Raw genomic sequence first — 144,179 nt, 5'->3', positions numbered from 1 at the left:
TTTTTGTTGGATTATCTCCTTTATTATTGTATAATGTCTTTCTTTATCTCTTGTTACAGTCTTTGTTTTAAAGTTTATTTTGTTCAATATAAGTATTGCTACTTGGACTTTCCTTTGATGTCCATTTTCATGATAAATGTTTCTCTATCCCCTTACTTTCAGTCTGCAGCTGTCTTTAGGTCTAAAATGAGTGTCTTATACGCAGTATATAAATGAGTCCTATTTTTTTTTCTTTTTCCATTCTTTCACCCTATGTCTTTTAGTAGGAGTGTTTAGTTCATTTACTTTCAGATACCAGATATGGTTTTATTGCTATTTTATTACCTATTTTGTGGTTGTTTCTGAAGATTTTGCTTGATTCTTTCTTGTATTTCACTCTTTCATGGTTTGCTCATTTTCTTCAGTGATATATTTGGATTTCTTTCTCTTTATTCTTTGCAAGTTTATTAAGAGTTTTTGATTTGTGGTTACCATTAGGTTGGTGTATAACATCTTCTGCATATAGCAGTCTATATTGATAGGCATTTGATTTTGAACCCATTCTTTACTTGTCTACTTCCCATGTTTTAGGTATATGTTGTCATCTTTTCCATCCTTTTATTTTGTGATTTCCTTGACTAATATTTTACAAAAATTTTCATTTTTACTGCTTTTGTGTTTTCTACCTTTATACCTCCCCTTTGTTCTTTCCTTTCCATTCAAAGAGTCTTTAATTTCTTGCAGGGCTGGTTTAGTGGTCATGAACTCCTCTAGTTTTTGTTTGAGAAACCTTTAACTCTCTTTCTATTCTGAATGATAGCCTTGCTGGCTGGAGTATTCTTGGCTGCAGATTTTTACTATTCAGCACTTCTAATATATCATGCCATTCACTTATGGCTTGGAAAGTTTGCTGAAAAATCTCCTGATAGTCTTATGTGGTTTCCCTCATATGTAACTGTCTTTTTTTTTTTGTTTTTTTTTGGTCTTGCTGCTTTTTTAAAAAAATATTTATTTTTATTTGAGAGAGAGAGAGAGAGAGAGAGACAGGAAGAGGGGCAGAGGGAGAGAGAGAGAGTCTTAAGCAGGCTTCACACAGCATGGAACCCAACATGGGGCTCCATCCCAAGACCCTGGGATCATGACCTGAGATGAAATCAAGAATTGGCTCAACCAAATGAGCCACCCATGTGCCCCTGTCTTGCTGCTTTTAATATTTTTTCTTTGTCACTACAGCTTGCCATTTTAGTTATAATATGTCTGGGTGTGGATATCTGTTCACTTTATGGACATTTTCAGCTCTTATCTCTTCCAATAAATTTTCTGTCCCCTTTTCACTCACTTCTTCTGGGACTCCTATAATGTGAGCGTTATTATACTGGATAGAGTCACTTAGTTCCTTAAGTCTATTTTATTTTGCATAGCTTAAGTTTTCCCTCTCTTTTGTTCATGTTGATTACTTTCCATTACTCTGTCTTCTAGGTCACCAATTTCTTCCTCTGCTTCTTCTAGCCTGCTGTTTATTCCATCAAATGTATTTCTCATTCCATTTAATTGAGCCCTTTATCTCTGATATGTTATTCCTTATCTCTCTAATAATGGTCTCACTGATGTCTTCCATTCTTTTCTCAAATACAGTGAGTATCTCTATGATTAGTTTAAATTCTCTATCAGGCATGTTACTTATATCTAGTTCACTTAGATCCCTGACTGTGACCTTGCCCTGTTCTTTCTTTCTTTCTTTTTTTTTTTTTTTATTTTTTTAATGTTTATTTATTTTTTGAGAGAGAGAGACAGAGTGTGAGTAGGGGAGGGGCAGAGAGAGAGAGGGAGACACAGAATCTGAAGCAGGCTCCAGGCTCCGAGCTGTCAGCACAGAGCCCGATATGGGGCTCGAACTCACAAGCTATGAGATCATGACCTGAGCCGAAGTCAGACGCTTAACTGACTGAGCCACCCAGGTGCTCCTTGCTCTGTTCTTTCATTTGGGGCAAATTCTTCTGTCTTCTTTTGTCTAAATATCTGTGCCTGCTTTTGAGTTAGGAAAGTTAGCTACAACTCCTGTTCTTGAGCATACTGTCTTTATGAAGAAGAGGTCCTGTAGTGCCCAGTAGTGTAGTACCCCCTGCTCCCCAGGGCCTGGTGCTTATCTCCAGTATGTGATGCTGTGTGTGTTCTGCTCTTTGTTCTGCCTGCTTTATCCTTCAGGCCAGTTGTCTACAGAGGTTTTCTTTGCCTGTTGTGGACTCTGTTTGGTCCCTGTCCTGTATGTGAGTCTTAACTAGGTATGCTTTGGTCTGCTTGTGAATTGAGACCTGTCACCTCTGCTGCTACACCCAAATCCCTGAAAAACTCTTGGATTGGGAGACATTGTAGACTGAGGTTTGGGCTGGTCTTCTGTGGGAGAGGGCCACTATGCTGGGACTGAGGCAAGCATTGCTGAGAGGAACAGTTCCATTGGAGATCAGTGGGGGCAGGGCTTGGTATAAACAAGTTTTGGTAGCAAGTGAATGGTGCTGCATTGGTTCCTGTAAGTGGCCCTGTGCTTATGCGGAGGGAAGGGGGAAATGAAATGGCACCTGCCGGTTCCTTTGTTTCTGGAGGAGTCTTTGTGCATGCTCCCTTTCTGGGACACACTCTAAGATGAGCAAATAGCCTCTCTGCTGTGTTCCCTGGGTGTTCTTCAGATTTCTGTTTATATAGTGTATGTCTGTGGGCTATTTGCTCTGCCTTTTCTCCAAGAGCAGCCCCAATGCTTTGGGCTCTCCCTGAGCCAAGCCTGCTGACCTTAGAACTCCATGCTTTTAGCCCCACTGGTTGCAAGAACTCATGAAATTTGGCCCCTATCACTTTCCAATTCAATTGCTATGGGGATTCGTTTTCCCTGTGCATTTCCTTGTGACCATGGTCCCTGTCTACTGTGGCAGCCACAATCCATTTCTCTCCCAAACCAGTTATCCACATTTCCTCCCATCTTTGATATGGCCTTTTCTGCACCTTTAGTTGTGGAGTTTGTTCATCCAGCCTTCAGGTCAATTTCTGGGATATTTAGGATGATTTGATAGTTATCTGGTTGTATTTATGTGGAGTCTAGGGTCCCCCTACTCTGCTGCCATATTCCTTTCCTGTGAATTAGTTTGGGTTCAGTAGAGAAATCTTAACAGTTGTTGGACTGCTTGCATGGCATCTGGCTTCCCACAAAACAAGTGTCCCAAGAGAGCAAGGCAGAAGAACATAGCATTGTTATGCTCTTGTCTTGAAAATCCCATTATATTACTTCTGACCTACTATATTCATTGAAGCAGAAGGTCATTCAGATTCAAGAGGGGGAGACATAGACTCTGCCTTCCAGTAGGAGGAATATCAGAATTACATAGTAAAAGAGCATGAAGGTTAGGAAGTATTGTTCCTGATATTTTTTGAAAATCTGACTTACCATAGGCAGGAACCATGTTTCTACAAGCTTTATGTTATTCAAGCTTTCCACATTGCTCAATATGAGAAGATGTCCAATAAGTTATTTTTGTGTCATCCTTGCAAAGATAACATGCTAATTTTCTCTGTATCATTTCAGTATATGTGCTGCTGAAGCAAGCACCCAGTAAACAATTTTCAAAGAAAAAAAAGGTATATTGCTCTTAATTCATGTGCATGTGCTTTTCTGTTTGAACCTTCTGGAGTCAGCCTTTTTCAGTTTTAACTCATTGTTTATAATTGTAATTGAAAAGATGGGATAAACTTAGATACAGTAAACAGTAGCAGGACTCATAAAGAACATCTAAACATATTTCTGTGACAAGTGTATTAATTCCAAAATGAACCTAGGATGCCATTTTTCTTGACATTGGCTAATTGGCAATGGTATGTTTTTTCACATTTGATCTCTGTTAGAACCTGTCTATTTAAAATATACACACAGAAACACACACACACAGGCTGAGTATGTGGGGTGGGGTGGGGGAAGGGAGGGAGGAAGAGAGAGAGAGAGAGAGAAATTATAAGGATTTGGTTCACATGATTATGAGTAAAAAATTTGCAAGGTTGGACAAGCAGGCTAGAGATCCAGGGAAGAGTTGATGCTGCAAATTGAGTCCAAAGGCAGTATGATGGAATTCCCATTTCTTCAGGGTAGGTCATTCTTTTTCTTAATTCCTTCAACTGATTGGATGGGGCCCACCCACATTATGGACGGTAATTTGCTTTACTCAAAATGTACTGATTTAAATATTAATCTCATCTAAAAAATACCTTCATAGGAACATCCAGATGTGGTTAACCAAGTGTCTGGGCTCTAGCTAACTTGACACATAAAATTAACCGTAACAGACACTAATGATAGGGTTGGTCATTGTTTTCATGAAGAACTACATTACACCAACATCAGGCTGAAATTTTACTTGTGAAATTATCTCAAGTAGCTAAGTCTGTTTTCCACAATTTTCTCTTCATTGAATTCACTCTGTATGTGTGAATTCTCAAGGAGATATGATGTGAAAAGGTCAGGCTAACTGCTAATGATATAATAATAATAATATAATATAATAATAATAATAATAATAATAATAATAAACAACCCAATATTTTAGTGGGTTAACACAATGAGAATTTATTTGTTTTTCTTTATTTTTACCCGAGTTTTATCTGAGAAATTATTACTGAGGAAAATCACTTTGTTAAAAAACAGTAAAATTATGGGGCATCTGGGTGGCACAATTGGTTAAGCATCGGACTTCAGCTCAGGTCATGATCTCACAGTCTGTGAGTTCGAGCCCTGCATCGGGCTCTGTGCTGACAGTGCAGAGCCTGGAGCCTGCTTGCTTCAGATTCTGTTTCCCTCTCTCTCTCTGCCCCTCCCCTATTCACACTCTGTCTGTCTCTGTCTCTGTCTCTGTCTCTGTCTCTCTCTCTCTCTCTCTCAAATAAATAAACATTAAAAAAAATTTAAAAAGCAGTGAAATTTAACAAATGTTTACTGAATCCCTATTATATGTCATGCTGGGTAAGGTATTGCATTCTGTATTTGAACATTATTTATCAAAAAAAAATTGCATATAACAGAATGTTATATGAAGCTATTTTTAAATTTTTTCTAAGCTATAAAAATAACTTTGCTGAAATATAATTGATATAAAATAAACCTTACATATTTAATTTGGCAACCTGTAAATACAGAGAACAAACTGATAGTTGCCAAAATTTATTTGTTATTTATACAAAAGCTTAACATCCAGGATCAGGCATCCAGACTCTTTATAGCTGTACCTCTGCCCTCTTTTACGTTTTCAGCATCCTTTCTACTCATCTGGTAAATGGGAAAAGGAGAGAGTGAGGAGAAGTCCTGTCTAGGTGGAAGGGAGAAATGCAGTGTAACAGAGTCTCAAGGAATCAGAGGAAATCACAGAGCTTGATGAAAAATCTTAGACTCAAACATAGGCCATCATCTAGGGACATGAGAACTTTGAGGAGTGCCCTCCATCCAGCAGTGAAAAATTAATTTGGGAGTTGCAACAGAACAGGAACCGCAACTAGAGGTATGCACATTGTTTTTAGAGTCCCCTATTTCTTGATTGGGATGTGACATAAGATTCTCTACTTTCCGTTCTATAAATATACCATAGTACCTCCATTTTAACTATGTATTTTAGTTTAAATCGTTAAGAAGAAAGAAGATTCTGTAAAATTTCTCTTTGCTGGAAAACAAGAGATTAAAAACAAGACTCGAGGCTTTAGATCAATCACTGTTTCCATCTGGTGAATGTTCTCTTTGATGGCCTCATTTAGAACTTCAAGAGGTTTTATTCAAATTTAAAATTCTCATTACAGTCCTTGCCAACGCATCTTAAATGCAAAGCAATGTTAACTTTAAAAATTTAGAAATTGCTGAAGGAGACATACCATTTAGAGCCAATAACTAAAAACTGTGAGATAAAATGGGTCAGAGAAAAACATTCTAGCACATTCTATAAGACTGCTGCTCTCTGAAAATAAAAGTAACAAGATCTTCATTATGGTTTAAACGTTCTTTTTTATATAGAGAGAGCTATGTTCATTTTTTTGGTAGCCTATAAGTCCCATCCCAATTTACAGGGAGTTGTGAATTATAGCAGATAGAGATTTCTCCTAACATTTGCCACTTTTTTCACCTTTGGAATGAATCCCATATGGACTTGGTTTTATAAGTTACATGTTTTTCTGTTCTTTAAGTAATATTGATCTCCTTCAAATCCATTTCTTTCTCTTCTAGGGAAATGGACATTTCCATTTCTGTAGTATGTTGTATTTTTAGTGGTCCATTTTTAGTGGACCAAAAAAAAGTACATTCATTTTTTTTCCCCTGGAAGTACTAAATTTTATCATTAAATTAACTTTGGCCTACTGTAGAGCCCCTCAGTGGCTACCAATTTTAAGCTTTTGCCATAACAACATGTTCTTCTTACTGGGTTTTAGAGATATCTTGGCAACTTAACTATTTTGTCTATGAAGGTCTTTTCCATATTTTTTATGGACTCCCACAACACATATACAGTAATTCTAAATTTTAATATACATTAAATTCTCATAGACATAATTTTTCTTGCACATTTTCCTACTTGGATTTTTAAAAAACTGTTTATTTTGAGAGAGAGAAAACACGAGTGTGAGTGGGGGAGAAGCAGAGAGAGTGAGAGAGAATCCCTTGTATGCTCTGCACTGTCAGCACAGAGCCCAATATGGGTCTGGATCCCATGAACCATGAGATCATGACCTGAGCTGAAATCAAGACTTGGACACTTAACTGACTCAGCCCGCAGGTACCCCTTCCTACTTGGATTTTTAATTTTTACTACCTTCTCTATAGTAAAAAAAATTAATATTTTATTGAATATTTTATATTTAATTTAATATTTCTTTTAATAAAATAGCAAGGAGAAAATATGCAGCAAGAAAGTGTGCAGAGCCATCATAGTGATAGATTGACAATTTCTTTATAATTATTTTTATCATAACTCTTACAGTAATAGCACACAATGACTTCAACAGAAGGTATATGTATTTTTCTTGGGAATGTCAAACACAATATGCTAGAGGTGCAAGGCATACTACCATACATTAATAGTGCCAACAAATTAGAAATAACCTGATTTAAAGATTGTTTTTAAAATTAATAATTTATTTGCTATATAAATGAAGGGTAAAATAGGCAAAGAGAAAATAATCCCCATTTGCTATGGAAATGGAAGAAAGGGAGAAGACCAGTGTTTAGAGAGTATCCTCTTTAGGTCAGGCTCTTTCATAAAAATTATCTCAGTGATTCTCTTAACAATATCCTAATTATTATATGTATCCAATATATGTACATATATATATGTATACATAATTATATTACATATAATATATATGTATATACATATGTATATATGTATATATATGTGTGTGTATATATATATGTAACTTGTTGCCATATATATGAAAAAATGAAGACTCAGTTTAAGTAATAAACAGAAAGTTATATTGCTAATAAAAAAACGTGGGGGTTTGAGCCATTTCTGTGTGACACCAACTCTGGATAGTTATGACACTATGACTGTGGGGCCTGAAGAAGACAAAGAAATATATGTAATTCATAGGATGGCTTTGAGCACATGAATAAATCATTTGTAAAAAGAATATTCAGCCATCTTCAAATCTGCCTATTCTAGCATTTGATAAAAGCTGAGAAAATTTTATATAATTGGTTTTAATTTGGGTCATGTGGAAAGTGATGGTAAAGACTATGAATTTGAAACTTACCAGACTTTTTTTAATGATTTCATGGATGATTAAATTAAAATAGTTGAAGGATCATTAAACACACAGGATTGATTACTAAAGCAGCTAGCTGAATTGTTTTCTTTGGCTCTTTGAGAATGAGGGAAAATGAATAATCATCTTTTCCAAGTTAAGTAGATGAGAGAGAGAATTCATTTTCCACAGGTTCTTCAACACACAGCTCCTCTGAGAAATCTACCTTAATGAATTACCTTAACAATTGAATCTTCTATCCTGTGCTTCCTCAAACACTTAATGTACCATAATGCTTTGTATAGTAATTTATATCTGGTCACTATAAGTTCTGTGAATGTTTTTAGAGTATTGTGTATAGTATTGTTCAGTGAACTGCTTAATAAACTTCTTCAGGACAGTGATCAGCTCTTTAAAGTTTTTGTATTGAGGTGCATATAAAGGAGGGGTAATGAGAGATAAGGGCAAGGAGGCCAACATTTTAGTAAGAAAGAGCAGTAAATAAGACTGAGAAGGGGGACTTAAGAAATAAAAGGAAAGCCAAGAAAGAATAGTATCATGAGTCAAGAGAAGATGACTTTAGAATGAGAAAAGCATGAAATACTACAGAGAGGCTGAGCAGGATTGACATGTGGCTACTGGATTTCAGGGAGGTGGTTGATGGCAATTTTATTAGACTAATGAAAGAATATGGCAGATTGTAGAAGATTGGTGAATGAATTGGAGATAAGAAAGTGGAGGCAGAGGGGCATACTACCTTATTTTTCTAAGGAGCATACTACCTTCTTTTTCATCTTAAATGAGTAGAAGAAGCTAGAATGGTGGTTTGAAGGGAAATAAAAACTGAAGAAAGGTAGTTTCAAGACAAAAGCACTTGAGCATGTTTAGAGATCAAGAATAACATGATGGGAATAGACAGGATTAGTAAGAAAGAAAGTTTGGGGTGCCTGGGTGGCTCAGTAAGGTAAGCATCTGACTTCCACTTAGGTCATGATCTCATGGCTCATGGGTTTGAGCCCCATGTCCGGCTCTGTGCTGGCAGCTTAGAGCCTGGAGCCTGCTTCAGATTCTCTGTCTCCCTGTCTCTCTGCCCCTCCCTCCCTTTCTCTTTCTCTCTTTCTCTCTCAAAAATAAATAAACATTAAAAACAATTAAAAAAAATAATGTTTGGTTAGTGATAATCTTGTGTGATCTGGCACTAGACCACTAGGGTTTGAAACTGTGTAAACTTGGGCAAGCCTCAGTTTTGTCACTTATTAAATGGAGATAATTAAACATTATGGTGAAGATTACACGTTACAATTAAAGTTCTTATCCTAGTGGCTGGTGCAGGTGAACATTCCATAGATGACAGCTATTACTGTTGCTGTTGTTAGAAAGCTCCTAAATAAAAATCATAGATGGAGATGTTGGTGTGCAAAAGAAAAGAACTATTTCTTTTTTCTCACTGAGGGAGATGGGGACCGATGATGTTATAGATTACATATAGGAAATAAGATGAAGCTGAAGGAGAAAATATCAAGTGGACTTGTTTTTTTGTTTGTTTACAGAGAAAGGAGTTTTTGTTTTTGTTACAAAGAAAGGAGTTTAATTATCTGTTAAGAACGAAGAATTGATCATATTAGATTTAGTTTGAAAAAACTTTATTCCATTGACAAAGAAAATTAGAAGAAATTGTTGAATACAGTGGTGCATAGAAAACATTGAGGACTCTATTGAAGATAAAAATTACAAATTTTATTGTAGCTGATTTCTACTGTTACATGAATGTTCTCCAGCAATGTGTCATAGTCCAAAGGAAATAAATAAGAAATATATTGTGGTTTTCCAGGGTTGATTAGAGAAGTTGACATGGTGAAAATTGGAAAGGCCATAGGATTTGTGAATACTTGCAAGAAAAGAGTTGAAATGGGTTTAGACTACATAGCAAAGGGAATGAATCAGGAAAGGAAAATAGAGTCAACATTAAGTTATGCTGAGGTTAGAACAGGATCAGTAGGTCCAGCTCTAGAAGGAGGAAGTTTGAATCAAAGAAGAGAATTTCAATATTTTAAAATTTCAGGGGTGTAGATATTGAGGGTAATAATGGTATCCAGGTTTATTGCTCACATTTAATAAAGGCAAATGGTACATTCTACAGGAGTAGATGCATCTTCTGCAGATGGAACACAGAACATGCTGAGAATTAGGCGTCAGACTTAATTATGAGGGAAGTAGAACAAGTCTTGCCGGCAAGCCTCCGCAAGTCTGCTTTATCAAGGTCAGGGCTAATTGGGAAGGTACAGAATCCTGAGATTTGGGATAGGGACATCTGGGTCAACACACTGCAAAACCTTGAATCCTCACATTCCTTTAACTGTCTCAACCTACAGAAGTGGCCTACTCTCTAACTCTTCTTGAACGTAATATAGACAACAAATGTTCTCCTTCATCTCTCCTTTTGTCAAGTGTCAACATAACCCAACCATGGTAATGGTCAGCTTACTATGTAAAAGAAGGGACCTAGCCAACATGAACCAGAAGGAATCTGGAGAATATGTGTGGAACTGGATTCTGGGGATAACTGAATCAAGAAATAATAGAACATTAAGTTAGATAAGGGAGTACTCTCTCCTAATATGGGAATACTCTCTTCCGATATAGAATTTAACAGTGTTTAAGACCCCAGGAAATGCTACTAAAATGGAATTAAATTGGCTCTTAGCAGCCTGGCCCATACTAAGTGATGTAGAAATGCCAGAGTTGCCATGGCAAACAATAGAAGAAGAAATCAACAGACATAGGGAAGTGAGCATGCTAGACATATGTACTTTGTGAATATACAGGGCACTCCCATTTTCAAAGTAATAATAAATATTCTTGTGAAAGGAACCAGCATTACTGAGTTTCTCAGTGATAGCTGCCTTTTGTAGATCACAAGTGATGATAGGAGATGGTGTTCTAGAACTGGGCTCCCTAATAGCAATGGAAATTATAGGATGTTGAAATAATAGAAACCATGTCATAGCACTTAACTATCTTAAACCATCTGAAGTGAAATAATGAGTGGCAATATCACAGGTGTGTGTGTGTGTGTGTGTGTGTGTGTGTGTGTGTATGTGTGTGTTCGTGTGTTTATGTGGGTATGTGTGTACTGACTCACAGAGAATTGACTCACAGAGATTTATGGAAATGGTAAATAGGATATGACATCCCTAGAAATGGGATTTAAACCCTACAAAAATCACTGGTCCATTATATCAATGAAAGTAGTCCAGGGCCTGAGGGGCCATCCCCTCCAAAGTATAGGATGAATTATTATATCTCATCATTCTCAAAACTTCAGCATAGTGCCCTGACCCACTCACAAGTGACTGGAAGCTTTTAGTTTTGGGTGAGGGTCAAAGCAGGTCCAGGGTGGAACCAACACGTATTCTGGGTATATATTTGCATTTGCTGCCACTGAGCCTCAGCCAGCATCACTATTCATGAGCTGACAGAATGTGTGATCTACTGACATGATATTGCAAATAACATCACAATGGACTAAGTGACTCACTTTACAACAAAGGAAGTTCTATCTAGAAGCCACTCACCTTATAGAACAATGGGACAGTATATTAAAGTTGCACCTGATTGAGCATTATGTACTCAAAGCCAACTATCATTATAGGGATATAGAATTCCAGGAACCAAGATGTGAAAATAGGAGTGACCAAATTTATCATTATTCCTAGTAATCCACTTGGGTAATTTGTGCTTTTCAACCCCAAATTTTAGGTTCTGAGAAACTAGAGTTTTTACTTCCCAGAGAGAAGATGTGCTTACCAAGAAACATGGCATGAATCCTGTTAAATTTTAAGCTATAGATGTTTTCTATTCACTTCAAGTATCTTGTGGCAAGAGAATAGTAAGCAACAAAGGAAGTTACTATGTTGGCAAAAATAATTAGCCCTGATCACTATGGGAGAGGAAAGTCTACTGTTATATAATAGATGCAAGAAGAATGCATTTGGCTCCCAAGTGTTCCTTGAGGGCGTTTCATGGTATACGGGTGAGTTTAATGTAAGTATACAAGTGGAGCAATTATGGTCCAAGAATGGTATGGTGACCTGCGACTCAGAATCATCAGGGATAAAACTCTGGGCCACCACAGTAGAGGTACTAGATGAGGGTGAGGGGAATCTAGAGTGGATTATGGAAGCAGGGGAATCATGCATATTGATGATGGCTATAAGATCAGAAGCAGTGGTGGGAGTTACATTTTTTCCCTACTAACTTTCTTCTTAGAAGTTTTATCAGGAAACGAGTACATTTGAGTTGTTCTTAAATGGGGAAAACTTACTATACAAAGTAATTGCATCCAAATTATGTTAGGGACGTACTGTAGTGGATATTCAGGTATACTGCCCAGGTCTCTCCTGTCATGATCTAGGCACTCATTTCCCCAGCTGTCAGGTATATTGGCTGCTTTTGGCTCACAGTTGAGTCCTTCTCTAGCAATTGTCTTTAACCAAAGGGACTTGACTTGCACAAGATCATACCCGCTTCTTGGAAGCACCCCAAGAGAGTCATTGTAAGGTTTCAAGGACTCAGTCCTTTTGCCTCAATTTTAGGCACATAATGAAAAGTCATCCCAGCTTTAGAGCTTCCTGTATGATCTCCTGAGTCCCATATCATCATTATAACATAGTTTGCATTTTCTTTCTGCCCAATTCTTTTTCCTTCACTTCCTCAGAAATCTTGTTACTAAGAGCACACTTCAAGAAAATATCTGCATAGGTGAGCCTGGGTGGCTCAGTCCAACTTAGGCTCAGGTGATGATCTCACGGTTTGTAAGTTCAAGCCACGTGTCAGGCTCTGTGCTGAAGGCCCAGAGCCTGGAGCCTGCTTCGGATTCTGTCTCCCCCTTTCTCTGTCCCTCCCCTGCTCTCTCACACACACACAGACACACACACACTCTCTCTCTCTCTCAAAAATAAATAAACATTAAAAAAAAATAAAATATTTACATGTAAAATCCTGTCTCAGAGTCTGCTCCCCAGGGAACTCAAACCAAAACAATAAATAGTTTGGAAAAGGTGAATGAGCACACATACTCTTATGAGGCTACTCTAGAAGCTTAGAATGGCCTTCTTGTTTATCTTTCATTTCTCCACTTTTCTAACTTTAAAATATGGTTTTCAGTATAACATTTTTTTCTGGAATACTGTATAAAATATGAGTATAAAGTTAGGATATAGAGAAAATAATACTAAAATAGATTTATTTTATACAGAAATTTGACTTAATCAATTAGGGATTATTTACAGGGACAGTTAGGCAGAGAGATGCTTAATATAAGTAAAGCTTCCTATCATTTAGCACATGTCCAGGCACATAGTGGACACCCTATAAATGTTTGTTGCATGAATGGGTAAATGAGGTTTTGGTAGAATATTCTAATTCTAATACTGCTATTAATGTCCGAGTTAGGTGTGATACTTAGATTAACTATAGCTCTCCAGAAAATTCCCTATCTTTAGTTGTATGACTGCAGCAAGTTGCTTTACTTCTTTGAAACTTTGTTTCATTGTCATTATAGTGCCTGTCTTCATATAGTTTCCAACTGAACCCAGCTTTGAGGGTAAATGATCATTTTTCCTATTCACATTCCTTATATTATCTATGATGACAAATGGAATCATCAGTTGAGATGAGGAAACATCATTATTTGCTTTTAAAGGTACCTGTCTTTTAGTATTGTTTTTATTCTTGTTTTCTTATAATGCAACTTATATTAAGTATGTTTTTATTCAAATGATAAATCTCTGGGTTCTCACAAATTTCATGTTTGTATCAAATCATAAATTGGAAATGACATTAAACATATATTCAGTTAGAAAATAACCAGGGGTGCCTGGGTGGCTCAGTCAGTTAAGCATCCAACTTCAGCTTAGGTAATGATTTCATGGTTTGTGAGTTCAAGCCCTGTGTCAGGCTCTGTGCTGACAGCTCAGAGCCTGGAGCCTGCCTCAGATTCTTTGTCTCCCTCTCTCTCTGCCCCTCCCTTGCTCATGCTCTGTATCTCTCTCTCTCTCTCTCTCTCTCTCTCTCTCAAAAATAAATACACATTAAAAAAAATTAAAAAAAAGAAAATAGTTAAATTGTGAACCATGAGTTTTTTCAGGTTTCCAATTTTGCTTTAGCTATTTTGAGACCACATTTGTAATTAGGCCTTCAATATGGCAGTAATTAGCAAAAACAATTGATATAATCAATTGTAACTCTAGATCAAAAGATACATTTTTAAAACCTTTTATAGGCATAACTTACTGGGAAAAAAGTATATTTTTATTCCTAGAAATAAAGTTCCTTTTAGAAAAGGGACTATCTTTACTTAGAAAAATAAAGAGAAATGACTTATATCTAGAGATTGGAAGGAAGACACTAGGGAAATGGGACTGAAGGAGATTTAAAAAAAATGCTAGAGCAAAATTATCATTATATATATAATACACAATATATAATACATAATATATAATATATAATAAATATATAAGATATAATATGCTAGCTTTTTGGGTCTTGAGAGTAGCAATAAGAGAAGGGGAGAGATGGAATGAAGCAACATGGAGAGGGGTCTGAACTGGCATAATTGTCCAAAGGACTTTTTAAAAAAACTAAGGTATCAAATGTGAAGGTATTCTCTTTGCTGTGATATTACTTCTTTCTCTCCACTTAGCCAAATTTTCTATAAAGTATGGCCTTTCAACACACACAGAATGGAGTTTCTTTTGTGAAAGTTCAAGAGGGGTTGAGTTTCTTATCTTAACTAGTGTAGAGTAGACAGAAACGAACAACCTTGTGACATAGAACCAAGACTGAAAAATCACTAGACATAGACAATTATAACCAGAGGTGGCTCTGAGAAAGTCTGAGCTTTCAGTCCAATCTTATTTAGATTCTGAGAGGCAGAGTGAGCCAAACTGACTCTGGGTTACACATAGTTCGATCTCAAGGTACAGAGTAATCATTTCTACATTTCTAGCTGCATGACTTTGATCAAATAACCTCAGTCTCAGTTTGTTTATTTACAAATGTCCATTTACAATCAATGGGTTGTCCCAACAGGAATGAAATGTTAACTATTGTCATTGCAGTTGTTATTGTTACTATTGGTATTCTTTTTTTCTTTCTTCGTTTCTTTCTTTTGTAGGAGATGGTATTATTGTAATAGTCTAGTTAAAGATGATGAGAAATTATGGTCACAGAGATGAAGAATTAAAGTAAATCTACATGGGATTAATCTTTCTTCCCCTACTTATCCAAAATTCTAAAAAGAATCCTGTATTCACTCTCTCCCCTTTTTTTACTTCTATTCACTTTTCAACTGATTAGTATTCTTTCTGCTACCAATTACTATGCCTAAAATGCTGCTCTCTTAAAGAATGTAAATGTACCAATTGCAAAAGCTCACCTGACACTTCTCACTTTCCTTCATTTTTTTTAAGTTTATTTATTTATTTTTGAGAAAGAAAGAGTGAGTCAGGCAGGGGCAGAGAGAGGGAGAGAGAGAATCTCAAACAGGCTCCATGCTGCTAGCTGCAGAGCTGAACTCAGGGCTCAGTGGGGGACTCGACAGTGGGGGTGGGGGTGGGGGCTCAGCCCCATGAACCATGAAACCATGACCCGAGCAAAACCAGGAGCCAGTCACTTAACCTACTGAGCTACCCTAGTACCCTGACACTTCTTATTTTCATTCGCCCTTTCCTGCATTGACACTTGATCACCTACTCCTTCTGGAAACATTCTACACTTTTTTGTATCCAACTCTTCCAGTTCTCCTCATTCATTTCTCTCTCTTGTTTTTTTGGTTTCCATCATGAGCATCTTTTCTTCCATGCACCAACCATCACCAATAATGCTACTATCTCTGCCACCAAGTTTTAACAACTATTGTACATTGTTAGTTTTCAAATTTGTATCTTCAGTTCCTGACTGAAGCCCATTATTCAACTGTCAGGTGGAAAGCTCTACCAAGATGTCCCTCAGATATCTCAACACACATGCAAAATTAAGTAACAATAGTGTCATTCCTCCCTAAAACTGGCTTCTGGTTTGTTATTTTCAATCTCATTTAGTAACAATAACAAGAAAAAGAATATTTTGTCACTCAGGTAGAACCTATAGTCTTCCATATTCCTTTTCCTTCCTACTTCCTACCTATATCTAATATATCAGTGGTCTCCAAACTCTTTTGATCTTTACACTTAGTAAAATATACTAAGCAAGTACTCCAGAATGAGTTAATTTAGATATTATTTACATGTATTATCACTCCATATCTTAAATGTAAGGAAACAGATTTTTTTATGTTTTTAAGATAAAAATTAAAAGTCTAATATGTATTTCCCACAGTCATTATATTGTCATGCTAAATCCTGTTAATCCTACCTTCTAAGTGTTTGTTTAATTGATCTTATTTCTTGCCTTTTGCCACTGCTCTGATTCAGATTCTCATTATTTTTTGCCTAGACCACTAAACAAGCTTTATTTTGTGGTTTCTCAACTCTGCATGTATCTTACCAAATCTTTACATATATTTATTTTATTTTAATATTTATCAAGCTATACAACTAAATCTTCTCACTCCCCTGTTTAAAACTACTCACTAGCCTTTCATTGCCTATAAGATAAAACTAAGCTTTCCATGATCTACATCCGTTTCTAGTTCTATATATTGCTTTTCTATTCTTCACATTTTAGATTTCAGCAAAATAATTAGGTTGCTATGCTTTCTTAAACTCAAGCACTTGTTTCTCATTTATCTGCTTTTGTGTATTTTCAGTGCCTCTTTGTGTGTCCTTGCCCTCCCTTTCACCACATTTCTTTTCCTGATTAATCTGTACTTACTTTTTTAGACTCAAATTAGGTGTTGTATCAACTAGAATGCATTTTCTCTGACTATTGTGATTAATTAGGTGATCCACATAAATCTATAATATTCAGTAGTTAACAACACCATTCTGGAACTGAATGTGATGAGAGGAATATAACCAACCACAAGTTAATGAGTCTCCCCTTAAATCTGTGACCACAACTTTCAAGTAGGCTCTTAAAATCATAGTGGATGTTCCTTGTTAGCCACTCTCTCAATTTCTTGGATTATTACTTGACATATTATCTTCTTTCTGCAAATCTCCAAAGCATCCAGTCTAGCCTCCATTTCAGTTAATGACTCAAATATTATTTCCTAAATAATAACAGATGGAAAAGAAATTCCACATACTCTAATTACCCCAGTTTTCAAGGTATCTACATCTGCAACTGTAGCAAATACAGTACTGCTTCTATAGATGAACTACTCATGTTTTTATCTAGATGAACTCATGTTTTTATCTAAAGCTAATTATTCTACTTGTGCACTAGATCCCATGGCTCTCTTGCATACTTAAGGGTATTATTCCATCAATATTTTCTGTTTGTTTCTCTTACATCATCATTTTTTCCTCCATTGGATTATTTCTGTTACCACAGAAACATCCTATCATTCCTCCCATCTGAAAAAGAAAAAGAAAAAGAAAACTATCTATTAAATTATATTGAGAACTTGCCATAAATTTTGTTTGATGTGACAATGCTAAAATGTCCTCATGACTTGGAAGTACATACTGACATATTTTTAGGTGAACTGATATGATGCTTAAGATGTACTTTAAGAATGAAATAAGATTAGGTGCGCCTGGGTGGCTCAGTCAGTTGGTCGTCTGACTTTGGCTCGTGATCTCCTGGTTCGTGGCATCGGGCTCTGTGCTGATAGCTCAGAGCCTGGAACCTGTTTTGGATTCTGTGTCTCCCTCTCTGACTCTCTGCCCCTCCCTGGCTTGCTCTCTCTCTCTCTCTCTCTCTCTCTCTCTCTCTCTCTCAAAAATAAATAGACATTAAAAACATTTGGGAAAAAAAAGAGAATGAAATAAGATCCACATACTTTTGACGATAATTGTCAATCCTGGATAATGGGTATTATACTGTTTTCTGTACTTTTCTATATGTATGAAATTCTCAGTTATAAAGTTTTGACAAAGGTATGTAGTTATGTAATCATCACCATAATCAGGATACAGACTACATTCATTGTTTCAAAAAGATTCACTCATGCTCCCTTGCAGTCAATACCTTCTCTCTACCCCAGTCCTGGGGAAACATTGATAAATTTTCTAAACCTTGGTTTTCCTTTTTATTTTATTTTTTTAAAGAGTGTAATATAAAAGGTATCATATTTTTTTTTTATTTTTTAATGTTTTTATTTAATTTTGAGAGAGAACGAGACAGAGCATGAGTGGTGGAGGGGCAAAGAGAGTGGGAGACACAGAATCAGAAGCAGGCTCTAGGCTCTGAGCTGTCAGCACAGAGCCCAATGTGGGGCTCCAGCTCACATACTGCAAGATCATGACCTGAGCTGAAGTTGGACACTTAACCAACTGAGCTACTCAGGCACTGCTAAAAGGTATCATATTGTATGCAGACTTTCAAATCTGTTTCACTTCCCTATTGATTTTGAGATTTATTTATGTTGTACGTATCAATTGTTTGGACTGTAGGTTGATGATGGTATTCTATTGTATTTATGTAACCTAGTTTGGTTAAGCCTCTCTTTTTTTCTTTTTTTGGGGGGAGGAAGCTTTTTATTTTTTTATATTAAATATAATTTATTGTGAAATTGGAAACTTTCAGTGATTAATTAACATTTGATTATTTCTAATTTTGGATATTATGACTAAATCTACTATGAACATTTGAGCAGAGGTATTTATGTGGATATTTTTTATTTCTCTTAGGTAAATAACTAGGAGGGGTTACTGGGTTAAGATAACTGTATGTTTAAATTGATATGAAAATACCAAACTTTTTCAAAGCACTGTACCATTTTGTACTATTATCAGTGATACATAAGTTACAGTCATTCTGCATTATTGCCAGCACTTAATAATATAGGTCTTTTCAATTTTAGTTTTTGTTATAGATGTGCAATATTGTGATTTTAAATTTTCATTTTCATAATGACTAATAATGTTATGAATCTTTCCATCTGCTTATTTTCTTTCTACTCACATATATTCTTCAGCAAAGTGTCTATAAAGATATTTTACATGTTTTGTATCAGGTTCTTTTGTTATTAAGTTGTAAGAATTTTTTTTACTTATTTTGGATACAAGTTCTTTATCACATATGAGTTTTATAAATATTTTCTCCATCTAAATCTTGTTTTTCCCTTATTTGATGGGTTTTTGAAGAAGAAAAGTTAAATTTGATGAAGTCAGATATATTTTTCTTTATTATGTTTTGTGCTTTGTGTGTCTTATCTAAGAAATATTTGCCTAACTTAAAGTCACAAAAGTTTTCTATATTGCCTTTTAGAAGCTTTATAGTTAGAGTTCTCACATTTAGATCTGTGATCCATTTAGGGTTAACTTTTATATTGTTAGAAAGTGTGACTGAAGTTTATATTTGCATATAGACATCCAATTGTTCCAGCACCATTTATTGAAAAGACTTTCTTTTCCCATTGAGTTACTTGGGCATCTTTATTGAAAATCAACTGATCTTGTACATTGGTCCTCTCTTTATCCTCTTTCATTGGCCTCTGTCTATCCTTACACCAAAACAACAATCTTAGTTACTATAGCTTTTTATGAAATCTTGAAACAGCTAGTTCTAGGCCTTCAGTTTTGTTATTCTTTAAAATTGATTTGGAAATTTTAGGTAGATACTATGTATTATTATATACGTTTTAGAGTTAGTTTGTTAATTTCTACAAAAGAGCTTACTAGCATTTTTTAAAAATTTTATTTTGTTAAATTTACACTCAAATTAGTTAGCATATTGTGCAACAATGATTTCAGGAGTAGATTCCTTAATGCCCCTTACCCATTTAGCCCATCCCTCCTCCCACAATCCCTCCAATAACTCTCTGTTTGTTCTCCATATTTAAGAGTCTCTTCTGTTTTGTCCTCCTCTCTGTTTTTATATTATTTTTGTTTCCTTTCCCTTATGTTCATCTGTTTTGTCTGTTAAAGTCCTCATATGAGTGAAATCATATGATATTTGTCTTTCTCTAATTTCGCTTAGCATAATACCCTCCAGTTCCATCCATGTAGTTGCAAATGGCAAGATTTCATTCTTTTTGATTGCTGAGTAATACTCCATTGTATATGTATACCACTTTTTCTTTATCCATTCATCCAGTGATGGACATTTATTTGAGCTCTTTCCATACTTTGGCTATTGTTGATAGTGCTGCTATAAACATTGAGGTGTATATGTCCCTTTGAAACAGCACACCTGAATCCCTTGGATAAATACCTAGTAGTGCAATTGCTGGGTCATAGGGTAGTTCTATTTTTAATTTTTTGAAGAACCACCATACTGTTTTCCGGAGTAGCTGCACCAGCTTTCATTCCCACCAACAATGCAAAAGAGATCCTCTTTATCCGCATCCTTGCCAACATCTGTTGTTGCCTGAGTTGTTAATGTTAGCCATTCTGACAGGTATAAGGTGGTATCTCATTGTGGTTTTGATTTGTATTTCCCTGATGATGAGTGATGTGGAGCATTTTTTCATGTGTCGCTAGCATTTTGATTGGGATTATATTTAATTGCTAGATTAATCTGTGGGAACAGACATTTTAATGGAGCAAGTCTTCTAATTTATGAATGCAGTGTATTTCTCCATTTATTTATGTCTTTTTAAATACTCTCACTGGTGTTTTAGTTTTCAGTGTGCAGGCATTGTACATGTTTTGTGAAATTTATCTTACTTTCTTGTTTTTCTGATGCTACTGTAAATGATATTGTTTTCAAAATTACAATTTCCAATTGTTTGTTTTTAGCATATGAAAATGCAGTTGTTTTTAAAATACTTACTTGAGGCCTTACTTAAATTTAGTTATTAGTTCTGATGGTTTTGTTGTAGATTCCCTGGGATTTACTGTGTAAATAATCATGTTGTCTGTGAAGAGGGATAGTTTTATTTCTTCTTTTTTGATCTGTATGCTTTTTTTCCCCTTAAATTCTTACTGCAATTCAGTGTTCACTAGGAGTGAGACATGTTTCTGATCTTAGGTTGAAAAGAATTCTGCCTTTGACCGTTGTGCATATATTTGTAGTTATTTTAGATGCCCTTTGTAGAGTTGAGGAAATTAGTTTCTGTTTCTAGTTTTTTGAGAATTTTAATTATGAATGGATGTTGAATTTTGTTAAATTTTTTTTCTGAATCTATAAAGATGGTCATGGACATTGTCAGTATGTTAATATGGTGAATTACATTGATGTTTTTCAATGTTAAACCAACCTTAGTTTCCTAGGATAAACCTAAGTTCCTTGTGATCTATTATTCTTTTTATATGTTGTTGGATTTGATTGTTAATACTTTAAAAAGTATTTTTACATCTGTATTCATGAAGTATATTTGTCTGTAGTTTTCTTTTTTTGTAATGTCTTTTTCTGTTTTTAGTGATAGGGTTATACTGACCTAGTAAAATGAATTGGCTGGTGTTCCCCACTCACCCACTTTATGAAATAGTATTACCTAAAATTAATTTTTATTTTGTTTATTCAGCCTGGAGTTTTCTTTTAGAGAAGTTTCCATTTCTTTACTAGATAGAGGGCTGTTAGGATTATCTATTCCTTCTAAGAGTTTGTTCATTTCATCTATACTTTGACTTTTAATCATATTCATTTTAAAGTCTCTAATGGTGCCAACATCTGCATCATCTCTGGGTCTGTTTCTTTTTATTACTTTATTTCTTGACAATGGATCTATTATCATTGCTGATATTTCTGTCTGCTAATTTTTTATTGCTGATATTATATGTGGAAAAATCAGTAAAAACAAAGGTAAATAGTGTTTATATCTTGAAATGGTCAGATCTCTTTTCCTATCAGGCTATTGATAGTAGAGGGAGTTTGATTAATTTCAGTAAAGTCACTGAATTTTGTTATTCCTATGCTTATTCGAATGTACAACAGACTTCAGATTCTTATAGTAGAAGGCTGCTGTTATTTTGTCCTTAGTGCACGTCCTGGTTTTACATGGTAGAGGTGGAAGTGGTGGTGGTTTGAATGTTCCCCATTCATTTTAAATCCACTCTCAGCTTTTAGCAAGATTTGCATGCCTGCACCACAATTGGGTTTCTTTCAGCCCTTTTACCTCCTCCAGTAGTAGAGTGCCATTTTTTCTCATTTGCTTCAAGACTACTAGTAGTGGCAGGAGAGAAGGCCTGTGCTTTTCTCCTTCAGTCATAGTCCTGGTAAGGCTTTGTGTTCCTAGCCTGAGGAGAGAGCTTGATTAATATTACTCACCTTATTCTCTATGGCACCTGAACCCTACTTTGTGTCTTTGAAGAGTCTTGGGTACAATAAATTATCTACTTTTCCCTTAGTGCAGCAGATCTCTGCTTTGGGTCAGCTTGAGATCATGAGTATGAATGCATTTCCTGTCCTTACCCCAGTGATACATGGTTTTTGCTTAGGTTCAATGCAGGTTGGGTAGTGTGGGTTTTCTACCCCTCCCCCAGCAAATGAAGTCAATTTCATGGGATTTGCAGGTAAGAGTGCTTTCTGGTTTTTTCCTAAGGCCACATGGGATTTATTTCTGACCCTCTCCAACGTTTTTATGGGGTAAGAGGAAAGTCAATGTGAGGGTTTTATTTTGTATAAGTCAAGTCTAGAAGACTCTTAGGTTTGTGCCAGTTACCCATGCTATAGCTGAGTGATTGCATACCTCTATGCCTATGCCCAAGAGAGCAGCTATCCCAGGTCTTCTGCACTGCCCTCAGTCTTTTTTGTGAGTAACTGGTAGAGCATCTTAAATCTCTGGTAAGTGTTTGCAGACTCTTTTTGTATCTTTGGCTCCTGGGGATTCTAAATTGTGATGCTAGCCTTTAATAAGCCTTTAAGATTTGTAAAAAGTTTGTTTCCTTATCACTTTTGTGGTTGCCATTTCTTTCTCCCATGCTCTGCCAAGACTGAAACAGTTTGTGATTCCCAATTTTCCTTGGAAGAGCTTGTTACACTCTGGAATTCTGAATTCTTGGTTGTTTTGAAATCTTGGCCCTCTGAGAGGCTGAAATAAAGGTAATATGATATAGGTTGTCTGGCTTTTCTTCATAGTTAGGTTGGTAGTAACATTCTCTTTATTTATATCCCCAGTGGAAGAACTGTCTTTCTTTTTCCCCTTTATATTCTGATTTAGGACTCTCATTATAGGGAATATCTACAAATATCAAAGATCTTTAAAAAAATTATTTAATCTGCAAGTGTCCTAGAACCTCCATAGAATCCTGATCTTGGTGAGAATTCCATTTTATTTATTTATTTTTTTTTAATTTTTAATTTTTTTATTAAAAATTTTTAATATTTATTTATTTTGAGAGAGAGAAACAGAGTGAGCAAGCTGGGGAGGGGCAGAGAGAGAGGGAGAGAGAGAATCTGAAGCAGGCTCCATGCTGTCAGCACAGAACCTGACATGGGGCTCCATCCCATAAACTGTGAGATCATGATCTAATCTGAAATCAAGTTGGACGCTTAACCGAGTGAGCTACCCAGGCGCCCCAAGAATTTCATTTTAGAAATATTCATTTAGTTCAAATTCCAGTTACCTCCAACCATGGCCCAGAACACAATATAAAGCATTCCTGGTATCCACCTGGAACTCTTGCAGGGCCTCAGACTTCGATACAATCAACTTCTTTCCCCTCTTAGGACCATCACATCCAGCTCCTCTGCCTGCTCTTGCTCCTTGTGGCAAATTCCTACATCTTAATCAGCCCACAGTTTAAATTCCACTACTTAAAAATGCCTTTGTTAATTTCTAATCTAAGTGAGGCTCCTTCTTCCCCATTACAGTCACACATAGTACCTTATAGATGTCCTTTTCAACACCTAGTCACAGTTTGAAATTTATATACATATTTAGTTACTCACTTAATGAACTTATTCCTCACTGTTAACTCCATTGGGTTAGAGACCCTGTCTGTGTTGTTCAGTTTTGCACTATACTGCTGATACAGTTAAACTGGTATTCATACTTTGCCTAATGTTTAACAGCCATTTAAAATTTGTTGAATGAATGAGGTAGAGAGCAGAAGGGAAAGATGCAGCAATGGCTAGAGGAATAGAAATGCAGGACAGACTTCAAATAAATTTGTACATAAAAAACACTGAAGGCCACTGCTCAGAAATGGAATCCAAATCAAAGGCCAAACTAGGCCCTGTTTAAGTCTGTCCTTTAAATCAGCAGACCCGTCTCTGAGAGGGAGTGGGAAGGCAAAATGAATATTTGCTTTGAGTTTATTCTTCCACGTGAGCTTAATGAAATAAATGCTCACATAAATTTCAAATGGGGTGACTAAGCACGAAAGCTTTGGGTGCATATCTGACTCAAAGAGCTCTGTGATCTGCTTAGAGAGAAATATACAGAGTTGAATATTATAATACTCTTCATATAGCAAGCATCTAGGATTTGGTCATGTAGTGTTTCATAGAAATTATCTCACCCCAAATTAACAAAGAAAGAACAGATTGCTTAGTAAATAATGTTGGAAAAACTTGGCTTACTCTAATGGAAAAATAAAACAATTTCCACTTAACACCACGAAGTTGAATTTCAGGTAGATTAATCCTGCAAAATTAATAGATTCTAATGTAGGAGACTATTTTTGTCATCTAAGGTGGAGGAAAGACCTCACCGAGAAAACCTTAGAAGCACAAATCATGAGGTAAAAGATGGATTAATTTCATTACATAAAATTTAAAGATTTCTTTTTATTTATGGGCATTATAAAAAATTAAGACAGGCATAAGAATGGGAAAATTATTTGCAGTGTCTAAACTGATAAGACAAATGTCTATAATGCAAAGAATTTAACCACAATGAAATATAGGCAAAGGTAAGAATAGGTTACACAGAAAAAATACTACAAACATTGTCAGGCATCTAAAGAGATGTTCATTCTCATTGGTATTTAGAGAATGCCGTTGAAACAACAGTGGAACATCCCTTTATAATCATCATATTGGCAACGAATAATGCAAATTTAGGAACGTAAGGATGCATGAAGGCTTACATTACTAGAGGGACTGAAGAAATTACTAGTGGTACTATAAAATATGTATTACTAGTGGGCGGGGCAGCTATTCTGGGTTCAGCCAGAGAGTATTTACTCAGACTAAATGTATAGGTGACCTATAATATAACAATACTGCTCCTGGCTATATACCACAGAAGTGTTTTTACAAAGACCCTTGGGGGCATTGTTTGTTATGGTGTCGATTTGGAGGCAGTTTAGCTGGAAGAATAGAGAAATAAAACATGGTGGAAACAAACTATGGGCTAGGATACAGCAGTTAGAAGCAATAGCCCAGCTATACATAGCAACATGGATAGATTTTATGAAACAATATCATATAAAAATAGCAATAATCTTAATAACAGTAGGTAGCACTTCTGTAGTATTTACTACCTGCCAATTAGTGTTCTGAGCTCATAATTACCCTGTGATGTATTATTATCCACATTTTACAGGTGAAGAAATTGAAGTATATAATGCTATACAGTAAGTATATGTGCTTGGATTTGAAGTTGGGCAATCTGGCTGCAGAATTCTTGCTCTCAAGCAGTCATTTTATGCCTAAGATCTACAATGAGAGCTATAGAACAAACTGTAATGGAGATAAAAAAAATCATGCACACCAAACTACAATACATATTTTTATAGAATGCATTATTAAAGTATTTCAAAATACATGAGACTGGCAATAAAAGGAAATAATTAAATAAATACATCAAAAGAGTGTTCTTATACAATCTGGTGATGAAAGTATGCTCTAGATGGAGAAGTAGGCTTAATTTAACCCTTTGGACACGTGAGAGTAATAAACTTATAAGGATTTTTTATATAAGCATGGTTTTCCAAGCACTGATGAAAAGAAAGACCAAGAAGTAGCTCCATCAAGAGCCCTGAAACAGTAGCAGGTAGGATGGGCAGATGCTAGTGAATAAGGACAACATGAAACACAAGAAAAAAATTAAAAAGTTGAAGAAGCAGCAGCAAGATGATAACAAAAAAAATTTTTTTTAGCTACTTTGTTGACAAGGAATTGGATTTTTTGTTGGTCTTGTTTTGTTTAATATAAAACAACAAGGAATTCCCAGTTGAGGACTTAAATAGTTTTCCTTTAGTCAGACGTCAGTCTTTTATCATTTGGTATTTAAGGAGCACCAAGAACAGGATTTCTTCTCTCTTCTGAACCTAGTTTCAGCCTTTTTACATAAGTCCTGTCCTCATTCAATATCCATAAACTTAATTCAAGTAAAGAATTGTTCTGTGTTTAAATTCTTGCCATATGTGTGATAACATGGGTTTTGATATGAGCAAAAAATAAAAATAAAAAAATAAATTGCAAAGAGCAGATAATGAGAAACTTAAAACAAGAATCAGAAAAAAAGATGAGATAAATTGTTAGGTATTTTTCATTCCACATTTTTGTGTACACAGATGTACAGCAACTGGAGATTAGGCAGTGGGAGTGATCTGTGTCAGAGTTGTACAGTAAAATGCGAAGGCAAATAGCAGTGCTGAAAAGAGAACATGACCCGTTTCTTGCCTGGAGGTGCAAGTGGTTGCTTGTGACTTTTGGAAGCAGAGGCAGGCTATTATACTGAGCTCACAGAGTAGCAAGAAACCAAATTATAGGGAAGGCAACTGTCTCCAACTTTTTATTAGTCACTTCAATCACTGTTTGCTCTCTTCAAGAACTAAGGATATCTCTCTTGGAAACTGCTTTGTTCCATTTTAAGAGAAGTTAAAAATTTTGGTTTTGTAAAATTAAAATCCTCACCCAACATGTGATGTAAAAGAATAAAGGAACCCTAATTTTTCCTCTATTTGTAAAACTGTCTGCCTATTATTTCTAATCTGAGGGCTGCATAGTAGATGGTCTGAGGAGGCTATGTGATCTACAGTAGAAATCAACATGAGAGTCACTGCTTCACACACACTCTGTGTTCTCAGCATAATTGTTCAATTGCTGTTGGTAGTATATACTTTCTACTCTTCTGCTTGAGTGCCTCTATCACAATTTCCTCCTTCTGTAGCTCTCCCTTCCTATCTCTACCTTTCAAAATTCATTCAACCCTTTGAAGCTGTCTCCAGATCCCACCACCTCAATTAAACATTTCCAAATCTACTCAGTGCAAAGTAAACCTTACCATATATGAGTTTCCACAGCACTGTGTTTTAATTCTGCTCTGTTACCTATAAGTTCTTTCTAGAACTCTACTAATTTGTGTGTACATTTTTGTTTTTCTGTCTTGTTCACCTTTGCTTTCCTCATAGTAAATGTTTACATGTGGTATATTCTCAAGAATATTGAATTAGAGTTTTTGAAATACAGTGAATGCATTTTTTTAGCAAGATAAATCTGGTAATCCTGTATAGGATGGATTGGGGACTGGGATATTAAGGAATTAGAAAAAAATGTTCACAACAAATTGTGATATTTAGGCATGGGGCAATAAGGGTCTAGAAGGGCAGTGACTATGTACAGGAGATGAAATAGTGATTCACAGGGAAATTCTGGAGAGAAAGTGACAGATTGTTATGAATAATGATGATGATGATGATGACATTAGCAATGAGGATGATAGTATGTATTTGTATGGCAGTTTACAGTTTATGCAGATTATTCCAGAGTAATGTATGCAGATCTCACTCATGAGAATCAAATGAAGTTATGTGATAAATAATCATGTGTTAAAGTGATGAAATGCATGGAAATTCCTTTTTTTTTTTTTGTGGAAAGGCTTGTTAGCTTCAAAGTTGGAAAAAGACATATAGCATAGAACATGTTGGCAACTTAGAAATCAGGTTAATCATGGCAATTTCCAAATTGCTGCATTTCTCCTGCTAATCAGAAGATTTATCCAAGGAACAGTCTGACAAATCCATTATAGCAAATATCTAATAATGAATTCCAAATTCCAGTGTTATTTTTAGCAAACATTTATTTAACTTCCATGGATTTATTGGAGGTTGAATTTTATTCCTCTAGGGGAATGGAGACAGAACAATAATAGTTCCTTCCACCTGAGGAGACATTGGCTTCCAGCTTGTTGTATTTTGGGGCAAAATCTAAAGTGAATGCCTTTGCCTTCTGAGAGCAAAAACCACAGGAAATTTTTATTTTTTATTTTATGTAAAAAACATTTTTTAATGTTTTGTTTATTTTTGAGAGAGAGAAACAGAGAGACAGAGAGATAGAGACAGAGTGCGAGCAGGGGAGGGACAGAGAGAGAGAGGGAGACACACAATCCGAAGCAGGATCCAGGCTCTGAGCTATCAGCACAGAACCTGATGTGGGGCTCAAACTCACAAGTTGTGAGATCATGATCTGAGCCAAAGTCATATGCTTAACTGACTGCGCCACCCAGGCACCCTGACCATAGGAAATCTTTAAAGGATGCCACTGGGTCACTTGTATTTGTACCATAGGAACATGGAGCTATAAAAGAGCCGACTGCAGAAACCTCAGGGACCAAAGTACTTTTTCATTATTGTAGGGTTATATATATCTTAGAGTGTGTTGATGAATGTCTCACTATCCTTTTAAGCAAATTGATTGGAATGCAAAGCATCATGTGCTTAACTGGTGTCTACTTAAGTATTTCCCATTACCAGCTAAAAGATAAAGAGACTTAATGTGTACACACATTAACTGAACTAGATCTATTTTTGTTTTTGTTTCCCTCAATTTGTGCTTATCGGAAGAGCTTGAACTTTGTCCTGTTATGAGACAGTAGAATTATGTTTTTTGAGACATAAATCGGTGCTATCCCCAGAGTTCCATTTTCCTTTTTATGACCATCAGGGGTAAGGGAGTAAAAGAAATGATTAGATCAGGTCTAGAGGTGGCTCCCAGGAGAGGAGCAAAGTCTACAAATCCTCTTTCATAGTGGGAATGGAAGATGATCATTTGGTCTGGGCATGAAAGAGGACCACAGATTTCCAGTCCAGTGTGAGGAGGGAGGCAGAGTGGCAGAATTCTCTAGACAGAGATGGTTCTTTTAGAGGTCCTGAGCCAGGGGCTCCTGGGTGGCTCAGCCAGTTAAGCATCTGACTTTGGTTCAGGTCATGATCTTGCAGTCAGTGAATTTGAGCCCTGCATTGGGCTCTGTGCTGACAGCTCAGAGCCTGGAGCCTGCTTCAGATTCTGTGTCTCCCTCTCTCTCTCTGCCCCTCTCCTGCTCACACACTCTCTCTCTCTCTCAAAAATAAATAAACATTAAAAAAATTTTTAGAAGTCCTGGGCCAGTGCCTTGGTTCGACAAATGTAAACTTGATGTGAATAAGCCCAAAGTAGTCCTACTGATCAGGTCAAATCAGGAGGTAAAGGAAACTAAGCTATTTATGCAGCACACTATCACCTGGTGTGAATGAGGCTACCAATATATACAGATGGGAATGGCATTGGATAGAGGGTACATACATTCAGTGGCAAAACTTTGGAAAGAATTAATTCAACAAGGAGATAAATGAATTGTAGGTAGTTAAAAAGGAAGAAAAGATTTTTGTTCAGGTTTTGTTCAGGTTTTAATGTTTATTTTTTAGAGAGAGAGAGGTGGTGGGGGAGGGTCTGAGAGAGAGGGGGACAGAGGATTTGAAGCAGGCTCTGTTGATAGCAGAAGGCCTGGTGCAGGGCTCAAAATCACAAACCATGAAATTATGACCTAAACCAAAGTCAGATGCTTAATTTACTGAGCCACCCAGGTGTCCTGTGTGGAAGCTTTTTAGTTTGATGTAGTTCTACTTGTTTATTTTTCTTTTGTTGCTTGTGTTTTTGGTGTCATATCAAACAAATTGTTGCCAAGACCAAGGTCAAGGAGTTTTTTCCTCTTTTTGTTCTAGTAGTTTTACAATTTAAAGTCTTACGTTTAAGTCTTTAATCCATTTCAAGTTGATTTTTGTAAGTCGTTTAAGTTCGGGTTTAGTTTCATTCTTTTGCTTGTGATTATTCAGTTTTCCCAGCACCAGTTCTTAAAGAGACTATGTTTTTCTATTTGAGTATTCTTAACTCCCTTGCCAAATATCAGTTGACTATATGTGTAAGTTTATTTCTGGGCTCTCAATTCTATTTATTGGTCTATATGTCTATTTTTATGACAGTACCATACTGTTTTGATTACTATAGCTTTTTTTTTTTAATAATAAAGTTGGAAATTAGAAAGTGTGATACTTCCAGTTTTGTTCATTTATCTTGGGATTGTTTGGCTATTTGAGGTCTTGTATGGTTCTGTACAAATTTTAGGATTTTTTTTGTTTCTGTGAAAAATGCCATTGGAATTTTAATAAGGATTGCACTGAATCTGTGGATGACCTTGGGTAGAATGGACATTTTAACAATATTAATTCATCTGATCCATGAACACAGGATATTTTTCCATTTATTTCCTTCTTTATTTTATCAGCATCTTATAATGTTCAATGTACAGATCTTTCACCTCCTTGGTTAAATCTATTCCCAAATATTTTCTTATTTCTGATGCTATTGTAAATGGAATTGTTTTCTTTCTTTATTTTTTAGATAGTTCATGCAACTGATTTTTGTATACTGATTTTGTATCCTACAGCCTTACTGTGCATTTGCAGAAATAGGTACCTCTTTCAGTTCTTTACAGACTGGCTCCAGAGGTAAATGCCTTCACTAATCAGCCCTTGCAGAGACTCTAGGTGGTCTGTCTCATGGTGTCTGAGGCAGCAGAGCTTGCTGCTAGAGTCCTTTGGTCTTTGGTGGACAGGTCTGGTGCTTGAATCTGAGGGGGTAGACCTGGATCCTAGATCCAGGGGGGCTAACCAGGTGTTGGAGACCACTGTGGTGGGTGTTGTGTTGGGTTCAAATGTGTGTCTGCACATTTGGTCTGTGGGGGTTGGTCTGGTGTTTCAGCAAGCCAGAAGCACAGGTCTAAGAGAGCTGGTCTATAGTCTAGATCAGTGGGGACTATCAGTCTAGTACTCAGGTGAGCCAGAGGATCAGGACTATGGAACCATCCTGGTGCCAGAGTAGACTGCTTCTGGGGTTCATGATAAAGTCAAGTTTCACTTCACTCTCTTTTTTCAAGAGGGAGGGTGTCTTTCTCAGAGATGGGTGTTACAGCTTGGGGAAAGAGTGGTGGGGATAATGTGAATCTCTTTTCTACCTTCCTCAGTGTGTCTTTTTTTAAATTATCTGCTTCACCAAGGTACTATAATTCTTTACCTAAAATCCTTGGCTTTTGTTAAGGTATTTTCATGTGTGGTTAAAATTGATGTTTTTTATAGGTCAAGGGAAAGTCAGTGCTAGAAATTCTTGTACTGCCATTTTGCTGATGTCACTCCTTAAAATGTTTCTTTACTAGAAAGAAAACACATTGCATTTATATATTACTCATGGGTGTAACTTTTAGGAAAACTAGCACAGTGGTGACAGAGGAACGAATTTTCCCCAGGCTTATTATGATTCATATTCATAAAACCAGAGGAGAAGCAAATGTTCAAAGGCTTGTGTGGTATTGACTGATTTGTGTGGTTTTTAGCAAAAGGCCTAAGGCAAATTGATAAGGGGCACAGAGATATTTGATATCAATGATGATTCTGGGACCTTTAAAATATGTGTGCCCTTTACAAACCCCTATTGGATTTTTGTGGTTTGCTGGCTAATATGGTATGTGAGACCAATATTTTACACATACTTATTTCGGTCTTTCTGTTTCTGAAAACCATGACCTTGGGGGTTACCACAAATGGAATTTTATATTTAGAAAAATAAATAATAGAAAATATTGAGTAAGAGAGTAGAAATAATACCAGGAACAGTGTAATTGACTCTTTCTTTAGAAACAGAACAGAAATTAAAGAAACATCTAAAATTAAAACATAATAAAACCTATTTCCAAGACTGCAATTGAACTTTGTATTGACTTTTCTAGTAACACAGAATTGTGGAAACTCCACATGTAGTGATCAGGAAAATCTAAAGATTGGTATCAGACAAAGCTATAGTTATTTTAATAAATGGTCATGTTGGCATTGTGCTTAATTTAAAGGAGATGAAATCGCATAATTTGCAGGATGATTTTTATCTAGAGATAATTTTTAGAACATTATCATTTATTGAATGTTTATTATATATTAAATGAAGCAGGAACTTTTAAAGTAAATAAATAAACTATCCATTGGACAGAAAAAAATCAAGGAGACTAACATTTATGGTATGCTCCTTTATACTAACCACTATGTTAATATACTTACACACATTGTCTTGTTTCAATTTCGTATAAACCCTAAGAAATATAACTCTTGACTATTCCAGGATGAGGAAGCTAAGGCATAGACCGGTTGACATCTTGCTCAAATAAAAGGTTCCACTTTTTTTTTAAGTGTTGAGAATGACAAGCACAGAATGAGAAAAAAAAACAAATATGGAAAGAATGATGGAGTTTAAAAACCTCAATTTACAACCATAATAATAAAACTTAACTTAGATAAGAATAATTAATAGATTCTGGGAGTGGGAGATCTTAATGAGGAACATATATTTACATAGTCCCAAACTATCTACCAACAAATTATTTACTAATAAAAAAAGAAAAATAGTAACTACACAGTAGAGAAAACAGATAGACCAGAAGTGATCAAAATTAACACCCCTAGTTAGGAGCAGTGGGTACTGCTGGATGTGGTACTTGGAGAAGGACATAGCATCATATATGTATTATTCCAGCCAAGTTGCATAATGCAAATCTAATCTTGAAGAAAAAAAATCAGAAAGCACACATTGAGGGATCTATAAAGTAGTTGGCATAGTCTTCAAAATTGTCAATGTCATGAAACACAAAGAATAAATAAAACAAAAAGGGTCATCTCACTAAATATAATATCTGATAGTAGACTGGAACCTGTACCAAAAGAAAGAAAATTCTATAAAGATTTGAGGTAATTGAAGTAATATGACTATAGATTACATGAAAATATCATATCAGTGTTAAATTTTCTAAAATTTCTAACTTCTTTGGGGTAACAAAAGAGGATATTATTGTTGTTAGGTAGTCCATATTAAATCATTAAAGGGCTAAAGAACTTGATGTATGTAACCTACTCTCAAATGGTACAAAAATATGATAAAGCAAATTCTGTAAAATACTGGAATTTGGTGAGTCTGGATTATAAATATTTTGGACTTATTTGTACTGTTCTTACAAGTTTTCTATGGCTAAAAAGATGTCTAAAAAACTGTAAAGGGATGGTCCAAGATGGTAGCATCAGAAGATCCTGAACTTACCTCCTCCCGCAGACACACCACATCTACAACTACATATGGAGTAATTCCCTCTGAAAAAGACCTGAAAACCAGTTGGAATCTTCTCCACAAGAAAGGATAAAAGGGCTACATTGATATATATAGGAGAGGCAGAGTCACAGTCTTACCGAAACCCCACTCCCAACGTGGGATCTCACAGATATGCAGCTTCTTCTCCCTGAGGAGTGAGGGGTTCATGACCCATATCAGACACCCTGTACTGGAGAGATGAGCTCCCAAAATGTCTGGCTTTGAATACCAATGAAGCTTATGTGCAGGAGGCCTAAAAACTATAAAGAACTGAGATTCATAGCTTAAAGGGTCATACACAGGCTCACTCATGCTGGGACCAAATGCAAAAGCGGCAGTTTGAAAAGTGCCTAGATTATATGTGAAGGAGATGTATTTGCTAATCTTAGAGCATCTGCTGGAGGGGCAGGGCCTGTGGGGACTCTCTCCAGGGACAGAAGCACTAGAGGCTGCCATTTTTGCATTTTCCCAATACCTTGCTAGTTCTGGAACTTTCAGGTCCTTTTTTTGTGCTCTCCTTCTACCTTGCTGGCACCACTAGGCATGTACAGCCACAGCACTCTCCCACGGCCCTGCTAAAGCTCATGGGTATGCCCACCCCTTCACTCTCCAGCCCCCTCACTAAAACCAGCACCAATGCCCAAGCCCTGTGTTCTCCCGCTGCCTTGCTAGAACTGGTGCATGAACCCCAGCCTGTGCTCTCTTACTGCCTTGATAGAGCTGCCAGGCACAACACAGCCCTGTGCTCTCCTACTGCCTCGATAAGTCTGGCAGGTATGACCTGGCCCTGTGCTCTCACACTGCCTTGAAAAGCAGGCATGCTCCTGGCCTGAAGTCTCTCACTGTCTTATTAAGGGTAGCAGATGCACCCTAGCCCTGTATTTTCACACTGGCTGGATAAAGTTTGTAGGCATATCCTGTGCTCTCTCATAGCCTCATTAAAACTGGCAGGCATTCCCTGACCCTGCAGTCTTACACTGCCTTGCTAAAGCTAAAGTTGGCAGGTGGTGCACCCCAGCTCTGCACTGTCTTGCTGTCCACTGAAGCTAGTGGGAATGCCCTGCCTTACAGTCTTCTTATGCCTTGCTAAGACAGCTGGATGTCCCAGCCTTGCAATCTCCTGCTGCCTTCCTAAAGCTGGTGGGCATGCCCTGGCCCTGTGCTCTCTCTGTGTTTCACTAAAGCCAGTGGATGCACACAGTCTACACTGGCTAGATTGCCTGATTGGGTGGTCATAGGGTTTGTATTCTGCGCCGCATAGGACTGGAACAATTGGAGAGAGAGTTCTTGGCAGACTATCACCCCCAGGGCACTGCATAGACAGCAGATTGAAATGGAGTCCCAGTCTTCCCGTGAAAAAAGCCTATTTAATTGTCCTGAAACTTCAGGCTGAGAGATGGGCTTCAGATTTGGCATACATCTACAGGCTCTGGAGGTGCTTCCAGGGAACATAGGTCAGGGAAGCCATCTTTATATGCTCCCTTGGTCTTTTAACAGCTCACCAGTACCTCCCAGAAAGGAATTTATATTTATATCAGATAAATAGACTTTAAAACAAAGTCTGTAATAGAAGCCCAAAATCAGTAGAAGGAAGGAAATAGTAAAGATCAGAGTGGAAGTAAATAAAATGGATACTAAAATGGCAATAGAAAAAAAAAATCAGTGAAACTAAGAGCTGGTTCTTTGAAAAGTAAATGACATTAACAAACCTTTAATTGGCTGAGAAAAAAAGAGAGAGGACTCAAATAAAATCAGAAGTTAAAGAGGAGAAAAAAATGTTTCATAAGAAATTTATGTCCAATTATATGCCAACAAATTGGACAAATTAAAAGAAATGGATAAATTCCTAGAAACCTACAAACTTCAAAAACTGAATCATGAAGAGGTAGAAAAGCTGAATAGACCAATTACTAATAAGAGAATTTAATTACTAATCAAAAACCTCCCAACAAATAGAAGTCCCAGACCAGATGGCTTGACTGGTGAATTCTGTCAAACATTCAAAGAAGATTTAATATGTGACCTCTTCAAACTCTTCCAAAAAATTAAAAATGAGGAAATGCTTATAAACTCATTTCCTGGGGCCAACATTACCCTGATACCAAAACAGAAAAAGACAGCACAAAAAAAGAGAATTAGAAACCAATATTCCTGATAAACATAGATACAAAAATCCTTAAGAAAATATTAGCAAACTTAATTCAACAGTACATTAAAAGGATCATACGTGATCAGGTGGGATTTATTCCAGAGATGCAAGGATGGTTCAAGATTCACAAATCAGTCAGTGCAATACACCACATTAACAAAGTGAAGGCATAAAAGCATACGATCATCTCAGTAGATGCAGAAAAAGTATTTGACAAAATTCAGCATCTATTTATGTTAAAAACTAAACAAAGTGAGTGTAGAGAAAATATACTCCAATATGATAAAAGCCATGTATGACAAGCCCATAGCTAACATCATACACAGTAGTGAAAAGCTAAACAGTTTCCCTGTAACAACAGAAATAAGACAGATATGCCTACTCTTTCTACTTTTATTCTACATAGTATTGGTAGTCCTAGCCAGAGCAGTTAGGCAAGAAAAAGAAAGAAAAGGCATATGAACTGGAAAGGACAAAGTAAAACCATCACTGTTTGTGGACATGAGTTTATATATACAAACCCCAAAACACTTCATCGAAAAACTGTTAGAACTAATAAGCAAATACAGTAAAGTTGCAGGGTACAAATCAATATACAAAATTTGGTTGTGTTTCTACATACTAACCATGAATTGTTAGATAAATTAAGAAAACAGTCCCATTTACAATTTCATCAAAAAGAATAAAATACCTACAGATAAATGTAACCAAGGAGGTGAAGGATTTATACACTGAAAATTATAAGACATTGATGAAGGGTAATTAAAATAGACACAAATAAATGGAAAGATATTCTGTGTTTGTGTATTGGAAAAATAATATTCTTTAAATATCCATATTGTCCAAAGCAATCTACAGATTCAATTCAATATCTAATAGAATTCCAATGATATTTTTCACAAATAAAATAAAGAATCCTAAAATTTGTATGTAACTACAAAGACCCTGAATAGCCAAGCAGTCCTGAAAAAAAAAAAAAGCTGGAGGCATCATACTCCCTGATTTCAAAGTGTATTACATAGTAATCAGAACACTATGGTATTGGGATGAAAACAGACACATAGATCAGTGGAACAGAGAGTCCACATTAAACCCACACATATGTGGTCAATTAATGTACAACAGAGGAGGCAAGAATATACAATGAGAAAGGGCAGTCTCTTCAATAAAAGGTGCTGGAAAAACTGGACAACACATAAAAAGGAATGAAACTAGACCACTGCCTTAAAATATTCACAAAAATTAATTCAAAATGGATTAAAGACTTGACTCTAAGACCTGAAACCATAATTTTCAGAAGAAAAAATAGTAAGTTTCTTGACATCACTCTTGTCAGTGGTTTTTTGGATCTGACTACAAAAGCAATGGTAATAAAAGAAAATATAAACAAATTAGACTACATCAAACTCAAAACCTTCTCCCCAGCAAGGGAAACCATCAACAAAATGAAAAGGCAACCTCTGAAATGGAAGAAAATATTTGCAAATGATATATCCCATAAGGGTTTAATATCTAAAATATATAAACAACTCATACAACTCAATAGTAAAACAACAAAGCAATCTATTAAAAAATGAACAGAGGACTTGAATAGACATTTTCTAAAGAAGACATATAGGTGGCCACCAAGCACATGAAAAGATGCTCAACATCACTAATCATCAGGGAAAATCAAATCAAAACCACAATGAGATGTCACCTCATCCTGGTTTGAAGGGCTGTTATCAAAAAGACAAGGGTGATGAGGATGCAGAGACCAGGAACACTTGTACTGTCAGTGACAATGTATATTGATGTAGTCAGTATGCAAAACAATATGGAGGTTTCTCAGAAAAATTAATAGAACTACCATATGATCCAGCGATTCAATTTCTGGGAATTTATCCAAAGAAATAAAAACACTAATTTGAAAAGATACATGTATCCCTGTGTTCTTTGCAGTATCGTTCACAATAGCCAACATGTTAGAAACAACCAAAATGTCCACTGATGGATGAATGGATAAAGAAGATGTGAAAAAAATACGTATGTGTATATATTCATATATATATATATATATATGAATACTGAGCCATTAAAAAAAAGAAACGTTGCCATTTGTGACAATATCGATGGACCTTGAGGATATTAGGCTAAATGAAATATATCAAAGATAGCACCATATGATTTCATTTACATGTGGAATCTAAAAAACAAAACAAAGCAAAATCATAGCTACAGAGAACAGATTGGTGTTTGCCAAAGGGACGGGAGTTAAGGGGTGGGTGAAATGGGTGCAGGGAGCCAAGAGGTTCTGAATTTCAGTTATAAAATAAGTGATAGGGATGTAATATACAGCACGGTGATTATAGTCAATAATACTGTATTGTAAATTTGAACATTGCTAAAATAGTAAATCTTAAAAAGTTTTCATCACAAGAAAAAATTTTTTTGTAACTTTGTATGGTGATGGATGGTAATTAGACTTACTGTGGTTATCATTTTGCATATGGACAAATATCAAATCATGTACAGCTGAAAGTAGTATAATGTTATATGTCAGTTGTATTTCAACAGAAAAAGTTAATTAAAAAATATGAGTAATAGAAGAAATATAAAAGGTAATAGAAGCATTATTTGATTAAAAGTATTGGATACAAATGGTTATACAATCACCTTTTATTTAAACCTCAAGTAACAGGTGGATCTAATGCTATATAAGTTCTTTCGGAACATAGATAGCAGTAGAGAAGTTGTCAAACTTTTAAGGAAGCTAATGTGTCCTTGATGTTTGGGTTGCCACGTAGGGTTGTTCATGTGTCCATTGCCCAGGAGCAACTGGCCGAGGAAGTGAATTGGGAAGGGTGTTGAATATAGCTTTGCATTCTGCTTGGCAAACCCTGTCCAAGACTAAGTCAGCCAGCAGAATTTATGTGACGATGTCGCAGAAGCTGCTTGTTTGAAACCTAAACCTGAGAAAGCACAAAAAGCTAACCAAAGACCAATTTCTCTTGTGATTATAGATGTAAAAATACTAATAAAATAATGCAGTTGAAAAGGTGGTACATATTAATTGTGTATCAAGCCACAACCAAGATTTTCGGGGTTAGGCAAATGGTCAATATTAGACACACAGCAGTCATTTTATCAATAGATCAAAGAAAGATTAAATGTAATTACTTTAACATAGTACCAAATATTTGATAGGATTTAACATCAAATCTTGATATAAATATTGTTTTCTAAAAATATACTTCCTTAACATGAAAAAGGGAAATCATACTCAAAGATTAAAAACCCAAAGTATTTCCATCAAAATCAGAATTCTCCCATTTGACAGTAGATACAATAATGCTACATTTAGAGTTGTTGTTAGAAGAGAAAAAAATGCTGAAAATAGCTAATTAGAATAAATGAAATAAGATGTAAGTAATGAAATCAAGCATATAAATCATTACACTAAATGTGATTGTAGAGAATTTTCCTATTAGACACACACACACTCACACACTTGAATTATTGGCAATTTGCTGGTGTGAAAGACAAGATCTTTAAGCTTGAGTATCAAACTGTATTGATTTAGAAGATTCTTATGTGCACTTAAAGCCTCAATAAGTGTTATATCATGAATGTTTCTTTGGTTAAAGGCATATAATCATAAGAGCTTTCAAATAAGTATGAAATTATGGGATACTTTATCATTATGATTATTATTAAGATTATTACCTAAATAGAAACATAAGCTCAGCACACAGCAAGGAAATACTGACACATCCTTCATGTAGATGAGTTATGAATGATGTGGCTTGTAATGACCTGGTAGAGACTTATTTTTACTGGGCCAGAAAATAATTTCTGAAACACATATTGTTGCTCTGGTATTGGCGACATTCCTTAGAAAGGCATTTATAGAATGAATAATTTATATCATAATCTTGCCCTATAAAATGCTTGTGAAGCCTTCAGTCAAGCTGTTAGGTGTTGGGAAAAAAAAAATAAAAAGATAAACCATGAAATTCTGGTATGATGAAAGACCAGTATGAGATAAAAAAGAATTGCTAAATTGAGTGGGTTTCTCCAACAGAATATTTACAAAGCAGAACATATGCTTATGAGATACAAAATTCAGACATTCTTTAAAAAATATTCTATGGCATCAAATTAGTTCATTTCTGATGCAGGCCATGTCACTCCTCCTAACTACTCCCTTTTCATAGGCCTTTTCCTTTTCCTTTTAGCACTTCCCACAATTGTAGATTAAGGTTTTATGAGGTTGGTTTTTCAATGTCTACTTCTGTTACTAGACTCTAAGCTTCAAATGAACATGCTTAGTTTGTACACAGTTGCAACCTAGAAGTTAGCAGAGTGCTTGACATAGAGTAGTATTCCATCCATATTTACTTATGGATGAACCAATAAATACATAAACTAGTTGTCAGTAAATTGAATTGTTAATATGTTTAAATAATTAATTTCCTCCCCAGATAGCCTTCACCCCACCCTTATTCTCTTAAAATAAAGAGATTGTTTCTATGATTATCTCTTCACTAGGATCAAACAAAATTGCTAGTACCAGGACGGAATAATTTTTTATTAAGGCAGCATGGATGAAAGGAAGTGCCTACCTGGGATATTTAAGCTGGGCCTAAGTATGATGACTATAGTTGTCAGTTGGGTCTGACAATTGGTTTAAATGGCTATTTTTAAAAAGACCTGAAAAATTCATTACATCTAAAGAATAATTAAGTGGCTAGACCCATGCTGTGGAAGGAGAACTATGTAGACTGGCTACAATTCATATTTAATGTGGTTCTGGTATTTTTTTCCCAAACCCTCCCCATTAGAATAATGGACCTGTGGTATAAGTGAGCATTTCTTCAAGTCCTAGGAGGGAGCCTTCCCTTTTCTTTTATAATTTTACTTTGGTATTCTCCAGTGTTGTACTTCTGAGTTCTGCATTATCTATTGCCTAACTGCACGGAGCTTTTATACAAATTACAGGTAATTCTCTGTCTTCTTTTTCAAGAGCAAATCCTTCCTCATGGTCTTTTGATGAACTTAAATTAAATGGAATGAATTTAGAACACTTAGCATTGGGCCAGGCTCACACTACATGCTCAGTAAAGGTTAGTTGCTTTCCCCATTTCAGCCTAATTAATTTTTTTAGCATCAACAACACAAACAACATAAGTATCTGGCATCCAGTTGACAATTTTCTCTTTAAAAGATCAGATTGTCTGAAAAACAATAACAAAAGGTACAGTCTCCTAGAATCTTTGCTTCCATCTTTTGTATATTAACCACTATAAGCTTTTTAAGAGGATAAAAGTTTATGCTACTCCATGAAATAGAGAAATTAAACATTTATATAGTTGTTTAATACTCTTCCAATTTAGATTCAATGTCTGTGTGCTTATTTATTTACATATAAACAACTTTAATTTCCTTTCATGTGAATGACTGACTTAATGAATAGATTGTTTATTATCTCCCACTATACTGCCTTGAAATGTTGTTTGTTTTTTTTATAAATCGCTGAATATTCTAAGGCTGCATGACTGTGTCTCTTTAGTATCTTAATGTATCTTGAAGTCTGGGAAAAGAAAAAGATATTAAACAATGCCCTCCGTTCTTTTTAATAGCATGGTCACAAATGCTCATTTTGCTGTAGCATCAAGATGATGAATAACTGCTGTACTTAGTCATATATTTGCAGTGGCAAATTAGCAGTCTTTGGATGTGAAAACCACATTAAGCTTCCTTCAAACAAGCGTCCCTAGTCTTTAATTCTAACTGTAATGGAACAACTAGTGTTAGCAATAAGAAGTCACTTTGAAATGATGACATAGGAGAGCTCCTCTTCAGCTCATGATAGGACCTAAGATTAATGGAGTTCTTCAGTCCCCAAACCTCATAAGCAAATACTACTCAAAAGCCAGTTCTTTAGAAGGAATACATAATGAAGAACACATTGTACCTAATAAAGGAAGTTATAATTGTCTATATTTTAGTTTAATGTTTTTAGAAAAATTAGGATAAAATACTAAAGTGTACCATATTTGATCCATCATCTGTAATAAAAGTTCAATTATATATGAATATTTTATATCTAATAATTTTATAAATTATTTCCTAAGTTTTGATCCAATAACAAAAATATTTTTACATGTTGGTTTTCTCTTTAGCATCTTTACAGGCTAGACCTTGAAGATATTTAATTTCTAAAAATTGTGGGAAAGAAATATAAAAAACTAAATTTTTATGTGCTGCCTCTATTTCCTCTGTCTCTGTCACTTTCTCTGCCTTGATTATACAGTAAGTTAATAAAATAGAAACTCTAGTTTGATTTTTCCAATGAAAATTAAGTTTCTTTCAGTTTTATTTTCATTCCTAATATTGCTTGGCCAGTGATCTTACAAATGACAGAAGATGGATTAGGTATATAAGTATGGTTGAAACAAGCCACAAGAATTTGAGCTGCAGGAGTCTCTATAATCATTAGCGGAAGCTTTATTTTAGAACTGACAGAGAAAATGTGATCAAGAAATGTTGTCATTTATTTAATAGCATTGAGCTGTTTAATGGTGAAACTTAAGTGTGGTCCTTAGGATTCCAAGTCCAGTGTCCTTTCTACTACTCAACTGTTAATATCATCACTACTTATTTCAAGTGCTGAAGAAACAATGTTTCTCTGTGACAGTGTAACTGGAAGGGCTGTCTGGGGGTAGGCAAATGAGGAATTAACATTTCCACATCAGACTCCCATTTAAAAAAATCCTTGGCTATATTAGCTTATAGCTGCTTGAGATTCTGTGTTGTTCACTTTTTTTTTTTTAGCAAATAAGTTCAATTATTTGATCAACATGGCTAGCCAAATCAATCCAAAAACATTAAAGTAGAACAAATTCTTAATTTGACTTATCCTCACAGTGCAGAGCCTCCTTGGGATTCTCTCTCCCCCTCTCTCTATGCCCCTCGTCTGCTCACACATTCTTGCTCTCTCTCAAAATAAACAAACTTAAACAAACAAACAATTGTTTTGATTTACTTGAATTAGTAAAAAAAAAAAATAGTATAACCTTAGAGACAGTTGCTGGAATCCATGAAATTATTTCTGGAGTTTCCTAAATCAATTTTTTTTGGTTCATTTTAATTTTAACATATGAAATGGAAGAGTGACCAGTCAAGATAACAATACTAACAATTTGAACACTAGAAAAGAACAATTTTTGTTTCTGATAGGGAAAAAATTCTATACTTTTCCTGTCTCCAACATTCTAATTAGTTTCTAATTTTTTAATGGCAAGGTTGAATTAAAACAAAACAAACACTGGAATTCCAAAAAGATAGATGCTGTTACTCTTTTCGTTAATGCTAGATACAAAACCAGAAAATTTTCAACTATTTATGTAAACATTGGTTAGCACCAATGGAATCCTGATCTATAATCCAAATTTTCATTTAATTTCATGGTGGAGAGTACTATATAATTCTTTAGTATATGTTACCTTCACATTGTCAGTAAATTATGTCTTTGGACACTTTAATTTGATTGATTCAGTATATCAATTTTCATTTTTAATGTGATTTGTATCACAAATGTATTACTCTTGGGTTCAACTTCAAAGCACCAATAAAAGGAAAAATTATTTTCCTCTTTCAAAGCGTCTTAAACACATTAATAAGCATAACATTTTTCTGAATGGTTCAGCACTACTGCCTTGTAGTTTTTCCAGTTGCACAGTAGAAAGGGGAGACATTTATGATAAATGCAATCAGATGACTTACTTACTGATTTATTCCTTTCTATTCTTTCACTTCTGGGGAAGGAATGAAATAATGTTCTTTAGGGAATCCTCATTTATTTTCAAAATAAAAAAATGTATTTTAAAAAATAATTGCAGTTACTACCTGGGCATACACAAAATTCAGCCACAGAGGAGAATCCTAAAAAGCAGTCAACTTTTATTTATAGTTGATAAAGTAAATTTTGATCCACAATAAATAATTTATCCTGTAAGCATAAATTAACAAGGTTCATAATCCACCTTCCTAGAAAAGAAAAAGAAATCTGAATGTGTATGCATTGCACTTTCTTTAGGCCTTTAATATTTACTTATTTTTAGCTATGATCTTTTCTTGCACCAAAAAGGAAGAACTCTTTCATTGTAAATATTAAATATTAAGATGTCCTTGAAGGAGTTTTAATCTTTAGGGGATTATTTCTTAAGTGAGCTCTTTACATGGTAGTAATGTTGGAAGTGGGGAAAAGAACAGAAAAGTAAAGGAGAAGAAAAGAGATTAGGATCTAGATAAATTTTTTATTATGAGCAAATATCCAAGTATCTCTTGATAGCAAACTTTGTAGTTGCTATGCAATCAGGCCAAGAAATTCAATATAAAACTTCAGACTCAATAAACCTCACACAGTTCATGCTAAATTCCCCTAATTGCGAATGAATAGTACACTCCCGCGTAGAAAACCAGAAAGGTCATGCTAAATTACACAGGCTCATGCTGTTCCGCAAATCCATTGTACCTTGCATCTCTGTCTTGTTGTGTCTGCCGTGCAATTTTCTGAACTTTACTCAACTTTACCACCTACTGGTTATTCAATTCTAATCAATAGAAGCAAATATTCACATAGCCTGACCTTCAGTAAACTGTAAGAAGGCTAGAAGGACAAGAGAATTCTGAGAGGAAATATAGTGACCATATCTTGTAAGTCACAGGAATAATTCATTTTTTTGGTCTTATTTTAACTGGGGAAGGCAGTGAATGAGAATGATAAAAAGAAATTGGCTTTTAAGTTTGAATAATTTGTAGTAGAGCCCTAGAAAATATCCATTAATTCAGTTTTTCATGACTTCTATGCATTAAGATGTAGACATGTTAACAATAGTAGCAAGGCTTCTTTTAAAAAAGCAGGAAGGGATCACTTTCTGTAATTCCAGGGCTAAGAGAAAACTGTAAGGAAAATTGCAATGATTGTTTTTCTTTCAGTCTTTTAAATCCTGCCCCCTTACCTCCCACCCCTCCAGACCAACCCTTTTATCTAGAACACCTAAAAGGAATGCATTGAGTAATGTCTAGCTTGGTGCCTCTTGACCTTCACAATCCTGAAAATAATGCACACAGTTGTCACCTTCACAAGAAAACAAGTGTTTGAGATCTAAGACAGAAGGAAAGAAAGAGACAGGAAAATGGAAAGGCAGAAGAGGAGGCTTTTGTTGGTAAAAGACAAAGTTTGCCTTAGATTAATTCATTTCTTCTTCAGCTCCTTACCTTCTTTCTTTCCTTACACCATAGCACTCTTTGATCTTGTCTTCTCCTACCTGTGTCAAAACTGTCTACCACAGAGGCTCTTGAAAGAGTCTTTTTAATTTTGTGGAAGTTAGATTACTACTCTTTTCAAATTACATTTGTATACTTAAGCCTAATCTATAATTGTGGAATAAAAGGTTTGTTTTCTGTTAAAAGATTTTTAGGCATCAACAGGCAATTAGAGGAAAGTTTATTATTTGGGATGTTGTACAGCAGTATAAAATTATATACCTCAAAAGTAAAACTAATTGAACTCTACATTGATTTACCTTAAACTTTCCTGAAAGCATACAAAACTAATGTCTGCTTTGATGGAATTGGCATTTGTAATATCAATTAAGCATTTAAAGATTAGAGATAAGATTAGATTCCAGGTTATAAAATCTACTGTTCGAATAAGAGATTTTTAGCATCTTTGAAAAGTCCCTATGGTTGTGTATTGCAGAATTTTATTCATTCTTTTGGTAAGAGAAGGATAAGGAAGAGGATGTTGATTTTCCTAAGTATCTACTCAGTGCCAAACATTCCTTTAGACACTTTCACATACATAATTTTTTTACTCTAATAATTACTTATTTAAAAAAATAATTATTTTAATTATGATGAATTATTTTCAGGGATTTTGGAAACAAAAGTTTAAAAAAAATATGTTCTTTTTGGTTATCTGAAATTCTAAAGCAAAAGTCTTATAGATTACATAAAATTAGGAGCCTTTTAAAGGCATCAAATTTTTGCCCTTACATCATTGGGTCTTCCAATAGAGAAAAGTACATTTAAAAAAAATATATTTATTTATTTTTGGGAGAGGGGGAGAGAGAGAGAGAGAGAAATGAGAGAGAGGAGAGAGAGAGAGAGAGAGAGAGAGAGAGGGAGAGGGCGAGAGAGAGGTACAGGATGAACTGGAAAGGGCAGAGAGAGAGGGAGTCACAGAATCCAAAGCAGGCTCAAGGCTTGGGCTGTCAGCACAGAGCCCAACACAAGTTTCGAACTCGCAAACTGTGAGATCATGACCTGAGCCTAAGTCAGATGCTTAACTGTCTAAGCCACCCAGGTGTCCCAAGAAAAGAAAGTATTATGAAATGCTTTCTTTCTAAAACCTGTGTGGTATTTGCAAACTTTTCTATTATTAACTTTTCATTTGTAATAGAGTAAATTTTTTAAAAATGTAATATATTGGGAGGGAAACTATATTTTTTCCCCAAAATATTTGTGATTTCATTAGTACTATGGATAACTGGTTCCTGGAATAGTATCTCATTTGCCCATTTTATGTGACTTTGTGTTGATTTAAGTAACTCCAGAGACTTTCCAGAAAAGGACAAAGGTTTCTAACCATAGAATAAAAGTAGAGGCAATTGAAGCTAAAAACTCCAGGTGTGTTATGTGGAAGATAATGTAATGCTAATGCACTCAGCATTATGCATGATGTCAGGTGGTTGTCATACCCTGGGAAAGTGAATCACTATCATATTTTGTAGTGGATTGTAGAAAGAATTAGATCTGGTAATTTATCAAGATATTTTGACTCCATGGTCACCCAGTATATAGGTCAGTAATGTACTTGGTGCTGGCAAGAATATGCAATTGCCTTAAATATGTCTACTGATAAACAAGCAAAAATTATATATTTAAAGTGATAGGCACTTCAAGTTCTCATTAGCTTTCACCCTTATTCTATAGAATGGATTTGTTATATTTATTCTCATTGACTGTGAAGTGGACCCTAAACTGATTAATATCCAGACTTTTTCAAAAGTTTGGCAAGATATTGTCTTGAAAATAAGCCCTTCATTAACTTTGAGATGATAACACTGTCCATAATTCTTTAAGCAGATCAGAAATGTTTTTGCAATGCAACAAAAGGTCAAAGACAGAAAGTTCACTTTTAATAGACCATTTCTTTAACCATGTTTTTCTCAAAAAGTTTATATTAAAATGCAGTATACCTATTTCTTCCACTTCAAATATTAATTATCTTGACAAGCATTGGGGAAGTGTCAGGAATATGTGAACTGATGAAAACAAAAGCAATGATGTTTCCAAGGATGCACCTGACAGCTCTTAGGGGATCTAGAGAAATGAGAGCAGAATTACAATGATTTCAAGTGTTTCGGTAATACACTCAGGCAATTTAAAGTTGCAAAAATTCTTCAGATTTATACTGAACTTAGATCTTTTCTGATTTCATAGTAACTCTCTTTTGTAATTTTTTAATGCAATAAATTTCTATTAGAATGATTTGAAAGTATATTTAGTATGGATTTATATAAGGAAACTTAGTTTTATATGTTGTAATAACTGTGTCTTGATCTAATCTATAATATACTTACCTGAATTACTAAATCTTAAATTTGTAGAGTTCCATTAACAGCAAGTTTCATTGGTAACTCAGTTTAATTTTTATAATAAATCTTAATTTGTTTATTATTTGGTATATTTTTCTATCTTAGATTTTATACTTTCTTTTAATACTGAACTAAATTTTCCCTATAGAAAGGTAGATGCTCAAAAATAAATTACTTGATTAATCAGAATAAAATTGAGGGTTCCCTGGGTGGCTCAGTCCGTTAAGTGTCTGACTTCAGCTCAGGTCAGTATCTCATGGTTCTATTGGTTTGAGCCCCATGTTGGGCTCTGTGCTGACAGCTCAGAGCCTGGATCCTGCTTCAGATTCTGTGTCTCCCTCTCTGTCTGCCCCTCCCTCTGCTCGTGCTCTGTCTCTCTCTCTCTCAAAAATAAATAAACACTAAAAAATAAATAAATAAATAAATAAATAAATAAATAAATAAATAAATCGACAATATATATATTTTTTCAACATTTTTTATTTATTTTTGGGACACAGAGAGACAGCATGAACGGGGGAGGGACAGAGAGAGAGAGGGAGACACAGAATCGGAAACAGGCTCCAGGCTCTAAGCCATCAGCCCAGAGCCCGACGCGGGGCTCAAACTCACGGACCGCAAGATCGTGACCTGGCTGAAGTCGGACGCTTAACCGACTGCGCCACCCAGGCGCCCCAATAAATCAACAATATTAAGAAGCCTGAAAAGGTCATGGGAATTACTGGGGATCCTTTCATTTACAAATTATACTGGGATTTTCCACCTATTTTTCCATTATCCTGCGTCTGAAGCAGTATCATAGATTTTACTATTCTTACCATTTATTATTGTTGCAAAGACTTCTAAATTGAGATGTTAAGAACAGCCTGTTTCAATGCTACCAACCCATCCATATGTTCCAGATGGATAGAACACATTCTATACTGAGGCTTTAAAAAAGGAAAAAAAAAATCAAATTTATTAGCATACCAGATAAACAAGTAGGTGTCATTAGCAATCTGCCCATCCTATTTCCCAGGGCAGAATATTGTCAGGTAACAGGAACTCTTTTCCTAGATGTGAATTGGACTGGCTGCAAAAGAGACTGGCTACAAAGGGGAGGGTTTAAGCCTGCAGAGTCACCCAAACATGACAAGTGGTATTAACCAGTAGCAATAATTCTGCTTCATATCAGAGTCCTCCTATAGCATTCTTTCATTCTTGTCCATTAGGCAAGATTAGCTTCCCTCTGGTCCATCTCCCCAACCTGCTTCATCAGAAGTTAAGGCTTACTTCTTATTTTCCCTTAATATCTTTTAAAGAAGTGTGGGCCTAATTATTTTTGGATCAAATCACTTTATTACATAGGGATACAAAATTAATTAATTAATTTATTTATTATTTAATTTTTAAATTTTAATTCTAGTGTAGGTAATATAGAGTGTTATATTTTTTCAGATATACAAGAAAATTATTCAGCAATTCTATACATCACCCAGTGCTCAACACAAGTGCCTTCTTTAATCCCCATAACCTATTTAACTCATGTCCCCACCCTTTTCCCCTGTGGGTGAAGAGTTAAGAGTATGTTTCTTTGTCTTTCTCTCTCTTTTTTCCTTTTGCTTGTTTGTATTGTTTCTTAATTTCCACCTATGAGTGAAATCATATGGTATTTGTCTTTCTCTGATTGACTTACTTTATTTAGCATTAGAATCTTTAGTCCCATCTATGTTGTTGCAAATGGCAGGATTTTATTCCGTTTTATGGCTGAATAATATTCCATTATAAATATATACCACCTCTTCTTTATCCATTCATCTGTTGATGGGCACTTAGGCTGCTTCCATAATTTGGCTATTGTCAATAATGCTGCTATAAATATAGGGGTGCATGTATCCCTTTGAATTATTGTGTTAGTATTTTTTTGGTAAATATCCAGTACTACAATTATTGGATTGTAGGGTAGTTCTATTTTTAGCTTTTTGAGGAACTATCCTATTTTCCACAGTGGCTGCACCAGTTTGCATTCCCACCAACAGTATAAGAAGGTTCTTTTTTCTCCACATTCTCTCCAACTCTTCTTTCTTGTGTTGTTGATTTTAGCCACTCTGACAGGTATGAAGTGATATCTCATTGTAGTTTTGATTTGCATTTCTGTGATGATGAGTGATGTTGAGCATCTTTTCATGGATCTGTTGGCCATGTCTATGTCTTCTTTGGAGAAGGTCTGTTCATGTCTTCTGCCCATTTTTTAACTTGATTATTTGTTTTTTGAATGTTGAGTTGTAGAATTCTTTATATTGGATACTAACCCTTTATCAGATAAGTCATTTGCAAATATCTTCTCCTATTCCATAGGTTACCTTTTAGTTTTGTTGATGTTAGAGATATTACTACCTGTGTTCTCTTCTAAGATTTTTATGCTTTCCGGTCTCACATTTAGGTGTTTAATCTAGTTTGAGTTTTTGTTTGTTTGTTGTTTGTTTTTGTATATTGTGTAAGAAAGACTTCCAGTTTCATTCTTTTGCATACCAGTTTTGCTGACCAGTTTTCCCAACACCATTTGTTGCATCTTTTTTCCATTGGATATTCTTTCCTGCTTTGTCAAAGATTAATTGACCATATAATTGAGGGTTTATTTTTGTGTTTTCTGTTTGGTTCCATTGATCTATGTGTCCTTTAGGGCTACAAAATTTAAATAATATTGGGAACCTCAGCATTTTTCAATTCCTGTCACATGTACCAGAAAGAGATTATCTTTAATTGTCCGAGAGAAGTAAATTTCAAATCAAAATCTGTTTAGCATGACTGTTTTCCTTTTCCCCAAATGAGATAAAATCGCTTTTTTATAGGAAATCATTAAGCACTTACGAGATATGATTTTTTCTATATGCAAATAACATCAATTGCAAAAACAGAAATGCTCTAGGTGTAACTTGTAGAAAAGAAAACTAACACACAATTAATTTATAGTTAAGAGTTAAGCATTCTTAAAAACTTGTCATCATCTTTGTTAAAAAGACTGTAATGTGATTAACAGTAATAGAAAATGATTTGTGTTCCAGAAAACTGAATCTTGAAAAATTTGTTCAGATAGAAACAATTGTCTATTATATAGACAAATCCAGGAAAAAATTTTCCTGGTTATCTAGTTTTACCAGTGAGAAAAACTTTCCATCAGTTCCCCCATATTTTCTTTTAAAGAAAGAAGAGAGAAAGATGGATTTTGGGTAGCCAAACAGTGACATCCTCTGATATGTAAAGTCAAGTAAGGCAATATCCAGGAATCAGACTCAAGTTACAGGTTGGGGTTAAGGAATTTATAGATGAACAATAAGGAAGTGTAGTCAAGAAAGTAGTAAGTCTTCATAAAATGGCTAAGCTAAGGTTGTCCTGGGGAAAATAGAGGTAACCATTCAGAGACTAGAACACGAAGTAGGTGGTATTTTTCAGAAACAGAACACCAAAATTTAATATCTGCTAATGCCCAAGGATGACTTCTTACCCTGCCCCCCCTCCCCCGACCAAAAATGCAAACTTTTTTTTCAACTTCTCTTCTAGTTCATAATAATTCATAAAGTATTAAGTTTCAATTATCATAAATATGGTTTAGTGACACCCATCTTGTTTTCCTAGTTCACTTTTTATTCCATGGGCTTTTGCCAGAAAACTCTAGTCTATTATTACTTTACTTATGGTCATTAATTTACTCATCCCACAAACATTTGTTAAAGACACATTTTATGCCATGGTTCATGGTGCTAGGTCCTGAAGTTCCAAAGGAGTTTACAGTTAGAGGAGGCAAATATGTAAATTTATAATTGTGGTAGAAAATAGTAGGTTTTATATTCGTAAAACTTGATGGTGGCAGAGCGTTTTCTGGAGAAGTCAGGGGAGGCTTCATAGAAAAAGTGTCTAATTTGAATTCTGGTGGTTAAATATGACTGGGGGAAAAGTTGGGTAGAATATTTCTGGCATAAGGAAAGCATTATAAATGTATAAAAATCTAAAATAGCATGTCTCATTGAGAGAACTTTATAATATAGTAGCATCATAGGTGCAAGATAAGAAATGGGAATCTGGAGAGGCAAACTTTGATCAAATCAGGACACATGTGATGCTACAAAGTGTAGCGAATGAAAAACTATCTTTGGATTTTAAGTATGGGTTGTATTCGGATTGTGGAAATATCACTTTAGTGGCAGTGTGAAAAATGGACTAGATATCAAAAGAAATGAAAGACCAGTTATGAAGCAAATATAATCAGAAGACATATGATGAGAGTTTAAATTTGGACAGTGGCAGTGAGAAACGATATAGGGAAAAGGTTAACCAGATAGAACTTAAGGACAATTGCATTTCAAGAATAAAGGAGAGGGAAAGTCAGAATGAGTCCCATGTTCCTTTTTGGGAGATTGTGAGATGGGTACCATTATCCAGCTAGTAAACAGTATGAATACATTTTAGGAGGAGAATGACAATTTCAATTTGCACATACTGCCCGAGATGGCTGTGAAACAAACATCTAAGTGGTTATACCCATTATACAGGTGATTATGTGAACCTTAAGCTTAGGAGAACAGTCTAGACTAGATACAGATTTTATATTATTGATGTATAGAAATTAGCAAAAAATTGTGTTTCTATCCTCCATCAGGGTTTAGTGAGATGAAAAGAGTAAGATTTATGAGGATAAGGACTATATTTGTCTTTCCCTTTGTATTTCAAGGATGTAGCTAAGCACTAGATACATAGTAACCTTTCAATATATGCTTGTTTAAGGAACAAATAGTTGAAAAGAAGCCAGAAAAGGAAGTGATGGGGAAGAATAAGAGACAAAGGAGGATAATTAGGAAGAACAGCTTGGTGTCACATACACCAAGGAAGTAAAAAGGACTTGTCTGGGGTGCCTGGGTAGCCCAGTCAGTTAAGCATCTGACTTCAGCTCAGGTTATGGTCTCATGGTTCATGAGTTCAAGCCCTGTGTCAGGCTCTGTACAGACAGCTCAGAGCCCAGAGCCTACTTCAGATTCTGTATTTTCCTCTCTCTCTGCCCTCCCCCACTCACGTTCTGTCTCTCTCCCTCTCTCAAAAATAAATAAACATAAAAAAGAAGAAAAAAAAGAAAGAAAGGACTTGCCAACAGTGTTTAATGCTGCTAAGGGGTCACACACACAAAAATAGAAGTTGTAAAATTAGAACGTGCTGTTATTATATACAGAAACCCAAATACATGTATTTTATTTTTATTTACATTCAATGAAATCTTAGTAGTGGAATGAATGTCAGGCCATGTTTTTGGCAGATGGATTTCTTTTTACTCAACTTCAAATTTCCTTTATAATTCTCCAAAGTACATATTTATCAGAACCAACAAATGTACATTAAATGAGACTGTCAAGAAACAAAGTGATGTTTTGTTGAATGTAGGTAAATTATGTAATCAATAATAAGATATATAGATGCAAATGCAATCTGAGGCCTCAAGAATGAAAACAAGTTTTTTATTTTACTTTTTAACATGTTACAACCTTGTGAATTCCCATATTTCACAGAAAGGCAGCTAAGTTCTCTTAAGATATGGAAGAGGGGCGCCTGGGTGGCGCAGTCGGTTGGGCGTCCGACTTCAGCCAGGTCACGATCTCGCGGTCCGAGTTCGAGCCCCGCGTCGGGCTCTGGGCTGATGGCTCAGGGCCTGGAGCCTGTTTCCGATTCTGTGTCTCCCTCTCTCTCTGCCCCTCCCCCGTTCATGCTCTGTCTCTCTCTGTCCCAAAAATAAACATTGAAAAAAAAAATTAAAAAAAAAAAAAAGATATGGAAGAAAACTGAAAAAAAAAATCTTTGGAAACATTATATCAGGGTAAATTCACATAAGATATTTTAAAGGGAAATAAGGAAACTAATTCTGCAGAATAGTTATTTATTCACTCATTCATTCAACTATTCACTTAACACCTACTATGTGGCAAACTCTGTTCAAGGTCATAGGACTATAGCAGGAAATGAAGCAAACATGACTCACATCCTCAGACCGTGCAGTTATAGGGGATATGAAAAGTATATGATTAAGCAAAATTAGTTGATTGAAATGGAAATACCTACTCTGGAAACTAAATAGAAGATGATTTTAAGGCATATATTAAGGGTATCTTGTTATACAATATATAACAAGATTTACTATGTGTCCTTATAGTACCAAAATATATATTTCAAAAGTCTTACAGAAATTATATTTTTTAATTGCCTTGAAGAAGTATAATTTATTCTGAGAATTAAAAAAAAATGAATAAATTTAGCTTGTTGAATTGGGAGTGGAGAAGTTTGGAAAGATCATCTGAGTGAAAAGGACAGCATATGCTCCCTAGGGTAGAAAGGAGCCAGCATATTGGGACAATTGGGAGCAGAAGCCTTTATCTGGAACACCAGAGAGAAGAAAGGAATGTGTTGCTTGGAGAGACTGGAGAGATGGAACAAAGAGCCTCAGGACTCTGTTAAGAGTTTGATTTTCATCCTTTCACGAAAACCAATAAATGATTGTAAATAGATGAGTGACATGAACAGATAGCAATTCTTTGGAAACTCTCTGTTTAGAGTATTGAAAAAATACAAAAGTAGGAAATTAACAATATGCAAAGAAACCAACTATCATACTTAGGATGATATTATCTTCTATGATTAAGAATTTCATCATATAAAAATTGGAAATGATAACTTTCTTTTAGGATTCTTGGGAGGATTAAATATGTAAAATGCTTCACACGGTTTCTAATACATTATAGGAAATGTTTTCCTGCTTAGTTTCTAAATAAGTAAGTCAAATAAAATTGGCTGTCCACTTACCAGTTCATCTAACAGTAAGTTAATGCTAACTGGCTGGCACTGTTAGGGGAAAACTAGAGGCTTTTCAGGAATATGACTTTCAATTCTGAGAATATCCTTCAACCACCTATTAAGGAAGGAAGCCTGATACTATCACAGTGACATCCTTGATGGGCATTGGCCTTCAGAGGTACCCAGAACATCCAGGCTAGTACTCTGATCAGAAAGGCCTAAATTGGGAATACAATCATGATATAGAACTGCCTTGGGATATGTGCATTTGCTTTGAGGTTAATTATAATTTTCTGTAAGTTCCTCAGGAAATCTCACCATATTAAAATTTTCTAAGCAACCTGAGTATCCTGCTTTATGATGGAAAACAACTAGAAGCTGTACCAGGTCTCATAATGGAAATTTTCAGCATTTTTCTGCCCTGAAACCCTTGGTTGCTTAAAAACAATGTTGATAAACCACTTTGTAGTAATTTATAATTTTGAAGTTTTGAGTGATTTTTAAAAGAAAATTCTCCAGTAGGGGTGCATATCACATGTTGAAATTTAGGGTATTCTTTTTCAGATCGAAAATGCACTAAAAAGGAGGGTATTGAATGAAAGACTTATACTAAGACTCTGGCACACAATATCCACTGACTTCTTTTCTGAGGAAATCCTTTTGGCAGAATGTCTAAACACTTTATTTTTCTAGAAAAATAAAGCAACAAGAAGGAGCAGCAATGAGTGTTGTTATATTATTTCAAAACACAGAAATCTTTTCTGAGCAGGCAGTAGTAGGAAAATATTTTAGCCTGGATATCCATTTATTTTGAAAATTAGTCAAAACATGGTCATTAGAGCTCATATGTGTTTTTATAAGCATTTCAGGAAAAGTGCCCCTTTCATAATTCTCCAGGCTTGTGATGCTGTGAGCTGTTTTGTTTCATTTATTAGTTCGTTCTAACATAGACATTTCATGCAGCCCTTAGAACTGACCTCAAAATTTGAATTAATTGGAATTGAACCCAGTGGAAATTACAAAGTTGTCACACACTATGGGGTTTTATACTTCACTGGAAAATCTAGAAAGTAGTTAAAAGAAACAAACTAGTAAGAAAAAAAAAACATGTTCCTAGAAAGATAATCAACTAAACGGACATACATTTTTTGAGGAAGATAATTTAAACTGTTTAGATCAAAAAGGTTTGTAGTTTAGCTCTTGAAACCAGGATCCATCAAAAAGAGAAGAGGGCACCTGGGTGGCTCAGTCAGTTAAGCGTTTGACTTCTGCTCAGGTCATGATCTCGTGGTTCACGAGTTTGAGCCCCACTTTGGGCTCTATAATGCCAGATCAGAGCCTGGATCTTGCTTGGGATTCTGTGTCTCCCTCTCTCTGCCCTTCCCCTGCTCACTCTCCGTCTCTCTCAAAAATAAATAAATGTTGAAAAAAGAAGAAGAGAGAAGAATTTATTTTATAAGTACTACCTGTCAATTGCATTAACACTCTACATTGTTGGAATAATGGAGCACAAGCAACCAGCTAGAAGATAGAAAGTGACAAATACATTGGTTTCTGATTCAATGGCTGCCTAGAATCATAAAAATTTAGATATCATTTGCCAACAACAACAACAACAACAACAACTAGTGTTTTCAAATGTTTTGGATGCTTGGAGAAATATCAAAGAAATTATTATTGGTAGTAGTAGCAGTAGTATAGTTTTTCATCCTGGCTATTCAATGTACAAACACACATGTATACTAATGGTATGCTTACAAGTGCGCAAGAAAACTTGGAGATATTTACAGGCAAAGGTGAATAACCAAGCCACATTTACTCTAATTACCTGGTTACCTGATTTACTCTCTCTGCATAGCTGATGCTTAAGATGTATGCAGGATTTTCTACTGACACAAAATATAATTTGAAGCTAGTCAATTTTGGTACTATTAACATTAATTTAGAAAAAGCATAACAAATAGTAAAAACAGCAAACAGTAATGGTTATATGCTTATTTTGTGATAAATGCTGAGTTTAAAGAAATGAGTATGACTGTGGCCCTGGAGGGCCTTACAGTTTAAATGGAGGAAGAAAAAAAGAAGTAATGATGATGGCATGTGAGGAAAATATATAATAGAGGAAGATCTATAAATAGTGCTTATTCCCTGTGAAATATTTGGAATGTAATATTTATTCAGTGTCTAAAAGCTCTGTGGAAGTTACTTGAGAAGCGTAACTTGTGTATCCCAGAGAGGGAATAGCATGCATGGTCAAGGACTCAGGCATACAATTGAGTGGGTCTGTGCCTGCCTGTCAGGTACCTGCTTTTCTTTGTTATGCAAATGAATCTCATCACCCAAGCCCTTTAACCCAAAGGCCTAGAGGCCTGCTACTCCTACAAATCCTTCTTTATTCCTTTATCTTTCACTCATGCTATACTCAGTACAGTTTTGAATCTCTCCTTGTTTTTCTTCTTTTTAAAAAGAATTCTCTGTCCATATCTTAATTGAACTCATCAAAATCTCAAGCCAGAGCTACTGCCATAGCGTCTAAAAAGGCATCCTACTTGAGGCTGGTTTTACTCCAGTACATCCTTTGCCTTACAGTCACTCCAGTCTCTTCTTTTTCTGAAGTTACCATCATTCATGCTTTGCTTGCATGCCTGCACTTTCTTTTCAGTGAAATGCCCTTTCTGTCCTCCTGCACATGATAACCTGACTCAGTCTTCAAGACTTAGACCAAGAGTCACTTATTCAGAGGAATCTTATCCACTTCTCCTTCCAGCTGATCACTTCTCTGTGTTCCCATAGCTCTCAATACTTTAATATTAGTCACATTTTACTTTAATTACCTGGTTACCTGATTTACTCTCTCTACATATTAATTACTGTTTTAAGAATCATGATTGTGTTTTATATTTGCTATGGATTTTATTTTTTTATTATTATTTTTTAATGTTTATTTTTGAGAGAGAGAGAACAGGGGAGGGGCAGAGAGAGAGGGGGGGATAGAGGATTCCAAGCAGGCTCTACGCTGACACCAGTGAGCCCCCCACGGGGCTCAAACTCATGAACTGTAAGATCATGGCCTAAGCTGAAGTCAGACTCTCAACCAACTGAGCCACCCAGGTGCCCCTATAGATTTTAGCATAGTACCACATCTGCCACATGGTTGTAATAAAACAGATGCTTTATGAGTAGTTGAGTATCTAAATTTTCATGAATCTATATACTACTAACATTCCAAAGGACGAATACTGATTTACCAAGTTTATAATCTGAAGTAAAATTATCATTAAAATGTTTTTAATTGCACAGAAATCTAATATTAAAATAAAATTTAGAAATAATACGGGCAGAAAACTTTGTTCTTTCAGTGGAAAGTGCTGTTAAAGGCAAAAAGGTTTTGAATGGCCATTATCTGCTTTGTTCTAAATGAACTAGAATATCTGTAAAACAAACATAATTGAAGACCTTGGCTTAACCAGAATCATCAACAAAAATAGGCTTGGTGTAAAACACAAGGATATATGTTTTCCAGGCTATACTATGTAATCCAGAAATTGAGAATTTTAAGTTTTGAAATAGGGTGCCAAAATGTCTGCTAAGTCCAGAATTCTCAAGGTTTATAGATGAATGTTGAGGATCGAGCATCAGCAACTCACATGGATTGTATAGGATCAGAAGACCTCTCAGGACCAAATGGCACATCCATGAGTTGTTTCTCTTGCTGAGATGACACATCGAATCTGATTTGAAATCAAACTCACTAGAGTCAGAGATTTTACTTTGTATCAACTTTACTAATAACTGCAAGGATATGAGTAATCTCAAGGAATATGAAGCATGGAGAAGTCTGACACAGCTGATGTCATTCCTTGGGTCCCTTTTTGTTGTATAGTCCAAGATGCCTCCCAAAGTAATGTATTTGTCTAAATTACATACACAAAGGGGACTATTTCACTCATGATACATGTCTATCTTATATATAATTATAATTCTTACAGGTTATTTCTCCTGATTAATAGATTCCAGGGTTTTTACTTCTTTATTTTTTTGATTGTTATTCATTTGTATTTCTCCATAGGTAATCCTAGAAAGAGCAGATACATTCGACTAGAAGTATTATATCCATAAAGGCTTTCTAGGAAATACTACTAGTATATTTGCCTGGAAGCCTATCATTAGCATGCTTACAAAGGAATATGATAAGATTACATCCTTTCTTTTCTGGGCTTGCTTCCTCCCTCCCATGTAAGGAAAGAATGGAGTACAAACTGATGAATCATTTCCTTTTCACCTGATATTGTCTCCTTTGCTTTTTTTTTTCTGTTTGCCAATGGATATGGATGTTTATGGGGTGATGTTGAGACTGGGGAAAGATGTATTTGGTGGGAGAAAATCTGGTTCCTTATTGTAATTTGGAAACATAAAATTTTTTGGAAGCTTCTCACTTTTTGGGTTAGAGACCATGAGGGCTGTGAGATCTCTCATGTTCTGCTGGTCAATGGTTGGTCTTCATTTATGTTACCCAGGAAATAGTATCAGTGAAGTGGGGAAGGCATATGTAATAGAAACCGCCTGATTTTTAACATTAATTTGATTTGGGGGAAAAGAAAGTAAAGTTAGATACCATATAGATCCAGACAATATTTACATGAAATCTGAATAATCAAGCTAGAGGAAAACTGTGAAGGTATGAAGAACTCAAAGTAATTGTTGGGTATAATAAAAAACATGAGTAACTGATTTGCTGTATCTTTTACTTTTAAGCTATGTTGAATAGGGTAGTTTAAAGCAGTTTAAAGTGTTATGTAACAAAAGGGAAAATAATAAAAAAAGTTCTTCCTATATCTCCTTTAAAATGGAAAAGGAAAAACAAGTATCACACTTGTCAGTTGTTCCTGAGAAGAAATACTGCCTGTCAGTCTTCATTTATGAATAAGGATAATAGAGAATCTACATTTAAAATGAAAGACTCTTTCAAAGTCCAACATGATTATTTTGGTTTCTGATTTACATAGAATATTTTTCATTTTAAGTATATTTGTCAATGTTAAAATCATATCAGAATATTTTTAAACGTAAAAACTTATCTGACTAGAAACTATATTATAAAATGGAAATGGACATAGTTTTACTTCTGAAAGTCAGTGAATAGTTCTTGCCATCAGTGAAAATAAGTATGATGTTTAATGTTTCTTCAGATATGAATAAAGCATAATGAGAAATTATTCTGTTTTGTCTTAATTTTCTTAAATCCACTTGCAAATCAATCATTCAGCTTTGAAAGGCAATAATAATGTGATATGAAACCAGTGGATCAACTTTGCCAAGAGGACCTGAAGCGCTCTCAGCTTCCCTGGGCCAGCCTTCTGAATAAAGCAGAGTAGCTGCATGACATAGCCTTAGCTAACCTCACAATTTTTCTGCATCTGAGAAGACTAGTACAAATCAGATGAATTGAGATGCTGACTCCAAACCAGATGACAATGCCTGCTTTCAAATTCACAGTCTTCCTCTAATACAATTCACCCTTGCTCTCCTAATTTTAATGAAATCTTGTAAGAAATATATATTCTCCCTGAAAATAAGATTCCTGGTTATATCTGGCATTTTATACCCTGAAGGTTTCCAAAAATTGCTAAATATATTACTCATCAGTTGCTTTATGAGCTTTTAGAAGAGACGAAAAATCTTAAACATGTCCTATATGATTTCTTTTAAATTGTAGTCAATCATAGATTTTTCTTTTTCTTCTTTTAAATAAAACTCCAGGAGTCCCCCTTGAATTAAACACCTGATTTTGATATGGATTCAGTAGCTAACAATGACTTTTTAACAGGGCTTGGTATCCTGAAATTTTACTGACATTCAGTTCTCAACACGCTTCTTTGATTTGTACATTGAGGCTTTTAGGGAATTTGCATTACTATCCTATGACCTCACTGTTTATTTTTAATTTTTTATTATTTTTTAGCCAAATCTTAAGCAAATAGATGAAACAAAAGTAGCTCACTGGTTTGAAACAACCTAGTGTGTGACACTGTATTATGTATTATGACACTGTAATTGGCTTACACTGTGATGTCTCTAATAAGAATCACACACATCTATTTCCTTTGGAAAAAAATTTAAAAGCTGACAGAATAAAGTAGAAAAACAGGCTTGATAAGATTTCATTATCTCATAGTTCTCTGAAAAAGAATGCTATAATGTGTTAAGTGACCATTTCTAGATGGGGGATGTAAAATCCCACAAAAGATGAATCTTCAGAAGAAGGGTGGATTGATGTTTGTGGAAAGATAGTCCTTTTCTTTGGGAAAAAGCCTTTTCCGTGGGAAAATCACTTCCTAAGGGGGAAAAAAAGAGAAAGAGAGAGAGAGAGAGAGAGAGAAACAACAAAAATTGATTCTTCCTTAGGGACGAATGTGATAGTGACATGTAGAGTCTAAGCACTTAGAGACATAGGGAAAGTTATAGAAAAGTCTTCCCACAATTCTGAATGTAGAGCATGAGAGCTAACAAGGTCAGGGGAACACATTGATGGCAAAATTGCAACTGAAGTGGGAGGACATCCTGGACACTAACAATTGCCAGAGAGCCAGCCAGGAAATTTATAGGAGGAGAAACAACAAGGGTGCATTAAGAGCCAACTCTTCACTTTAACTTTTTAAACAATGTAAAATACATATTAACTTTTTTTTTTCAAGAGCTGGCATTATTTTAAAATTTTATTTAAAAATAAATAAAACATTTAGAAAACACAGAACAGTAAATATAGCAATCTACATTCCTGGAAACAATGACTGTTACTATTTTGTTGTATTTCCCTCCAGTCTTTTTCTGTATTTTTTAATCTTAAACAGTCGTGATCATATATACACGTGTATATATGTGTATACACATATATACACATGTATATATGATCATATATATATGATCATATACACATATATACACACATACATATGATTTTCTACTTGTCTTTTTCACTTAATAGTTATATATAAACTTATTTCCATGTTAGTATTATAAAAGAGCCTTAACTGAGTTTTTCCTGTTAGGAGAAAGGCATCCTGAACAGATGTAATAATACATTAACATTTTAAAAATGTGGTTCATCCTGGGAATATAAATACATTCAAAAGAAAAAAAAACCCACAAATTAATTCTAAAGGTGTAGCATCCAGGTAGAAAAATTGTTTTGAGTCATGGGGTTTTCTTGGTTTTCCTCCAAACATCCAGTTTAGACAATTTCTTTAACTACTTGCATTAACATTCCTGACAACACACTATACATATTGCTATTGTTTCATAGTAATGACAGAAACAAAATTTTTATTTGACTGGAAATTAAGCAATGTAGAAAAGAAGACCTGAGTTGATTTTCATCACGTTCCTAGTAATTCTGGGCTCCTTAAATTCAAGAATCTGGTGATCCTTTAAATGCAACCTATGTAGATTTGGGGAGGCTTAACTGTACAGTAAAATAGATTAAATATTCTTCTCTTCTTGGGTTTGTTGTTCTGATTTCCACTCGAAGATTAAAATGGTTCTCTACTTCTGTCATCTGGTAACCCTCGAACTGTAGTTGTGAAGGAAAACTCTTAATTTGACTGCCAGTAGAGTATGTTGCAAAGAGGTTTCTAAACCCAGGCTACTGCCTGAACTTCTGAGTTAGAGATTTATGAGCAAGGTCAGGCATGGTAGTCCAAGTATGCCAGTGCAATTAGAAGGGCATTGGATTTGTCGGCTAAGTGTAAAATACCCTTTGGCTGCAGAGTGAAACCTTCATTTTCTAAGTAAATTAACTGTAATAACTATCAAACTACAGCTGGTAAGCAAGCCAGCCATCTGTGAAAAGGAAATCCATTGACAACAAAAGCCTTGTTAGACATTTCTTCAAGATAGGGAAAATTTGAACCAACTGAGCTGCTTTTGAGCCCATGAAAGGCAAAAGATAACATAAAATATCAACTTATTACTTCATCTTTGCAAAGAAAAACAGGTGGGAGATGAAAGGACAAGTTGGATGGCTAAGATGTTCATCTTGAAATTGGCACAAGTAGATGGAAACAGTCAGAATGAAATCACCGCATTTACAGGCTAGTAATGGTTATTCAGCAGATACCTTATATAACTCTCTGCTATCCCAATGTATATGGATTCTGCAGTTTTCTGAAGTCTCTTAATTATTTGTAAACTCTCATTAGTGGCCCATGGAAATGAATTTATGAATTTTGTTCAACTTTACTTTGGGTAAGACGATACAATGGAGCACGCGCTGTGTTTCTTTACGTAGAACTTCCATAAAATAGCACCCATATTTAAAGTTCTTCAGTCTTATGACATGTGGAAACTGGGCTTCTAATGTCTCTTCAGAATCTCTTTACACTGGACACCCAGAGAAGATATGTCACACTTTTTTTGATGCTTATAGAATTCCTAATTCCTCTACTAAACATAATGAATCTCACCTAAACTGTTTCAGAGGAAAGAGAATGCATACAGAATCAGAAGAAAAAAAAAAAACTGTTTGGCTCTCAACTGAATCACAAAATGACATTGGGCCAAATACTTTTAACTTCTTTGATTCTTATTTCTGCCATTTTTTTTCATTTATAAAACAAAAACAATATGTTTCTTACAGCATCTTATAAGCCTGAAATAACTTCCTCTTTCTGGAATATTTCTGGTACAGGACCTAGTGCCTGTACCATAGACGATGCTCAATAATTTGTTTCCCCTGTCTTCTTTTGAAGCTAAGTCAAAGAAGCCCAATTTTCCCCATACCCCTGGCATTCTCTAACTTCTTTAGTTAATTCCTGAAAGAAAATCATGACAGCATGAAGAGAAATTATGACCAAAGAAAGATACTGACAGGAAGATAGTCATTGATAAGGCATTTAGAATGAAAAGGCAAAAGTAAGACATACATAAAACTCAGACTGGAGAGGTACTATGAAAGCAAAGTTATCTATACCTACTACCAAGAGGGGAGCTGCCTTTCCTGGAAGAATTTACAAGTTTCTATATTAAGGTAAGGCTAATATATTTTCACATGTGGTAAGTGCTATAATAACAAAAACTTTTCTTTTTTGCCTCTATCACATGATGTGCTGTAGATCAATTATGGAAAAATGCCTTGAGGAACAATAATACTAAATAAGTACATTATTATTTACAGATATATGTTTCACTTGAGTATAAACTTGTTGACAGCCTCATTATGTCAAGCTTATAGCAAGTTGATAACTTATTCTGTGATCTTTGAAATTGTTGGATTGTGCTGTGCATGAGCAAATGAATGATGGCTGAAACATTGTTAAATGGAACTATGCAGTGAATGTACCATTTTCTCCATTAAACCATATATACAGAACTTAGTAGAATGTTATAAAGGGAGACTGGCTTGAGAGAAGTACATCTTGAAAATATTTAGGACTTTGGAAGACCACAGGGTCAATATGATACCATGTTTATTAAAAAAAAAAAGCTAATTCTTAGGCTGCATTACTAGAAATGGAACATTCTGATCCTGTGAAATGCTTGTACCAATGGTATAATTAATGCCTGGACTATTGTGTTCAATTAATTTTAAGAGAGAATAAAATAGGTTTAATTTTTTTTTTTTTTTATGAAATTTATTGACAAATTGGTTTCCATACAACACCCAGTGCTCATCCCAAAAGGTGCCCTCCTCAATACCCATCACCCACCCTCTCCTCCCTCCCACCCCCCATCAACCCTCAGTTTGTTCTCAGTTTTTAAGTCTCTTATGCTTTGGCTCTCTCCCATTCTAACCTCTTTTTTTTTTTTTTTTCCTTCCCCTCCCCCATGGGTTCCTGTGAAGTTTCTCAGGATCCACATAAGAGTGAAACCATATGGTATCTGTCTTTCTCTGTATGGCTTATTTCACTTAGCATCACACTCTCCAGTTCCATCCACGTTGCTACGAAAGGCCATATTTCATTTTTTCTCATTGCCACGTAATATTCCATTGTGTATATAAACCACAATTTCTTTATCCATTCATCAGTTGATGGACATTTAGGCTCTTTCCATAATTTGGCTATTGTTGAGAGTGCTGCTATGAACATTGGGGTACACGTGGCCCTATGCATCAGTGCTCCTGTATCCCTTGGATAAATTCCTAGCAGTGCTATTGCTGGGTCATAGGGTAGGTCTATTTTTAATTTTCTGAGGAACCTCCACACTGCTTTCCAGAGCGGCTGCACCAATTTGCATTCCCACCAACAGTGCAAGAGGGTTCCCGTTTCTCCACATCCTCTCCAGCATCTATAGTCTCCGGATTTGTTCATTTTGGCCACTCTAACTGGCGTGAGGTGATACCTGAGTGTGGTTTTGATTTGTATTTCCCTGATAAGGAGCGACGCTGAACATCTTTTCATGTGCCTGTTGGCCATCCGGATGTCTTCTTGAGAGAAGTGTCTATTCATGTTTTCTGCCCATTTCTTCACTGGGTTATTTGTTTTTCGGGTGTGGAGTTTGGTGAGCTCTTTATAGATTTTGGATACTAGCCCTTTGTCCGATATGTCATTTGCGAATATCTTTTCCCATTCCGTTGGTTGCCTTTTAGTTTTGTTGGTTGTTTCCTTGGCTGTGCAGAAGCTTTTTATCTTCATAAGGTCCCAGTAATTCACTTTTGCTTTTAATTCCCTTGCCTTTGGGGATGTGTCGAGGAAGAGATTGCTACGGCTGAGGTCAGAGAGGTCTTTTCCTGCTTTCTCCTCTAAGGTTTTGATGGTTTCCTGTCTCACATTTAGGTCCTTTATCCATTTTGAGTTTATTTTTGTGAATGGTGTGAGAAAGTGGTCTAGTTTCAACCTTCTGCATGTTGCTGTCCAGTTCTCCCAGCACCATTTGTTAAAGAGGCTGTCTTTTTTCCATTGGATGTTCTTTCCTGCTTTGTCAAAGATGAGTTGGCCATACGTTTGTGGGTCTAGTTCTGGGGTTTCTATTCTATTCCATTGGTCTATGTGTCTGTTTTGGTGCCAATACCATGCTGTCTTGATGATGACAGCTTTGTAGTAGAGGCTAAAGTCTGGGATTGTGATGCCTCCTGCTTTGGTCTTCTTCTTCAAAATTCCTTTGGCTATTCGGGGCCTTTTGTGGTTCCATATGAATTTTAGGATTGCTTGTTCTAGTTTCGAGAAGAATGCTGGTGCAATTTTGATTGGGATTGCATTGAATGTGTAGATAGCTTTGGGTAGTATTGACATTTTGACAATATTTATTTTTCCAATCCATGAGCAGGGAATGTCTTTCCATTTCTTTAAATCTTCTTCAATTTCCTTCATAAGCTTTCTATAATTTTCAGCATACAGATCCTTTACATCTTTGGTTAGATTTATTCCTAGGTATTTTATGCTTCTTGGTGCAATTATGAATGGGATCAGTTTCTTTATTTGTCTTTCTGTTGCTTCATTGTTAGTGTATAAGAATGCAACTGATTTCTGTACATTGATTTTGTATCCTGCAACTTTGCTGAATTCCTGTATCAGTTCTAGCAGACTTTTGGTGGAGTCTATCGGATTTTCCATGTATAATATCATGTCATCTGCAAAAAGCGAAAGCTTGACTTCATCTTTGCCAATTTTGATGCCTTTGATTTCCTTTTGTTGTCTGATTGCTGATGCTAGAACTTCCAGCACTATGTTAAACAGCAGCGGTGAGAGTGGGCATCCTTGTCGTGTTCCTGATCTCAGGGAAAAAGCTCTCAGTTTTTCCCCATTGAGGATGATGTTAGCTGTGGGCTTTTCATAAATGGCTTTTATGATCTTTAAGTATGTTCCTTCTATCCCGACTTTCTCAAGGGTTTTTATTAAGAAAGGGTGCTGGATATTGTCGAAGGCCTTTTCTGCATCGATTGACAGGATCATATGGTTCTTCTCTTTTTTTTTGTTAATGTGATGTATCACGTTGATTGATTTGCGAATGTTGAACCAGCCCTGCATCCCAGGAATGAATCCCATTTGATCATGGTGAATAATTCTTTTTATATGCCGTTGAATTCGATTTGCTAGTACCTTATTGAGAATTTTTGCATCCATATTCATCAGGGATATTGGCCTGTAGTTCTCTTTTTTTACTGGGTCTCTGTCTGGTTTAGGAATCAAAGTAATACTGGCTTCATAGAATGAGTCTGGAAGTTTTCCTTCCCTTTCTATTTCTTGGAATAGCTTGAGAAGGATAGGTATTATCTCTGCTTTAAACGTCTGGTAGAACTCCCCTGGGAAGCCATCTGGTCCTGGACTCTTATTTGTTGGGAGATTTTTGATAACCGATTCAATTTCTTCGCTGGTTATGGGTCTGTTCAAGCTTTCTATTTCCTCCTGATTGAGTTTTGGAAGAGTGTGGTTGTTCAGGAATTTGTCCATTTCTTCCAGGTTGTCCAGTTTGTTGGCATATAATTTTTCATAGTATTCCCTGATAATTGTTTGTATCTCTGAGGGATTGGTTGTAATAATTCCATTTTCATTCATGATTTTATCTATTTGGGTCATCTCCCTTTTCTTTTTGAGAAGCCTGGCTAGAGGTTTGTCAATTTTGTTTATTTTTTCAAAAAACCAACTCTTGGTTTCGTTGATCTGCTCTACAGTTTTTTTAGTTTCTATATTGTTTATTTCTGCCCTGATCTTTATTATTTCTCTTCTTCTGCTGGGCTTAGGCTGCCTTTGCTGTTCTGCTTCTAGTTCCTTTAGGTGTGCTGTTAGATTTTGTATTTGGGATTTTTCTTGTTTCTTGAGATAGGCCTGGATTGCAATGTATTTTCCTCTCAGGACTGCCTTTGCTGCGTCCCAAAGCGTTTGGATTGTTGTATTTTCATTTTCATTTGTTTCCATATATTTTTTAATTTCTTCTCTAATTGCCTGGTTGACCCACTCATTCGTTAGTAGGGTGTTCTTTAACCTCCATGCTTTTGGAGGTTTTCCAGACTTTTTTCTGTGGTTGATTTCAAGCTTCATAGCATTGTGGTCTGAAAGTAAGCATGGTATAATTTCAATTCTTGTAAACTTATGAAGGGCTGTTTTGTGACCCAGTATATGATCTATCTTGGAGAATGTTCCATGTGCACTCAAGAAGAAAGTATATTCTGTTGCTTTGGGATGCAGAGTTCTAAATATATCTGTCAAGTCCATCTGATCCAATGTCTCATTCAGGGCCCTTGTTTCTTTATTGACCGTGTGTCTAGATGATCTATCCATTTCTGTAAGTGGTGTATTAAAGTCCCCTGCAATTACCACATTCTTATCAATAAGGTTGCTTATGTTGATGAGTAATTGTTTTATATATTTGGGGGCTCCGGTATTCGGTGCATAGACATTTATAATTGTTAGCTCTTCCTGATGGATAGACCCTGTAACTATTATATAATGTCCTTCTTCATCTCTTGTTACAGCCTTTAATTTAAAGTCTAGTTTGTCTGATATAAGTATGGCTACTCCAGCTTTCTTTTGGCTTCCAGTCGCATGATAAATAGTTCTCCATCCCCTCACTCTCAATCTAAAGGTGTCCTCAGGTCTAAAATGAGTCTCTTGTAGACAGCAAATAGATGGGTCTTGTTTTTTTATCCATTCTGATACCCTATGTCTTTTGGTTGGCGCATTTAATCCATTTACATTCAGTGTTATTATAGAAAGATACGGGTTTAGAGTCATTGTGATGTCTGTATGTTTTATGCTTGTAGTGATGTCTCTGGGACTTTGTCTCACAGGGTCCCCCTTAGGATCTCTTGTAGGGCTGGTTTAGTGGTGACAAATTCCTTCAGTTTTTGTTTGTTTGGGAAGACCTTTATCTCTCCTTCTATTCTAAATGACAGACTTGCTGGATAAAGGATTCTCGGCTGCATATTTTTTCTGTCTAGCACCCTGAAAATCTCGTGCCAATTCTTTCTGGCCTGCCAAGTTTCAAAAGAGAGATCAGTCACGAGTCTTATAGGTCTCCCTTTATATGTGAGGGCACGTTTACCCCTTGCTGCTTTCAGAATTTTCTCTTTATCCTTGTATTTTGCCAGTTTCACTATGATATGTCGTGCAGAAGATCGATTCAAGTTACGTCTGAAGGGAGTTCTCTGTGCCTCTTGGATTTCAATGCCTTTTTCCTTCCCCAGTTCAGGGAAGTTCTCAGCTATTATTTCTTCAAGTACCCCTTCAGCACCTTTCCCTCTCTCTTCCTCCTCTGGGATACCAATTATGCGTATATTATTTCTTTTTAGTGTATCACTTAATTCTCTAATTTTCCCCTCATACTCCTGGATTTTTTTATCTCTCTTTTTCTCAGCTTCCTCTTTTTCCATAACTTTATCTTCTAGTTCACCTATTCTCTCCTCTGCCTCTTCAAGCCGAGCTGTGGTGGTTTCCATTTTGTTATGCATTTCGTTTAAAGCGTTTTTCAGCTCCTCGTGACTGTTCCTTAGTCCCTTGATCTCTGTAGCAAGAGATTCTCTGCTGTCCTGTATACTGTTTTCAAGCCCAGCGATTAATTTTATGACTATTATTCTAAATTCACTTTCTGTTATATTATTTAAATCCTTTTTGATCAGCTCATTAGCTGTTGTTATTTCCTGGAGATTCTTCTGAGGGGAGTTCTTCCGCTTGGTCATTTTGGATAGTCCCTGGAGTGGTGCGGACCTGCAGGGCACTTCCCCTGTGCTGTAGTGTATAACTGGAGTTGGTGGGCGGGGCCGCAGTCAGACCTGATGTCTGTCCCCAGCCCACCGCTGGGGCCACGGTCAGACTGGTGTGTGCCTTCTCTTCCCCTCTCCTAGGGGCGGGATTCACTGTGGGGTGGTGTGGCTCGTCTGGGCTACTTGCACCGTGCCAGGCTTGTGATGCTGGGGATCTGGCGTATTAGCTGGGGTGGGTAGGCAAGGTGCTCGGGGGCAGGAGGGGCAGGCTTAGATCGCTTCTCCTTAGGTGATCCACTTCAGGAGGGGCCCTGTGGCAGCGGGAGGGAGTCAGATCCGCTGCCGGAGGTTTGGCTCCGCCGAAGCGCAGAGTTGGGTGTTTGCGCGGAGCGAGCAAGTTCCCCGGCAGGAACAGGTTCTCTTTGGGATTTCGGCTGGGGGATGGGCGGGGGAGATGGCGCTGGCGAGCGCCTTTGTTCCCCACCAAACTGAGCTCTGTTGTCAGGGGGCTCAGCAGCTCTCCCTCCCTTTGTCCTCCAGCCTTCCCGCTTTCCGAGCAGAGCTGTTAACTGATGACCTCCCAGACGCTAAGTCGCGCTTGTTGTGGGAACACAGTCCGTCAGGCCCCTCCGCTTTTGCAAGCCAGACTCGGTGGCTGTGCTTGGCCGGCGAGCCGCCCCTCCGCCCCGGCTCCCTCCCGCCAGTCCGTGGAGCGCGCACCGCCTCGCCGCCCTTCCTACCCTCTTCCGTGGGCCTCTCGTCTGCGTTTGGCTCCGGCGACTCCGTTCTGCTAATCCTCTGGCAGTTTTCTGGGTTATTTAGGCAGATGTAGATGGAATCTAAGTGATCAGCAGGACGTGCGGTGAGCCCAGCGTCCTCCTAAGCCGCCATCTTGCCGCCGACCTCTAAATAGGTTTAATTTTTAAATGAAGACTAAATAAAGCTTCTGTGAATATTAGGAGAAATAATTGTTTTATTCAGTATTTTAAGATTCTAGAGAATGAAGGATACTTTAGTTATGTTGTTTCAGTCATTATAATTTTGACAAAAGAGAAAACACTGTAGAAGAAAGTTGGCTGAAAGAAGGGTAGAAATTTCTTATAACTAAAGTTTTTCAAGATATAGATGTCCTGAATTAAAAATATTCCAACAAAGTTTTTCTGTTGGGTAGGAGGATGAAGTATAGAACATTTTTAGTCCTAACCCTAAAATTCATTTTTAAAATTTTCAAATATTCTGATAATAAATTTCTATATAAAATGTGTCAGGTAGTTGAAGTCAGTTGAGTTTATAATTCTTAAATTCTAAGTCATTATTTAGATGAGATATTAATTTGCATAAATTGCAACCAAGTTTAATTTTTCATAAGTTTTTCTTGGGGGAAGATAAGTACTTTAAAAGAATGACCAGTCATTTATAATTTAAAAAAATTATTTTAACGTTTATTCATTTTTGAGAGACAGAGACAGAGCAGAAGCAGGGGTGGGGCAGAGGGAGAGGGAGATACAGAAGCTGAAGCAGGCTCCAGGCTCTGAGCTGTCAGCACAGAGCCTGATGCAGGGCTTGAACTCACGAACTGTGAGATCATAACCTGAACCAAAGTCAGACGCTTAACTGACTGAGCCACCCAGGTACCCCATAAAAGCACATAGATAGTTAGATAAATAAAATATAAGTGACTGCACACTTTGATTTGTGTTTTGCCTTCATTACTTAAAAAGAAGACACAGATATAAGCCATTTCCACTCTCTGTCTATAAGCTCAGAGGTTCAGTTATAAGCCAAAGAAACAAACTCCCAAACAAGCACAAACAAGTAAGCAAATACACACACACACACACACACACACACACACACACACACATCCATGTAACACAGGAATCCTGTTTTAGGGGAAACAGTTTGAAGTTTCTAGAGTAATGTAACCCTATGGCAATTCTATTTTATATATATTTTTGGAGTTTCCACTCCCAGAATATAAACAATGATGGTTCATTTTGTACTAAATGTACATGGTGGGGAATTTTAGGAGTTTTCCCCTTCCCTTCCTTTCCCTTTCCTTCTTTTACTTCAGAAGAACTAAATATAGAAATATAGATGTTTGCTTCTGCCAAACAGTAATGTGCTGTGGAGAATTAAAGCAGGACACGGTTTTTTTTTTAAGTAAATGCTTTTCTTTTTTAAAAATTTTGCCATATGCAAGTATTATTTGGATATGAACATTTAAAAGGAATATAAAGTAAATCAAGTGGTATCAAGTCAGTCTGGGAGAGCCACAAGATGGACTGGAATCAAGGGGAGGGATAAAGAAACACTGTATGAAGGGAAGGGCTGATGGGAAGTAGTGACACCAAGTAACATCCAAATATTGATTCTTTCTATTTCATGTCTGTATGGTAACCACTCCTTAAGGGTATATAGCTATTTCTCAAGCTCAAAATGATGCATGGTATCCTATCATTTACTGAATTCCACTATACTGAATTGTTAAATTCTCCTGTGATCTCTACTCTCATCTTTTGTCCTTATGACTCTATTATTTATTCTCATCAACTTTTCAAGTCCCTTTTGACCTTTTATTATTCTGTAAAATTAATTCTTCCTTTTTTGCACTTGCTTTTTACCCAATCTGTATACCATGGTCAGAAATTTAAAATGTTCTCAAACCAGAGGCCTAAAAATTCCTGGCTTCTTTGATCTTTTATTGTACTTGTATGTCAGTCAGTATTCTTGGCTATAAGAAGCAGAAATCAAGATGACTTACACAAGTAAGTCATGCATTTATGGCATATTGAGTAGCTTTCCAAAGTGGAATCCTAGAAAACCAGACTCAAAAAATGGAAAAGAACCAAGTTGGGCAGCATAGCCAGCTCTACATCCAAAATCATATTTCAGAAATGGCCTGAGAAATGCCATTACCACTACTGCTATACTAACCTGCTGTTGCTGGCACTTGGTTTAGCTACTTCTAGAAATAGAATGTTGCTGAAGTTACTCCTGAAAGAAACTGTCCATTTTCTACTTGTCTGTGTGGCTTACTCCAGAATCAAACTTGTAGGTGAATGCATGTGCATGGACAAGCCCCAGTCCTGTATTCTTTCCCTAGCTGCTAGGGTGGAATTAAGAGAGTGACTTTCTAGATTTTAATGTCACCCACCAAAATTTATATAATGGGATATCGCACAAAAATAGGACATAGTTCACATGCTGCACTGCCAAAAGTAATTAACATAAAATAAAATAAATAACAATATAACAAGTATTTATAACACTATAATTTGCCACTTAATAACTCTTGGTAAATCTACTCTTTGCTTTTCTGTAAATCTATACTCCATATCTACATTTTTTCACTGTCTGTTCACTACCTAGCAACATAGCTTTTATCCCTATTGCTCTTCTTAATTTTCTCCATGAAAAGTCTTTTCATAAAATCAAATAACATCTCATTTCTCACCCTTTTCTACTTCATTATCTTCTTTATGAAAATTTATCTTTAGGCTTCTGTGTCACTTTTCTATGCTAACCTTTTGACATTTCCTTCCTAATTTTAGTTTTATTTCAAAATGTACATATTATCTTTAAGAATATCTTGTCAGGTTTCCTTTCCTATATTATTTTCTCTTTTTTTTTTCTCTGCCATGTCATTTATTACCATAATTTTAACTATCATCATCCAGACAACTCCCAAATATACTTCTCTCAATCTTGCAATTAAGTTCTATACTTAAATTAATAAGTGTTTGATAGGTATCTTTACATAGATTTTGGCTTATGACCTCTCATTAATCGTTTCTACAATCAGATTTGTCTTTAACAACAAACATTTTCTTCTGTGGTCTTTTGCTGGGTGAATGGCTTCATTTTTTTTTTTTTTTTACAATCAACTAGACATGCCATTTTATTTATTTTATTTTTTTATGTAATTTATTGTCAAAGTTAGCTAACATGCAGTGTATATAGTGTGCTCTTGGCTTCAGGAGTAGATTCCTGTGATTCATCACTTACAAACAACACCAAGTGCTCATCCCAAAAAGTGCACTCCTCAATGCCTATCTCCCATTTTCCCTGCCACCCCCCACCCTGCCACCCCACCCCTATCAACCCTTAGTTTGTTCTCTGTATTTAAGAGTCTCTTATGGTTTGCTTCCCTGTATGTTTGTAACTATTTATTTTTCTTTCCCTCCCTCATGATTCTGTTAAATTTCTCAACTACCACATATGAATGAAAATATATGATATCTGTCTTTCTCTGACTGACTTACTTCACCTAGCATAATACCCTCCAGTTCCATCCACATTATTGCAAATGGCAAGATTTCATTTCGTTTTCATTGCCAAGTAGTAGTCTATTATATATATAAACCACATTTTTTTATCCATTCATCAGTTGATGGACATTTGGTCTTTTTCTGTAATTTGACTATTGTTGAAAGCACTGCTATAAATATTGGGGTATATGTGCCCCTGTGAATCAGCACTCCTGTATCCTTCAGATAAGTTCCTAGTAGTGCTATTGCTGGGTCACAGGGCAAGTCTATTTTTAATTTTTTGATGAAACTCCACATTGTTTCACAGAGTGGCTGCACCAGTTTGAATTTCCACCAACAGTTCAAGATGCTTCCCCTTTCTCCACATCCTCGCCAATACTGTTGTTTCCTGAGTTAATTTTAGCCACTCTGACTGGTGGGAGGTGGTATCTCAGTGTGGTTTTGATTTGTATTTCCCCGATGATGAGCGATGTTGAGCATCTTTTCATGTTAGATACGCCATTTTAGAATTAATTTTAATTTTTCTTTTTTCTATCTTAGAAACTAAGTCTAACAAATTACCAAGAAAAGGCAACTCTACCTCTACAGTTCTTCATCTCCTTTCTGTTAACATGTTCACTGACCTGACCTATTCCCTCATTTCCTATAGTTTGCACAACTGTAATAGCTTCCCAATTGGTCTTCCGTGTCTGGCATTTAGCTTCCTCAATCAATTTTGTTCACTGTGTGCCAGAAAGTATCTCAGATCACATGCCATCCTATCACTCTTTAATTCCTTAATCTTCTATGGCTTCTACTTGTGTTCTTTCTTGGAATTCAGGCTTCCCATCATCTGATCCTAAGTGGTCATTTTATTCCCACTACTCCTTCCACTGCACCCTGAAGCCATGCACAGCATCTGCTACTCCCAGAGCCGATAGTGATCTTCTCTGCCACTTTGCCCTTGCTCTTAATGTTCCTTCCTTTAGTAGTGTCTTTCCTCCTTTTTCTGCCTATAAATATCTATTTATTTATCAGGACCCAGTCCTGCATAATGTCTATCTTCAATTTTTTCTCTTGTGTAAATTTTAATATAATTTCATTTCGTTTTATGTTCTTAGCAGTTTGCATTATATTGTAGTTATTCTTTACCTATTTGATTCTTTTTAGTAGATCTTAAATTTCATGAGAACAGGTAGCTTCTCTTCTTTCCAGTACCTAGTTCCAAGTTTTGAAGATAATAGGCACTTAGTAAAGGTTTATTATATTGGACTGAATGCAGGAATGCAAATTCAAGATCCATGCCTATTCAGAGGCAAAATCAAAAGAACAGAAATGACATACTTTTTATTTATCCTAACCCATTGCTTCTTTGCACATTACAATTTGAAAGTATTTGTTATGCAAAAATTCCATCATTTGAGTCATAATCATAGAACTAATTAACCATAGAAAGTATTCTCATTAAGCATACTAAAATTTGTGTTTGACACTCGGATATATTAGAATATTTAGGCAATATTTCACTTGACCTTAAGGTGAATTCAACATTTTGAATTTCAAAATGTGTATAATTTTCACATAGTTGCTAATACTTGGGAATCTAGAAAAATTATGAAAATAGATGATTAGCTTGGGGATTTAAAGATGTATCTATTTGGGGGCTAACCATTTGTGTTCACTCATACACAGTGCCTCGTGTGCCACATTTCTCTTTGGCTTTTCTTTACACACATGGAAAACACAAATACCATTCCACATAATCATCAGATTAATCTAGATTATGCTTTATTTGGTAATGTTAAATTGCTGGAAGGGGTGGAAGCAGCAGGATATGGGAGAGCAAATAATCATGATTCTCTAGGAAGCTGTATGAGGAACAAGGAGGTCTGCCTTTGAACAGTTTAATTTTGGGAATGTAGTTTAGAGGTTCAAGCATGGATTGGAGCACACTGCTAGTGTTAGAATTATAGCTCCAACCCTTGGTAGCTCTGTGTCTTTGGACGGTATTTACTCTGCCTCTCTTCAGTTCCCTTATCTGTAAAAGGGGGATAAAGGTATCTGCAATGTAGGAGTATATAAGAATTAGCGAAGCATTTAGTAAGTCTTATGAAGTATTTGCTATTATTAAATGTATGTTTTCTACTGCAAATATCGTTAACTTAAATATTAAATGCATTTATTGTTTTTATTAGCTCTCTGACATTTATTTCAGCTTTTGATCTGAGTTTGTTTTCTTGCTCTCAAGCTTTATGAGAAACACAAGAATCAATAGGGATTATTTCAACTGAATTTAGAGTTTATCTAAGAGAACTTCAAGGGTTAGGAGACCAAACAAAACAAGGAAAGAGGATTTGAAAGAAGAAATTAGATTAAAAGTTTAAGAGATTAAATGGGTAGATAAAGAAACCTAGCATGTATTTTAGATAAAAGCTGGAAAAGCAGCAGTGCTACTCTGCTCAGTCAATGGCTCTTGACCCCATTAGCAGTAAATGTTTAATCTTACTCTTACTGTTCTTATTAGTAATGCAAAATGGACAGTTTTTTTTTTTTTTTTCTTTCCAATGGGGAAAAAATGTGTTAAGCATGATTTGTGATTTCTTTTCAGGAGTAATAAAACTTGAAATGTATATGACTGAATAGTGATAATATGAGAAAAATACAGAAAATAATGTGTTAAATTCTTACATAGATGACAAATATAAATAATATTTTCCAAGGAAATCAGTGTTGGTATCAGATAAGAGGAGTTAAATTTCAACTCTGGTCTTTCAATTGCACAATATAAAATCTAGGAACTTATAGGGACAGATTATAGAGAAATCTGAAGAATGCCAGAAACAAATGAGAAATTATGGTTCAAAAATGTTCATCTACTCTTTTTGTAAGTTGAAGTATAGTTGACATACAATATTATATTAGTTTCAGGTGTATAATATTGTGATTCAACATTTACTTAAAATGATCTAGTTATTTTGTAACTAGTAAATCTAGTTATTTTTGTTCATTCACTTAAAAAAATTTTTTTTTAATTTTCTTTTTAGATAGAGAGAGAGAGTGCAAGGAAGAGAGAGAGAATCTTAGGCAGGCCTCGTGCTCAGCACAGAGCATAGGATCCCAAGATTCTGGATCATGACCTGAGCCAAAATCAAGAGTGGGATGCTCAACTGATTGAGCCACCCAGGTGCCCCTTCTCATTCACTTTTGATCATTATTGATTTTACAAGATTGAAGATTTCAGAAAATGTGATTTTCTTTAGTTAAAAATTTTAAGCCTAGAGGCAAATTTGTAACAATTTTTTTTTTTTTTTTTTTTAAAGTAGGCTTCACCCCCCGGAATGGAGCCCAACACAGGGCTTGAACTCACAAACCTAAGATCAGGACCTGAGCTGAGATCAAGAGTCAGACACTTGGGGCTCCTGGGTAGCTTAGTTGGTTAAGCCTCCTACTTTGACTCAGGTCATGATCTCCTGGCTTATGAATGCAAGACCCACATCAGGCTCTGTGCTGACAGTTCAGAGCCTGGAGCTCGCTTCAGATTCTGTGTCCTCCTCTCTCTCTGCCCCTCCCCTGCTCACATTGTGTCTCTCTCTCTGTCAAAAATAAACATTGAAAAAAATTATATATATTTAAAAAAAGACAAGTGACTGAGCCACCCAGGCACCCCTAACACACTTTAGTAACTGTAGGAGTTTATGGTATCTATACCTGTATCTATATCTGCATCCATATCTACCATTATCTGTATAATCTGTATCTATATATTTAAACCTACTTCATGTTATCTTCTGATCTTTATTTTTCCTTGCCCTTATTTCCTCATCCATTTTTTATCTTGTTATACTGTAACTGTGAAGGCATTCTTAATTATTTAAAAAATGAAGTAGAATATCAAAAAGACACATAAATGCAAAGGGGTAAATGAGGCCCCGGTAATCATTTGCCTTAGTGCTTTTCACTGCTTTGGACATGAGCAGCCATGTTGGGTCTAAGTATAATTAGAATCATGGCATAGATTTTAGTTTCTAGTATTAATGAGAAATCGTTGGAAGGTAAACTGTCCTTTCTTTCCTTTATTTTCCCTGAAAAAGAGTGTTTTCATTTTTCTGGAATTCTATTTCATTCCTTCTTAAGACATAGTCAATAGTGATTAAACTCTTAGTCTGCTTTTGTTTATTTTAAACTACCTGATACTTATTGTTGGTATTTATCATATGGTTCATTGATTTATTTTTTACTTATTCCTGAGGAATGGAGAAGCCCATTAGATAGTAACTAATGATCAAGAACTTTTTCTTTTCATATAAATCAAAATTTTATTCTTGATTTCAGTATCTTGAGTTTTCATTAACTTCCACACATTAATATACTCCAGTTAGATTCTTGGATTTTATTTTTATTGTCATGCCTTAAAGACAGATAAAATGTACTGAACTCATGATTATCTTGGCAGGGTTGCTAAATCAATACTTTAAATTTTCTCATGTAGGATATGCTTTCTTTTGTGACTAAAAGTCATGGTAGCACTTGAGTTTTCTAAATCTGTAGATGTTCTTCTAACACCTATGTTCTGTATGGTCAGAATAATTTGTAGACCGCATTCAGTTATTTATTTATGTGCAAACAAATTCTTAATTTGAACTTTTGTTTTTTTCTAATTCTACTTTAAACATTATTTCTATAACAACACTCTAAGATGTCAGTTTAAAAAATAAATTCAGAATTATATGCAGAGATTAAACCACTACAGACTAGGTATCTGTTAAAATTTTCTGAGCTCAAACAAAGGCTTTCATCTTCATAACTGTGTGCCAGTATATCTTGGGGACTGCATAACAGTCATTTTAACATACCTATTCTGTGTCAACATTTTCAACAAAATAGTACTACATACTTTTGAAAATCTTAGTATTTACATGTTCCTGAAAGGTATGTTAATATGTAAAATTTATAGGTGAGAATGATGTCAGTATTTTTTCTTTTTTTTAGCATTTATTTATTTTTGAGACAGAGAGAGACAGAGCATGAGCAGGGGAGGGTCAGAGAGAGAGGGAGACACAGAATCCGAAACAGGCTCCAGGCTCTGAGCTGTCCAGAGTCCGATGCAGGGCTCGACCTCACGGACCGCGAGATCATGACCTGAGCCGAAGTCGGACGCTCAACCGACTGAGCCACCCAGGCACCCCGAATGATGTCAGTATTTTGAATAAAAATGCCTTAGAGTTTATTGCTTCTAAAATTTAAATGTAGAATGAAATGATGTTTGTATTACCTTCCAATAGATTGTAAACACTAGGAGCACTGGGAAGGAAATGGCTTAAGCTAGGATTTTTAAAAGCAGTAGTGGAAATAAATGTTACCTTTTAGTAGGCTCAGTCATGATAGTTATCTGTGATGTACTATGCTCATTTTAGGAGTTGTCTTCTCAGTTGACTGCTTATCAAGAACTATAAATAAAAGGAAGAGATAAACTTTGTATGTGCCAGAGTCTCATTTTTCTCAATCAGGCTATACTTTACAGTGAGTCAGAAACACTAACTACTTTCCAGCCAGTACTTCCCAGTACACACCATAGTCTTATTTTTCTATGCATAGTCCGTTTAATCTTTTAAAACAGTTTTTCAAAACATTTTCACATTGATTATTCACATTTTACTAATCTTACAGTAAGATTAGTAAAGCAGGTGTTATTACCCCCATTTTACAGATAACCAAACCAAACGAAACAAACACAAAAATCCTCAAACCTGAGATGTTGAACTATGTCTAAGTCTCACTGGAAGGCCATAAAATAGCTTCTAACAGAGAACCCAGGTATCCTGAATCATGATGAGAATCCTCTGAACATACTTCATTTCAGAAAACATGACAGTTCTTGATCTTGGCTAAAGGAGATTTCCTCCCTTGGTTTTCCCATTTACTTTCTTTTGATAGGGTCTCCCTTGCCTTCAAATGGCCCTCCCCTGCCTCAGGCCTCTGGTAAACAAACATACATTGCACTAAATCCCTCCTCGTTTAGGAAGCCCTGTGAATCTGCTAGGAATTGCCTTCTATAAGCAATAGAGAACTGACTAACAGCTTAAGCTCCTAAGGTTTTTTTTATGATGAATTCTGCTCATAGGAGTCAGAGCAGCTTCCCAGAAGGGGTTCTGTTTAAGTTAGGGCTAGCTTGATAAGAAAGAAATTTTTCAGAAATGGTTCAGACTGGTATGGAGGCTCCATAAGGGCAGTGGTGATTCAGGTGCCTTCTGTCTTTCTGACTCTGAGTTTTTAGTGTATAATTTCTGTTACGGTATGAATTGTTTGCCCCCAAGTTGATAGGTTGAAGCCTTAACCCTCATCCCTCAGCATGTGACTGTATTTGGAGACAGGACCTTTCAAGAGGTGATTAAATTAAAATGGGCCCATTAAGGTGGGCCCTAATACAATCTGACTATAATAAGAGGAAATTTGCACACACAAAGAGATACTAGGGATGTGCACACACAGAGGAAAGACCATGTGAAATCACAGCAGATGGCAGTCATTTTCAAGACAAGAGAGAAGCCCTAGGAGAGAGAAGCACTAGAAGAACCAAATTTGCCAACACCTAGATTTTGGACTTTCTGCCTATAGAACTAAGAAAAAATTAACTTCTGTTGTTTAAGTTACCTAGTCTGTGGCATTTTGTCATGGCAACCCAAGTAGACTAATCCAGCTTCTGTATTCAAGGCTGCCTGTTAGTCCAGTATGACTGCTGAAGCTCTTGCCATCAGTTTATTGTTTGAAAAGAAATCTGGAGGAATGGGGAAAATTTCCAGCTGTCTATCTGCTTTTGGAGCCTTTTCCAACAACAGCCAAACATAGCCATTTGCTTCTCATTAGCCAAAACTTAGTCACATAGGGGTTATATGTCTGCAAAGGAGGTTAGAAAATATGGCTGTTAGCTGGGTAAATTGCCACCGTGACTATCTTGGGATTTTTTTTTTCTTTTCTTTTTTAAATTGAGGTATTGGTTTATAACATTATATAAGCTGCAGGTGTACATTATAATTCAACATCTGTATGCACTACAAAGTGATCATTAAGCTGGCATCCATCTTGTCACTTCAGATGAAAGAATGAACACTGGAGGTTATATTCCCCCAGGCACAGCTAGACTGGCCAAGGAACATGTAGGCCTCGGCTCAAGAGATGGAAATGCTTGTTTATCATTCAAAGGGACATGTAGGAATGCAACCCTAGTAGCTTTCAAGTAATGTTGTAAGTAGTTACAAAAATTACAAGTAGTTAATCAACAATGCCCTAAATATATAATTACTAGATATACCTAATGAAATCTCCAACATGCAGAAAAAAGATATTTTTTCAGATTTCAAGGCTCTTGAGATGAAACAGACTTTTGTGGAACCCAAGTGATACCAAAAGTTATTAAGTAACATCTGCTAACATGACCTAATGGGCCTCCAGTCAACAGGTTCCACCTTCTCAGGAGACTCCTGCCCTACATTTTGCCTTTAAAAACTTTCACTTGTAGGCCATTGGGGAGTTTTGGACTTGTGAGTTCCCCGTAATGCTGGGGGGCACCACACCATCGAGTAGCCTATCTTTCTTCAGTGCTTATGCTCCATATCAGTTTTTATAGGCTTACTGCACATTGGGTGGAAAAACTTGTTTAGTTTGGTTACAATCACCACTAAAATTTGCATTACCATTTATCACTATACAACTGACCCCTTACCCACTTTGCCCACACCTATCAGCATTTTTACATTCTTTGGATGAAAACCCAGAAGTGGAATAACTGGATCATATGGTGGTCTATTTTTAATTTTTTGAGGAACCTTCATACTGTTTTCCATAGTGACTGCACCAGTTTATATTTCCAGCAGCAGTGCTGAAGAGTTCCCTTTTCACCACATCCTTATCATCACTTGTCATTTCTTATATTTTTATAATAGCCACTGTAACCAGTGTGAGGTGATGTCTCATTGTGGCTTTTATTTGCATTTCCCTGATGATTAGTGATGTTGAGCATCTTTTCATGTGCCTGTTGGCCATCTATATGTCTTCATTGACGAAAAGTCTATTTAGATCCTCTGCATATTTTTTAAATCAGGTTGTATCCTGTTTTGTTTTGTTTTGCTGTTGACTTGTATGAGTTCTTTATATGTTTTGGATATTAATCTCTTGTCAAATGTATGATATGCAAAAATATTCTATGTAGTAGGTTGCCTTTTCATTTTGATGAGGATTTCTTTCATTGTGCAGAAGCTTTTTAGTTTGGGGGTGCCTGGGTGGCAACTGGTTGGTACTTCAGTTGGGTAAGTGTACAACTCTTGGTTTCAGATCGGGTCTGATCTCATGGTTTGTGAGTTCAAGCCCCATGTGGGAATCTGTACTGACAGCATGGAGCCTGCTTGGAATTCTCTCTCTCCCTCTCTCTGCCCCTCCCCCACTCTCTCTCTCTCTCAAAATAAATAAATAAACATTTAAAAAAATTAAAAAAAGAAGTTTTTTTGTTTGATATAAACTTTTTGTGTTTAGTTTTGCTTTTGTTTCCTTTACCTTTGGAGTCAGATCCACAAAAATATCTCTAAGACTGATACTGAAGAGCTTCTTACCTGTTTCCTTCTAGGAATTACATGATTTAGGTCTTATAGTCAGGTCTTTAATCCATTTTGAGTGGATTTTTGTGTAGGGTGCAAGAAAGTGGTCTAGTTTCATTCTTTTGCATGTGGCTATCTTGTTTTCCCAATACCATTTATTGAAAAAATTGTCTTTACTTCAATGTATATCCTTGGGTCCTTTGTCATATGTAGTCTATTTATACATGGGTTTAATTCTAAGCTCTCAGTTCTATTACACTGACCTTTGTGCTTGTTTTTAGGCCAGTACCATACTGTTTTGATTACTATAGCTTTCTGTATAGTTTGAAATCAGGTAGTATGATATCTTCATCTTTGTCTTCCTTTCTAAAGTTTGCTTTGTATGGGACCTTTTGTGATTCCATACAAATTTTACAGTTATTCTAGTTCTGTGAAAAATACCATTGGAATTTTATTAGAAATTGCATTGAATCTGTACATTGCTTTGTACAGAATGGACATTTTAACAATATTAATTCTTTAAATCCATGATAATGGACTATCTTCATTTATTTGTGCCATCTTCAGTTTCTTCATCAATGCCTGATAGTTTTCAGTTTATAGGATTTATACTTTCTTGGTTAAATTTATTCTTAGGTATTAAATTATTTTTGATGAAATTGTAAATGAGATTGTTTTCTTAATTTATTTTCTGATAGTTTGTTAGTGCATAGGAATGCCACATATTTCTATATGTTGATATTGTAACCTGTCACTTTACCAAATTAATTTATTAGTTCTAACCATTTTTTTTTGAGGCATCTTTAGGGTTTTCTTTTTTATTTTCTTTTTCAGAGTAAAAAACAAAGGCCTTTTTTTTTTTATTGATTGATTTCTAATTTACATCCAAGTTAGTTACCATATAGTGCCATAATGATTTCAGGAGGAGAATCCAGTGATTCATCACCTACCTGTAACACCAGTGCTCATCCCAACAAGAGCCCTTCTCAGTGCCCCCTGTCCATTTAGCCCATTCCCCACCCAAACCCATCCAGCAATCCTCAGTTTGTTCTCTGTCTTTAAGAGTCTTGTATGGTTTGTCTCCCTCTCTGTTTTTATCTTATTTTTGCTTCCTTCTCCTAGGTTCATCTGTTATGTTTGTTTCTTTCAAATATAATTTATTTTTAACTTGGCTAACATACAGTGTATACAGAGTGCTCTTGGTTTTGGGGGTAGATTCCCGTGATTCATTGCTTATATATAACACCCAGTGCTCAACAAGTGCCCTCCTCAATGTCCATAACCCATTTGTTCTCTATATTTAAGAGTCTCTAATGTTTTGCCTTCCTCCCTCTCTGTTTTAACTATTTTTTCCACTTTCCCCCATGGTCTTCTGTTAAGTTTCTCAAATTCCACATATGAGTAAAAATATATGATACCTGTCTTTAGGATTTTCTATATATAAATCATGTCATCTGCAAATAATGACAGTTTTATTTCTTCCTTTCCAGTTTAAAGCTTTTTATCTTTTTTAAAGTTTATTTCTTTATTTGAAAGAGAGAGAAAGAGAGAGAGAATCCCAAGCAGGCTCTTCACTGTCAGCACAGAGCCTGGTGCACGGCTCGAACTGCAAACTGTGAGATCATGACCTGAGCTGTAATCAAGAGTCAGATGCTCAACTGACTGAGCCACCCAGGCACCCTGGATGTTTTTATTTTCTAATTTTTTTTCTTGCCTAATTGCTGTGAGTAGGACTTCCAATATAATGTTGAGTAAAAGTGGTGAAAGTAGGCATTCTTGTCCTGTTCTTCTTTTTTAATGTTTATATTTTAATGTAATTTTTGGAAGATCTTGAGAAAAGTACATATTAAATCTTCTTTGAATGTTTGGTATAATTCACTAGTGAAGCCGTCTGGTTCTGAACTTTTGTTTGTGAGGAGTGTTTTTTGTTTTTTTTAAGTTTATTTGAGAGAGAGAGAGAGAGAGCGCGCAAGCAGGGGAGGGGCAGAGAGAGTAGGTAAGAGAGAATCCCAAGCAAGTGCTTCAATTCACAACCATGAGGTCATGACCTGAGCCAAAACCAATAGTCTGATGTTTAACTGACTGAGCCATCCAGGTGTCCCTTGGGAGGTATTTGAGTAGTGATTCAATCTCTTCACTAATAACTGGCCTATTCACTTTTTCTTTTTCTTCTTGCTTCAGTATCAGAAGACTGTATGTTTCTAGGAATTCATTCATTTCTCCTAGGTTGTTCATTTTTTTTGCTTTGTAATTGTTCATAGCAGTCACTTATGATCCTTTGTATTTCTGCAGTATCAATTGTAATTTCTCTTTCATGTGTGATTTTGTTTATTAGAGTCCTTTTTTTTTTTTGGTTATTATACATAGAAGTTTGTCACTTTTGCTTATCCTTTCAAAGAACCAGCTCTTATATTCCTTGACCTTTCCAATTTTTTAAAAGTCTTTTTTTTCTGCTCTGATTTTTATTATTCATTTCTTCTATTGACTGTCAGCTTTGTGATTCTTTTCCAGTTCCTTGAGGTGTAAGGTTAGATTATTTTACTTGAGATTTTTCTTGTTTCTTGAGGTAGGCCTGTAATGCTATGATTTTCCCTGTTAGAACCACTTTTGCAGCATTCCAAAGATTTTGGTGTGTCACATTTCTGTTTTCATTTTTCTCTAGGTATTTTTAAACTTATTATGTGTTTATTTTGATGACTCATTGGTTGTTCAGTAGTATTTTATTTAATCTTCATATTTTTGTAGTTTTTCCAGTTTTCTTTTTTTATTAAAAAAAAGTTAAGTTCACTTATTTTGGGAGAGAGAGAGAGGGAGCAAGCATGAGTGGGGGAGGGGCAGAGAGAGGGAGAGAGAGAGAATCCCAAGCAGATTCTGCACTGTCAGCACAGAGTCCAATGTGGGGCTCGAACTCATGAACTGAACCAAATTCAAGACTCAGATGCTTAACCGACTGAGCCACCCGGGCAACCCTAGTTTTCTTCTAATTTATTTCCAGTTTTATATCATTGTGGTAAGAGAAAATGCAAATGTGATTTCAGTCTAACTTATTGAGACTCTTTTGTGACCTAACACGTAATCTATCCTGGAAAATGTTCTATGTGCACTAGAGAAGAATGTGTATTCTGTTGCTTTTTGTTGGAATGTTCTGTAAGTATCTATTAAGTCTTTCGGCCTAATGTATCATTTAAGGTCAAGGTTTCCATATTAATTTTGTTTCAATGATCCATTGATGTAAATGGGGTATTAAAGTCCCCTACTCTCATTGTTTTGCTGTCAATTCTTCCCTTTAAGTCCATCAGTAGTTGCTTTATATATCTTGGTACTAATATACTGAGTGCATCCATTTTTATAAATGTTATATCTTCTTGTTGGATTGACCCCTTTGCCATTATGTAATGCCCTTCTTTGTTATTACAGTCTTTCTTTTATTTTATCTGCTATGAGTATAGCTACATCAGCTTTCTCTTTATTTCCACTTACATGGAGTATCTTTCTCCATCCCTTTACTTTCAGTCTGTGTGTGTCTTTTTTTAAAAAAAAAATTTTTAGTGTTTATTTTTGAGAGAGAGAGAGACACAGAGTGTGAGCAGAGGAGGGGCAGAGAGTGAGAGAGACACAGAATCTGAAGCAGACTCCAGGCTCTGAGCTGTCAGCAGAGATCCTGACATGGGGCTCCAACCCACAAGCTGTGAGATCATGACCTGAGCCAAAGTTGGAGGCTCAACTAACTGAGCCACCCAGGTGCCCCTGTGTGTGTCCTTACTTCTGAAGTGAGTCTCTTAGAGGCTACGTATAGATGGATCTTGTTTGTTATACACTCAGCCACTCTGTCTTTTGATTAGAGATTTTAGTCCATGTACCTTTAAAGTAATTATTGATAGGTATGTACTTGTTGCCATTAGGTTAACTGTTTTGTGAATATTTTCATAGTTCCTTTTGCTCTTTTCTTTTTCTCTTTGCTCCTTTGTGGTTTGATGGCTTTCTTTAGCATTATATTTAGATTGTTTTATCATTTGTGTGTGTGTGTGTGTGTGTGTGTGTGTGTGTGTGTGTGTGTATTTGTTCTAAATCTTTGCTTTGTGGTTACTGTGAGGCTCACATATAACTTTACATGTATGTAATATCTGTTCTGAGTTGATAGCAACTTAAACTTGAACACATTCCAAAATTTTACATCCCTCCTGACATTTTATATTTTCAATGTTACATTTTAGGACTTTTTATTTTATACTTTCCTTAACTAATTATTATAGTTTTAGTTAATTTTACTATTTTTGTCTTTTAAACTTCATACTTTAGCACTGATTGCTTTTCTACCTTTACTATATAGAAATATTTACCTTTTCCAGTGAGAATTTTACTTTCATATGTTCATATGCTTTCCTGTTACTTGCTTTTTCACTTGATGTTGTCCCAAAGGTCTCTTAAGTTATCTTCATGTTTTTTTCTTTCTGCTCTGTTTGGGTGAATTGCATTGCTTTTCTTCTACCTAGATTATTCAGTGTGGGAGGTGGTAGGCTGGTATGTAGCCCAGCTGGGACACACACCTGCACTATAGCATGAAGATGGGCACATAACCTCTTTAATTTTGATGAGTGTGAAGAGAAAATATGGTGGTTGTAAATGATTAGGTTGAATTCAGAGGACGTATTTTCTAGCAAAATGTCAGTAAACAGTACAGGCTATGAGGAGAAGCTAAGGGTTTTTCCTCTTTATGTTGGCAATTAGATTTTAAGAGATTCAGCTGAATATTTAGTAAATAAAGAATAACACCACAGAATTAGACTCACTGAAGTACTCTTGCTTTGATTTTGATAAAATTCTCTATGAAACTCTAAAACTTCTGTTCATTTTATCCTGGTTTTCCCTCTATAGAAGTAACACAACAGGGAGTTGTATGTATAAAACTATAGATTATAGCTGTAGCCAAATAATCTAAGATATCACAATATTATTAGATACATGTTTTAAAGCAATTGTTCTGAAATTGCTTTGTTTTGGTGATATTGGCTGAAGGGTGGTGTGAATTCCACACATGGAAAAAGGAAATTCCAACATCAACCAAACAATAAAAAAATAAATACTTTCTTCTCTAAGTATTTGGAATGAGTGGGAGTTTTTCGGGGTTTTGTTTTGTTTTGTTTTCTGGAGTTTATATTTTAGTAAATCTGCATGATAGTTTAAGCCACTGGTTTTCAAACTGTAATTTCTCATTTAACATCACCTGGAGAATTGATAAAAATGAAATTATCAAGCCTCACCCCAGATATACTGAGTCAAAAAATTAGGAATAGAAGGTTCAGTCATCCACATTTCATCCAGCTATTCAGGTGATTTTTATGAATGATAAAATTTGAGAGCACCAGTTTAACTACTGATTGACTAGCACTGTGACCTTAAAGGCTTTGTTCAAGTCAACCTTTGCATTTTTTCCTTTGTTCAAGTCAACCTTTGCATTTGCATATAAAAATAAATGATTTTATTTGCTTTTATAAATCACAGTAACATTTTGAAAAGTGGTGTTGCTAGTACTGAAGCTTTTGATTTGGTACAAATTTTATTTTAATTTGCTCAAAATATTGCACTGCTATACACAACCTTAGAGGAAAATCATATATTGTTTCCCTTTTAAAGCTTTTATTCATTTTAAGATGAACAATGTGAATGAGACTGTTTAAAACCGTAAGGAAATTAAGAGTTTAGAAGTTATAATAATCTTAGGCCTATTATGTTTTTCTTCTAAACCTAATGCAATATATCTATTAATAATATTTTAATATATCCATTAATTATTATTTACAAAGTATAACGTTTTGTCTATGTAGTTAACTTGTCAGGTTAACAAGAAAAATTAAAGGATGCCGAAGGAATATGATTGACCATATTAATGACTGATGTTTTGAGTAATTTATTTATTTTGCTTTGAAAAATGATGCTTGCCTCTGACATACCACATAGAATAGTCATTCATATATCAAAATATATCATATATATCATGTTATATAAAATATATTCTAAAGATATGTGATGGGATTAGATATGATATTAAATAGGGAAGGACTTACCAAGATGGGGTTTTTGAATAAATATCTGACTGAGTTGATAGAAATGAGACGTGGATATCTGGGAGAGAAATAATCTGAGCAGAGATAACAGCAAAGGGCACAGGCACTGAGCAGGAGTATGCTTATCCTGTTTCAAGTCATCAAGGAAGCTAGTGTGGCTAATAAAAAGTGAAAAGGGGAGATAGGAACAGAAAGTAAAGGAACCGTATTGATGACTTTTGCACACATTTAAGCCAGAGATAATTATGCCTTGACCATGGCAGAAATGGATGGAGGTCATGAGAAGTGTACAGATTAAGGGTGTTTTAAGGTAGATAAAGTAGGATTAGCTAATGGATTGATTTAGGATGTGAAAGAAAAAAATAAATCAAAAATGATTTTGGGTTTCTGTCCTGATCAACTGGATGATTAGAGTTGCTACCACTGGGAAGTAGAAGAATGTTAAGAGAAGCATATTTTGAGAGAGAACACTGGGAGTTTGGTTTTGGACATAAGAAATCTGGGATGCACAGTAGATATGCAAATGAGTATGTCAAGTAGATAATTGGAAGTACAGGTCTGGGGTTCAAGGTATCAGGTGCGGCTATAATTTTGGAAGTAACTTGTAGGTAGAACTTTAAAACACAATCCTAATTGACATCACATAAGGACTGAGTATAGAGGCTTGAGTTCAAATATACTTCAGTGTTTAGATGTTAGGGAGATGAAGAGGGAACAGCAAAGGAGACTGAAGCATGCCACTGACATCAGTTTTAGCAAATTTTGCCAATATATCAAGCAATGAGAAGACTGAGAATTGATCATTGGATTCAGCAACATGGAAGCCTTTGGTGACATTATCAAGAGTGGTGTTGGTAGAGTGGTAGGATGAAAGCCTAATTAGGACAAGTTCAAAGAGGGTGGGAAGAGGCAGAAAATATTGGTAACTATTTCAGAAAGTTTTGTTGTAAAAGTGAGCAGAAATAAAGAGCTGTACCTAGATGGGGATGTGGGGTCAACCATTTTTGTTTGTTTGTTTTTCATGATATAAATAATATTTGTTTGTGGATAAGAACAATGTACTTGAAGAGTGCCTGGGTGGCTCAGTTGGTTGAGTGTCCAACTTTGGCTGAGGTCATGATTTCACAGCACTGGTGAGTTTGAGCCCAGCATGGGGCTCACTGCTGTCAGTATAGAACTTGCTTTTGATCCTCTGTCCCCCTCTTTCCGCTCGCCCCCCACTCATGCTCTCTCTCAAAAATAAATAGGCATTAAAAAAAATAACGTACTTGAAAAGAAATAATTAAGATTGTGGGAAAATATTGGAAAGTTGCCAGCGTGATGTAATATTCTTTTGGCAAAAGGGATGTGAGCTAGAGAAATTGGCTGTAAATAAGAGCACAAATGATTCATCTATTAAGAGAGAGGTGAGTGTAAACAGAGATAAATACAGTTCTTGGATCAACATGAAGTGGTTGGTGCTTAGAAGGGCTTTTTTTTTGTTGCTTTTGTGTTTCAGTAATATTGGAAGCAAGTCGTGGTCTGGAATGAGGATGAAGGAAGACATGGGAAGTTTGAGAAGAAAAGATAGGAAATACTGGTAGATTCATTACTGCACTAAGGCCCACCTGAAGTTTATGGGAATAAATTTAAGGGTGACCTGGCTCCATGGTACAAGCATGCATGGAGTAGATGATCAACTGGATTTAACCAGAACTGAGATTTAGTTTGGCACAATAAAAGCCTTTAAAGTATATGCAAGGGATTTTAATAAAGAAACATGCAATCTAATCTGGATAATGAGTGAAATGAGGAAATAAGAGTGATGGATGTTTGTATTATCAATTTATTATAGGTCACAGAGGAAATTTTAAAAAGTAATTAGAATTGTAATCCTGAACGGACCTAGAAGCACACAGAAAGTGGGGTGCTTGAATTTAAGATTAAGGAATGGACACAGATATTAATAGCAGTGTCTAGACTGCGACTTGGTAATAAGAATGACACTTATATTTGGCTACTTTCTTGATGTTGTTTATTTATGCTGCAAATCAAAATTTTGTGCTCCAAACAGATTTTACCTTAAAAGTTATTATTATTTTTTATCAAGCAGAAAGATAATAATTTCACGTAACACACAACAGATTGAAACATTTGCTTCTGTCCTAGAGCCATTTTGAGAATCAATCCAAGAACTAATTTTCAAATAATCTTGTACTTCTATTGTTTCACCAGCTGTTTGCACTCAGAAAGTAAATGAAATGCCGAAGATGTTTACATAATGAAACCTGAATTACTGAGTTCTACTTCCCTAGAGTTAAGTGATGTTAATTCTAAGTGAGACTATTAAGTTTTTTTTTTGGAATCGTATCCAAGGCTGGGCCCTTTCTTTACTAGCCTGCATTATTGTTTCAAATTAGTTATTTATTTTAAAAATTATATCTAAACTGTTGCCTTTTGATGTTTTGTCACTCAGCATTCTATTATGCCAAAATTAAAGCCAATATTAAAAAAAATTTGTTTTTACAAAATGTAATTAAGCATAATTATAAAAATATTGCATTGTTTCCTGTAATAGTTACTCATATAACGTTGTATAATCCTTATTTTCCAAATGGGCAAATGAAATTAGTTAAGATACTTAGGAGCCAGAGTTAGGAGGATATTAAGTTCTCCTGAGCCTTGATATAGTGATATAATTTTCAAGATAGGATCCACCCACTGATTTCCTCAAAGAGACATTTGGAATGGATTTAGGCTATAAAAGCATTTGGGCTAACCTGTAAATTAGATTTCATGCCTGTATTTCTTTCAAACCAGTAAAATAATCTTAGAACTTAATCTCAATTATAATTCAAATAAGGTAATTACTCAACTAAGTATGTAGTTGGCACCCTGGGTGATTTAATTTTACTAGACCAAGGATGTCAAACATGAAAAGCAAGAACTATATTCTATGAATTCTTCCTTCATCCCTAGCAGAGAGAATTTATCTGTCTCATTACTTTTTTGCTGAACCTAGCCTCAGCATCAGAGTCAGTCTCAAGACAGCATTATAGACAGCCAATACTAGTAGATAAACATTGACACACTTGAAGAAAACTATATTATATTCAGGCTCTAAATTAAACATTTGAAAAAATTAATATTTCCAAATTCCCTTTTCTAATGAAAGAGTAATATGAGCTCTAAAAAACCTTTGCTGAATAAATTTTATTTTTAAATTACATAGGTGGTATTGCTATGTATTAGGTGTAAACTATGGGAAAAGCATATAGGATGTATAGTGTTAAATAAAATAAATACAGCTGACTGTCAAACATGAGTTTGAACTGTGTGGGTCTAATTATACATGGATTTTTAAAAAATAAATACACTACAATACTACAGTACAAATACTATAGTATTAAATAAGTGTATTTTCTCTTCCCTCTGATTTTCTTGATGACATTTTCTTTTGCTTGCTTGCAAGCAAAAATTAACACATATTTTGTATGTTATATGTATTAATCGACTGTGTTATCAGTAAGGCTTCTGGTCAACAGTAGGCTGTTAGTAAATTTCTGAAGAGTCAGAAGTTGTATGTGGATTTTTTATTGCACAGGTGCATTGTTAATGTAGGTTCAATGGTACGGCATCTTTTTTAGGGGGTCCACAGTTTTTAGATCATGTTGGGTGGTAGGGGTTTGGAAAGACATGAAACAATTACATCACAATTATAGCTTGTGGTCATTTCTGTGAAGAAGTATAGCATACTATGAGAGTAGGACAAGGAGTGGAGTCTGAATGCTCAATGTAGAAACGATAAAAAAAAACCTGAAAACTTTATTATGAGTGAGTACTAATCATGGCAAGACACCAGTGCCTTTGTGCTTATGTGTTCATGGTGGGGTAGATGAGAATATTCCTCCCCAGAGCTTTAGAAAGGAATATGCTTGGTGTGTTTTAGGAGCAGAAGAAAGGCCAACTGTGTGGAGAAACTCAAAGTAAAATTGAAGCCTGTGCAAGAATATTGTGGTCCACTTATGAAGTAAACTAGAGTGATTCATGATTTTGAATCATTGATGAAGGATAATAAAAGATGTTCCATTTAATATTCCTGTTGTTTAAGTGGTATAGGTTGAAGTAGACTGCAGTTATTTGAATGGTATGAGGTAAGCAAGTAGAGATGGCTTACATAAACAACTGTTCTGAAAATCTTTTCTTTGAAGATAATTGGACAAGAAGCATTATTTATTTATTAATTTTTTAGTTAAAAATTTTTATTTTCTTAAAGTTTTAATTTAAATTCCAGTTAACATACAGTCTAATATTAGTTTTGTGTAGGCAGTATAGTGATTCACAATTCCATACAACACCTGGTGCTCATGAGATGACAAGTGCACTTCTTAATTCCCATCCCCTATTTCACCCATCCCCCCACTCATCTCCCTTCTGGTAACCATCAGTTTGTTTTTTGTAGTTAAGAGTCTGTTTCTTGATTTGTTCCATTCTCTCTCCCTGCAACCCCCATTGCTCCTTTGTTTTGTTTCTTAAATTCCAATATATGAACAAAATCATATGGTATTTGTCTTCCTCTGACTGACTTATTTTGCTTAGCATTATACTCTTAGGTCTGTCCATGTCCTTGAAAATGGAAGAATTCATTCTTTTTTTAATGGCTGAGTAATATTCCATTGTACATATATACCACATATTCCTTATCCATTTATGTCTATGGACACTTGGGATGTTTAATTTAGCTATCATAGATAATGCTAGTATAAACAGCAGGGTGCATGTATCCCTTTGAATTAGTTTTTTTGTGTTCTTTAGTTCGTAGTAGTTTTTTTGTGTTCTTTAGTTCCTAGTAGTGTGATTGCTGGATAGTAGGGTAGTTCTATTTTTAATTTTTTGAGGAAGCTTTATACTGTTTTCGAGAGTGGCTGTACCAGTGTGCATTCTCACCAATAATGCAGGAGGGTTCCCCTTTCTACATATCTTTGCCAATACCTGTTGTTTCTTGTATTGATGATTTTAGCCATTCTGACAGGTGTGAGGTGATATCTCGTTGTGGTTTTGATTTGTATTTCCCTGATGATGAGTGACTTTGAACAGCTTTTCGTGTGTCTGTTGGCAATCTGTATGTCTTCTTCAGAAAAATATCTATTAGTGTCTTCTGCCCATTTTTCATTGGATTATTGGTTTTCTGCATGTTGAGTTTTATCAGTTCTTTATATATTTTGGATACTAACCCTTTATTGGATATGTCATTTGTGAATACTTTCTCCCATTCAGTAGGTTGCTTTTAGTTTTGTTGATTGTTTCCTTCACTGTGCAGAAGATTTTTATTTTGATGAAGTCCCAGTAGTTTATTTTTGTTTTTGTTTCTCTTGCCTCAGGAGATATATATAGAAAGAAATTGCTACGGCAGATATCAGAGAGGTTACTGCATGTGTTCTCCTCTAGTATTTATATGGTTTCAGGTCTCACATTTAGGTCTTTGATCCATTTTGAATTTATTTCTATTTTGAAATTACTTTCTATTCTGAATGATAGCCTTGTTGGATAGAGTATTATTGGCAGCAGATTTTTCTGCCAATTATTATTCAGCACTTTGAATATATCATGCCATTCGCTTCTGGCTTGCCAAGTTTCTTTTGAGAAATCTCCAGCTAGCTTTATGGGTCTTCCTTTGTAAGTTAAGGATTTCTTTTGTCTTGCTGCTTTCAAAACTTTTTATCATTAATGGTGCCTAGGTGGCTCAGTTAAGCGTCTGACTTCAGCTCAGGTCATGATTTTGTGGTTTGTGAGTTAGAGCCCCATATTGGGTTCTGTGCTGACAACTCAGAGCCTGGAGCCTGCTTTGGATTCTGTGTCTCCTTCTCTCTCGGCCCCTCCCCTACTTGCACTCTGTCTCTCTCAAAAATAAATAAACGTTAATAAAAACATTAAAACTTTTAGCACTGTATTTTTCAAACTTAATTACAATATGTCTTGGTGTTGGCCTTCTTTTGTTGATTTTGTTGGGAGTTCTCTGTGCCTCCTGGATCTGGATGTCTGTTTCCTTCCCCAGATTAGGGAAGTTTTCAACTATAATATCTTCAGATAAATTTTCTACCCCCTTTTCTTTCTCTTCTTCTGCTAGGACTTCTATAATATAAACGTTATTACATCTGATGGAGTCACTGAGTTTCCTAAGTCTATTCTTGTGTTGCGAATTCTTCTTTGTCTCTTTTGTTCCTCTTCCTTACTTTCCATTATTTTGTCTTCTAAGTCACCAATTATTTCCTCTGATTCTTCCAGCCTGCTATTCATTGCATCAAGCCTGTTTCCAATATCATTTATTGTATTCTTCATCTCTGATTCTTTTTAAACTTTTTAATCTCTGTGGTAAGGGTCTCATTGATATCTTCTATTCTTTTCTCAAGCCCAGTGTGTATCTTTATGATTGTTAAATTCTCTATTAGGCATGTTACTTATATCTAGTTATCTTAAACCTCTGGCTGTGGCCTTATCTTGTTCTTTCATTTGGTATAAATTTCTCTGTCTTTGCATTTTATCTAAGTGTCTGCCTTCTTCTCTGTATTAGAAAAGTCAATTATGTATCCTGTTCCTGAAAGTAATGGCCTTTTGAAGAAGAGATTATGAAGTGCCCAGGACCTGGCACATCAGGTAGTCTCCAGTGTGTGCTCTGTGTGCTCTCTTATTGTGTTTTGGCTGCTCTGTCTTTCAGGCCAGTCATCTGCAGAGGCTCTCCTTGCCTGCAGAGACAGTGTTTTGTCCTTGGTCTGAATGTGGCGAGTTTAAACTAAGTTTGCTCTGTTATGCTTGTGAAATGAGATCTGACACCACTTCCACCAGAACTGAGACCCTGCAGAAGTCTCTGGTTGGGAGATGTGGTTTGAGCACATGTTTGTGTTGATCTTCTGGGAGAGGAGCCTACCACACTGGGACTGAGGCAAGCCTGACTGAGAACGGAAGTCTTGCCAGAGAGCAGGAAGGTGGGGCTTGGTGTATGCAAGTTAGGCAGCCACTGTCAGCATTGTGCTGCTTCCACAGGTGGCTCTGTTTATTCTGAAGGGCAGAGGAGGGTAATGGCACTGGCCAGTTCCTTTGTTTCTGCAGAGGTGTCTCCCTGAATGTTGCCTCTCGGGGATTCACTCTGAGAAGATTGAATAACCTCCCCTCTGTGTTCTCGGGTGTTCTTCAGATTGTTGTTTCTAGGATGTCTTCCCCTGGTGTTGTGTGCCTGCCTTCTCTCTAGGAGCAGTGCAATGTCCTCAGGGCTATATCCCAGCCAAGCCTGCTGACCTTTAAAACTCCAGTCTTTAAGCCCTCCTGGTTTGAAGAACTCACGAAATTCAGCCTTTTTTGTTTCCTAAGCCAGTGGTTTTGGAAAACATTCTTCTTGTGAGTTCCCCCAGTGTGCCTCTGTCTCTCTCACCCTTCTCTGTGACTTCAGCTGCCTCCTCTCTGCAGTACCTGTGATCTGTTTCTCCCCTAACCCATGTCTCTGCACTTCCTACCTTCTTCAATGTGGCCTCTACTCTCCCTTTAGTTGTGTAGTTTGTTCTACCAGTCTTCAAGTCAATTTCTGGGGTACTTAGGATGATTTGATAGTTATCTAGTTGTGTTTGTGGGGTGAGATGAATATAGGGTTCTCCTACTCTTCCACCATCTTCCCAAACTCCCAAGAAACAATTTTTATTTATTTTATTTATTTAACAAATTTTTAAAAAAGTGTTTATTCATTTTTGAGAGAGAGAAAGAGAGAGAGAGAGAGAGAGAGAGAGAGAGAGAGAGAGAGAGAGAATGCAAGTTGGGGAGGGGCAGAGAGAGACAGAGACACAAAATCTGAAACAGGCTTCAGGCTCTGAGCTGTCTGTACAGAGCCCGACATAGGGCTCAAAATTACAAACCATGAAATCATGACCTGAGCTGAAGTTGGATGCTTAATCAACTGAGCCATCCAGGTGCCCCTAAGAAATATTTTTTAAAAGGAGGATTTATGGAAGAATTTTATGGTCTTCAAAGTCCTGGGATTCACATCAGGAATAGACTGGAATCAAGGATTGGTGCTCTGTGTATCTGTGTCTTGCACCTCTGCATTGAGTCTTCAATGTATCCCTACTGTGTTTTCTTTTCTTTTCTTGTTTTTTTTTTTTTTTTTTGCTAACAGTTTTTGAGTGAGACCTCATCTCAACCCAGAAAACATATTGTTGCATTTTTTATACAAAGTCACACATTTAAAAATGACATAATTATACAAGAGTAAAATTTACATTTAAAATGTTCATAAGGAACTAAAATAGTTAAGGTATATTTATTCAAGGCGGTCATGTAAAATTCAGAAATTCAAAAGAGTATCAGTAATAACCATTTGGTTGATATTTAAATATGTTCAAATGTGGAAGCATAAGTTAAAACATATTCAAGGAACTTGTTGAAATCACAAGTTTAAGACTTTTCATTGCCAAAATTACAACTTAATTAAGTGGAATGTTTTCACTTGTCTTTTTCTTTACAAAGGGTCCCTAGTTCTCAGCATATATAATAATTAGAATGAGAAGGTTATATCAGTTATGGTCATTCTAATCACTCAACAACCTTAATATGTATCTTCAGTAAGCTAATTTTTTGTCTTTATGATGATTGTTCCAAATTTATAAACTGTTTTCAAGATTCTTACCAGTTGTTTTTCTGAACTCATAAGTAAAAATAGAAGTCTTTAGATGGATATGTTTCTTACTTATTTTCCCAACCAACCTCAAACCTGCCTACAAAAAGAAAACAGTGAGAGGAACCTGTATTTGAAGGGAAAATAACATGAAAAAAAAATGGAGAAACTAGAACATGTTGAACATTCTAGTTCAAAACCAATGGAACCAGTAAAATGTAAGAGAGAGGATGATGCAGAAGAGAAAGGAAAAATTGATAAGAGTATAGTCCTGGAGAAGGTAGGATATAATGACATCCATTGGCACACATGAAAAGATAGGTCTTGGAAGGGGAAAAAGAAAGGTAATAAGGATCAAGATTTTACATAACCCATATTTTTGTTTCTCAGAGACAGAGATGACATTTGTTAGCTTTTTTAAATTAAAAATTATCATTTAAGGTTATCTTGTTCATATTAACGGTATTGACAATATGAACAGATCTAATTACAGTGAAAAAGTATAGGTTCTGTCAAAAACAATTCATACATTTATCGCCATGTAGCCATAAGCCTAGAGAAGAAGTCAAGTGGACACCACCTTACACAATTAGTTATCTTTTACAATAAATATTTACTAGGAATGTCCAAATTCTTGGTATCTAACACATTTTCTTTCAAATAATACATAGAACATTTGTACCTTATGTCATTGGTAGGTTCCCAGTGAGGATATTTTTACCATTTACCATTTAAAGTTTATTTTATTAAAGTTTATTATTTTTTAAATATAAAAAAATTTTTTAATGTTGAGAGAGAGCATCAGCAGGGGAGGGGCTGAGAGACAGGGAGACACAGAATCCGAAGCAGGCTTCAGGCTCTGAGCTGTCAGCACAGAGCCCGATGCAGGGCTCAAACTCACAAACCGAGAGATCATGACCTGAGCCGAAGTTGGACACTCAACTGACTGAGCCATCCAGGCCCCCCTGTTTTTTAAATATTTATTTTGAAAGAGAGAGTGTGTGTGCACAAGTGGGGGAGGGGCAGAGAGAGAGGGGGAGAGAGAATCCCAAGTAGGCTCGGTGCTGTCAGTGCCAAGCCTGATGGGGGGCTTGTTCTTACAAACCCAGAGATCATGACCTGAGCTGAAATCAAAGGTCGACGGTTAACCAACTGAGCCATTCATGTGCCCCTATTAAACTTTAGAATAAATAGGTTATCAACTTCATCTTGAATTAAGATAGGACTTGAGATGGTTCATATGTAGTCCTGTTTACTTATTTCATGCTACTTATTTTTCTACTTATTTCTTTACTTATTTCAGCCTTACCCCACACAATTGCCTTATTAGAAGAATTTTCTAACATGTGTAGTCAATCTAATATACAACATAACACCTCTTTCTTTTTTATTTTTGTAAATTCACTGAAGCTATGCAAACTATTTTCTTACTTCTATAACAGGAATTAGGACTCTTCTCCCCCCGATTATTACTAATAAGTAACTCGATGCTTACTCTTTTCATTTTTCCTAATAAAAGTTTCAGAATTTAGTTTTGAACTTAATTCTTATAGGGTTTCCTAAACCAGTCATTCCTTCAAGTTTGAATTTTTAGTTTTCTGTCGCCTTGTGTTGTTTTCAGTTTTACTTTACCTAGGCCATCACAGATGCTTTTAGGAAAGAGATGGGTTATCAGTGAGCTAATTAATTTTAAATAATAGTTGATGATTCACTTATAAATCTGCTTTATTGAACTGTATATTATTATTGCTGGCATAAAATATTAGATTCAAATTAAATATTATTAATAATGTGTTCAATAGTAAGATCATATTGGCAAATGGTAATTGGGGATTTCTTTAAAATATAACTTCAAAGTCTATGATGTCTTTTGGAAAACCAGTGAATTTCTATAATAGTTTCAAAATATTCTACTGTAGTAATGTGATCAAAGAAGCTTTTGTATTTGTGCAATAATTTATGTCACCTTGAATCATCTGGAGAGAGGACATTGAAACCTTCCTCATTTTAGTAACCTTTGTTTTCAACCTGACAAGCAGAGGTGTATTTAATATTCTGTTACAGTATATACAACAAAAGCTTACTTAGTTGGTATATTTTCAGTTCAGAACCTCCTTTTATTTAATACTAAAAGAGTATTCCGAATATAGATTAGGATGTATAAAACATAGTTTTAGCTTATCTCTGGACTTACTTCTTATAATGGCTACATGTTCTAACACGTAGCAAATGCCAGGTGCTCACTACTTCTCTACCATCTATTGATTCATGTTGATTTTCGAAAGTGTGTCATGGAGAGTTCATACAAAAGTGATCTGTATACGTTTTTTTCTTAATCTATTTTCTTAAAAGGATGATAAATGTTAACTTTATGAAGATAGGATAGAAAGAAAAGCAAGTGATTTACTAATAACTTGGAGAAAAATTGTTCTAATCAGCACATTGAGACTAGGAAGTTCTGTTTAATAGAGGCGGTTTAAAAAAGACCTTGAGGGATATCTGTCTGGCTCAGTCGGTAGAGTATGTGAGTCTGGATCTCTTGGTTGTGAGTTCAAACCTTATGGTGGATGCATAGATTCCTTAAAAATAAAACAAAGTAAAAAAGATACTGAAAAGTTTAAGTTGTAGGGTAAAATCTTAATCTAAAAATACTCCTTATAGTTTATAGTTTGGTAAAAAGAAGTATATATTTTATGTAATGAGTGAAGATCAAAAGCTAGCTAATATCAAAAGTGATAGTAGAATGATAAAAATTTGATTTATTGAATTTTATTTTATTCTCTGCTACTAATTTCCTAAGTTTCAGTTACCACATAAATAATTACTATAAGCTGATTTAAAAATGTAATGGTATGTGAAATAATGGCTTTATTTTATAACTGTTTTTGAATATTAATGAGGCCCCATTTAATATACATTGAAAGCAGATGCAAAAATTAATTTTAAGCATTTTGATCAACATTGTGATTAAATGGTTTGCTGTATTTTAGTAAATAAATAGCCTTTAGAATTTGAAGTAAAATACGTGCTTATTTTATAAATTAATGTGTGAGTGTGTGTGTGTGTGTGTGTGTGTGTGTGTGTTTAGTCTGTGTAAACACTGGCTTATCTGGCCAGTTAGTTAAGTTACTTAAAAGTGTTATCAATCAATAATTGAGATCCAAAGCTCTAGACTTGACTCATGGTCATAAACTACTTCTAATCTTGGATATGCTATAAATATCTACTGGTAAATAGTAACATGGAGTCATTGGTTCTACTGGAAAAACAACTTAAATCAGATACTATTTGCTTTTCTTAATAAAGATGTATTGAATGCTTCCCATATACATGTACTTTGTATACACTACTTCATTTAATATTCACACCAACCTTAAGTCCCATTTATAGATTGGGAAACTAGAACTTAAAGAGGTTAAGTAGTTTTTCAAGGTCACATGACTAATGAAAAGTGACGCTTGGATTGGAATTTCAGTTTATTTGATTCTTCAGGACATAATCTTTTCTTAACATTATACCACTCTTCTTTTTTGTATATAAAGGAAAATAGATGTTCTTATGTTGATGTTGATGAAAGAAAATCAACCAGATTTCTTCATGCTGTCTAAAAATCTCAAGCATGAACATATTTTCAAATCTTTTCATGTGAATCACTTTTCCATTAGGAATCATTGTTAATTTTGCACATCTTTGCACCATGAAACCATAACTTTTTCCCTTTTGATTTCAGTTTTTTCTATTAATAGATGAACAATTATTGATGGAACACTGAACCAGTTTTGCAAATCACTTTTTGCTTGTTTATTTGAATAGGGCATGTGGTAAAATAAGAAACATGTAGTAATATTGAAAACTCTAATTTTTTATTTATCTCAAACATCTTCTTAAGACTAAGAATTAATTAGTCTTCTTCCCATTCTCTTTAGTACCCTCCCAAGTACTAGAAATTGGCTTCTACTTGTTTATTTGGTGGGAAGGGGTAATTTTCCACATGTGAACATCAGCCATGTTGGTTACACTGAGAGAACATGAAGCCACAGTAATATCTGACTTAGGTCTGAGATTTAAGGCATGATAATCTGTACCAAAGAGAAATTGTAAATTATTATGTGTCATAGGCTTTGAGGTCACTTATAAGTGCTCAAAAGAATAAATTTAAAGTAAAACATATAGCAACACAGAAAGATGGGATTCAAGTATAAAAATTTTACAAATATTCATAAATGACTAATCTTGTCACTGAACCTATTGAACTGTCCTGAAATATAAGAAATTTTTAACAGGGAAATAATTTTAAGATTGATTAAATTCTAATCAAGATATTACAGAATATTCTTTGAGGACAGTATTTAGTGTTCATATCTAGTTTATTGACTAAAAGAACTCTGAACTTTTTACAATAAATTTATGTATTTATTTTTGAGAATTTAAAAATTGAAACACATACATACATATATGCATGCACACAAACAGGGTCCACTAAGCATCACTAATTAACACATTCTATTTCCATCTTTATATATTTACAGGTAAACTATAGTTAATTTTAAAAATAAAAATGAACTCCAGTTAATTTATTAAAGAAAAAATATGGTTATATATGTCCCTTGAAAATACTCACTTGCTTCTCTAATTTTGGAGTGCCACATAGTGTATCATTTTTGAGAATACTTATTAAAAATGGAAACCCCTATAGTGTGTGTAACTGTCATGACTTTAGCTTCCAACAGAGTGTACTAAAAAGTGTAGCAAAGACTTTATTTAACAAAATAAAACCATATACTGCATTCACTGCTTTGATTTATCACCATTATTTTTGACTTGGAATATCCCTCCCTTGACATACTATTTTATGCCTTGTGATTCAGAGTGCCCTTTTATAGCATGTTGCAGTACTTCAGAAAGGAGACAACCTCAATTCCTAATGTTGCCGTAAATCAGGGAGAGGGGCGCTTGGCAATACTTGCAAGGTTACCCAACCCTAGAAATCTCAGATTTCTGTTTGTGTTATCATTGAAGATGGATGCTGTTACAATTCTGTTCTTGAGGGCTTAGGTATAAGAGGGGCTTATAAGTCATTTTCTTAAATGAAAGAGAGAAATTTTGCCTGTCTGGACTATTTGTACTTTAGTCTTAGATATAATCACTTCCCCCATTTATTGTTTTAGTTCTCTGCCTCACATACACACATAACTTCACACACCAGAAATTCACTGTCTTCTTAGACACCTAACCTGTTTCCTCAACCTTGCCTTCCTCTAAACTAGCTTTAATTATTTTTTCTTACATGTAGGCTGATAATAACTTATGATGTGTTCCTTTCCATGGACATTTTAATAAAGAACATAAATATAAAAATTCTAATGGTTACATTTCAGGCATCCTGGTAGGAGCCAAGGGTACAGTTTGGGCCTTGAGCTTCTTACTGGCCTCATACCACACCAGATCAGAGATTGTGTAAATCTTTAGGCCTGTCTTGCTAGTCTATCTCAAGAGAAGACTAGTGTCTGAAGTATTCTTTTCTTTTTTAATATTTATGTGAGGACCACGCATTCACCTAGGAGCAGTGCAAACCCTAAATCCTGCAACCCTACTGCCTGTTGGGTCAGGTCAACCAGATCATGACTGCGTTGAAGTCATGGATGAAGTGTTCTCCAGCCGACCAGACTTGAGGAACCAGCCCCTCAAGGAGCCTGATCCTGAGTATTTTACCGGTAGCAGTTTTGTGAAAGAGGGAGAATGCCTTGTGGGATACTCCGTGGTGACCCTGAGTTCTGTAATTGAGGCCAAACCCCTGCCAAAGGGGGCTTCAGCACAGAAGACAGAGCTCATTGCACTAATTCGAGCCCTCCAACTGGTAGCAGGAATACGTGTTAATATATACACAGACACTAGATATGCCTCACCACCCTCCATGTACATGGGGGCTCTATATAAAGAGAAGGATCTAATAAACTCAGGAGGAAAAGACAAAGTATGATAAGGAAATCCTTGAACTCTTAGATTCTGTATGGGCCCCTAAAGAGTGGTAGTCATACATTGTTGGAGACATCAAAGGAGAGACACCACAGCTGCATGGGGAAACCAGCAGACCAAGAAGCAAAGCTTGTGGTCACTAAAGGAACAGCAGAATCAGCAGCTTTAACCACTGCACTGTTAGTCCACTGGCAGAATGGGACCCTAATTACTCACAACATGAGAGTGCATGGTTTAAGACTGAAAATGGAAGCTACCTCCCAGGTGGATGGTGGGAATTTGAAGATGGCTGAGTAGCAATTCCTGAGGCCCTGGTTCTAGCTTTTGTCAAGCAGTTCCATCAGGAAACCCGTATTGGCCAGACAGCTCTCAAGACTATGTTGAGTCAAATGGTCACTCTGTCAATTTTTGTCCCATAGTTAATGTCACATAGCATTGTCTGACATCTGACCATCCATGCCTTGGTTAGCCAGTATCGTCCCTTGTACTCCATTAATGTCAACACTGAATGTGACACTCTGTCAATTTTTGTCCCATAGTTAACTTGTCAGTCTCAGACACTAAGAAGGCCGTGGCTGTAAGTGCCTGAAGGCAGGGTGGCCAGCCTTGGGCAACATTTGTACATCTTTCGGCTCTCCAGCAGAGCCCAAGCAGTATGAGAGCAATGTGAAATATATGCCCAGAATAACACACCCCAGGGACTCAGAGTTGGAGAGTGTTGGGGGTGCCCCCTTTGAAAATATGATGGTAGCCTTCACTGAGCTTCCCTGGGTCTGAGGCTGTAAATATCTCTTGGTCTTTGTGTGCACTTTCTTAGGCTGGGTGGAAGGCTTCTCTACTCTCCCAGAAAAGGCATGTGAAGTGGTCCAACTCCTTCTAAAAGAAATCATACCTCGATTTGGGATCCCTGTCACTGTGGGATCAGGTAATGGGCCAGCATTCATGGCTCAGGTGGTGCAGCTGGTGGCAAAGGGGCTAAAGATCACCTGGAAGTTACACACAGCATACCGGCTCCAGAGCCCCGGGAAGGTGGAATGAATGAACTGACCCCTGAAGCTGCAATTAAGTTAACTGTGCAGGAAAATCACTTGAACTGGGACCAGGTGTTGCCAAATGCCTTCTTAAGAATCAGGTGTAGCCCCACTAAGCAGACAGGGTTCTCCCTTTATGACATCCTTTATAGGCACCCTCCCCCCATTATCAAGGGCATAAAGAGGAATCTAATGAGATAGGCAGTCTAACACTAAGGAAACCCTAAGCTGTGGACCCTCAGCTCTACCCTAACCACCTTACACCACTGGGTTAGGGAGAGATTACCTGTGAGTCTGACCACAGATGCTTACCCCTTTAAACCAGGAGATGCTGTTTGGGTGAAGGAATGGAATGTCCGACCCCTAAAACACTCTGGAGGGGCCCATTCACTGTCATTTTGTCTACCCCTACTGCAGTAAAGATAGCCGAGGGGTGCCTGGGTGGCTCAGTCGGTTAAGTGGCTGACTTCGGCTCAGGTCATGATCTCGCAGTCCATGAGTTCGAGCCCCACGTCGGGCTCTGTGCTGACAGCTCAGAGCCTGGAGCCTGTTTCAGATTCTGTGTCTCCCTCTCTCTGACCCTCCCCTGTTCATGCTCTGTCTCTCTCTGTCTCAAAAATACATAAACGTTAAAAAAAAAAAAGATAGCCGAAGTGGGTCCCTGGATTCACTGGAGCAGAGTAAAGCCAGCATCTCGAAACTGGGAGTGCATTCCTGATCTTTCAGCGCTGTGCAAGCTGACCATACAGAAGATGCAATCTACAACTCCAGATGCTATGGGAGACTGCAGCCCTGCTTTAGTCACTGCGGAATCTGACTAATCTACACACAGAAGAAGCTTGAGGAATCGACAGTCTGGTGGAACAAATAGACTGTCTTATTTTCTATATCTGTTTCCTTACTATGATGCACTGTCACCCCTTGTTTCTTGCTGTTATTGTGATTCTTCTTCTACTTTTTGCCATAGGATTGGCAGGGGCTGCCCTGGCTGGCTAGGGGTGTGGATGAGATGCTTTGTTGGTATTGGTTGCTTCTAATCTGGACCCCTTCTGTAGACCTAGATTCCTTATCATGTGACCCACGTATTCGCATAACCAGGTCAGGCCAGGAGTCGCTTGGACCTTACTTACCATACCCACTTTTCATGCCAAGGAAAAGATCCCGGGGACCTGCTTACATAATATTCTATTGTGCCACTTATTCTATCTGCCAACGGGAGAGTCAATACACCTGTTGCAACCTACAGTACTCCCCAATGGAGGAATGGTTAGAGGTCCAGAGTCACCCCAAGACAGGCACAACTGGTGTGGACCAACTAATTAACAAAACTCAAATTACCAATCCAAACCATCCAGTGTCTAGATTTGATATATGTACAGCCATAGGTGACACATTGCCATATGGTTTGCCACATGGAAGTCTAACATGGGAACGAGAGTACAGATCCAATGTTAAGTACTTATGCTACTAGTCTTCAACCTAGTCAGGATGTAATTCTGATACCGATTTCCTCTCTCCCTACTGGAGCTGGGCCACCTGGCAGACCAAAGACAAAGTAGCCCTCCTCCAAAAAGGCATGGCTGAGTCAAACTGCCAATTGGGAACCTGTAACCCTATTAATTTTAACATCCTTGACCCGGGAGACTCAAAATGGGAAACAGATCACCAGATGGTCTAGCTATCGATGGACAAGGCACAGCTCCAGGAACTGTGTTGTATTTTAAGAGAGTTACTGTCACATATAAGGCCACAACCCACCTTTTATGAAGAAATAGAGAAGGGTCCTCCTCCTGTCTCCATCATGATGAAAAATCTGTTTCTAGCTCTAATAGAGACTATAGCCCAGACTCTAAAGATCTCTTCTTGTTATGTTTCTGGGGGAACTAACATGGAGGATCAATGGCCATGGGAGGTAGAGAATTAGATCCCCATGAACCTTATAATGAAACAGAATACCCCAATCCTACTACTGGGGTTTGCCTCCTCAAACCTTGCTTGGTGGGGAAGGAAGTTCACTGTCTCTGTTGGAAGTGGCCAAAGACTTTATAACTCAACCTCCTGGGAAACCCAATGGTGGGGGACCCCAGATCATTTTGAGCCAGATCCCCACCCCTTGTCTAACTTCTCTCATCTCTGAGAGGCCTGGGACAATGTTGACGCATCCATTGAATGGCAGTGCCCAGGTGGACTATACTGGATATGTGGAAGGACAGCCTACATAGTACTTCCCTCAGGCTAGTCAGGGTCATGTGTGCTGGGAACTATTTGTCCATCTTTCTTCCTTCTCCCACTTGCCAGAGGGGAACATTTGGGAGTCCAAGTGTTTGGGGACAGGGAGACTCAAACAATGTACCCTACAAGTTGGCAATTGGAAGGATGATGGATGGCCTTCTGAGTGTATAATCCAATATTATGTCCCTGCCACCTGGACAGAGAATGGGTCCTGGGGCTACCACACTCCCATTTATATGCTAAACCACATAATCACACTGCAAGCAGTTGTAGAAATTATAACCAGTGAAACTACCAGAGCTCTTAACTTACTAGCCAAGCAGCAAACCAAAATTTGCAATGCTGTCTATCAAAACCACTTGGCCTTAGGTTATTTGCGTGCTTCGGAGGGAGGAGTTTGTGGAAAGTTCAACCTGAGTAATTGCTACCTACAGGTAGATGATTAAGGAAAAGTCATAGAGGAGATCACAGATCAAAGGTTGCTCATGTCCCAGTCCAGACCTGGAAAGGTTGGAACCCTGGAGAGTTATTTAGAGGATGGTTTTCAACTCTTGGGGGCTTCAGAGCCCTCATAGGTCTTGATTTTGGGAGCTTTCTTAATCCTACCTTGCCTAACTCACCTGGTTATATGGTCTGTCTCTATCCTCATTGAGGCAATGGTCGAAAGGAAAACAGCCACATATGTGATGATGTTATGGAAATATAAACCTCTAAACCAAGATGATGCTCTTTGACTCAAAATAGGGGGTCTGAGCATCAAAGGGAGGAATGTGGTAAAGCCCATCCCTAAGGAATGTGGTGGAGGCCTCCTCAGAACAAAGGAAGGCAATGTGGCCCTGTCAACCCCTATACACATATGTGTAGCTCTGACACGACCCTGTAACTTGGACTGTGTCCAATCAGACTATATGTCACATATACGGGAGACAAAGAAGTAGAAATTGCGTAAAAGGCTACACCCCACTGTGCTCAGGGCTCAGTTTTTTTTTTTTTTGGTACAAACCCACTGAGCCCGTGCCAGCATGACAAATAAAGTTGCTTCCTGGACAGAAAAGCCTCGGTGTCCCATTTCTCTGTGTGAGAATCCTGTTATAACATGCCTGCATAGGTGTAGAGAGTATATGGGAAATCTCTGTACATTCCCCTCAGTTTTGCTTATGAACCTAAAAGTGCTCTAAAACATTAGTCTACTAAAAAATAAAATAAATACAAACAAAAAATAGTATATATTGATAATTTCATTAGTTCACTGTAAGAAAATAAGAAAATTAACAAAATATATGAAGGAAATGTAAAGAACAATGACTAGTGCATGTTCAATTTTTGCAGATATTATGCTATGCAACTTGAATGAGTTATCTACTTAAATTCCCTCAGCGACTTTGTAAGAAGTTGTTATTATTATCCCATTTCACAGATGAAGAAACTGAGGTTAGGGATGTTTAGTAATACACACAGGTCACACAGCTGTGATGAGGAAGACCCAGAATTTAAATCCAAATCTGCTTGCTGGCAGTGTCTAATCATTCACACACTGAGCCATGTATTCATGTTTATATGTTTTATATTTATATTAGAGTTTGGGGAAAATGCCTGTCAACAGTAGGAAAGAATTGGAAGTAGATGGAGGTAGCAGAGTAGCTTCACGTTTTGGTACATATGTATATTTTATGTGAATATTTAATAAATACGGTGGATCATATATTTTTTATATAAGTTAAGAAGGCAATAGTGAATTCATAGAAAAAAACATGCCAAGGAAAGGAGTTTTTTCCTCTAAATCTATTAAAATCATAATCCATTAGTCATTTATGATCAAAACACGAACAAAACTAATTTATCAAGATGGTTATGATACAGCTTGCTTTTAAATTGAAGTTTAAATCTTAGAGTTTTTATTTCTTTCTTTTTTCTCCTCCCTTCCCCTCCCCTCTGTTCCTCCTCTTTCTTTCCTTCTTAATCCTTCAGAAGTATATCGCTTGTAGTAAATGACCAGGAAAAAAACCAAAAAAGCTGAAGGAAAATAATAATGTAAGGGCAACCTGAATGGCAGCTTCAGAAAGGATGACTCATCATGTACCTATAATCTCATTAACAATAGGAACAAGATAACCTATGAAGTGATTCTATCAGTCATTCCAGATTTTGATAGAGACTACACAAAATACTAGATGAGTAACTAAAAGATTTTTTTTTGCTAGGTTTTACAAACCTCTCAATAGTTTTGTAGTGCCTTATACAATGTTTTATTTAGTTGGCTTTTATAATATGTGCATTGACTAAAAGACAAATGTTTTTCATACAGATGCCCATTCATTTAGTAGACCTATTCACAGTTATTATGCAGACTATTTTAGGAGCTTAAGATACACCATCACTTAGCATTTCAACAACCTTGAATGATTGGTGTTAAAATCTTACTTTATAGTTAAGGATGACAGGAATAGTCAGTAGCCTAAGGCTACTGTGAAGATGACAGAGCCAGGATTCAAACCCAGTTTGGTCAGTCTCCACAGCCCATTTCTTCCCAGTATAATATCCTGTTTCCTAATGTTCAGAAATATTACTTCTTTTTGGACCCCTAAATATCTTTTATTCTTTTATTTTTATTTTTTAATATTATTTTTTTAATGTTTGTTTATTTTTGAGAGAGAGAGAGAGAGAGAGAGAGAGAGAGAGAGAGAGAGAGCATGAGCAGGGGAGGGGAAGATTGAGAGGGAGACACAGAATCTGAAGCAGACTCCAGGCCCTAAGCTGTCAGCATAGAGCCCAAAGTGGGGCTAGAACTCAGGAGCCGTGAGATCATGACCTGAGCCGAAGTGAGATGCTTAGTGGACTGAGCCACCCAGACGCCCTCCCCCCTTCCCCCACCCCGCCCCGCCCAAATATCTTTTAAAATCCGAGACTTCCCCCCCCCAAAAAAAAAAAATTGTTTTGGTGTACATTGTGCTATGCCACTTTGCATACTTTTGACCTAAAAATAAGTTAATAAACTGGATGGTAATTAAGTACAACCCAAGAGAACAATAGAAGTAGTCTAGGACCTATAGTAACTTTAGTTCCATTATTCTATAAGGAGAAGAAGTGTGATGTTGAGAATGAAAATAGCTTGTGTATTCTGGAGTGCATAAAATAGAGGGGAATGTTGAAATACCTGTCAGCTTCTTTTAGTGAAACAGTAACAATAATGAAGCAGTGCATAGATATTTTACACCTTTCAGGAAAGATAAACAGAGCCACACACTATTCTTGAAAATGTGAATAGAAAGAGAAATTTAGTACAGGCCTTACATCTCTTCCTACTAAAAAACATTCTGTTCAGTAAAACTATTCAAGACTATGTCACCCATCATTATGGTGGTTCAAATTGATTTGAGATATAATAGTTGTAGCTCTGTGATTGAATATGCTCTTACATTAGGAATGATTTAGGAAAACTGGATTATCTCATAATCAATTAAAAGATATTTTAAAGCATTACAGTTCTTTAAGTGAGAGTCTATGTTATGAATGAGGATGAATTAAACAACAAATCCTGTGCATTATTTAATTCAGCCATATCAGCTAAAGACTTTTTTACCATAGGTGGGATGGGATGGTGGAAGAGAAAGCTTTGTTAGTTTATTTTTTAACCTAATTCTTTTTTTGATACAATGATCTGGAATCCAATATACCTATCAGAATTACTTCCCAAATTTTATTTGTTCAGATGTATTGAATTAAAATATATATGGGTGCATTTTGAGAAAGCCCTCAGTTGATATCCACTTGTGACTTGACCTAAAAAGGAAGATTATTGAGGTGCCTGGGCAGCTCAGTTAAAGGTCTGAATCTTGATTTCGGCTCAGGTCATGATCTTACAGTTAGTGAGATCAAGCCCTGTATAGGAGTCTGGCTTGACAGCTCAGAGCCTGCTTGGGATTCTCTCACTCCCCTGCTCTCTCTGCCCCTTCGCTGTTCATGTGTGCATGCTCTCTCTTTCAAAATAAAATAAATAAACTTAAAAAAATAAAAAGGAATATTATTAATTTCCTTACACAAACATAGTATATACATACAGTGTATCTATATATATACACATATAGATATATACAGATAACTATATATCTGTATATATTACCATATATCTATGGTAATATGTATATGTATATCTGTATATGTATATCTATATACATATATCTCTATATGTATATCTGTATATATTACCATATATCTATATCATCTCTCATAACCTCTCTAGAATATAAACTCTGTAAAGGAGAACACTTCCTTGTTGTATCCTCTGTGCCAGATCACAGTGCCTGGTTCCTAAGGAGCCTTTCAGAACATATTTGTCAAATGAATAATACTTTTCAAAGGCAGTTGGAGGAGGGGCAGTGTCAGTGATTGAGTAGTAAGATTACTTATGGTTAAGAAAACAGGTCATAAGCACAACCTTAGTAGATGGTATTGTGAGATTTCAAGCCCCAGGTATAAAGCAAGGGTTATTGACAAGGCTAAATATAAAGCTATTCTTATTGATGGTGGGGTGGTGGTGGCAAGGGATGAAGGAATTATTAAGAAGTTGAGGTTTAATACTCCCTCAGTGATTCTTTTTTTTTCTAAAGCTAGTTTTATAGGGGCTTCCTTGTAGGTCCTGCTAGTTCGTCTGATCAGCTTTTTTTTTTCTCCTTAATTTTGCAAAGTGATTGAGTCCTGAACTCATGCTGCAAATTTATCACAGTTAAGATTCTCCAGAATATTAAGAATTGTTTTGGTCATATATGAAATTATATATGAAAATGAATTGTTACTGTCTACTTTGTTTACTAATGTATTTTAAGTACTTAAAGGAGGGCCTGACAAATAACATAGACTAAATAAATATTTCATTTAAGGATTAAACTTATACATCATACATCTTTATGGAGATTTTAATTAGTCAGAGGTTGGTTCTTCAGTTTGTATTTTATAGACTATTGTGTAGACTTCTCAGGTCTCATTGGGCTCTTCTAACACCTCAGGTAGATAAGGTAATTACTATCCTACCTATTGTACAGAAGAAATTAAAGCCTAGTAGGATCAAATTTCTCCCTTTATTTAACAAATTTATATGAGTTTAGGATTATAAAGACTTTAAATATCAGCTGGTTTAAATCATCTGCATTCCACACATGTTGTTTATGTTTGAATTCTTTCAATGATAGAGAAGTTCCTGCCCCTTAAAGCACTTCCATCCATCCTCTTTTAATTCCTCACAGCTTCCTGCTTTTATGTCTTTGGAGTCATCTTCTATGTGATAGGATTTCAGCATTTGGAAAACATTGCCATGTGTCTTCTGAGGATACTCTTGTACTGGGTAAATGCTCTGGTTTCTTTAGCCATTCCTTAGGAGACGCGGTCTTGAGACAGTTTAACCACCTATTCACTTGCTTCCACATATGCTTCAGTTAGTTTAGTCCCTTTCATAAATGTACTCATCATGGCTTAGCACAGTTTCTATTTATGGGTCTCAATTAAGTTCCACACAATTTATCTATACTATTTCATTTATTTTTTGCAATAACTCAGTTAAATTGTTTTGGTGAAGACTTTTAGTCCCAGGAACAAAAATTCATCTAAATTAGCTTACGGAAATTAAAAGTAAAAGAAGTTGGGGGGTATTTCATGGCATGGACTCTCTGAAATTCCACAGGAACTTCTGTCAGGAGGAGATGTTAGTAAAAGGCCTGGTACAGCGTTACATTTATTTAATAAACTATCAGTATTTTCTGGAGAATTGAAATTGTCTTCTTTGATACAACTAGTTGACCTACTCACTGATATAATGCCCTAAATGACCTTTTTTATTAGCTGTCAGCTAACTGGTTTACCCTAAAAATACACAAATGAGATTTACTGTTCCCTTACGGCTTGCATTTTTTTTCCCCACTCTGTCTTCACTCTTTCAACATGACCCATAACACTAAATCCTAAAAATTTTCACTGAGGTGGAAGGTCCCTAAATTTTAGTTGCATTTATTTCCTATCTTGTGACATGTAGATGCCTTGCCAGTAAGTCTAGAGTAGTTGCTACTTCCTGCTCACTAGGGCTGAAGAACCTAATAGCAGTGATGGACCCTGAAGCAGAGGGATCACCCCTGGATTCCTGACCTGCAAAAACTATGAAATAATATATGTTTTAAGCCACTAAGTTTTGGGGCAATTTCCTATGAAGCATAGATAACTTATACAACTTATATATCCTATCTTTTCTTTTTTATTGTTTTTATTTTAATTCCAGTTAGTTAATATAAAGTTATATTAGTTTCAGGTGTACAATACAGTAGTTCAACACTTTCATACATCACCCTGATGCTCATCATAACAAGTGCACTCCTTAATCTCCATCACCTGTTTAACCCCCCTCCCTCTTTGCCCTTCCTCTCTGGTAACCATCAGATTGTTCTCTATAATGAAGAATCTGTTTCTTGCTTTCTCTCTCTGTCTCTCTCCTTCTTTCTTTGTCTGTCTCTTATTTTTTCCCCCTTATTTGTTTGTTTTGCTTCTTAAATTCCACATATGAGTGAAATCATGGTATTTTTCTTTGACTTACCTCACTTAGCATTATACTCTCTAGATCCATCCATGTTGTTGCAGATGTCAAGATTTCACTCTTTTTTATGGCTGAATAATATTCCATTCACCATTCATCCCCATTTATCCATTCTTCATTCAATACTCAATGGACACTTGGGCTGCTTCCATATCTTGGCTATTGTAAATAATCTGCTATAAATATAGGGGTGCATGTATCCCTTTGAATTAATAGTCTTGTATTCTTTGGGTAAATACCCAGTAGTGTGATTGCTAGATGGTAAGGTAGTTCTATTTTTAACTTTTTGAGGACACTCCATACTGTTTTACAGTGGCTGTACCAGTTTGCACTCCCACTGATAGTGAGTGAATGTTCTATTTTCTCTATATCCTTACCAACATATGTTGTTTCTTGTGTTGTTAATTTTTAGCCATTCTGACAGGTGTGAGGTGGTATCTCACTGTAGCTTTGATTTGTATTTCCTTGATAATAAATGATGATGAGCATCTTTTCATGTGTCTGTTGGCCAGGTAAAGTTATATAATGAATCTTACTGACCCAGTGGGCCACCCTATGGGTCAGCTTTCTACCTCCGGGCAGTCAGTTGTAACTGATGAGTGAAAAATGTGGCATATAGGAAAGATGAATACTTAGTTAGTATTCCAATATGAAACACTTTTGAGAATAAACCTCGTGTGATTAATAATTAATTAATAAGCATAAACAGAACTCTTCTTGGGAAGAGGGAGAGGGTCACCCTATTCATAGAACAATCACTTCCTGGGCCTATGGAAAGCGCTGGGTAAGCCAGAAGAGAAGTGAACATGGTAGGCAAATCGGTTAATCTGTTTGAGTCATAAGCACTATTTTCCCCATTACATAACTAGAAAACTGAGGCTTACTTAAGTTGTCTTTTCAGTGGCAATAGATCATGTTAAAAATGGTGGATCTGGAATTTAAATCCAGATCTCTGTCATTGTAGAGTTTGTGTGTGCTTTCTACTTTGTCGTTGCATATCTGCAGAACCCAGTGTATTGCTCTAATGTGGTCAGAAAATCAGGGTAGAATTATCATCACTTTTTTTTTTTAGATTATTCTGGAACCGTTGTTATTCAGTGGTTGTTCAGCTTTGGTTGCACATTAGAATCAGCTGTGGAACTTTAAAAATTCCAATGCCTACTTCTTTTCTCAGAGTTATCAAGTCAGAATCATTTGTGGTAGGGTTAGGCATCAGTATATTTTTAAGTCTTGTCAGGTGATTCCACTGTGTGGCCAATCTTGAGATGAGAGAGCCTTCTTTAGGCTGGCAGATGGGCAACTGACATGAAGATTTGGGACTGGGAAGGATGATGGAGGGTTTGTAAGGTCAAATTATTTTATGCAACAACTTGTTTGATCTCCAAGGGAGGCCTGGAAATCTGTATTTTAGGCAAATACCTCAATTAATTCTTTTCAGTTAAGTTTGGGATTTGCTGTCCTAATCCATCTTCAAAAAAAAGGTCTTTCATATGTAGTTATAATAATAATAATGCCTCATTCCTTTATTAAAACACCTTAAAATCATTTAGGTTTGACATTTAAATTTCAGCATTACTTTCTGATGCCCAGGAAAAAAAAATGGCTTTCTGAAAAACCCTTTCTGAAAATTTTTAAATGGGTGTGGCCAGACAGTGATTCTACTACTGTGGACAGCTGTTTGACACTGGGAATGAAAAATGGAAGCTTGTATTTTCTCAGATATTGCAAAAATATTGGATGTTAAAAAGTCCACTGCCTTACTGCATTTTTGTGCACGAGGAAGACTCCAGCATAGTCTCATTCAATCATCTATCTTTTCATTGAAGAGAGGAGAGAGAACTTCTTACTTTAAACTTACTCTCCTCTTTTTCATCCAGAAAGAGAATAAAATGCTTTTTTAAAAAAGTATACAGCTTTTTGTGTGAAAATGGCTACATCCACAGTCTCTGGAATTTTACCTCCAAGTAGATGTATTTCTGTAGCAGTTGAAAATAGGCATAGGCATATGATTTAAGACAGGAAGTAAAAAATAAATTGTTCAATTAAAACTACAGTGGGAATTTTTCAGAGAAAGTAATTACCTGAGCTGGAACTTACCCAGGACAACAGTTAATTCTCCTACCCATATAAAAAAGGAAAATAGGAAATGAGTAATTCTCCACTCTGTCCCCACCCCCTCCTCTTGTGTCAAAGTGTATTACATTTATGTTCTTGTTGCTATGTGCAACTCAGATGAGAGAGAAATTTATTACCAGATTTATAGAAAAAGACATGTGAGTACTTTGTACCTCATAATTCAAAAGCCATAGAAGCCGGCAAAAATCCCCATACAGAAATTTCTCCCCTGCCCCACAGTGTTTAAATGGTGTACATATATGCGAACCGATAGCCATCAGTCAGGCATCGTATTTTGGGGCATCTACCAGGCACAAAAAAATTTGTATTCAAGATTCATAGGGAGCAGAATACATGGTCTTATTTTGCTATCAGAGAAGTGTGGATTAGAAATATAAAATCAGGGGTGCCTGAGTGGCTCAGTCGATATGGCATCTGACTCTTGATTTCGGCTCAGGGCATGATCTCACAGTTCATGATTTTGAGCCCTGAGTCCAACTCTGCGCTGACAGCACGGAGCCTGCTTGGGATTATCTCTCTCCCTCTCTCTCTGTGCATCCCCCACCCCTCAAAATAAAGAAATACACCTAAAAAATATATATATATATATTTATATGTATATGTGTGTGTGTATATATATGTATATATGTATATATGTATATATATGTATATATAAATATAAATATAAAAAATATATATTTATATATGTATATATACACACACATATATATAAAATCATTATGGCAAACAGAATAATGATTTTGTGATCACCAAACTATTTTTGTCTTTTTCTTTCATCTTAGCATTTTCTATCATTTGTTTTACAAGTATTTAATTTTTAAGTCATACAGTAAAATGGATTTTTTTTCTCTTTTGGTTCTATTAGTTTTAACACGTGCATTAACTTGTGTAATCACTACCACTGCTATCACAATATGAACAGTTTTATTACCCCCACAAAACTCCCTTGTGTATCTTTTTGTGATGTGTGCTTCCACCGCCTCAAAACCCTGACAACTGCTAATCTGTTTTCCATCATTACGGTCTTGTCTTTTCAAGAGTGTAATAAAAATGGAGTTTTAAGGTATGTAACATTTTGAGACTGGGTTATTTCAAGGTTTTGGAAATTATGACTATAGTGCTATAAATGTAGCTAGGAGTGGCATTGCTGGGTCATCTCATAAGTATATGTTTACTTTTGTAAGAAATCATGAAATGTTTTCAGTGGCTGTACCACTTTGCATTCCCATGCGCAAGGTAAGAGAGGTCCAGTTTCTTTGCATCCTTGCCAGAGGTTGGTATTACCAGTGTTTTTATTTTAGCCATTCTAATAGTATGTAACGTTATCTTATCATGGCTTTAATGTTCATTCCCTAATAGCCAATGATATTGAACACCTTTTCATGCTCTTGTTTGTTATCCTTATATTCTTTCTGATGAAGGGTCTGTTCAAGTTTTTTTTTTTTAACCCATTTTCTAACCATTTTGTCTTCTTTTGAGTTTGAGAGTTTTTCTATTTAAATATAAAGTCCTTCATTGGTTATGTGACTTGCAGTATTTTCCCAGTCTGTAGCTTGTCTTTTTTATTTGCTTAACAATGCCTATCAATTTTCATACAGTCAAGTTTGCCATTTTTTTTTTCTTTTAAGCATCATGTCTAAAAACCCATTGGCTAATCTTAGGTCATGAAGATTTTCTCCCATGTTTTCTTTTAAAAGTTTTTACCTTTTATATTTAGAGTTATGAACTATTTTGTGTTAATTTTGCATGTAATATTTTTTGTGAAGTTTAAGTCAGTGTTTACTTTTTTTTGCATATGGTTGTTCCAGCACCATTGGTTGAAAAGACTATTCTTTATACACAGAGTTACTTTTTCACATTTGTGAAAAATTATTTGCCATATTTGTGTGAAGCATTCTCTTGGTCTATGTTTACATCTTTTTGCCAGCATCTTGTTTATGGAAACCTAATAGTAAGTCTTAAAAGTGTAGTTGTATGATTTCTTCAATTTTAATTTTCTTTTTCAAAATTATTGTAGCTATTCTATTTCCTTGTATTTTCCAAATATATTTAAGATCAGGTTGTCCATATCTACCAAATGATTATATGAGATTTTGTTTGAATTTGCATTAAATCTGTTAAATTCATTTGAGAGATTTGACATCTTTACTATGAATTTTCCAATTCATAAAAATGGTATGTCTCTGCATTTATTTACATCTTCTTTTGTGTCTTTCTTTAGCATTTTGTATATTTTATTACATAATCTTGTGCATATTTTGTTTGATTTACACATAAACATTTTTTGGAGCTATTATAAATACAATCTTTTTTTTAATTTTGGCTTCCAGTTGTACATTGAAAATATGATTGATTTTGTGTTGACTTATATCCTGCAAAGTTGCTTAACTCACTTATTTAAAAAAAAAATTTTTAATGTTTATTCAATTTTGAGAGACACACAGAGAGAGTGAGAGACAAGGCACGAGTGGGAGAGGGGCAGAGAGAGAGGGAGACACAGAATCCAAAACAGGCTCCAGGCTCTAAGCTGTTAGCACAGAGCCCAACGTGAGGCTCGAACTCATGAACTGAGAGATCATGACATGAACTGAAGTTGGATGCTTAATTGACTGAGACACTCAGATTCCCCTTAACTCATTTATTATTCTAGAAGTTTTGCTGTAGATTCTTTCAGCCTTTTACATGATCATGCCATAAATAAATAGGTACCAGGTTATTTCCTTATTTCTCATGTGTATCCTTTTAATTTATTTTTCTTGATTTATTGTACTGACCAGAACTTCAAACACTGTATTAAACAACAGTGGTGAAAGTGGATGTGCTTGTCCTATTACCAATCATGGAAAAACATACAGTCTTTCACCATTAAGTATGACATTTATTATAGTTTTTGTAGGTGCTTTTTATAAGATTGAGGAAGTTCTTTCTATTCCTTGTTTGCTCAGAGATATTTTTTAAGTCATAAATGTATATTGAATTTTTCAGTTAGTCTTACTGCATAAGTACATATGACCATGTACTTTTTCATCCTATATTACCATGAAAAGACCCTGGGTCATAGTTTTATACACACACACATATACATATACAGTCATATACAGTTTTAAAAATATAAATATTAGTGACTTGAGTAAAAACATATACATTTGGACAGTATCTGTCTTTTAATTGGTATCTTTGGACATTCTCATTTAATGTAATTTTGATATTTTGATGTTGGTTTTAGATCCACCATTTTTTCCCATGTTTATTTGTTTGTTTTATTGTTTTTGTTTTGGTAGTACTGTTTGTTTCTTTGGTTCTCCTTCCTGCCTTCCTGTGGGCTATTTAAGCATTTTTTAGTTTTTCCATGTATTTTTGACTAGATAATAATATTTTTTTAAATGCTTGCTATAGGGTTTAAAATACACATATTAACATTTGACAAGTCTATTTATTTACCACTGCAAGTCTAATGTAGATTTTACTACTGTCTAGGTCTCTTTAATTACCTCCCTCTTTATGCACTCGTCATTTCATATATTATATATACATACATTGAAACTCACCTCAGTGTTATAATTTTTACTTTGGACCATCAAACATATTTTAAAGAGCCTATAGAAGAATAATGTATTATATTTGCTCAGATATTTACTTTTTCTGTTACTTATCTTTATTCCTGATTTTTCAAGTTTACTTACTTCTAGTTATATTTCTCTTTGACTGAAAAACTTGAATTAACAATTCTTCTAGAGTAGGTATGTTGGTTGTAAATTCTCTTACTTAACTTTATCTGAGAATGACTTTCTTTCAGCTTCATTCCTAATATATATTTTCACTTGCCATAGAATAATGGGTTGACAATTCTTTTTTGTAAGCATATTAAAAGCCTTCTTCTTTTTGGTTTTTGTTTTCTGATGAGAAATCTGAAGTCATTTGAATTGTTCTTACCTTGAAAAATGGTGCCTCATTTTCTTTGACTGCTACAAAGATTTTTCTTTTTGTTTTTAGTTTTCAAATATTTGATTATGGTATGTTTTTGCATGGATATCTGAGTTAATACTGTTTGGGCTTTGATTAGATTCTTAAATCTATATCTAAAGTCTTTCACCTAATTTGAGACATTTTCAATCCTTATTTCTTCAAAAATTTTGGAAGTACCACGTTTTTCCTCTTCTCTTTCTAGGACTTGGAAAACACAAATATTAGACCTTTTTCTATTGTCCTACAGGCCCTTGAGGCTGTATTTATTAATTTTTAATCTATTTTCTTGCTTGTGTTCAGATTTGACACTTTCTATGGACCTTTCATCAGATTCCATCAGATTCCATGGAATCTTTTCTTCTGTAATCTCCATTTAATTTTAAGTCTATCCAGTGAAGTTTCTTTTTTTTTCATTCTATTATGTATATTTCAGTTATATAATTTCTCTTTGTTCTTTTTGTCTATTTCTTTGGTGTTTCTTTACAGTTTTCTATTTACTTCAAGATGTTTACACTTGCCTATTGAAGTCTTTTTATAATAATTACATCAGAGTCTTTGTCATGTAAGTCCAACATCTTGTCATCTTTACCTTGATATCAGTTGATTGTCTTTTTCTATGTGAGTTGAGATTTTGGATTGCTATCTGGACATTTTAAATATTATATTATAAAATTCCGAATCTTGTAAGTCCTGTAGGACATGTTGATAATTTTGTTTTGGAGACAATTATCCTATTTAGGTTCAGGGCACAAGTTCCAGCACACCTTCTATGTCTGTGGTTCTAATGTGAGTTTAGTTTTCAAAGCCTGTTCAGTGCTATTCAAAATAAACCATGTGTGCATCACCCAGTGTATAGGGACCAGGGTGGCAGTCTCTAAGTTAGTTTACTTCTCAAATTCTTTGGAAGGGTGATCAGCTCTATACTCATGCCGTTTGAGGGTGAGCCCATGGAGTTCCCCAAAACTTTAAGGGCTTGTTTTTCTGAGCTTCTCTCTCTGCAATCCCTTCAGTACTAACCAGTTTTCTGGGATTCTCTTTCTAAGTCATACAGCCAGTAAAATGGTGCTTTCCTGATCACACTTCGACACATGCTTCCAGGCCTGCACCCACATCTGGAGAACAGAGAAAAACAATGGGTGATGTGACCTACCCTCATGGGATTACAGCTCCCCCATCAGAAAGGAGGCTTCCCCTCTTTAGAAGTTTAGAAGTTAGGTTTCTGTGGGGTCCAGTTTCCACTACCTCACCGTAGGATTGTTTGTGGGCTAAGGATGGAGAGACTAGAGAAAAGAACAAAAAACCATTTCCACATTCTGTAGTTTAGGAGTTTCCTTGTCCACTTCTTCAGTTAGAGGTAGATAGTTTCTTCTTGAGGTTTCTCTACCTGCACCCCAGTGCCCACTTGTTTTGGACTACATTGAGATGAGATTGGGGGATATTGTAGGGGAAAAATGGAAAACTTATTTAGTGATGCTTCAAATTATGGTCTTTATTTATATGCTCATGTTTCTTTTCAGAGGCATCAAATAGATGCTCCATACATTCTGTCCAGGTTTTATAAGTTGCATTTATAGAATGTACTTATCTTGCACTGGAACTTTGTTCCTCAAATCTTATTTTATTTTAAATTCTTTGTTAAAGAAAATCACTACCTTAGTTCTTGCCTTACAATTCTATGTAAATCTCTCAATCTAGTTCTAGATTCTTTTATATATACATACATACAACACAAAGTATAAAGAACCCATTTCTATTTACTTGTTTAAAAAGGCATTGAGGACAGTTTTGGAGTGGATTAAATCATTAATAGGTAGTTCAGTCACATGTAGTTCAATCTTACATTGTCAGTAATTCATTATTATGCAGTGAAGAGAATAGAAATGATTACCAATTCATTTCAATAAAACATTTATGGAGTATTTTGTACTCAGAAATGTTCAATATGATATCAAATAAATAAAGGTACATTGCTAATATATTTTATACTCAGGAAATGTGCCCATTATACTTTAAATGCTTAAAATATGTTGGCAGAAAGTCATAAATGCATAAAATAGTCCAACAATACTATTTCATATTACAGTTGGCTTCTGGTTTCACACGTTTGATATGGATAGTACAGACAGCATGTACTATAAATTTTGAGGTGAGAGAGCCTGCCAGAAGTGATAGGGGCTAGAGAGGGTTCCTAGAGAAATGACAGTATGAACATCTGGGATTGAAAAATGTGGATGAGAGAAAAAGAAGGACTGTCCTTACTACCACAGAGGAATAAAGACCCAAGAAAGTTCCATGCATGCTCCAAGCACCAAAGTCCAGGCTTTGTCTTGGACTCCTCTATCAGTGTATGTGCCCAAACCAATGTATTATAAACTGAGTGGGAATCTTCATTCTATTATTCAGCATATCCAAAATATTGAATTATTGACACATTATCTGTGTTTATCCTAATATAAGCCAAAAATCAATAAACCTGAACATTGGTACCACATTAACAGCTTTTTCGTTATAATTCTAGGCTCAATGAATTTCATTAAAGTACCAACGAATTTTAAAACCCCTGTTGACAAGTAGTTTTCATGAGTAATTAGTGACTTTAAGGCCATATTTGTAGGATAGAGCACTATTAAGTTAATTATACAGAAAAAAGTTATTAATAGTAAACAAATTTGCTTATGCTCCACATAAAGTTTCATCATTCATTGAAGAGAGTAACAATAATAACAACACTATAGTTATTTAGAGTATTCTGTCAACATCAACCACATGCCTTGTTTATTTAAATATGCAATATTAAGTGATTTCATAATTGTAAAAAACTAAAAATGATAAACAACACTATCAAGTTATATTCTGTCTTTCTTCTCTCACTAGATATCTTGAAGTCAAAGCTCCACTGCGGAGGTCAAATAATAGGCACCAATTCAACGTTAAGCATATTTAACTGCTTGTGTCATGCTTATATTTTTAGATATGAATTAGTCTGGATATAGAATTGTCTGTATGTACCACAGGCTTAATATGAGTGTCTTGGACAAAGGAGAACTTTTTTCCTTCTCACAAAATTACCTGGGCTAGTGTGGAACTTGCTTCATGAAGACACCAAAGGAGTATGTTCTTTCTCTTGTTGCTTCCCAGAATAATGTCAATAGCACTTGTCTTTCAGCTCTTCTTTGTGTTGCCTTTATCCTCTTCTGTTGGTAAGGATATCTATAGTAGAATCCCTGAGCTTCATACTTCACAAAAAAAAATCCATTGGAAAAAAGAAACCTGCTCTCTCACCAAAGCCCCAGAAAAATTCTTATTTACTTTGTTTATATCTATCCCTGATGTACTGATTTTAGCCAGAGAGTGAGATGAATTAACTGACTTAGACCAACTAGCCCCCAAGAATAGAATCAACTCAAGTTAAGCCACATTGGTTGGGAGCTGAAGAGGAATAATTCTTTAATAAAAAATCACAGTATTATTGCTGGAAGGAAGGTGAAATTGGTACTCGAGAGATAAAGAAAAATAATTCCATTAAAATTATTATTGTGAAGGATATCTATGCCAAAAGTGCTGTAGATAAAATTTTTGTAATATCTCAACCTCTTTCAGAGGTTAACCGAGTATTTGCTCCTATTGGTGAAAAAAATGTCAGCTACTTTATCACAAAGTCCAAGACGGAAAAATCACCTTGAAATCACTGAGACAGTCTTTAAAAGAGTAAAGAATAGAGTCTAAAAAAGTGGAGATTACATCTTGGAATCATTTGTGGAAATCCTAGGGATGACTGCAGGTTGATCAGTCCTAATTATCTAGAGGAAGGGGGGCTTTAAGATGATCTCTGTATGTCAAATATTTAAAAAAAAATAAAAATATCCCTGGAGGTGAATAAAGAGGAAATCAATATGATCTTTCTAGAACCATATGTAGACTGATATTATAATTAGTCTTGATTCAATTTTCCTAGGAAGTCTTCTCAGAAAAATAGCTGGGAACTGAAAGAGCTGGGACTTTGGAAACCAAACTTTGTAGCAATTTTGTCTGACCTTAATGGTAAAGGAGTAGGTTTAATCATCTCCCCAGGAATTCCGAAAGATTGAATAATAGGTTTATTCTACAAAACATAATTGTCTGCTTATATAGGATCAGACTTTAAAGATGACATGCTATAGCAGTCAAATAAAATTGATTCTTTTCTTTCTGCTTGTTGTAAAGGAACTATCCCAACTTTTTAAAAAGGTCCTAATTAAGGGCAATAGAGCATTATTCTTTGGTTGTTCCCTTATTAGGGGATACTTTAGGAGCGATAAACTTCTGGGGCTGCTTAGACTGTAGCAAGAAAGAAGGAGGATGGAATGACCCATGCCAGAATTGTTGACAAGAATATACTTAGCTTTTTTTTTAAAAACTTAATCTGGTACAATCTTAGAGAACATTTTTAATACATTTAGTTTATCGAGAATAAAAGGCAGAACAAAGTATGCTGCTATTAGGGGGCAAGACCCCCATTCACCCTTAATGCTTCCTCAAATTCATTGTTCTGGGTGCTAACAGATCCAGTTGTATATCTTGCATTCTCTCACACTCACTCTGTAGACTATGAAATCTACTTTTTTCTCTCCCCCTCTTCAATTTGTTCTTTTTGAAACACACACACAACTCTAAAATACTTATTATGTGTTCAGCTCTTAATTGCTGGGGATTGACCAGTGGAAAGGTAAAAAGAGACTTTGAAAAACTAACAACTTCAGTGAACTTCTCTAGGTCTATCTCACTCCTAGTTCCATTGCTGCCTTAGTACAAAAATCAGGAAGGGCAAGCTCCTCAGTGATTATTAAGGCCAGGGGAAAGGAACATGGAAAATTGCACATAAGCTCTTAAAGTTCTGCCCAATTTGTCACATATTACTGCTGCTTACATATTATTAGCCAAAGAAACTCACATTGGTGCATTATAAGGTTAGGAAAGTGTAACTCTATCATGTGCTTAGAAAAAGAAGCATACTGGGATATTTATGAAGAGTCCTAACTACTTCCATAAAAACCAAAAATACTTATGAACCAAATAGTGTGATTTTTTAATTTAAAAATTAAAAATTATTTTTCCGAAAGATAATGTATTCACTGCTGAACCAATTTGATGGTAGGAAAAACCCGACAGAAGAAGTATCTCACCACATCGAGTTGAAAATAATTAATGAAAATATGAGATGCCTGGAGGACAGATCCAGGATAGCTATTTGGAAATAAGAAGAGTTTCACAAGTAGAAATAGATACAGAATTTATAATCATACAAGTAATGGAGCTAGTTTCTTGATCAAAGAAAAAGCTTAAGTTTATAGATTAAAAGGTCTCACTTATTTTCATGAAGAATTAATCCCAAAATTCAATAATAAAAATATAGAGTGCCTCCCCACTGAAACATTTCTTGGTATAATTCTTGAATTCCACGTAAATCTAGATAAGGCAAGTATAAACCAAAGGAAAGTACAAATAATATTGTGGACTTTGATATAAAAAGACTGAGTGACATATTAATGAAGTTAAGTACATAAACATGAAGAAGATATGAGTCAGGTATGGTTGTTGCAAATAAACAAACCTCACATTATATTTAGGTTTAGAAAACGTCAGCAGAACTTTCATTAAGCAAACTTGTTATAACCACTGAACAAATTGATTTAATAATGGGAAGATACACTAAAATTAGTAAATATAATTAACACAATTTAATTTAAATATTGATGGTTCATATTTATAATGAATATAAAATTTATATGGAAGAGTTAAGAAGAGTTAAAGTAAGGGGCAGAGAAATCTCATTAAAGGTTAACTCTTATTATAAAACTCTTATTATAAAAGGAGAGAGAATGGTGTTAGCATAGCAAGAGAACAATGATTAGTGGAAGAGAATAAAGTCCAGGAGAAAAAAAACCTAGTTTATCTAAGGACTTAAATGGACATTTTAATTTATAAGGAAAAGAACAATTGTGATAGATAGCTAGTAGTGTTGTAATATTCTTTTTTCCCCATTTTCATGTCAATAGAGTTTTACCTGGTCAGGGCACATGACCCACTAGCTAAAGATTACATTTTTCAGACTCTCTTGTATCTAGGCATATTTATGTGACTAAATACTGATGAAAGAGAAAAAGGAAATAGCCAAAGTATGGAAAGAGCCCAAATGTCCATCGATGGATGAATGAAAAGAAGATGTGGTATATATATACAATGGAGTATTACTCGGCAATCAAAAAGAATTAAATCTTGCCTTTTGCAACTACATGGATGGAACTGGAGGGTATTATGCTAAGTGAAATTAGTCAGTCAGAGAAAGATAAAAATCATATGACTTCACTCATATGAGGACTTTAAGAGACAAAACAGATGACCATAAGGGAAGGGAAACAAAAATAATTAAAAACAGGGAGGGGGACAAAACAGAAGAGACTCATAAATATGGAGAACAAACTGAGGGTTACTGGAGGGGTTGTGGGAGGGGGCATGGGCTAAATTGGTAAGGGGCACTAAAGAATCTACTCCTGAAATCATTGTTGCACTATATGCTAACTAATTTGGATGTAAATTTAAAAAAAAATTAAAAATAAAACTAAAAAAAGAAGAAAAAGGATGTTCTTCAAAAAAAAAAAAAAAGAAATAGATACTGACAGGAGTTGGAGTAGGATTTAAAAAAAAAAATCCAGAGTATTGTATTTGGGCTATGAGAGCATGAGATGCAAAAGGGATGATTCAAAGGTGTTTATACTGAGAAACAAGATGAAGTGGATGCCATTTTCTGAGGAGAGGGCTTAGAATACAGTAGATTCAGGAGTATAATTAGGTCTTCAGTTCCAGATATATTAAGTATTGGAGCTCCAACTGGAAATATTGAATTAGAAGTTGGATATATTACTCTGGAGGTTAGGGGAGGGGCTTGTATTTAAGATGTAAATCATTACAAAAAATATTACATTTACTTTTGGGAAAGATAGCAGAGTAGGAGGATCTTGGGCTCACCTCGTCCTACATAAATAACTAGATAACACCACATAAATTTAAGTAATCCAAAAAACTACCTGAAGAATGGAATAACATACTCTCCATGGCTAAATATTGATAAGAGGCCACATTGAAGAGGGTAGGAGGATGAAGACACTCTTAGGAGTTAAAGGGACCCAAGGGACAGTTTGTGTGAGGGAAGCATACAGTGGGTGGGAAGAGGGGAGAGGCGAGGTGAGCAGACCCCAACACCAGGCACCCCAGACATGGTGGACCTACATTAGGAAGATGAAAACTATAACATTTTGAAATACCAAAGGGGCCTAATTTCATGAATTTTTATTCATGAAAAAATGAATGAAACGGGATGAACACCTGGAACTGTAAAAATTGGCAGCCTTGGCTCTGGTAGAGCTAGGAGGGCAGTAGAAAAGTGTGTATCTGCCCTTAAAGACACAGCAGAACAAAGAGCCCCACTGAGATACAGCAGAGAAGCAGCACTTTGAAAAATGCCTGGAGTACATGGGAAAATGATTTATTTACTAATTGCAGAGTGTGTGCTGCAGGAGCAGGGATCTTTGGGAGACTTCTCTAAGAACAAAAGAGCTGGTGACACCATTTTCTTCCCCTGCCCCTCAGTCCAGATACATAGATACCTATGGGAACCAGTGCAGCATGAATAAACTCCACCCGGCTTGCTACCACTGCATCCACCACTATGCTCTCCTGCAGACACACACCCTCCATCTTGGTCTGGACAGGAATTTTCCTGCATGTCTGCAAACTCCATCCTGCAGCTGACCAGTGCTGACTGTACTGGCACTCCAGTCTCCTACCCCTCCAATCTCCCACCACATCACTGGCAAACATCTGGTTTGACTCAACTCAAGGCCAAGTGGCCCAACACTGGCTCGCTAACAACACAGGGACCAAACCCTGCCAACAATAGGCAAAGAGAGCCATTGCAGGCAACTGGAATAAAGGCAAATGTGACTCAGCTACAACAGTAGGGTGCACACAAGACACATAGGAGACACCCCTGAAGCACTAGGTTCTCATGAACAGGGGGACATTACATTGCTAGGCACTACAGGACCTCTTCTTCATAAGGCCACTACTTTCAAGAGAATGAGATGTAGCTGACTTTCCTAACACATAGAAACAGACATAAAGAATTAGACAAAATGAGGTGATAGAGGAATATGTCCCAAATGAAAGAACAGGACAAATTCACAGAGAGAACTAAATGAAATGGAGATAAGTAATATATCTGATAAAGAATTTAAAGTGGTGATCATAAAGATACTCACTGGAGTTGAGAAAAGGGTGGAGGACCTCAGGGAGACCCTCAATAAAGAGTAAGAAAGCATGAAAAAAAAAACCAATCAGAGATGAAGAACTCAAAAACTGAAGTTAAAAATACACTAGATAGAATAAATAGTAGACTAGAGGAAGCAAAAGAATGGATCATTGACCTGGAAGGCACAGTAATGGAAAACAAGCAAGCTGAAGACAAGAGAGAAAACATAATAGTAAAAAAAAAAAAAAAAAAAAAAAAAGGAAGGAAAATAGACTTAGGGATCTCAGCAACACCATCAAGTGTAATAATATTAACATTATAGGGATAGCAGAAGAAGAAGAGAGACAAAGGGGGCAAAAAATTTATTTGAAGAAACAATAGCTGAAAACCTACTGAATCTGGGGAAGGAAACATAAATCCAGATCCAGGAGGGACAGGAAGCCCCCCAACAAAATTAGCTGAAGGAGGTCCATACCAAGACATGTAGTAATTAAAGTAGCAAAAAGTAGTAATAAAGAGAGAATTTTAAAAATAGAAAGAGAACCAAAACAGTTGCATACAAAGGAAACCCCAGTGTATTTTTTAGCAGAAACTTTGCAGGCCAGCTGTGAGGGACATGATATATTCAAAGTACTGAAAGAAAAAAAACCCACAACAAAACAAAACAAAACAAAACAAAACAAAACAAAACAAAAGAAACCCTGCAACTAAGAATACTATATCCATCAAGGCTATCATTCAGAATAGAGATATAGAGTATCCCAGACAAAAGTTAAAGGAATTCATGACCCCTAAACCAGCCCTGCAAGAAAAGTTAAAGGGGACTCTGAGTGCAAAGGAAAGACCATAAGCAGAAGAAAAGTAGAAAGCACATAGCAGTAAAATTAATTATATCTATAAAAATCAGTCATAGTATTTGCAAAATAAAAGGATATAAAGTATTACACCACATACCAAAAACATGAGGGGGAGAAGGGTAAAAATTTAGTGCTTTTAGAATGGGTTCACACCTAAGTGATCATCAGCTTAACACAGACTTCTATATGCATAAGGTGTTATATACAGACTTAATGGTAACCACAAATCAAAACCTAGTAATAGATGTGCAACAAATAAAGAGAAAGGAACCCAAATGTATCACTGAAGAAAGTCAGCAAACCATAAGAGAGCAAGAGTAGAAACAGAGAAGAACTACAAAAACAACTATAAAAAGTAACAAAATGGCAATAAATACATATTTTTCAGTAATTACTTTGAGTGTAAATGGACTAAACACTCCAATAAAAAAACATAATGTGACAAAATGGGTAAAAAGCAAGACCCGTCTGTATGTTGCTTATAAAAGACTCATTTCAGACCTAAAGACACATGCGTATGAATGTGAAACGATGAAGAAACATTTAGCATGCAAATGGAAGTGAAAAGATGGTTGGCATAGCAATCCTTATTGCAGACAAAACAGACTTTAAAGCAAAGATTGTAACAGGAGACAAAGAAGGACACTACCTAATCATAAAGCAACAATCCAACAGTGGTTTTGAATGACACATTAGATGAGATGGATCTAACAGATATATTCCTTTTGAAGTGCACATGGAACTTTCTCCAGAATAGATCATGTGGTAGGCCACAAAATAGGACTCAAAAAATTAAAAAAAAAAAAAAGATTTAAGTCATGCCATGCATTTTCTATGACCACAACGCTATGAAACTGGAAATTAATCACAAGAAAAACTCTAGAAAAGAATACAAATACATAGAGACTAAATAAAAGGCTACTAACAATGGATGAGTCAACCAAAAATTAAAGAGGAAATAAGAAAAATTATATGGAGACAAATGAAAAAGAAAAACACAATGGTTCAAAATCTTTGGGAGGCACCAAAAGCTGTTCTAAGAGGAAAGTTTATAGCAATACACGCCTACCAATGGTTGCAAAAAGAATCTCAAATGAACAACTTAATCTTACACCTAAAGACAAAAAAGAAGAACAAAATCCCAAACCAGTAGAAGGAAGGAAATAATAAAGATTAGAGCAGAAGTAAACAAAAGAGAGAAACTAAAAAACAGCAGAACAGATCAATGAAACCAGGAGCTGGTTCTTTGAAAAAAAAAATCAACAAAATTGATAAACCATTTATTTTAGCCAGACTTAACAAAAAGATGGAGGAGGTGGAGGAGGGGTGGGGAAGAAGGAGAAAGGGAGGGAAAAGAAGAAGAAAGAGGGAGAGGACTCAAAGTCAGAAATGAAAGAGGAAAAATAACAACTGACAGCACAAATACAATTATAAGAAATTTTCTTATAATTTTTTATGAGAAATTATATGCCAACAAACTGGACAATGTAGAAGAAATAGATACGTTACCAGAAACATATAACCCTCCAAGACTGAATCAGAAAGAAATAGAAAATTTGAACAGACTGATTACCAACAGTGAAATTGAGTCAGTAATCAAAAAACTTCCAACAAACAAAAGTCCAGGACCAGATGGCTTCACAGGTGCAGTCTACAAAATATTTAGAGAAGAGTTAATACCTATTCTTCTCAAACTTTTCAAAACAATAGAAGAGGAAGGAAAGAATCCAATTCATTCTGTGAGGATAGCATTACCCTGACACCAAACCAGATAATGACACTACAAAACAAGAGAACTACAGGCCAATATTTATGATGAACAAAGATGCAAAAATCCTCAACAAAATATTAGCAAACCAAATCCAACAATGCATTAAATAAAATCATTCACCACGATCAAGTGGGATTTGTTCCTGGGATGCAAAAAAAAGAAAAAACAACAACAAAACAAACAAACAGAACACTGACTAATAATCCAGTTAAAACTGAGCAGAGAACATGAACAGACATTTCTCCCAAGAAGACATACAGATGGCCAACAAACACATGAAAAGATGCTCAACATCACTAATCATCAGGGAAATGCAGATCAAAACTATGAGATAGTCCCTCACACCTGTCAAAATGGCTAAAATAAAAAAACAAAAAACATGTTGGCAGGATGTGAGAAAAAAGAACTCTTTTGCAATGTTGGTGGGAATACAAAACTGGTGCAGGCACTGTGGGATGTATGGAGGTTCCCAAAAAATTAAAAATAGAATTACCATATGATCAGTAATTTCACTACTATTTAGTCAAATGATAAAATAACACTAATTCAAAAAGATATATGCACATTTATGTTTATCACAGCATTATTTACAATAGCCAAATTATGGAAGCAGTCCAACTGTTCATCGATAGATAAATGGATAAAGAAGAGGGTATATATGGATATATATATAAATATGGATATAAAAAATATATATAATAATTATATAAATTGTTATATAAATATTATATATTTATATATCCATATTTATATATCCATATATATCCTCTTCTTTATCCATTTATCAACAAAGATATATATATTATGGATATTATCCATATCCATAATATATATCCATAATATCCATAATATATATATCTTTGTTGTTGCAAATAGCAAGATTTCATTCATTTTTATGGTTGACTATAATTATATATATAACGGAATATTAGTCAACTGTAAAAACGAATGAAATCTTGCCATTTGCAACAACAAAGATGGATGTAGGTGGTATAATGCTAAGTGAAATAAGGTAGAGAAAGACAAATACCATATGACTTCATTCATATGTGAAATTTAAGAAATAAAACAAATGAACATAAAAAAAGAGACAAACCAAAAAAAAAAACCAGACTCTTAACTATAGAGAACAAACTGATGTTTACCAGAAGGGTGAAATAGGTGAAGGGGATTAAGAATACAATTATCATGATAAGCTGAGTAATGTATAGTTGTGGCACTCTAATTAACATCTGAAACTAATATTACACTGTATGTTAACTATACTGGAATTAAAAATAAAAGTAATACTATGATGAACTATTAAATGATTGTAAAATAAAGACATTTTAGAGATGAAAATTCTCAAAAAAAAATACTACAATTACAAAAGAGATTCCACAGGATGAAAGAAGAAACAACTCTATTTCTCCTTCACTGTCTCTGTAACTCTGCTTTGTGGCCAATTTTTTTTTTTTTTTAAATCATAGACGAAATCTCTGTTAGGCTCTTAAAAATTTTAAGTTACTCTCATTTGAAAGTTTTCTGATGACAGTCAGAAGAATCTTTAATTTTAGTAATTAATATGGTTTAATATAACAGTAAAAATTAAGGTCTTAAAGTTTTTCCCTCCCAACAATTTTGAACTGCTTGAGGCTGGAAAGTGATGTGTTTCTTTAACATGTGGTCAGCTTCTCTAAGTCTTAGTCTTTTGAGTCCTCTCTTTCTTCTCCCTCTGCTGACTAGCTATGGATTCTGACTTCTATAGCTGGAAAGGGGTGGTTAAGGGAGACAAAAAAAGAGAAGAAAGTCTTGTTTTCTCTTGAAGTTGTCCAAATGGCTTTTTTTTTTTTTTTTAATGTATCATCTTGGCTAGGCTGCAGTCCCCTGTTATTCAATCAAACACTAACCAAGGTGTGTTGTTGTGATGGGACTTTGTGGATATAAGTGCAGTCCCAAATCAGTTGACTTTAAGTAAGTGAGATTGATTTTAAGTAAGGGAGATAATAGTCTGGATGAGCCTGGTTCAACCAGTTGGAAGGCATTACATCAGGGCCAATGAACAGAGAGAGAAAGAGAAACAGAGAGGAAGAGAGGAGGAGGAAGATGAGGAGATGGAGAAGCAGGAAGAGGAGGAGGAAAAATTCTGTTTATGTGTTGCTTCTTCTTTTTGAGTCTATTCTATGGTTTATATCCTTTCTCCCCCAAATTATCAATTTCACCTAGATTTTTAAAATTTTATAATGTTTCTAGAATGCGTCTATGTCTTGCTCTATTTCCATATTTTTTTTTCTGGTATTAAGTGACTTTTCAGAAATTTCTTTAGCTCAGAAAGTTTTTCTTTTCCTTTTACATCTTTAATGGTTGCTTCTTATTAATCTAATCAAAATATGTCAGCACTGTCAGCAGCTAATCTATCTGGCTAATCATATTCTCATCCATAGACATTTTTATTTATTTTTTTTTAATTTTTTTTTCAACATTTTTATTTATTTTTGGGACAGAGAGAGACAGAGCATGAATGGGGGAGGGGCAGAGAGAAAGGGAGACACAGAATCGGAAACAGGCTCCAGGCTCTGAGCCATCAGCCCAGAGCCTGATACGGGGCTCGAACTCACGGACCGCGAGATCGTGACCTGGCTGAAGTCGGACGCTTAACCGACTGCGCCACCCAGGCGCCCCCATAGACATTTTTAAAACATTCAGGTTTTTCAGTGTGTTAATGCTTTATAGAATCCATCTTCTGAACCTCAGTTCTCAAGGTTATCTTTTAGTTATTGCCAACTCTGATGTGGATCTGGTTCTTCTGAAGTACCTGTTCAGTTGTCTTAAAAGTCTAAATCCTTCCCTACCTGTTGTTACCACCTTAATATAAGATGAAGATTTCACTTACACTTGAATGGTCCTCTTGTGAAATGAATCTCAGCATCTGCCATGCCTGTTCTACTCCACAGTTCTGATTTCTGGTACAACCCCATGTGCTTAACATCTAGACTCACTGACTTTCAATCATCTGCCTTTTCTTTTTATGTTTTCTATTATAAGTGGATTGGGTCTTCTCTCCATTTTTTTCATTTTTCTTATTAATTTCTTTATTATTTTCTTTGGAGTTTTGAAGATTTATTTGTGCTTTACTGGAACAATTTTATTTTCTTGAGTCTTCAATATTCTGCTTATTGTCTGTGATACAATTTTAAAATTAATTGTCAGTTTTTCATGTTCATACTATCTTTACTAATCTCAATTTATTCTCTCTTCATAACTTCTGGCCTAATTTTCCAGATTTAATACTATCTTGAACTTGTTGGAAACACTGAATAGAAATTTTCTAAATATATTTCCCAACTTCTCTTTTCACCATTTGTCTATTTCAGAGGGAAATATTTCTCATAATATGAGCTCTTACTTGGAACCACAAATCTTTTCTGGGTATGGAAACTTGTTTCCATTTCCACGTCATTATAGAGAAAAATCTGAAGATTTATATATTCTCAGTTTTGGCTGAAAGGAAAGTTTGAGTTGAAAGCTTTCCCCCAGATTAATGTGGATCTCAGTCTCAATCTAACAAGCCTGGAGGCATAGAGTAGAAAATGTAGAGCTGTGTACTTGCATTATAATACTTTAGAAACTCAGCTACTTGTGGAAACAGGTTATCTGTTTCAGAATTTAAGGTGGTGGCAGTTGATACAGGTAACAAATGTACTTCTTGTTGATGTGAATCATGTTTGTCAGAGTTTGAAATGATGGTGCTTTTATTGCTAATGACAAACTTGTCTATGTCATGTGTAAACCAGAAAGAAATTATCTATCTATATCTATATCTATATCTATATCTATATCTATATCTATCTGTATCTGTATCTATATCTATCTATATATCTATTTATAAATTTTTTAAATTTAATTTTGTAGCCTTTTCTTTGTTTTGAAATCAAATTTTTCTTATATCATTCTTAATTGGAAATGGAGAATGCCATAGCAGTAAAATATCACCTATTTGAATTAACATCAGTGTGGGAGGGGCAGTTTGAAAGAAAGAGTCAATTTGAATTAGTGAAAAGCATAGCAATTTTTTAAAACAAAGAAATACATGTTTTCAAGTATATCAACAATTAACTATTAATAGAGTATTTTTTCAAGTGAAGGCTTCAGTGTCAATTTTTAATTAAAATCTTGCACTTTTGTGAGAATAATTTAATCTAAAACTTATTAAGATTTAGTTTACTCCTAGTAACAAACATAAATTTGCCATATAAATGATTTATCTTTTATATTTAAATTTAATATAGTTGATGGTAAATTAGTACAGATTCTGAGATTGTAGTTGGCTAAATAAAATATATTTTATATTCTATGTATATATGTATGCGTGTATATATACATATATATAATGTATTCTGTATATTCTGTATCAAATGACATTTATCAGTACAGTGAAGTCACATCTTTTAATCTAATTAGCTTACATTATGATTTTAGAAATTTAATCTTAAAACGGAATTTGATAAGTCTTGTAAGCCAACAGAGAATTGTATTCTCCTTATTTATCCTAGGGATTTTATTTTATTTTATTAACCACTTTATTGAAATGTGCCTGACATACAAAAACTATACATAGTTAATGTATACAACTGGATGAGTTTGGAGCTAAGTAAATGTCCATGAAACCATCACCACAATCTATGCCATAAATATGTTTATCACCTCCAAAAGTTTCCTCCTATTCCCTTTATTCATGATATCTTGATTCAAGAATATTTTGTACAATGGTCATGGGATTGATAGGTTTGCCCAACAAGCTTACTGCCTTCTTAAGTTTCATATGCCAGATTCTGTGACATCATGTTCCACCTATTTCTGGGAAGATATTCTCTTACAGGTTGGGAGTTTTGAATCAATTCTTCCTTCAATGTAGTCTCCTATATCCTATATCTCATGGGAATTTCTTGATATTTTTGCAAGTGGAATACACCTTTTTCTAGTTTTCCTTGCTGCCATAGGTTTCCCCTCATTTCTGGGAAGGGGCAATTAGATTCTACTTCTCAAATTAATGTTCTAACATATGCATTTCAAATTTTCATCTGAAGTCAGTTATGGAAGTTATGTGTATTAAGATATTTCCAAGTAGAAATATGTTTATTCTTTACTTTTCAGTGTTAAAATTAAGTTAACCACAGGCTGTCAGGTTTGTTGATGTACATATTCTTCCTTTGTCAATGAGTAAGGCTAGGTCAGCATAATGGTTAGTTCCTCAAAAGCATTCAGGCATTTATTGCAAATGATATGATCATTAATAAATCTTAACTTATTATCTAAATGTTTATGCAGTTGTATACTTCTACTCAATTAATTTAGTATCATCAAACCACCCCTAATATCATTAAACCACCCCTAATATCATTAAGCCACCCCTAAAAACACAGAAAATATCAAAACACAGTTCATATCATATGTAAATATGACTTATTAATTAATTCACTTTTTATTTTTCCCAGTATGTGAGATAGAAAAAAAAACTATGAACTCATGTGTATTAACAAGATTCAGATGGCATGTACATTCTCTAAGTTTCCTCTTGTTAATAAGCTATAGGAAAAAAAGAATGTTCTCCCTATTATATAACTGATTTTCTTTTTGTAATTCTCAAGTACAGTTTTCTTTTTCTTTTTTTTTTAAAGTTCCGGCTTTTTAAAGTTTAGTTTTTTTGAGAGAGAGAGAGAGAGCAAGCACATGCAAGCAAGCAAGGGATGGGCAAAGAGAGAGGGAGGGAGACAGAGAGAATGGCAAGCTAGCTCTGCACTGTCAGTGCAGAGTCCAATGCGGGTCTCGAGCTCAACTGTGAGATCATGATCTGAGCTGAAGTCAAGAGTTGGACACTCAACTGACTGAGCCACCCAGATACCCCATAATTTTCTTTTTCTTAGAGGAACTTATTCTTTGCCTAGACTCTGAGAATTTTAGGTCAGAAGAGACTCTAGATACCACTATTTTAAATTTTATAAATGAGGATACTAAGATTAAATGAGGAGTGGAGTTTGAAGAGGAAACCGTGTCTTTTGATTCAAAGTCCTCAGAACTCTCAAAAGCATGAACAATATGTAGCCTGAGATTAAAATAACCTTTGATCAGGGGCACCTGGGTGGCGCAGTCGGTTAAGCGTCCGACTTCAGCCAGGTCACGATCTCGCGGTCCGTGAGTTTGAGCCCCGCGTCAGGCTCTGCGCTGATGGCTCGGAGCCTGGAGCCTGTTTCCGATTCTGTGTCTCCCTCTGTCTCTGCCCCTCCCCCATTCATGCTCTGTCTCTCTCTGTCCCAAAAATAAAAAAAAAATAAAAAAATAAAAAAACGTTGAAAAAAAATTAAAAAAAAAAATAACCTTTGATCAGATGGGCTTCAGGATGTGTATGAACTCCTTGCCATAGTAGAAAAGTGTATGTCTCTGTATATGTTTCTGTGTGTATTTGAGTTTATGAATTTTTCTGGGAATGGCTTTCATTAGTTTCTTAAAAGTGGTCTGTGATTCTCTCAAGGCTAATAAATAGCGCTATATATTAATAAAAGATTCCACAATAGATAGTAAAAATTATAACAAGTTTATCACAATATGGAGGGAGAAGATTTAAATAAAACAAAAGTAAGTTCAGAAGTATCAGTATTCTAAAGTCACATATTTTTATGTAAAAAAATAAAGAGAAACATCATACATATATTAAGTACTACACAGGAAATGATAAGGTTCTTTAGCTTAGTATTCAATTATATACCTGAAAATAATCCTCTTAACAAATATGAAGTGAACAAAAGATATTTACATATCTCCTTCATTAATTTACAAATTCTGTAGTCTTATTTTTAATTTACTTATCTACAGTAGTGGATGATGCTTCTTTAGTTTTTTAGGAGGAGAGTGAGAGAGAGATACGGAGGAAGAGAGGAGAGAGAGAAATTTCTTATTTCTTGATCTCTTTTTATTTTTAGTCTTTATGAAAATCTCAGGGTTTAGGAGAAAACAACAAACAAATGACAAAAAAACTTAGTGCACATTAATCCTTCTGGAACAAAGTTTCATTACATATTTGTTATTCACAGCAGATTTCACACCAACAAAAATTTAATCCTCAGCCCCAAATAGCAAACAAGAATTTCTTACAGACTTTTGAGTTATCTTATTCCATAATTTACATTGTGGTAGTCCATTAACAATAATGCAAGCTAATGCACAGACATTGGCCAGTATACACACTCCATTGAAAATGACTTCCTGTTAATATTCCTGTTAATATTCAGCTTGCATTCAGTCATCCAACTGTTTTTAATACCTGTGTCCTTGTGTGCATTCACTCAAAACTCCTCTCTCCCACTGTCAAGATCATAATATATGTATATATAGTAAAAATGATCAAAGATGGCTTGTCAGCCTTCTCTGGGTGAATAGCATATTATAATTTCTTTTTTGCAAAATGCTTCTTAAAAACATTGACTTTATGTGCTCCAGTTAAAAGGCAACGACATCTATCTGAAGTATGAATACATTTCATAATGAAAAGGAGCATAAATACAGAAATTCTTGAGAATGATAGCACTATGTTCTAGGTAACATGGGAAGTACTTATCCAACTGATATTTATAAATGCCTTATTTCCTATTCATCACTTCATAGTTTATATAACTTCCTAAAGTTTTAGTTTAAATTTTAGGTCAATTAAAATATTAAATGTAATGATTTAAAAAACGATTGCATTTTGTATCTTTAACATGGCAGTAAGAGTTAGTACTTTTTTTTTTAATTTTTTTTTTTAACATTTATTTATTTTTGAGACAGAGAGAGAAAGAGCATGAACGGGGGAGGGGCAGAGAGAGAGGGAGACACAGAATCTGAAACAGGCCCCAGGCTCTGAGCTGTCAGCACAGAGCCCGACGCGGGGCTCGAACTCACAGACTGTGAGATCATGACCGGAGCTGAAGTTGGACGCTCAACCAACTGAGCCACCCAGGCGCCCCAGGAGTTAGTACTTCTTAAAGGACTATATTATGATTATGATTAGTGATTTATGGAAAGTATCTCATTTAATTATTTACTTTGAGGTAGATATTATCATTCATATTTCACTTATTTTTGTTTATCAAGTTGGAAAACTGAGGCTCATAAGGATGAATGAAACAGTTTTCCAGTGTCCTTCACTAGTAAAAGGAGAGGCAGGATGCATTCTTGCAGTGAAAACAAGGTCACCTAGAGGAGATACACAAAATTGTTTCCTAGCCACATTAACATAAAGGGCAGAATTGCTTATCTGTGATTAATTCATTAAATTGAGTTTGTTGGTGAAATTGGTGCATAGCAGTATGTCAAAAATTCCAGTAATGGAGAATTTATGTTGCTTTATTCTTAATTTCTCACTTGTGTTTATCGTCCATTCCAGCAAAGACCATTAAGTTCCAAATAGGTCAAAAGCATCTTTATTTGCAAAGGTTCTATAAAGCATGTTTCAACAAATTTCACACTAAAATTAACAATGAATCAAAATAAGGCTTTGGCATTGATTTAATTTAATTTTAATCATGATTATGCTGATCACTATATTGGCAACTGGTGTCAGAAGGCAAATGTTAATGCTTAGTAATATTTTGTTTGTAGAAATGTGGCTATCACACACTATAATGCATGATTTTGTAAAATAATTTTACTTTTTGATTAGTGAGATCAGCTCAACCAAGCAATAGATAATGGTACTGCTCATGGACAAGGGTTTTAATCTTCAGATCTTTTTAGTTATCTCTCAAATGTAGCTTATAGGAGTCAGTCGTAAAGGTGAATGAAAAAATTTGAATTCATTACTATTCTTGGGAAAAACAGGTGCTTGACCTGGTAATGGTGACTGAGAAACAGATTTCTAATTTGAAAGTGTGTGATTTTTTATTTTAGTTTTTAGTAATGTGTAGGAATTTACTATTTTTTATTTATGAGTGAAAAGGTAATAACCCTTTTAAATTATTGTACATAATATGTATTCATAAACATTATGATCATTAAATATTACTATGACCAGTCTGAGCCAATGGCCACAGTATCAGATAAACACTAACTTGTCCTAACGATCTTTAGATATGCTTCTGTGTCCCCTTTTCTATTTGCCTTCTGAACAATAAACACAAAATTAAATTGATGTATTTTTAGATGTGTGGCTAATTAGTATGTGGCTGAAGAACAGCAGTGTGCTGCTTGCACTATATATTAGTGCCTCTGCCACTTTTCCAAACATTAATAAGCATTTTAATATTTCATAAGGCAAGCTCTAAATTATGAAAAATAAATCTGAGCACTATTAATACCCAATGGGACACATTAAAATGGGGGACAACATGAACTACTGTGTAGCTGAGTACTTAACTCAAGAAATCATAATTTCTTACTGATGTTGGTGACCTCAGCGAGGCTTAAGAGAGGGCTAGGACTTTCTAGAGAAGAACTGATAGGTCATGAATGTGAACAATGTTGAAAAGGACAAAAATTCATGCTCAATTTAGTTCACTGGTGAATCAAAGAGAAGCAGTTCCAGAAGCTATCTGAAAATCATAAGGTCTGACTAATTCTGTGTTTTAATCCATCATATGTCAGGATTTTCTCTAAGTCTTAATACTGCATCACTGTTTTCAATCATACCTTGACAAGTGCCAGGAAGAAGGGCAATGCATGGGCAGGAAAACACTTCAACATACATTTGTTTCTAAATTGCAGGCAAAGAGCTGAATATAATGATGATGCTTCAATCATCTTTCAGCTTCACTTTACATTGGAATGTTTATGGAAGGATATGCTCAGAGCATTGTGAGTATAATTCATAATCAGTGGGTTGAAACTGAATATTTAAGTGTGTGCATGGGTATTCGAGTGTTGGAACTCATAAGGCTGAAGTCAAAACAAGTATTTCACAGAAACTGATGAGAAGACTCTTCATTTTATCTCCTTTTAATCCAAAATAAAAACAGGAAAAAATTTATTAATCTCATACATGTCTGTTGGATCCTAAAAAAATCTTTTGTGGTTTGAAAAATGGCATGATATTCTAATGAATACGGTTACATATGAAAATTATAGAGTGGATTTTTAAAATTTCTTTTGATTTATCGACCATTAGTCACATTTTTTTCTACCATGCACTGCTTTTTTTTTAGTATCATTATGTGTCCTTTTGATAGTGATGTTTTATACAAGGTATATTTGATTTTCCATTGTTTCCTAACTCAAAACATTTTTTAAGTAATCATCAGATTTGCACATAATCCAGTCAATTGCCCAACTAAAATATTATGATTGCAAATAGATCATAACCGTAAGTGATCTTCCTATCAGAGGCCTTTCCACACTGCCATTACACCTATTCCCTCTTTATAAGTAAGCTTTCCGAGGGGCGCCTGGTTTGCTCAGTTGGTTGGGTGTCCAACTCTTGATTTTGGTTCAGGTCATGATCTCACAGTTGTAGGATTGAGCCCAGGATCAGGCTCCATGCTAACCACTGGGCCTGCGTGGGATTCTCTGTCTCTCTCCCTCTGCCCCTCTCACACACCCATGCTCTCTCTCTCTCTCTCTCAAAATAATTTAATTAATTAATTAAAGTAAAAAAAAAGTAAGCTTCTGAAAAGCCCTCCCTGACCCCACGACACTGGAGAAAGAAGGGACTGTGCCATTTACTTTTCTAGATTGCTCACGTGCATGAATGACAATTTGCAGCTGGCTGGAATTCAGCCAAGGCTATGGCCCAGGGGCATTGGCTGTTTTCCATGTAGGTCTCTCCCAGTGCTGATTGGACTTCCTTATTACCTCATGATAGCTGGATTCCAGTAGACACGAGGTAGAAGTTGCCATTTTTAAAAAGTTTGGCATAAGATCACTTCTGCCAACTTTTCCTGGAAGATGTCTTATAGCACCATGAATCTTTTCTTAATAGCTCCTTTTATGACCTGTCGTTACACAGATATTTGAATGATTTTTAAAATTTTCTATCTCCCCATTAGATTATAAGTGTTATGTGGGTAGGGATCTTTGATTTCTCTATTATGTCTTCCAGCATTTAAATCAATGACTAGCATATAAAGGTAATTAATAGTATTTTTTATGAATAAGTGAAATAAATTCAATATTTTGCTCATTTGCTTGGGTGAGAAGGCTTTCTTGTGAAGTGTTAAATTAATATCAAATTCTGCTGTTCACATGCCTGGGGAGGAGAGCAGCCAGCCCCAGCCTCTGTAACTAGCTCAGAGGTACAGTCTGCAGTGGCAGAAAGCAGTCCCCTCCCTCCAGTGCTGTGAGAAGAAGGAAAAGAGCCATTCCAAGGACAAAGGATCCTGCTTGTCTCCACCAGCCAGAGGCCCTTTATTGGCTGGGCAGAGAGGCTCTACCCTGGAACCAGGGTGCACGGTGTAGGGTTCTTTAAGGCATCAGAGTTTGAATCCAAGCCAAGTGCCTGGGAGGGGTGGACTGTGGAGTGGGACAAACTTCCTCTCTCATGCCTGCTTGGCACTGTGTGGAGCCAGAGGCCCTTTGTCAGCGGGGTGGAGTGGCTCTTCCCCGGATCCAGAGCTGGCAGAGTGGTATCCTTTAAGACATAGGGTTTGAATCCCAACCAGGTGCCTGGGAGGCATGGAAGACTGTGGAGTTCAAAAAACAAAACAAAACAAAAAACAGTGTGCTTGCACCTGCACAGTACTGTGCAGATGGCCTGAACAGAGTGGTTTGGGACACCCGGTCTGGGGAGGAGAGACTGTGGTGTCACCATTTTTCTCCTCATCACCAACAAGGTGGGGCTTCAGGAAACAGACAAGGGGCCCACAGGGGAGGCAGGACTCACCTACACCAAAACATGCCCCTCTATGCCTGGTAACTGTGTATCTACCAAAACAAGATTGACACTGACCGACCAGACAGCCCCTCCTCCAGACCAGTGTGGCCATCGATTCCAAGGCACCCAGCAGTTTTGCATTTTCTGATTTAATTCTTGGTCAATTCTTATTATATATATTCTTTCTTTTCTTCCTCTTTTTTCTTCCCTTCTCTAGTCTGGTTATTCTGGTTTTTGGTTTGTTTAAGCAGACATATTTAATCTATTCTCTTTACACATCTTCTGTATCTTCTTCCTTATTTTCCTCTCTCTCTGGATTAAGCCATATAGTTTCTCTGCCTGGTCAATTTTCTTTTATTTTCTTTTTCCCCACCCCTGTCATTTTTCTTTTTGTGTGGGATAAGGCTTCTTCCACCACCACTACCCCCCTTTTTTTTAATTAATTTTTTTTAATTAATTTTTTCCCATGATTACTTCAGTGAACAAATCAAAGCACACCTGGTGGAACGTCCAGACCACTACGAGTAGGGAGATTAAAGTAACCAGAGTCACAACAACAGAGAGCACATAACACACTCCAAAAATACCTCCTGAAGAGCCAGGTCCTGGACAGCATGTGACCCCTTTATAGTATAGTAGTGCTTGCAGGTGCAGGATGCATAACAAACTGTTAAAACACATAAGGAACAGAAAACTAGGCAAAATGACAAAACGGAAGAATTCTTCTCAAAAGAAATACCATGAATAAATGACAGCTAAAGAATTGCTGAAAATATATACATATCTGATCAAGAATTTAGAGTAATAGTCATAAGATTAATCGTTGGGCTTGAAAAAAGCATAGAAGACAGCAGAGAATCTATTGCTGCAGAGATCAAAGAACAAAAACATAGTCATGATGAATTAAGAAATGCTATAAATGATGGGGCGCGTGGGTGATTCAGCTGGTTGAGTGTCCGACTTCGGCTCAGGTCATGATCTCATAGTTAATGAGTTTGAGCCCCGCGTTGGGCTCTGTGCTGACATCTCAGAGCCTGGAGCCTACTTTCGATTCTGTGTCTCCTTCTCTCTCTGCCCTCCCCCACCCCTGCCCTGCTTGTGCTCTGTCTCTTTCTCAAAAATAAATAAGCATTAAAAAAATTTTTTTATGTTATAAATGAGGTGCAAAATAAACTAGATGTGGTGACAGTGAGAATGGAAGAGGCAGAAGGGAGAATAAGTGAAATAGAAGATAAAATTATGGAAAATGATGAAGCCGAGAAAAAGAGATAAAAAAAAATACTTGAACACAAGGGGAGAATTAGAGAAGTAGGTGATTCAATGAACCATCTTAAATTCCATATCATAGGAGTTCCAGAAGAATAAGAGAGAAATAGGCAGAAGGTTTGCTTGAACAAGTTATAGCTGAGAACTTCCCTAATCTGGGGAAGGAAGCAGACATCCAAATCGAGGAGGCGCAGAGAACTCCCTTCAGATGTATCAGTAATAGATCTCCATGGAATATCATAGTGAAACTAGAAAAATGCAAAGATAAAGAGAGAATTCTGAAAGAAGCTAGGGACAAATGAGCCTTAACCTACAAGGGTAGACACATAAGAGTAGTAGCAGACCTCTCTGCTGAAACTTGGCAAGCCAGGAAGGCATAGCAGGAAATATTCAATGTGCTGGATAGGAAAAATATACAGCCAAGAATCCTTTATCCAGCAAAACTGTCATTCAGAATAGAAGGAGAAAGGCTTTCCCAGACAAAAACTGAAGGAGTTCATGACCACTAAACAAGCCCTGCAAGAAATCCTAAAGGGGACTTTGTGGGTGGAATGCTGCAAAGACTACAAAGGACCAGACATCACCACAAGCATGAAACCTACAGATAACATGGCACTAAGTCCATATATTTCAATAATAATGCTGAATTTAAATGGACTAAATGCTCCAATCAAAAGACATAAGGTATCAGAATGGATAAAGAAAACAAGATCTATCCATATGCTGTCTACAAGACACTCATTTTAGACCTGAGGACAACTTCAGATTGAAAGTGAGGAGATGAAGAACCATCTGTCATGCTACTGGAAGTCAAAATAAAGCTTGAGTAGCCAAACTAAATTTTAAACTAAACATTGTAACAAGAGATGAAGAAGGCCATTATTAATTATGGGTCTATCCATCAAGAAGAGCTAACAATTATATATGTTTTTGCCCCCAATTTGGAGGAACCCAAATATATAAATCAATTAATCACAAACATAAACAATCTTATTGATAAGAATATGGTAATTGGAGGTGACTTTAATACTCCACTTACAACAATGGACAGAAAAATCTAGGCAGAAAATCAATAAAGAAACCATGGCCCTGAATGATACAGTGGACCAGATGGACTTGACAGATATAATCAGAACTTTTCTTTTAAAAGCAGCAGAATGCACATTCTTCTCAAGTGCAAATGGAATGTTCTCCAAGACAGATCACATACTGGGTCCCAAACAGCCCTCAATAAATATAAAAGAATTTAGATCACACCATGCATATTTTCAGATCACAATGCAATGAAACTTGCAATCAACAAGAAAATGTTTGGAAAACCTCCAAATACATGGAGGTTAAAGAGCATCCTACTAAAGAAAGACAATTAAAGAAGAAATTTAAAAATATGTGGAAAAAATGAAAATGAAAACACTACAGTACAAACCATTTGGGATGCAGCAAAGGCAGTCCTGAGAGGAAAATAAATTGTAATCCAGGTCTATCTCAAGAAACAAAAAAAATCCAAATACAAGATCTAACAGCACACCTAAAGTAACTAGAAGCAGAACAACAAAGAAACCCCGAGACCAGCAGAAGAAGAGAAATAATAAAGATTAGAACAGAAATAACATAGAATAAAAAAAAGAACAGATAAATGAATCTAAGTGCTGGGTTTTTTTTGAAAAAATAAACAAAATTGATAATTCCCTAGACAGACTTCTCAAAAAGAAAAGAGAAAGGACCCAAATTGATGAAATCACAAATGAAAAAGGACATACAACCAACATTAAAGAAATACAAACAATTATCAGAGAATACTATGAAAAGTTATATGTCTATAAAGTGGACAACCTGGAAGAAATGTACAAATTCGTAGACACCCACACACTATCAAAACTCAAACAAGAAGACATAGAAAATTTGAACAGACCCATAACCAGCAAAGAAATTGGATCAGTTATCAAAAATCTCCCAACAAATGAGTCCTGGGTCAGATGGCTTCCCAGGAGAATTCTACCAGACTATTAAAACAGAGTTAATACCTGTCCTTCTCAAGCTGTTCCAAAAAAATAGAAATGGAAGAAAGCTTCTGGACTCATTCTACGAAGCCAGCATTACCTTGATTCCCAAATCAGACAGAGACTCCACAAAAAAGGAGAATTATAGGCCAATATCCCTGATGAACATAGATGCAAAACTTCTTAGCGAGATACTAGCAAATCTAATTCAAAAGTACATTAAAAGAATTATTCCCCCTGATCATCAAGTGGCATTCATTCCTGGGCTGGAGGGCTGGTTCAATATTCACAAATCAATTAATGTGTTACATCACATTAATAGAAGAAAGGATGATAACCATATGATCCTGTCAATAGATACAGAA

The 144,179-nt window shown here is 35.6% G+C and overlaps 1 long non-coding RNA gene and 1 pseudogene across 1 annotated transcript; both read right to left on the bottom strand.

Annotated features, from left to right (window-relative positions):
• Nucleotides 1–3,473: 3,473 nt before the first annotated feature.
• Nucleotides 3,474–3,574, bottom strand: LOC125166911 (uncharacterized; annotated as a pseudogene).
• Nucleotides 3,575–46,517: 42,943 nt separating this feature from the next.
• LOC125166123 (uncharacterized) lies at nucleotides 46,518–102,959 on the bottom strand. The gene is made up of 3 exons (XR_007152352.1): nucleotides 102,772–102,959; nucleotides 77,973–78,059; nucleotides 46,518–46,642 (listed from the first exon to the last, which is right to left on the bottom strand). It is a non-coding gene; the product is annotated as an uncharacterized LOC125166123 (long non-coding RNA).
• Nucleotides 102,960–144,179: the final 41,220 nt, after the last annotated feature.

This window comes from Prionailurus viverrinus, chromosome B2 (genome assembly GCF_022837055.1).
Source record: "Prionailurus viverrinus isolate Anna chromosome B2, UM_Priviv_1.0, whole genome shotgun sequence".
Lineage (NCBI taxonomy): Eukaryota > Metazoa > Chordata > Mammalia > Carnivora > Felidae > Prionailurus > Prionailurus viverrinus.
Note: the sequence above shows the minus strand (reverse complement) of the source record. Positions and strands in the feature narration are given on the sequence as shown.